Consider the following 144179-nt stretch of genomic DNA (forward strand, 5'->3'; position numbering starts at 1 on the left):
CTATTTAATCTTTAATAATTGCCTCAGACACTTATTTCTAAATACTTAGTGAAGCAAGGCGAAAAGTAAATTAAAGGAGGGGGGGAAACAAAAACCGGGTTATTTTATATACCAAGTGGAACAGTGACTAAAGCCAAGCCCAGCAAGTTCCAAGCACAGTCCACTCACCTCTCATTAAAAAAAGGGAGGTTAGGACACTTGGTACTGTTCAAAACCAAGCACTGAATGTCCAGACATGACTCAGTGCCAATTACAAAAGAGCCTCGTGTTAACTTTCTACACAGTGACCTGGCTTACAGTGATTTAATTGTGTGATAACACTTAGATCACTGAAACAATAATTAAAAACAAAAGAGAAAAGCCCTTTTAGATTGATTTTGCAATAGTAGTACAACAAGAAGCCAATTAAAACACGAGTTTTATTTTTAATTATAGAACTAAAAAGGCTAATATTTTATTAACATAAGGTTGTAAATTAAAAGATAAATGCCAGAACTCCTTAATAATCTCCACTGTAAAAACTTGCAAAAGACTTGTGCTTTAAACATCGCCATAACATACTGCAGGACTACGTCCTCCCTCCCCTGCCCCTCTCTCCCTTCTTCCAAGGATTATTGAGAAATACCCCATTGACATATTTCATCTGAAACTTCAAACAACTATTCTAAAGCAGATACTCATCACAGTCATTTTCAGCCCAGTTTGTGTATCACACAAATAAAAAACAACTTTAAATGAGAAATATTCAGAAATTAAGTACAGACATTACCATCTACACTGCAGATTTCACTTCTTACAGAGCAGTAGTTGAATGCAAGTATTTGATAGATAAACATTCACAAATGCATGTCTTCCGATTTTTTCTTACCCCATTTCCATTTAAAAAAAAAAAAAATCATCTTCAGTAGTCCACGTACTGCCTAGAATATACCTAAGCACAGCTTTCCCTAGAACTAAAAATTTTAACTCCACCATTGCAAAGCATCATACACCACAAGTTCTCACCATATGATGGAGTGCAGCTTTAGAGGGACTTATTTAAACTGGAATATATACAAGTTCTAAATATTTTACTTCCTACAGGGATGTCTTTCTTGGAAAACCACAAATACTTCTGTCAAAATACTGACTTCAAAGAGGAAAGTCAGGAATATGGATGAACACCTACAATCGATGGTTTTCCTTCCACTATGGCTTGAAATTATTTTTGTTCGCATTGGTGTTTAAAAGCTAAGCTCATTTTGTCTCTAGAAAGTGTTTGAAAATAAAAGTGAAATCTAATGAGACATGTATGCACGGGGCAGGACTGCTATAACAGTAACTACCTCACTTTCACATTTGGAGAGATGAAGAGCAGATTCTTCTGTAAACACATGATGCAGCATCACTACACGACCCAAGCCAGCCACGTCTGAAGGACAAGCTCGCCACAATTTACAGCAGACCCAGCAGGTAGTCGTGGCTTGGCAGTACTCAAAGGCTTAGACCTGGTTTAAAGAACTAAGGTGCGGACTGTTTCTTCAGCAGAGTTTTGCCAGAACTTCAGTACAATTTGGTTTCCACATCTAGCAAAAAAATGTGATTTATTAGGTTATTGCAGTGGACTTCTTGGCAGAGAAAGCAGGCACACTGAAGTATGCATCTGTTAATTCCAAAAAAAGCCAAACAATTTCACTGGTCTGGTTTAGAGAACTGGCCTGGACTGCACAGAAGGCAGCGTTTAATTCAGACAGAGGATGGGGAGAAGGGCAGAAATAACACGCCAGGGGACACAAGGAATCTGCAACCAGCTTTGCTTGTTTGTGTTGAAGAAATTGTACCAGGGAAGAAATTTCAGAAAACTAACGGTACAATCCACCGTGCTACAAAGATCTTCTCTTGCACAGCTCAGGAGAAGGATGGACTGCTAAGATATTAAAAATGACACCCTTGTAATCCACTGGGTTCACAAGCTGTGAGCAAAGACTCAACAAATTCAAGAGGAAAAACCAGGACATTTTTGCTGTAAGCTTCAGCTGGTCACAGTGGATTAGAGGAAATCCTTCAGCCAGCAAGAGAAGCAATTGCAATGGAAAATCCCAGCTCCCACCGGGCAGCCGCTGCCATCCAGCACGTATCGCTCACGGGCACACGGACGCACGCACCGAAATGAAGACAAGCATCTCATTTTCAAGTTGATTTTTGTAAATGGAAAAAAATGTATAAAATCTATCCATACATTAACAGATACAGGAAGTTACACAATCCAGTTTACACCTAAAGTAATAGCAATCAGTCCATAATAAGAACAGGGAAAAAATTCCAATGCTGTAATTTGGCTGAAGTCACTACAGGGCAGAGGATGGCAGGGGCAGGGCGGTTGGCTCCTTCTTTTTGGTGTGTGGATAAAACTGGCTACCTTCCCTACTTCCAAAGCAACGAGACAATTTCAACAGACATGTATTAGGAATACTTTTGAAATGCATCTGACTCTAGCATTAACACTGAACATTAAAAGATTCATATTATTACAGCATAATGTTTGGATACTTTTGCCTCCAGGAAAGGGCAGTGGGCAGTAGATATTATCCAAGAGAAATCCTGCACCCGTCTTAGAATTTACAGCATTGATTGAGTTAAAGATTTTTATTTTATGATTTTTATCCATCCTGGAACACTTAAAATTTGTGTATCCTCAGTTCAGACATTTACAAAGCATGCAGAGACTGTTACTACTCAAGGAACATTCAGGAGGCTATGGAAAATGCGCTGGTGGGTATTGGTCTAATTTTAGTGAACTCATGGCTACCATTACATGCAAGCCACACCTGGCAGTAGTTTTCCCCTCACGCCTCCATTTATTGGAGGCCCCAGAAGACAAGGCTTGAATGAATGGGCAGGGAAGCTCAGGTACCATTTTAAGGAATAAAACAAAACAACTACTAGCAGGGGCCAGCTTGTGGGAATGCCTGCCCTGCTACTGGTGTACCTGCGGGTGAACAGTGTCAGTCTAGCTCAGAACAGATGCCTGACTGAGTTTTAAAGGAAAAGGGAGGCACCTTAAACCCTGACAAGACAGACTTCCCGTGTTTGACAGGTGTATTCAATATACACACACAAAGCAAGACAGTAAACTGTGCTCATCATCCACCCAGAAGACTGCACCATTTTTCTGAACACATAGAATATACAACCCCTTTTCAAAATAACAACAACAATAATAATAATAATAATAAAGCAGAAGTGCAGAATCCAGACTGTTGGGTGGTCTGTGTTTAAAAAACATAAGAAAGAATAAAAGCTAATGCTGTAAAGACAACTATTCCCTTTCAAAGCAAAGGCCACATAAAACTGTGTTGCTCAGTTTGGTTTTTACTTCATGCCACCTGTAAACACAAGACTGGATATTCAGTTTCTGGGAAGAAATGAAACCACTTTTACATCCAGAGTAAAAGAAAGGCCCTCCACTGCCTGGATCACAGATTTCCCAGGAAAAGGTAGCTGGGGGAAGGCTTCCTCTTCTCGTTTGCTCATTTCATTAGAAAGGTTGTATCTGAACAAATGAGCTTTCAATAAAAGCACAAAACATTCTTGATGTTATTTCTGCCCTCTGTCTCTAAAGTTTGCTACGGGGACTAACACTTTCCATTCTTCTCCAACGGATACATCACCTTTTTGGCACCACGGGTGGAATTTCTTCCTAATGTATAATTTTGCTTTACACAAAAGTCGATTGTCTAATCATGCAAATCCAACAGAATTCCAAAAAGTGCCACAAGACAGCTCAACTCTTCGCAATCTACTACCTAGTTTGTACACTGCCATAGGAACCTCCCAGAGAACAGACTGTCATCCTTACTTAGATCTGACAGTGTATTTCATACGTGGCATTTCAACCTCTCTTTCTGGGGAGAGAGAATCGAAATCCACGCCCTGATTCCACTGATTTTTCACTCTCAGAGCTCTGAAATGCATGGAGATTTCTTTGATTTGTTGAAGACGTCTTCACCGAACAGCCTGATTAGAGAAAAACTTACTGATTCAATCAAATAAAAAACAAAGACAAAAACAGGTAGTGGTAGATTTCTCAATCTTTGCTCCTGTCCTTGGAGACTAGGGTAGAGTTTCACCACTACTGCATTTTCCCCAGCTGGATCTTCTTCCAGGCCTCTGATGCTGTGAAAATGCAGGAGTCGAGGATCCCAGCTACAGTAAATGTTCCTCCAATGATAGCACATATCTGAAATGTACAGAGAGAGGAAACAGTTTTGTCAGTGATGAGGGAAACTTTTACGCGGCTTGAAACTGGGGGGAAGGATATTAGTGCCTACTGCTAGGGTATCTTCTGGAAGCATAGTAAGAACTGGGTAGCAGTACTGGGGACGTAATTACGTGACAATCATTCAGGAAAACCATTCCCTACAGTGGAATAACTTAGTGCTATCCTGAACTCATCATAGCCTGAGCCAATCATAAATCCCAGCTCCTAGGAGCCTACAGCATGAATGCTGTTCCTTTCTGGGCTAAACTCCACCTAACAAAGCCTTCTAGAAGCTGTGTTGCTCATATCTTCCTACTACTGTTTTCTATTTTAAATACCACGGCCTTGTAGTCTTTTCCCTATTTCACAAGATACAGCATTTGCAAACAGCAAAGACACTTAAATAGCATGTGAAGGACAGTGACTAACAGAGAAACCTAGCTACCAGTGACACCTACAGCTAAGTCTGTCTAACACTTTCCATTACAAGGGCTGCTTACAAAAGCACTGCCAACTTAACTCTTTGTGGGCCGAAGTTTTCCATGCAAGATGTCTCGGGTTGGATTATTTAAACACCAGTAAAAACACGTAATCATTTTCAAGAACAGAGTTAGGGAAAAAATTAATCTCCTGATTAGCGTAACAGCCTACTTCAGTTCTCAAGTGCCAGAAAAACACAAAAGTATTCTGACATGTCAAATCAAAGGTACTTTGGCTTGGAGCACCCAAAATCAGGGGGCACCAGTTACGGACTTTGCAACACATTGCTTCAATTCCCTTATCTATGAAACGGGGACAATGCCAAACTTGCCTCCCAGGGAAAATGCGAAGGAAAACACATTTGAAGGGTTCAATAACATGACAATAGCCATCTCAGAGTCCTTGTGGAAACATATGACTTGTACTCAGGACTGGGTTAATACAAACCACCTGCTAGTAACAAGGCAGCAGTCAAATACTGTAGGATGGGGAGAAACGCTGCTCACAGGGTGCCACCCCACGCACTGCACAAGGCAGGGTTCACATGGAAAGTATGATACACAATAATGTAACCTAATAACATTTAACAGCCAAGTTATGATTACACAGGACCTGGCATTTCCTAACTCCCACATATTTGACTTCATAACTGTGATGCTCTTTTAATTTGGTCTTTTACGTTGTGTAGGATTAGGTGGCTCTGAGAATGAGAGACACCGGGTCAGCGAGAAGGGGACAAGATACAGAGCTTATCTTCTGCGAAGGGCCTGCTTAGGAAAAGGGGGATTTTGCTGTGAGCTAGAAGCCAAGGGAGAGAGAGAGGAACCCAAAATCAGTAAGCCAATGTAGCAGGGTATCAGGGAGACGCAATACAACTGACACAGAAGGGAACCAGTGCCACACTAGACCTACTGTGCCGTGTCTCTTCTTCCACAGAGCACTACACCCCACAGGCAAAGTTACAGACAAAAGAGTAACATAAGAGCAGCAGCGTTCAGCTCGGCAGGGAGTTAGCGGTGGCAACAGAACAAACAGTTCATTAACGGTGAGCGAAGGCAGGAAGAAATAAAGCACTCATTTACATGTGTATTTATAACCAGAATACATGTGTTTAGTGAGCTTGGTGAGATGAGGAGCTGCAGTAAACGTGGCTTTTGCAGGACAGTTGGCATTCCAGCAGATGAAGGCTTCAAAAACTGGAGCAGCAGCCTGAGGCAAAGTTAGTATTTTTAGGGGACAAGTCCAGCTCCTGCCCTCTGTGCCTCCCTCCTTGTTATCCCTCGGAGCATGACGCAGGGTGACTTTTCAGGGAAAATGACCGCAATGGAGTTGGGTTATTTCAGTCCACAGCAACTCAGCTGACAGGAGATGTTACACCGCAAACAACAGAAAACCCGTCCAACAATAAGATTTTGCATCATATGGTAGGAAAATCTGATTTCAGTGCAGCAGTGCAAGGGGGTGGGGAATAGAAAAAAAATATATATTCATCTGCACAGCTCTGTACTGCTGAGTGTTTGTGAGTCACACGCACCTGGCATTCGCTTGGAGCCTGCCTCCCAGCATGCACACAGCCCTCTTGTTTCGTTGTGACAAAAAAAAGGCAGCACCAGGGTTGGTCTCTAGGTCAGCACAGAAGCTGCACCACCGCGTTTCTTTATCATCACAGTTCTAGTATGTATGGAGCGTTGCTCCTTAGCAGCACTGGCGGAAGTTAGGCATCATGCACTTATTTATATTTAATGGAGTTTTATACTGGGAATGATCTGCATTTGGCTCCATGAGGTTACAGTTTGACTCAGGCCCAACCATTAAAGGAGGAAGGAAATGGAATATACAAGTGTAATAATTACAGCAGTGAGAGACCACACAATGTGGGGTACACATGAGAGTTTTGAACACAGTATGATTATAGGTTAGTGGCTGGGATGCAGGCTTAAGTCTAAAGGAAAACACGAGTGGATAAGAGGAGGCAAGGCTGCAAGGAAGATGACAAGAAAGGCAGTGTCAGGTATGTGAGTGTGGACCTCTGGGATATCTTAAAATCTGAAAGTTACTTTTAAGGACAGAGGGGACCAGTAGGACCCCCAGGTAATTCCTAGTAAGGTAAGCTGCAGAATCCCACTCAGAGATTTCTGGATGACCTGCAGCACATCTTGTAGAACAACACTGTCTTGGTTTTAAAAATGCCACAGGACTGAGTCTATGATACTTGTCAGTAACAGGTCCCATGGCTGAAATAATTCTCCCTGAAACCATTTTTCCCCCCATTACTTCCAGTTTAATTTTCTTCATATCTAGAGGGCAGACGAGTACTCTCATATCAGGAAAAAAATTCTATTCTTTTCTTTGGATTTGGAATGCTTCACCAGAACTTTGGCTTGTTTTCTGCCCGCTCTCCCCTCCCAGCCCCTAGACTGACCTCATGATAAAACCTTCTTTCAGTTTGGCCACTTTCAGGAACTCATAAATTTTCAGCAGTGGAACTTTCCCCCTTGCTCCATAACCTCAACCACGCGGCTATGAATGGCTTCTCTTCATGGGAGATGCCTTGATTTTAAGCAGTACGGTTTAACAGGCAAAAACTACCGTGTTTAACACTGTGCCAGGTGTCTGTGGTTAACCCCAGGATCCATGGCAAATTCACAGCACAGTGACAGTGGCAGCACTGACCCACAAGCAATACAAAAATCTTATTTAGTGCTGAATTTTTTGAAGCGTGACATGTAAAGTAAAATCTATGCTAAACCAATGCCTTTTGTCCTGCACAGGAAGCACCTCTCACATGGTACAGAAAATTAGGACAATTCTTTGTACCACAAAAACCCAAGGAGCAGGCATGAGTTAGATAGGGTCTGCTGGGAACACAGAAGACCTGGGAACACTGCTATGGTGCTATAATGCTGCTCTTAGTGGTGCTGAAGTTTTCTGGGGGCAAACTCATTACTAACAAAGAGCATCAGATAACCTTCCCAGCAGCAGAACGAGATTCCTTTGGCTCTCTGCTGAACAGCCAACACCCCTCTCTCATCTGATCACTCCACACGGGATCATCCCTCTGCAGCGTGTCCTTCCCTCCAACATTGACACCGTTTCCCCTGACAGGCGGCCACACTTAGCCACACACTGTGTTACATCTCCAATTGTTAAAGTCTCTTTCAAGCCCACAGATCCTCCCCCAACCCCAGGAGACATTTAAATTTACTGAAAACCACACGGGTGCCCTAGTAAACAATCTGCTCACTAAAAGGAGTCGCAGGTGATCCCCCTACCCTAGAGCCCCTCTTGTGGTTTTTAAATTAAGCAGCTGCTGCTCAGAAAAAGCTGATGCTTTCCATGGCCAGCCCCATTCGGCAACGACTCCAGATGCCCCAGCACAATCTCTGTCTGGACCTCAGCCCAGTGCCGATTATCGCTAACTGGTCTCCAGAGCAACTGTGATGCAAAAGGCCACGCTGGAGATACAGGAAGGGGCTAAAGCAGTGGAAAGAACAACGGAACAGATCATGTCATCAAGACAGGGCAAGGAAACCTAGGACAAAAGGTGTTTTGATCTGCTGCAGCACTGCTCCCCCCCCCCCCAACCTTTTCAATGCCACCTTGAATGCTGTAAAGCTTTAAGTGTAGCACATACACAGCCAAGGCTGCCCTACCGTAAAACATTCCTAGCCTAAATGAGAGCAAAAGCAGGTCATCTGTACCAGGGCCAGATGGTCCAGACCGATAGCCACGGTATAGCGTCTGTAACAAGGATCTATCTGCCTCTAAGTCAGCCACGTCTGAAAAGGGTATGCCACACCTGTCTGATGTACTGCGTAACAGCTACTGCAGGTATCAGTGCCATCCACATGTCTCCATAGGAAGGACATTCAACTGGAATGGCCCCAAGTGAGCTGCTTGAGACTACAGCCATTTATAAGACCAAACAAAGCAGACAAAAATCAATTGTAAAACTCTTCTTCAGCAGTCTAGCAGCCAGCACGCACCTGGCTAACTTTACAGACAGGATGGGGCAAAATTCTATCTGGGGCCATCTCACATCCAAAAGGTCATTGTGGCAATCAGTGAGGAAAGCCTCTCTGCAGACTCCTTATGTAAACTCTGAAGCACGGTATCAAATTCCACAAACATGCTATTTATATGCATACAATGGCATATTAGCAGTAAATCAATGCTAGCAACGGACATAACAAAGAATAATGCCAGCTATCAATCCTTTCCAAACACTGTTTCCCATTAAAAACACCTCCACACCCTCACCCCCAACAAGATGCTTAAGAAACCTATGCGTATGAGAACATATTGTTAGGGAAAGAAGTAGAGGCAGTATGAGATGCCAAGTCATAAAATGCTGATGTTTGACCTTTTTTAGGATTATGTTTTGAAACCAAACAGATGTGCTAAGAAGAGAAGGTCTTAAATCATGACACTTAGATTTTGCTTCAAGCCCCTTTCTCTTGCTATTTGTGTATCCTAGAGATCACACGCATTTCTGAAGTTAAGTGAAGGGAACTTGGTGTTTATCAGAAGCTGCAAAATCAAAATCTTTAAGTGCAACACAGCTGCACTGTTTATGTTACTTCCAATTAAAACATTCAAACAGTTTAAAAATCAAAATCCGAGGTCTTCATTCAGCCAATTTATCAACTACTTCATATTCTACCATGCTTCACTGGCACAGCAGACTGCAGCTTAAATTTTAAGGCAACTCCCTCAGGACACATTTTTTAAATGTCTGAAAGATCTTTAAAGAGCTCGTTGCCTAACTAGCCGTTTGGACAGTACAGCTTTGTTATAGATGCTGAGATCAGTACTGCAGGATGTTATCTGGATAGATCAAAATGTAACTCGTCAGGAAAACACCTCTGGACTTTGATAATGCAGCTCTTCTCCACTTCTACCCAGGAGTAAATGCCTGGAACTGGCATACCCATATTAAGCCAAGCAGCAGCACTGAGTAAAACAACTGCCCTGCATTCTCTGCAAGTTAGATCTCATTATTAGAGAGACGGTTTATTGCAGCATGCTTTACTGCATACCACATTAGCTTTACTTACAAGTTTCTGACATGCTGCAATAGTGCCCATCCTGCCTAGACAGAGTTTGGCACTTCTGCAATAGGATAATTTTCCTTCTTCTTGTGCCTAGCTATTAAATCAAATTGTCAGAGCATAGGGCTTACCAGTTACCTCACTTACGCTTCAGTACAATTGCGGTGATGTACTGCTTTATTTCAATCATGTCACAATGCTCTGAAGCAGAAACTCAGTTCTTGCTGGACAAGAAATGCTCAGAAGAGAAATGAGAGGCAGGTAGGAGAAGGGAGAATTAGAGGTTTAGAGTAACTCACCGATGTGATAAACCTGTACAAAGGCTGTCGTCTCTCTGTGTATTTCACTGTGATGGGACTCAAATCATAACGAAACCAGATAGCTGGGATAATGCGGCCAGTGTGACTGTAGGCTACGTACTCCTAGAAAAGAAAGTGGGGGAAAAATGGCAGAAAATGTGAGCAATCTCATTCCAGATAGAGTGTCTGCAATAAAACTGCTTCTGTGGATCTCGCCCTTACTCCACTGTTTTGTACTAATGATCAGATTGAAAGAAGCAAACAGTTAATTCCTGTATAGACTGCTCACCCCCCATCCTTATCAAATAGGAAAATAAGTTCTTTGCAGTCTGATGATGATATAGCTGGGAACAGAGAGTCATGGTACTTATCACCTTCATTCAAAGTTACAGAAGTAAACAGAAAGGCTGTCATTGATTTCTCTAGCTTAGGTCTGTTCTATTTAAATACAAGCAGTCTCTAAGTGGTTGCTGGTGAAGTTTTTGTACTGTCAGTATGTAAATCGTATACTGGGATATTCATCAAACAAACAGAATTTAGTTTGCAAGAACCTGAAAATCCCTTCTTGTCCATGCACTCAGAATAGCAAGCAGCAGCGCTCGTCTGTGAGGCCCCCTTCGCATTGGGACCATCAGTGTGAATGCTTTGCCCACTCAGTATGACTCACGTACAGCCATGTTTAAACCATGTTTAAAAATCTTGCTGAAAGCCAAAATGAAACTGTATACAGAAAATATTCCAAGCTTGTTCGTGAGAGGCATCTTCAGATTGCCAGTGATAATCTCCTTTAATGCATTTCTTTAATAACAGGTACAGTGCAATCAATCAGCCACAGGACAACACGCCAACAAGACATACTGCACAATGCCAACGTAGAGCAGATACTAACACCAACTTAGTATCAAAAGTCACATCTTTTTGAGCTAATATTTTGTCTGTGCTCTCAGTGGAAATATATATCAAGTTTCAAGGATCAGGACATTTATCTTGACAGACTGAAGAAAAATCAAAGAAAAGCAGGCTGGGGACTCAGCAACCTAATGAGAGCCATCAGCACCAGCATGGCACACGCTGCCTCTTTACCCAGCTGCTCTTCCCTTCTTTAGCCCTAAGACATGCCTGCCAACTCAGATGACCTCTTCTGTTTTAGTTCTCCTTCACACAGAGGCAAAGACAACCTCATATACTTCAGAAAGATGAAGAAAGGACAAGCAATAGGACACCCATGAGCATGATACCAAAAAGATAATTTTACTCTCTGTGAGCTCAGAGGGAGCTAGTGAAACAGCATCTGTCTCCTTCATTAATCTCATATAAATCCCAAATTTCCCTCTATTTAGGTTTTTTCCATGGATGACAAGAGAAGCCGAATGCAACTGAAATCCCTAGTCGTGATATTTTCAGGGCTTTTGTTGCAGAGGTTCTGCAGCATATCTTGGGACAGTGGCTGTCTGGGGAAGTGAGGAAACAGAGCGTCTAGGAGGTAAAAGGGGAGAGGAGACACAGTCCACACTTAAGACTCTATTCGTCTCTTTGTACTACTCAATCTGTGCCAGACTATTCCAATGGCTTCCATTTTCTCTTTCCCACCGATCAGTATGGGAGTCAAGGACTAAAGCACCAATAAGAGAATTTTTATTTTTAATGAGAAGAAAACGCAGAGGCAGCACTGTTTCCCTGCACTTCAGTTTTGACAGAACTGACCTCATTTTTTCCTTCCTCTCCCCTTTTCCCCACCAGCAATCCTGCCCTAATGAGTCAGTCTTGGCCAAACGCCCTCATTTGCAACCATGCTCACAGAAGTGTCAAAAGCTCCTGCTGTCTATTTTCAAAATTACTTTCAGAACTTGCGTTGCAAGAGTCTTATCAGAACAACAGTTGTGACATTAAGCAGAACAAATATATTGTAATCTGAATAGAGGGAGACATCCGAATCATTGGGACACACTGTACAAGCAAGCCCAAAAGTCACTAGACAGGAACATTAATCTGAGAACTAGCCCATAAGAGTCCGTGCTGGATTCTCAGTTATGGCAAACTAGCAGTAATTAGATATTGTAAACAGATTCTGGACTTCCACTTAGCAGCTGACTGGCAAATCATTTTAAACTGAAAGAGGCTTTTTACCTTAAAAAGTAAATAGGGTCCTTTTTTTTTTTTTTAAAGTTCGATACATTGTATTATTAAAATACAAATATCTTCACATTTAATATAAATTAATTTAAGAATTATAAAGTTACAATAACTATCACAATCCACTATAATAAAGTAGGCACTGTGAAATAGTCAACCAGTACATATTTGCAGCTGCAGGTTCAGTGGCTTAATATCTGAAATCAACATTTGTAAAAAGCTAAAAACTCTGCTAACTTACTTGTCTGATACATCCATCACAATTGAGACCGTTTCATTAATAAAACCATGTGTAAGTGCTGTTTTGTATGTTCAGTTGGATTGCAGTTTCCATCCCGATGCATCTTGACACAAATCACAAAAGCTCCTGCAGCATGTAAAAACCTTCCACACAATTTACAGAAAACTAGATCACTGACGTATAAGAAAGTCAGGAGTAAGAATACCTCTTTCTAGAATTAAAACAATACCACCACCTGCTCTGACAAGCCCTCACAATCCCAACCCTCATAAATGCCAGCACCAGGAGCAACAGGAAGGTCCACTGAAGAGCTTCAGTTCCTCCTTCTCCCAGCAGAGGCTACTGCTCACCTACAAACAAGTGTACGTGGCTGCAGAGCAGAGGAGCAAGAAGGAGGAGGAATGATCACTGAAGATGCTCCTTGCATCCACTGGGCTGCAATGGGGAGCTTCTCCGAGAACTACCTGCTTCTTTACCTTATTTGCTACAGTATATTGGTATGAGTATCGCTGCTTGCCGCTCATGTCTTCATACACCGTCGGGACTATCTTCAATATGTAGTCATGAGATGCAAGAGCTGCAGTCAGGAAAGGGAAGTATAAGTTAGCATTTGGAGAAAGGAATCACAGCCTACATAACATTTCAAAGTAAATGTGCGAAATCAACTAAAACAAGTAAGTCACAGAAAAGGTATCTCCCTCCTCCTTATCTCAGGTTCTGTGACGAAGTGACAATTTCACATCCTACATTTATGTCCTTTGTACAAAACTTTGTAAGGTACTCGGATGACACCAGAACCAGCCCACCATTCTAAGACTTCTGTAGCACCACGACCCACGTAGATGAGTTTGGGTCACTTGAACCCTCCTAACTGCTTGCAGCTATAAATGATAAGACTTACCAGCACCACAAAAAGCTGTCCTGGTTAAATCAAGAACTAGCTAAGGTTAGAGCTGCAGCTCCCTGAGCTTCTTTTGACAGAAAAAGCTGGGACATCACAACCTGTGTAGTCCCATTCCTTGTGCACCCATCTATCTTTCTCTTCTTCCTTCTCCTACAGCTGCTTAACAATTATTAATTATTATTATTATTATTATTATTTTTTCATTATTTAAATGGCTTGTGCCTTTTTTTGTGTCTGCTGAAACAGTTCTAAAACAGAATTCTAAATTATTTCTCTGTAGGATCCTTTGGCCAAGTGTAACACAATGACATTTGGCTCCTGGAGGAAAAAAACCACAAACCACAATTGTCTAGCTTCAGGAACAGCCATAGAAATTTTGTTCCAAGTGGACAAGACTGATGTCCTGCAGGAGCCTGAAGACTTGAAGGAGAAAAACTACGCTGAATTGTAGCATGCACTGGAAATTTCTTTTTGTGCTGCTGGTCATAAAGGGCAACGAAAACGTCTATCCTTCCAGCCACAGGGTAGAACTTAAGGTAAGCACTAACTTGCAACACAAGAACAATGAAAAGTTCTGCTGGTGGTGACAGCAGCAAAGGGAAGCTATAGGAATAGGATACGGATAAAAAAACCTCAGTAACTCTGAGTCAGTCATAACGATCGTAACAGAACTGGAGACAATGTCCAGGTTGCAGAAGGGCTGCAAAGGACCTTTTGGGCTAAAGCTTCTCTATGGTATTGGAGAAAATGGAAATGTCAGTCAGCAATGTCTGGATGATTTTGGTTAAAGAGGCAAATTAAAGACTTCTGGATACACCAGTGTTGCATGAATGGCCCTGTTTTCCCTCCTGCAGAGAGTGGCTAAGACCTGTAATCACCAAGAATACGTACGATTTGAGCTGAGTTTGTCTGCTCCCTCCAAGGCATTGAATGCTCCATGAACGTTATGGACCTGGAAAGCAAAAAGGCGTATGAAGAAACTATGCTCTGACTTGGTGCTCTTGACCTTTGCTTCCCTATCCTATGCTGTAACAAGGAGATCAGCCTGATTCATCCTTTCCGAAAACAAAGCCTCAACCCAGTAAAAGATGACCTGAAATATCTTTCAGTGACCATCACCACAGAGGTTGGCTCCAAGTAAAAAAGTTGATTTCACAACGTCTTACAAGATGAAACTCCAAAACCACTCCAAAGCTAAAGGAATTGTAGTTGGAAGAGGCCAGTTGTGAAATTTCATTGTGAGCTATTTCCTAAGAGCTTTGCATAGTTAACTGTGAAATTCATTTATCAGGCTGAAAGGGAAATAAATGGGAGTCATATTCAGGTTAAAACTCAAGAGCTCTCCTGTAAAGGTAGCTCATGTCAGAGCAGTTGGGCTTGTACAGCTTTAACTCATTAGCCCAGCTTTCACACCACACTATGCCCTTGGAGATGGGAAGGACACATGCCGACACTGCCATCCATTCAGCTTTTCCTGCAGCTGGTCCCAGGCATGCAAGTTATCTGTTTGCCCAGAATAACAGGATTTCCATCCCATGCCTTCCACGTACTATGATCTGGAGTCTGATGTCCACCAACAGAATAATCAATTTGTGAACTCTCTAGACAGGGAAAACCCCACAGCAACAGCTGTAGATTAGAGGTTGCATCATTCACATAATGCACAGTAAGCTATACAGAAAAGAAATAACCCCACAACCTAGAAATTCCTGACCTTAAGCCAGACAACAGGGAAGAAGAGTTCGGAAGAAATATTTGGTCATGGGTGTGACAGAGTTTCACCTCACTAACAGGGCAACGCAATCTCCTTCCCAGACCTTCTCAACAACTGATAGCATGTGGATGTATTTTTCTCATCCTAATGGCTGTTTCCCTATTCTGAATAGTACGGAGTGGATGATGGTTTGGAGGAAGCAGCAACTGAATCCGTTTCTCTCCTGAGAAAGGAAATTCTAGAGAGACAATAACATCAGCAAGGTGCTGGTAACAAGCACAGAGCAAAAGCAACAGCTGAACCTTCTACAGTGCCTTTCAGTCTGCTGGCATTTCAAATATTTTACACAACAGCAACTATTTCTGAACTACACATGCAGACTGTACATATTCTTTACTCATTATAAAAAGCATACGAAGAAAGAGAAGCCCCTGGTCTGGGCTACAGTATTACGTTCCATTCTTGATACAGCTGAGAAGTAAGTCTCTCATAGCATATCTGGGCCAGAGACTTTAAGGTCCACTTCAAACACTCTAACAGTAAATATTTGAGTGGTTACTCAGCAAACAACTGTATCTGTCCTGTAAGGCACCTGTATATTTGGAGTTACATTCTTGTCCTTGGCTCCCCAGCATCCACACTTCTGTTTATATGTAAAAGTTGTCTGCTCTGCATCTCTCTACACAGGGAGTTTGCAAAGCTGTGAGTTACAGAGCTTCCACACAGACAAAGCCACCAGACATCTCCACAACTGCCTGTTTCTGTACCATCAGGTCCTTTGGTGCATTTTCCTCTCTTGTCTTTGCAACACGGATGGCATTTGTAACTCCCAGTCTGATGTGTTACCGTGATTTTCCTTGTGGAATATTCTGGACTCCCATTACAATGCTTGCTGTTCACAGATTGCTAATTAATCTCTGCTCTACAAAGTGCACAGGTGTGTTCCTTGGGGGAACATACTTGTTTGTACGTTGCTAAGTACCTGGAGGGACTTCAACAAGGAGTAAGCCTTTGGCCACAGTAGCAAAATTGCTTTGCAACAGAGAACTTAAGCAAGCCTGTTTAGCCAGACGTTCTCACGACTGTCCTGCACTACCAAGACCAAATCTAGTGCTTGGAGTAGCGGCACAAGAGTCTAGTCAGTGGTTTAACAGTGCCAACACTTTTTTCTCCTGCAACACGGACCTCAAAAAGATGCTTGCCAGGGCCTTGAACACCCTAGGCTTTAACCTCTATAAATACATGCAAAGACATATAACTGGACATATAACTTGGGCAGAATCCAACAGCAGGCTAAAATAACTTCCAACCTTGCAACTATCAAGGGAAGACAAGACCTCTTACGAGGCTAAAACTATGATTATTCAACCCCATGATCTAGCACTCAAGAGAATGTTATGATTAAAAATGTATAATCTCCTACTTTCCCCATCTCCTTCTTTACTGGGTTACCTGACATGCAAGAACCTCATTGGTTTGAATTTTGGTCTCACCTACATGAGGGAAAAATCTACAAAAAAAAAAATCTACAAAATCTACAATGTGCGTGAACTACTGCTGAAGAACTGAAGCTCATTCAATGCCAGGCGAGATTTAAATTTCTATTTCAAACAGACTGGTTTTTCTGGAGAACACAGCATGTACCTTAGTGGATCATTCTGGCAGAGTTTGTAACAACCTACAAAGAACTAACTCCCACCACATGACACAAGCGAATGAGAAGCTCCTCACCCTCTTTAAGAAATATGAGCATATATTACATCAAAGCAGGTGGAGACAACCCAAAATACTCAAAGGTGTAGCTAGATAGATTTAAAGCTCTCCGTACCTGCTGGCTCTCTACACTGCTTGCTGAGTCTTGGTAGCACCTGTTTAGTGAACATACCCTTCTTTAATTTGTGCTGTTGAACTCATGTTTGCCTACAGGATCAGCAGCACCTACATGCTCCATTCTTGTGTATGGAGATGATGAGTAGTTATTTTGAACTTTGAAAATACTAATTGGAACTTGTCCAAATCAGGAGCCAACTACATGTTTGCTAGACAGGTTTCTCACCACCAGAACTGAAGACGCTTGCTCCTTTGCCCCCAACTGTCCAGGCTTCTCATCTCATTCATGCTGATTCGCACTTCAGCTCCATTACTCAAAGACTCCATGATAAAACAATGGGAACGCTACCTTAGAGCACTGATTTCCCACGCAAACTACAGAACTCCCTATTAGCACTTACCTAATATTTTTCATAATCTCAGTATGCTTTACAGACATTAAGCCAAGCTTATTTATATGCTAATATTTCAGCGTTCCCACACAAGATATTTCCTAAAAGAAGCCGGGAGCAGAATCAGAAGACTACAAAGCAACGCTTAGACTTGTTAGCATGAAAAAGGGTTTTGGCAGTGGGTGTACAAGAAGCAGACTAATGAGACGTCTGTGCTGAGGAAAGAAGATTACAGAGAGACTATGGGTAAGCAACGTTTAGGATGAGTCGCAAACTGGGTGTGCACATATATAACTCCCACCTATGATGCTAGCTCCTTGGAAGTAGGCTAGAGAAGTGCTGTAATCTGTCCTTATTGAGAAATCAGGAATTATTACATAACTTGCAACACCTGGTGAAACTCTATCAACTGGGCAAGTGCACACATTCAGCTTCTTCCCAGAAGGGAACTGGCAGTTCTAAGTCTAACTTGTGTTTCATAGAACAAATTTGACTAATAGGCGTCTGCTATACAAGTACAGTGAAGTGAATTGAAAGAACCTGACTGGTGCCTTGGTAAAGACAGTAGTGAGCACACATCTTCCCTTAGTATACTCACTGCTTCTCTGCAAAGGCAGTCAAGATTTGTTTGCTGTATTAATACTGAAAACAGTACTGCATAGGATTCTGCAAAGCCATGAATCCTCATTTCTACTCCCTGCAGGAAGACAGCCACATAGTTTTCCAAAAGCACTTTCAGTTTCAGATGAAAACAGCAAAGTTACTCTATGACTGAACACTGCTCCTTCCTGAAGTGGTAAATGTGGCATGTAAACAGTTTGCAAACTCTTCTGGACTGAGTATATATTGCATGAATACAAGGGATGGGCTTGCTTACCCAGGCTGTCCTTTCTTATGTCCTCCCCACACTGTACATGGCCCTTCCATAAAACCAAAGTGTCTAATATTAAAGTCACTCTCATTGCATTCATTCCCCTAGAGCCAGGGAATTTTCAGGGAAGAGAACTCACCTGTAACTTGTCTCCAAATGAGAGCTTGTGGATGATGTGAGTCATGTCAGGATTCTGAGGCTGCGCAGTGGCACTGTGCGTTGACACGTGAAAGTTACCAGGGACCTAAAATTAGTCAAGACAAGGAAAACAGGATTTCACATTTTATCCCTCAAGGCGTTGCTAGCCTCTGTGATATGAAACGGAAATGCCTGGATCCATCCAGCCTGGCAGGCTGTATCTACTTAGCAGCGGACAACCTCTGGCACGTCAGAGAAAGGCTCTGAAATACCTTCCTGCACTTGACCAACACCACCAAACTGCGTACAGAGCAGAGACTGGTTACATCCCGCAGCCCAAGCATCTGGCACCCTCACATTGCTACTGCTGGTGACTAGGAGGTGATGAGTGGATCACTCCCAACTTTAGGGACTCCTAACACTTAAGGCTATGTCTTTCATCCCTATTAAAATAAGATTCATGTCTCTGACAGGCCACAAACAGTTGCTTGATGTTTTAATCCCACATCTCGCATTTGTAAATGGGCCCACTGCTGCAGAACAGCCCAAGAAAGCTGTGGATACATTCTTATTGTAGTACTGGTCATGAGCAACCTTACATTTGAGAAGGCTGTGCATAAGAATGAGTTTTATCTAAAAAGAGGAAAAAACCCCACCAAAAACAACAGGGCTTCCCATACAAACTAAGCTAGATTTTCAGCTTCTAGCTCTGTCAATAGCCCTTCCAAGTACAGGATTTTTTGTTTTTAATTTTTTAAAGGGAGGGAAATACAAAGTTCTGAAAAATACAGGTTTTACCTAAGGACTCAGTTGCAAGACAGAAAATGAGCACTGATGTCATTCTGATGAGATCACTCTAGCATGCACACACTTTTCAGGTCACTAGTCCTACTCCCTGAAGTCTTTCAGCAGATTCAGCTCAATCACTGTTATGGAGGGTGGAGGAATTTTTTCCTATCGAGAAAAGGTTGGGAAATTAAGCAACACTGAGGAGCAATCTGACATGGCCTAAGACAAGTGTGGGAGGATGGTTATACAACTGGTGCCCATTGTGCTCTCTGCAGAGACACCTCACCAGCAGGGCCACGGGAGGCCACATGCCAGTTCCATGTGCTTTCAGGAAAGCTAATTTAAATGACTTGAGGAACAGCAGTGCACTCCTGGGAACACTTTCAGGTGTGGACACAAGCTGTGTCATACACAAGCTCGGTAAACAGGGTGGCAGACTCTGCAGTAAGTAGTGCACACAATTGTCTCACTGTTACCTTGTCCTCCCTCTTTAGGTTTGAGAGTAACAGCCAAGTGCAACCCTTGGTAAAGTTTCAAAGCCTGGCCATGTCCCACTCCAGATACCAGCTCATACTGAAGCCTGTACAATTTCTGCCAAGGGACTGCAGACTTCCAGCTCACACACGAGAGGTTCAGGTTTTCAGAGCCAGAAGTCCTGGGTGAGGTCCCCTCCCTCTGACAGCAGTCCCAATCACTATATGAGACAACGCAATTAGTGGCCTTTCACAGATTAAGCAGTGAAGGGAGCTCCTCACTGCCACATACAGCAAACTCCTTTTGAGTTGCTTCGGTGAGCAGAACACACCACATCTAGCAGGCAAAACCCCAAGTATTCCAGCTCTGTGCTTTGGGAATTAACAGAACAAGAACTACCTTTCAAGAAGCCCTTTCCCAGTTTTGTGGGCTATCAGCTGCCAGTAATCTTGGTGGCTTAGGGGTGAGGAAAGAAACGTCCTCTTTTTAAGTCCCTAATCCTTTCCGTGCCACAGAATCAATAAGAGGTTCTGCCTGTTATTTTTAGATGCAATTTAACATGACCTGGGAGGAAAAGAAGGGAAGTAGGATTTTGTAGCCTGTGGTACATGAGGAGGCATGAATAAAGGGTGTGCCCTTCTTAGGACATCAGTGGGCCCCACCACTGCCTCCCCCTCCCCAGCGAGTCATCTCCAGCATTACATAGCAAGATTATTCAATTCTGAACACACCCATCCCAGAGAGGAGCCTCCTCCAGGCCTGGGTTTTCATTCTTTGAGACAGAAGCGGAGCATCCCGACAAAGCATGCGCAGAGGCCGTGTGCATGTATTCCAAACATCTCAGCACGGAGCCGCTTCTGTTATGCTGGCACCCTCTAGTAGGGAACATTCCTGTCATTCTGCGGCTCTCGGAACAAAAGAGCACTTGGATAGAGACATTGCCAAAGACCTCTGCACAGTGAGTCACATTTTGGATGTGCAAAAGTCGTGACGAGTAAACACAGAAGCCATTTGGCATTTGTGGGGAGTTCATACATCCCCTAAGCATTAGGCTGCTGCGCTGAAAGAGACAGTGCTGGCTGCAACACAGAGCTGCTCTCTGCTGTTAAGCAATGCTATCTCGATTACCTGTTTTGGAGAACTGTCCTGGTTTCGGCTGGAATAGAGTTCATTTTCTTCCTAGTAGCTGGTACAGTGCTGTGTTTTGGATTTAGCATGAGAATAATGTTGGTAACACACCGATGTTTTAGTTGTTGCTGAGCAGTGCTTACACTAGTCAAGGACTTTTCAGCTTCCCATGTGCTGCCAGAGAGAAGCTGGGAGGGGGCACAGCCAGGACAGCTGACCCAAACTGGCCAAAGGGCTATTCCATACCATACGATGTCATGCTCAGTACATAAACTGGGGGGAATTGGCCGGGGGGTGGCGACTGCTGCTCGGGAACTGGCTGGGCATCAGTCAGCGAGTGGTGAGCAATTGCATTGTGCATCACTTATTTTGTATATTCTTTTACCATTATTATTATTATTATTATTTTCCCTTCCTTTTCTGTCCTATTAAACTGTCTTTATCTCAACCCACGAATTTTACTTTGTTTCCTCCCCCCGCCTAATTCTCTCACCCATCCCACTGCGGGGGGCAATGAACGAACGTCTGTGTGGTGTTAAGCTGCCTGCTGGGTTAAACCACAAGAAGAATGAAGAAAAAGCCTGATCTAACACATTCTCTGCGGGTCTAACTATGCAGCTTCCTCGCTCCACACTGTTCTGCAGCACGGAGAGACTTAACCTTACCACTGATTAGGGACATGAATGTACACTCTACAGGAGAGACATTGACACACAGATTTTCATGAGCATTTTACAAATGGATCTTGCTAGCATTTCCCCAGCCAGCACACGCTCACCCACTGTCATTCCTACTCACCTTGTTGATGCTGAAATGGCCCTCAAACCTGCAGCCATCCCCATTATTGAGAGGTATCTTCATCGAGTTGTCAATATGACCCACTTCGTGCCTTCCCATTTCATCTTGGATGTCTAGTCCAACTACTGCATGGGTGGGAAGGGAGGAGACAAAAAAAATCAAAACAAAAGAAGCAACAGGAAGGTTGCATAGGAAAAGCATGCACTGCTTTTACTGGGAAAAAATCCACATCTTTTTTCCTGACATTTGATTAAACTGTGCTAGTAACGTCATTTGTCAAATGTTAATTGTTATACCAGCTCTTCAGAAAGAACTTTGTAACCAAACTTTTCAGACTGCCTATTTGACACAAATATACCTCCCATATCCTGCCAGCTGACTGCAATCTCAATTACACAAATAGAAAAACTTCAGGTAGACAAGGCAGGTGATTTGTGAAAAGCCAACAACTAGCTGGTGCATTCCAAGTTACGAATGAAAACTGGGAGGTTTCTTGCTCCCAGACACAAAAAGGTTGTTATGAAAAAAGGAAATGAGACTTAGAAAGAAGCCAGCGAGGGAGGTCAGCCACTAAGACGGGCTGCAGAGCAAGCACAGGGTCCAAGAAAACAGGTGTCCTAGCCTGGAACAGAAAGCGATGTGGTACTGGCAAAGGCTGCAGCTACTTGACCTCCATCCACCCTGTTACAGAAGAAGGGCCACTGTACCAGTTTGGGCCCATTTCAAGTATTACTTAAAATACAAAGAAAAACTGATAAGTGAAAAGGGGTACTCACATTCACAATGCAGGTTTGGCAAACTGATGTTCAGATTCACTTCTATTTTACCTCCACTGTCTTTGTCTGGGTCATCCACGTAGAGCTCGTTAACTCTGGAGGACAGAAAACCCAGGTGGGTTCAGGCACGTTGCTACTTTCCACAGGAAAAAAATCAACAACTTGCATGGGAAGGGAAAAAAGGAGACTTTCAAGCAGGGGGTTTGACTGTGTGACAGCTGCAACAGAGTTACAAGACAGAGAGCAGGAAAAGCCCTCCACAACTGTATGGGGGCAAATCACGATTTAATTTTACTTCTTGCTTTGCAGGTGCAGGAGGCTTTGAACAAGTCCCTTGCACCAGGAGAAGTCAAAACTCCTGCTCTGATTTATGCTTCCTTCCCCCTTCCCTAACCTGAGTTTCCAGAGGTGATACAAAACAAGAACCTAACGTTGAAGAGGTGGCAGGCTAGCATGCTAGCCCTCTGCATACCTGGGCTGTTACTCCTTTTAGGAAAGAGGGAAGCATGTGTTTTTCAATTTGTTTCATAAATAGTTTTAGAGAAAGGCCGCTCTCAACTATCCCACAGGAAAGGTTATTTGTGTAACTAATTGCCTTTTGTTATTGCCACCCAGTTGACAGAGCAGTGGCAATAGAAGGCAGCATGGCATACTTGTATCTCTCTCCTTCATATCTCATTTCAATCTATGAATGGTAACCAAAAGCAATGACTAAAATTGAGAAGAGGATTTGAGCCAGGAACAGATGGGAAGAAACATCCTGGACAGCAGGATCTAACACACTATGCAACAGTCTCACAAAGAGTAATGTTGTTTCATAGCACCCACAGTGCTGGCACATATTTCACAGAAGACAAAATACAGATATAGAGTAAAAGGAATACAAGAGTATAAATATTTATTGTTGGCACATACAATCCATTTGACACATAAAAAATAAACAAAAAAAACCCAACGCAAGCACAGCCGAATTAGCTGAGTGGTCCTAGAGAATCCACTCCAGGGAAATTCACCACACTGAACCAAGAAGAGATTACCTAGCAGCTCTTTCTCCCTCAAAGTCCAACACTGTTCAGCCTCATCAAATAAGATTTGACAATTTATCTTCCAGTTGAACAGATTATAAAGCTATGGGAACTTATGTTCAGGCAAGCTACATAAAATAAACTACCTTCACTAGTAAGTGCTCTGTATTACTTTTATTTAATGCTCAAAGTGCATGAAACCCTTTGACAAGCCCTTGTTGAAGAGGCTATATGCTAATATACAAACCAGACCCAGGGCAGCTACAAGACAGATTCAAAGCGATCTTGCTCTGGTGATACATCTCTGGACCATAATGAACTGTTTGCCCTGTGGATTCAGAAGAAACAAGCCTTCACACCGAGAAACACACAGCTGCCAATTTTTTTGGAGGTAATTACTCACAGGTCAGTGGGGTTTACAGACACTCATTTAAAACCAGCACAGCATTTGTCTTCAGCTTCACAGCCCTACCTTTCTCTGTTTTTAATTGGCTTGACAAGTTCCTTGCAATCATTACTCAACGTATTTTTCAAGTGATTAATAAAAATGACACAGAGGGAGGGGAAAGATTGCTCACCAGTGACCTAGTTAGAAGCTTCTTGGCTGAGCCCTCTTCTCCTGGGTGGAACGCATTAAACCTTCTACGTGTTTATTACTGGCAGATTGGGTAGCGACCGGGATTAAGTCATATGTCCAAATATGGTTGTGAGGAGCAGCTCCAGCCAGGACAGGCATTAATCCCCCCAAAGCAATGTACCTTTCTGCGCTCCCCGAGCCTGCCCATCAAGATCCCAGTTGCCAGCCAACCTGCTTCATAACAGCACCTGGCTTCTTCCCAGCTCTTTGCTGCCCGAGATGTGGGCCATGCCCAGCCAGTGCTGCGGGCAACTTGATGTTACTGGCAAAAAGGAGCGTTTGCGACAGGGCTGGCAGAGAAGCGTGTCAGGTTCAGCAGCTCAGTTGAACATCCCAGCTCTTTGGAAGAAAGCTCTAGGAAGGTCAGTATTTGTATTTGCTGATTTCCAACTCTGAACCTGTCAGAAAACGTGTAGTCAGGCACAGTCTGTGAGCAAAGGCACATAAGCCTTTCAGTGATAAGCGAGTGAGAAGTGGTTGCTGGTAGAAGTCAAAGAATAAACTGTGCACAGGGAGCCTGTGGAAGCCCTTACATAGGAAGGCAAGTGGTGAGGTCACTCGGTTGCAGACTGGATCACTAAGGCAAAGAGAAGTAGGCCAGTTTGTCCACGTCACACAGCCCATTAGTCGCAGATAAAGAAAACTGGTTTCCTGTCCTGCACTCTGGTCACTGGACCAACGGTTCCCAACACGTCCCTTGGGCAAGGCTCACGGCCATTTCCTCCTCCTTCTCCTCCTCTTTACCTAGTAGCCCCCTGCCTCTCTCCTACTCATGTTCCCAATTTCATAACGCTATCTATCACTCCTTAGACATCTGACAGCTCATGACAGTCTGTCTTTCCTTCCCCTCCCTTGGACTTGCAGTGCCACCTTTCATGGAGCACCCTGCTTCCCCCTCCCAGCTCTGGCCACTGCCTCCTCCTGGCAGCATCAGCTCTTGCAGAGGGCCCAAGCTAACAAACCCAGCAAGGTTTCTTATCAGGGGCTCCAAAGCACACCCTTTGCGCTGACCTGCTGTGTTACTGAGGTTCCTCTCACTATGGGGAACCAAGGGCACAATGACAACACACCACAGGCTATGCTTGCTGGGGCAAACCTCAGAAGAAACATCCATTTTCAACAAACTGGAAATTTCACTCCCAAAATACATTCTGGAAACCTCACAGGTAAAGCAAACTTCCAGGATCATGATATGCTCCTTCCAGGATCTTCTCCTGAACCACCACCACCAAATTCTGGATGGAACTGGCAGAGAACTGGCACTCACGCCTCCCTTGCTATCCTCCTCCCCAGGGCCAAGAAGCCAAATTGCACACAGCCTTCCTATTATTTAATTGGACAATCCTGGGATGTTGGGAAAAGCACTATTTACCACCTCTAGTAACTCTCCCTCAAGGGATAACGTCTCCAGTGGAAGAAATGAAGTTGGCTCTAATTTATAGCTGTCCCTCCTTGAACATAAAATATCCCAGGAGTAACAGTGCTTAATAGTGAATCTGGGATGGTCACAAGGGAAATAAAACCCGAGGTCAGGCAGAAAGACACTGTAAACACAGCTGCTTCTATGGCTGTTTAGAGAGGCAGCATACAGAGTCGTATTGTGACTCCAAAGATGGCATGTACCTCTTCTGAAGACCCTAAGCACGTAGGAGTTGGTATTTTACTGGCTGCTGTTAAGGACTATTTGAATGAAAGTGGCACAATAAAGCAGAGGTGAGGTGCAGAGCTATGAAAGTACAATGAGGGCAATAGGACAGGTGAGAGGTGGACCTCCCCCTCCGCAGGGCCTCTCACCACTGATTCAAGGAAAGGGAGGAAAGTTTCTCCACGCAGCAGGAGCCATGATCCACACGGAAAGAATCTGCTTCACTTCTAGAAAGAGCCACTTCGAAATACTTCACATTCCTGAGCGGTGCTGCTGGGTTTCTCAGTTGCTTATCCTGTTTGCTTACAAACTTGCAGCATTACACAGAAAAAGTTGGTGGCACTCTTTGGCTAAGACTGCAGATCATGCAAATGGCACGTGAGAGAGAATGGAAGGGGGAAACAGCGGCAAGAGGGCTCAGCATTTCTTTAAGATTTTATCCAAAGAAAGCCAGACCCGTTCTCCATGCTTTAGGACTTAGATTTATGACACAACAGCTTTGTTTCCCCAGAAACAAAACTTCCCCAGTGACTTATTTCCACCCAGCAACCCTGGCCACTAACATTAGACACTTCAGCACTTCAACAGCTGAAGAGCCTGCGGCCGTTTGAAAAGAGGAGACACATTGCATTGACCTTTCAGAGCTTCACACGCTGCCTGGGTGCTCTCTAAACCCATCTTCCTTGTCCTCTGTACTCCTTGTCCTAGTCTCTGCTTCAAGTTCTAGCCTTTTTTCTCCCTCTTTCACAGCAAACAACCAGGCACCCTCCTCCCCAGTCATCAGCCATACAGAAAATACAACCACTTACTCCAGCAAACTGCATTTTACCTTGTCCTCCAACTCCCAGGAGGCACTCTCTGGTCTCCAGGACCCTAAGCCTAAGAGGGAAAATAATTATTCTTTCTTGAGGGGGCCCAAAGCTTCTCAAAAGACTTTCTCAGGCGAGCTCCCTTGGCTCCACTTGCCATTTCACCTCTAATCAACCACCTTCCAGAAACACAACCATCCGAAGCTGAGATTCCTGCACTACCTTCTTCTCAGTTGTGCCAGACCAGAGAAGACCCAACATAGGACAAACAACCCGTCTTCTTTTCAATTTGTGCGAAGAAACAACAAGCAGGTCAGCAAATTCTCTACTGTGTAATAAATTGTGCGTAAGTCTATTGCTCTGCCATTTGTAATCTTCTTTCTATGCCCTGAATCTCAATCAGTTCTTCATTGAGAAGGTCTTTGTCCCAGATCAGGTCTTGGCTCAGCTGTGAAGCACAGAAAACGCACTGTCCTACAAAGGAAGGAATTGCAGTTCTCCAGGAGGCAGGAAGAAGGAGAAGGGTTCGAAAGACGTCAATGTAGATTTGAGTCAGAAATTGCAAATGACATCATGACATGACCTTCCGCTTCCTGCTAACCCACATATGTACATTAGGACAAACAGCATAACAACACTTCATAAATATAACACCTTTTATTAGGTAATCTCCAAGTTACTACGCAAACATTAATTAAGGTTCTTAGCACCCCTGAGAGGTCGGCAGCTAAGTATTACATCCTTCTACAGAAAAGTGTCTGTCTCAAGGTCAGTCCATGGTGAGAGCAGGATTACAACTCCCATTCCCCTCTGACTATTAGGCTGTATTCCCTATGCTGGTCTAGCTTGCTCCAGCATTTCATCTGCCTCAACTGGATGAGCTGGTGGAGTTGCATCTCCAGCTTAGTGCCTGGGACCTGGATCAGAACATAGGAGTTGTAGCATTGTGCTCCCCGTGCAGATGGCTTATGCTCCGAGGTTACAGTTTCCAGCAGAAGGAATTCTTGTTGCACCAGGATCACACTCTGCTGCTTACAGCAGGTGCAGCTTCATCCTGCAGGTTGTTATGAGAAATTTTCATGGGCCAAGAGCCACAAGACACATTCAAAGTACCTTGGAGAGCTAAGGGACAAAAAAGCTCTTAGGGCAGGTATGATAACAATTCTGCTTCACTGCAGGATCGGTCTTGGGCATGCAATTGAATTCAGTGTGAACAAGCAACGTTGGTCTCAGAAGCTCCTGGCGTTTTGCTTCCTCCCACATTCGGGGTACCTGACAGCCTGCATGAACAGTCAAGTCATGCTGCACATGATGTGGTCCCAGCACAGGAGGTGGGCTGTGTGATATTCACAGACTGGCCAAGGTATTTTTCACAAAGATTAAAGCAAATAGGTGTCCCCAGTCAATGATCTGGTCACCTTAAATGAACAAATGATTTGGACATTGCTGATGATTTATGCTTTTATGCAAAGGCAGTATTTTTATGACAGATATTCTGCCCTGCAGATTAATTAATTGCCTTGCAGAGGTGCACAGCCTTACAAGTGGCAAACTTGTCACTTCAGTCTGTTCAGTGCCAGTTGCTTCATTAAAAAAAAAAAAAAAAAAAAAAAAAAAAAGAAAACACTGCCAGGAATGGTCTGTTGCTTTCTACAGATGTGGCAGATGAATTACTGTTGAGCAGCCACATTCATACCACAAGTATCATATTCGTACCCTCCTACCCCTTCCCCTGGCTGCCAATGCAAGGCAGACTAGATTAGTTAATTACATCTTTCCTCCTTAATGATGGAATACTTGGAAAACTCTTATTGATCCTACAGAACATAATTCATGACCTAATTACAGTGATAAAACTGCAGGATTATCATCTTGCCAGCTATTAACTTCTAGCACTGATCCGAGTTAATTAGAAAAGAGATAGGTGATTTCTACGTTCTTGATTTGTAACGTAACAGCAAGATGAATGAGGAAGGCCACTGAAGGTATGCCAAGCAATTTCTAGCGCTCAGTCTACTCTCAGCTCTCAATCTACTACCGATCCTGCCCAGGAAATACCAGACACATTTAACACTTCAGCTTCATTTCTTCAGCCATTTGAGTCATTTGCTCAGTGGGACAACCGTGTTTGATACTGTCCATTTTGCAGAGGTTCAAATGTGGAGCATGGACCTGCTTTTCTTTACCTGTCTTTTACAGAAATGAGGAGATTGATCTAAGTTCTTGTTTTGGACTAAGTCTTCAGTCACTCTCAGTCTGGACAGAAAACAAACAAACAAAATAAATCAAGAAGATCCCTGATTTCCAGAATTAAACTCACTCTCCCCTTAACTGCAATGATGGGTTGTGGCTGAGCAAAGAAAGAAGAACCTCTTCCCTCACCAGACCTTCACTGTCCTTCTCCTGAAAAGGATGCAGCCCCACCTAGGAAGCAAGCTTTGATTTCCTTCGTGGCTGCTCAGAGGACTGCCTGTTAGGGTCACGCAATAAATCTAGAAGATGAGAAACTAGGAGTTTTCTACCCTACTCAGGGCTCGTCTACACAGGAAGCTAGTCAGCAGCAAAATAGGATGTGCATTTATAGCGTGTTACCTATGCCACATGAACTTCCTGCATGGGCGCTGTAATGCGCACAGTGTCTTAGTTCGGCTTCCTAACTGAAGTAAGCTCCCGTGCAGACGCAATCTTAGCGCTCATTAGAAATGCCCACACGACTTATGACATAGCTACTGTGATGCACGCTGTCTTCCCCACATAGGTAATCTGTTTGGTTTTAGTATTATGACTGTTATCCTCAAGATGAGGGTGTAATTTCTTGGCTTTCTGCCATCCAGACAAGTCTTTAGCAGTTGAGACTATAAACGCTAAGACAATGGGCTGGTCAAGGAAAAACAGCTTTGAAGTTGGGCAAGAGTGACCAAACTGAGATTTCTAGTAATACCAGGAATTTAAGTTGCTACAGTCATTCGAATGTAGAAGAAAGTCCAACAGTGGGTAGAAGCTAGCAAGTATTAGGGGTTAGCGTGGTGCGGAGCAGACCTGATTTTCTCATGCTGCAGCATGAATTCAACAAACCACACCAACCTCTCACTTTAGATGCAGATACTAAAGAAACCTCCCGTTGGCGAGAGTTAGACAGTTAATCCTATGGGTACCACTGCTGTTGAGGTTGCTGCTGACTTGCCCTGAAGCAGGCTGTCAGCGCACACACACCATGCACAATTACTCGGCATAATAGGGCTATGAGGTAAGCGTGAGTCCACATCAGCAAACCTGGTACGTCTCTGATGTCAGGCACCAGGCCAAGTGCTCTTGATTTCACCCTGCCATCAAAAATGTGCAGCTATCCCCATGCAATCCAGCTTTGTCAAGCGCATGACCACTTTAAGGGAGATATTACACAAGAGGAGAAAGACTGATGCAGTCTCATAGTACAGCTGGCGCTGGCAAAGCAGGAAAGCTCACCCCATGTAAGTGCACACTCTAGTTAATCATTCAGATCCTGGCTGACTTCAAGCTGGGAGAGATTATCTGTTGTAGGAGACTTAGTACAAAAGAAACTCGAAGCTTGCAATAAAAGTTGATGGGAATTGAACAGTTTGCACATAAGGAATCTTCCATATCTTTAAAAGTATTAGATTCATGGGCAAACAAGGCTCAAAATATCTTTGTGAGATATCATCTCCCCTGTTACTTGTTACCACCCAGTTTAAATGGTGGCACAGAGTTCTCACACTGTTTGTTCCAGACCACGTAGAGCTCCATGCTTCTGTCTCGCAACGCACTGCCAGTAATACACACTTGAAAGGGAAGCACAAGAGGTTCACAACGTCTTTGAACACCATTAAGGTACTGTGTTTCCCAGAAGAGAAAGCAATGAGTAAGAAATGGAAAAAGAAAAGTTTACTTCTACTTTTGAAGTTGCTGAACTGGGAAGCACTTTGTTATGTGACTTTCTGAAGTATTTCCGTTGTTACAGGGGGAGCCTATTCACAAATGCTGTGGGTGATCTGTTCCTAGCAAGAGAGATTTTGAGGACCTATAACTCATCAGAAGGAGGTTTTCATATTCTGTGAGCTATTGTGTTGGATGGTCCATGACGAATCAGTTTCCTGCATTCATTTGTCTCAGTCTCTTCCATGACATCCTCTCTAAAATTTTACTGCTTTATTGCTTACAAACACCTCCTCCCCACACAGTTCCTGCTGGGAAAGGCAGTTTACAATCTCTCTGAGGTTTTAATGAGAAACTTGTCAGCTGAGCATGCAGGAACTTACAGCACCTCCAATATCTTTGCGGAAAATGCATCATCTTGTTAGGAAAAAAGCATGACGAGGCCTCAGAGGATCATACAATTTTGCTGTTCAAAAAGAAATCTCTAATCAGGAAACTACCACTACATAAAGGCATGTGCACTCAAATAATTGGATCAAAATTAGGTAAATATTACTAATTCCCCTGGTAAAGCATTAACTAACAGAAAAAAGAAAACCAGATGAGAGAATGAGATCTAAGAGGAGAGCAAGAAAAATAACCATTTTCCTTGAAGCAATTTGTCTAGCTTTTCTTTATTTTTCTAAAACAAGAAAACCAAGAAAACTCAGCTCCTGAGAAAAGTGGGTTGATAAGGTGGCCCTAGTATTTTACAAGCAAATGCATGGAACTGAATTCAACAGAACAGTGCGTGAGTAAGAAACCTAAGATACCATCTCTGAAGTAAATGTGCAATGGGCATAAAAAATTAGCCAGAGCTAGATTACACTACTGTCTTAAGGTTAAACATTACTCAAGGTTAAAATTATTCTTGAAATTATATTCTTGACCTGAGTCAGAGCTGCACAAAAACAATGAAAAAGCCACATGGTTATCAGAAGCCAACGTAAAGCATGGTCAGTCTAAATACGGCACGTGAGCCCAATGCGTTTCAGAGCTTTTTTGCTCAGCAGTGACATCTGTTGCTATCTGGACCATCACGTAAGTCTGACAAAAGTTCCACCCTTCCTAACTATCCAGGAACTGTGCATCACAGTCTAGTGAGCTCACTGCCACATCAGCAGGATGATGGAGAATGTTTCCTAGAACCCAGAACAAAGGCACCTGTGTTAACAGTTACTAAGAAAAGTTTACTTCACTTCAAGGCAGGAGGAGCATGGGAACAGGAAAAAACCAAAAAACCACAGATAACTAAAATACTTGTCCTATGAGATATTTTTTAAAGCGGAAATTATTTCCATTTTACTCAAAGCAAGGTCCCAAAGAGGTTACATGGGACAACTTGTCTTCAGGCACAAAACCTGTTAACTAAGTTTCCAAGTAAGGCTCAACAGGCGAAAAGAAAGAAGATAAAACTCACGTGTGAATAGAGCTATCTGCATGTATCAGAGATTCAGCTCTGACATTAAAAAAAAGGTATTATTAACATTAAACTAATAATCATTTGTATTTTATGCAATTCATGTTTCCAAAAACATCCAGTGAAGACTGGCAGAATGTGATACCCATTTTATCCACAGGGAAGCAAGGGGAAAAGAAAATGTCTTGTCAGAGATCCCACCGTATCTGCAATGGGACCCCACAGTCTCGGAGCACAGACCATGTGGTTTCAACCAGTACGCACCAGACATTTAAACATAGAGTATCACTGATGAAAAATACACTAGTTTTTGAGAATCACTTTTGAATCAAACAAGTACAGAGGAAAGCGCCTATTCAGGAGGAGAGGGGAAGCAAATCTCAGATGAGGACAAGAAATCAACAGCCTAAGGAGGAAGAGAGAAACCACAGCTGACTGGTATTGACCTTCTAAGTATTCACACTACCTTACACCTGATCACCAGAGAACTGAAAAGGGTCAGAAGCTTTTGATGTGATCTGTGATCACATGAAAAATATCCACTGTGCTCAACAGAGAAATCCAGTATGCAGCTAATAAAGGATCAAGCAGGTCTGGAACAGTTTTCTCTAACAAAAGTATTTTAGAACCAAGTTTGCCTAGCATACTTTAGTAAATTAAAAAGCCGAATGACTGAGAATTTGGTCTCAACCAAAAGGAATCCAAAAACCACTAGAGAACTAACTGACCTAGTGAAATTACAGGCATGTTTTTCCAAGATAACAGAGTAAAGCTGTAAAGAATCATATACGCACATACATTCAAACAAAGGAAAACATGAGTTTTACTTACATTTCAGTGGCTATGAATCCGGTGAGCTCAGACAGGAAGAGAAACAGTATGAAGAGACAGCAGCAGACAGAGACTGGAAAAGAGGCAAGGAGAGGAAAAGGTTAGTTTCATATCTTTAACAAAGACATAAATATGCCTGTTTTCACACAGGCATATTATTCCCCCTATGGATATGCCATCCAGACACACTTGAGAACTAACACTCTTTAGAGACAATGACCCAGATGAGGCCATCAGAGCAGTGACTTCAATGGCATGACAATACCCAACATCCTGCTGGGTATCTTAATTCTTGGGCTACCTTTTCCATCATGATTTCCATTTCCCCACGGCTCCTGTGTTCTCCATCTCCAGCACACAATGTTGGTCTGCCAGCTCTCCCTCCTTCTTGACAATATGATTTCTTTGGAGCCCTTGCTCGAAATGCAATTTCACTACTACTAAAACCTCCAGAAAGGAAAAAGAATCAACATCTCCTTGCTTCAAAAGCATACAGTCAGCTACGCAGTGTTTTGTGGATTAGGAGGCATTTTGGTTCTTTGTCAAGTTCTAAGGCTATATGTAAGCCTGCGCTACCCACTAGGTAGAGCTGGTACAGCAGAGACACGGCGATAATAGACTAGCCTAGCCAATGCCCGATACTTCTCTGATTTCTCCATTTGCCGATATATTGACTCTTCAGAGAGGGAAAATTCCCAGTGAAGGAAATGCAAAGTACCTGGACAGTAAGTCCCATGTCTTTTCTAAGAATGCCAACCTAGAGTTAAAAGGAGGGAACCCAAAGTAACTGGCGTATTACTGGTTACTCTTCATCAGGGAGCTATCCAAAACATTGTACAGTGACATTCACGCAGCAGTGACACAGTCATTGACCCACACAGGAGGGGCTGGAAGGAAGGACAGCTGTAAATCCTATTGAGCAGGGATGATTGGAGTAGACAAGGACGTGCCAACTCAAGGAGACAGGGCTGCAAGATGTATCTGTATTAAATAAAATACCCGAGTTCACCATGAATCACTATACAAAAGAGTAAACCAGGAAATGGCATGTTATTCCAGGGCTGTGACAACAGGAGTACAATCTGGCTCACCCCTCAATCCCAGCAGAGTTACAATAACCAAGCACTCTTTGGAAATGACCACTTTACCATAGCCACTAATTAGGATTGAGAAATACATAAGAAAAACCCTGTTCCTCAACTTTATTCCACATGACCTATACAGCGTGAATACCCATTCCTTCGGGAAGCTCAAGCAATAACTGGCTGGGGAGCAATTTTATCATACCATTGAGCCTGTCCAAACTCCCTTGGTAGAGAATGTGAGAGGCAAGGGAAGGAAAGAAAAGAGGAGGTACTTAAGGCAAATACTGAGATAGACCCTTGAGTGACCTAAAGCCTTGTGCCTCATTCTTCAGATTAGTCAGTTTATAGTTCTGAGGAAAGAGAAATGCATTGCTTCCCGTTCCTCATCAGAGTCATTTCAAGGGTGGCTTAATTTACTGACCCTCTGAAAAGTGCAAGGGATTAAAAGAAATGCTAAAAAAATCCATTAGCTAGGATGAAGAAAGAGAGAAAAGGGGAAAACAAAGTCAAAGACCAGTAGGAAAATGGGAAGGAAGAGGGGATATTCATTTCTAAAAAGAAGCCTGGTCACACAGTTGCTTCCAAGTCTTGGCTGTCAAGACACAGAAGAACAACACTGCTGTAACCCAGCTAAGCCACTGCCACGGTGCACCATACAGCGTGGGGGAGGAGAAAGGTCTACTTAAAGCACAGAAGCAAATTCTTATGAGAACATATACACCTACATAACAGCACAAAAAAAGCAACCTAGGCACAAGACTAGTTGATCCAGTGTTTCTTACTGTAAATCACCGAACAGCAGAGACACAAGATCTCTGACCTTTGGCAGTATGCAGGGGAGAGCATTTGACAAAGAGACAACCCTTTCTTCTTTAATTGCTTCCCATATTCTCCTCTGCTTGTTATCATCCTGTAAAGGCTTTCCACAGCATCAGCTAGACCTCTCTGCTCTCCAGCACTTCTATGCAAGCCTGGTACTACTAACTGTAAATTTTCTCCCAGAGCTTTCTCTCTGTTTTCCATTTTTTTACCTTTCTTCTCTGCCATTTCTATCACCAAATTATCTTCTCCTTTTCCAGTATACAAAGTATTTGCTCCCTCAAATCCATCTTCCAATCCAGCTCTTGCAGTGAAGGCTTGTGACAATACTTACCAAATACAGTACAGCAAAATCCCACTAACCTATATCTAAAAAATCCTGTAAGAATGCCCTGAAACACCTGGCAGGGATTGACTTTCAAAGCTCCTCAATGCTGTCTTCAAACTACATAGTTAGTTTTCAGCCTGTAAAAGAGATTACTGAGGGTGGACATGAGAGGGGTATATAAAACCATGAGCAGCCTGAAGGAGATGAATGCAGAACAACCACTTACTGTCTCTTCCAGTATGGGAATGGGAGGGAAGGGGGAGGTTAAAAACAAGAGGAGGTTTCCCTTTACACAACACCTAACTAAATTCTGAAAATTCTTGACTATGGATGTTGGGGATGGTTAAAAAGAAGTCTGTAAGATTTCAAAAAGGAATCAGACATGTCCTGAAGAATAAATCCACTGAGGGCTACTAAACACAAAGGAACCACCTCTAGCTCAAGAAGTTCAGAACTGCCAACTGACTGAAGCCTGGCGACGTGTTTAACCTGTCCTCATGTTCCTTCTCAGGCATCTACCGCTGACCACTCCTGGCAAGAGGGTACTAGGCTACATGGACATTTGCACTGACCTAGCTAGCATGGCCGCTATTGTGTTAAACTCTTCTTGTACACACATATTTTCAGGACAGGGGGATGTCTTTGGCATGAGACTTATGTGAAAGTCTTATGTGTTAATCTGTCTCTTGAGCCAACATTTTTTTCAGAGACAGAACGTGAGCTCCTCTCCTTCGCATGGAGCTGCAGGCATATACAATGTTCCCAGCATAAGAATTTACACATACAGTGCTTCAGCTACTTATTTCATAGTGAAGGCCTTTACTTGCTTCCATGCAAATGTGCAGTTCCTGCCACCCACATTTGACAACTGTATTATATTTGGGAAAGTAGATTAAAGGCTAGGATCAGACAGAATAAAACAATTCATGCATAAAGCTTAGCTTAACTGCAAGAGCACTGTGATGTTCCCACAGAGCTTGAAGGACCATCTAAGACAGGTTTCTTAAAACTCCAATATGATAACACAACCAATATATCAAAGGTTGCTGGCGTTAGACACTCTGGAACACAGTGCTGTTGGCTAATCAGTAATCCCAAAAGAATGGGAAATTCTCCCAAGCTTTTTTTTCCTACGCTAGGTTTGACAGCCTAACCTTTTTGTACATATCCCTTCTGATACATAGCCCATCTATGTACATTCCTGACTCTTCCTCCCCACCCCACAAGAAATGAAAGAAACGCAAAGTGTTTAACACATCATACAGACTGAGAATGTGGATCCATGTCTATATTAAGGCATAAAATTAATAGTATTTATTGTTCAATGGAGCAAACTGCTATGAAGTGCAAGGAACGGGTCTTGTTACAGATGCCATGTGAATCATAACTTTGATATTTCCTGATGTGTATTTAAAACTCCAGCCTCCAAACAGCATAGAGTATTTCTGGCTAACATCACCATGTGTGCATACAACATGTGCATGCAAACTATGCATCCACACTGACTGCTAAATAGCAGGATTGCTACAGCAGCTGTCTGAGTTGCAGGCCCCTCTCTCAAGAAGTCAGACTGCTCCTGTCCAGCCAGATGCCAACTGTCAGCCAGCCAGGGCATGTGCTGCTGCTGCCTACATACCCAAACATGGCCAAGTTGTCACCACATTAGTCAAGTCTGTTAGAATGGCCATGTGCTGGCATCATAGACACACTCCACAGGGGTGGGAAGGCCTTCAAAGACTGGCACAAGCATCTGGTGGAAGAGGGACAACAATGGCATGACTGGCTGAGTGGCGCAGGGATTGCAATGCTGCCTGAAAGAAGGGATTTTTATTGAGGAAAAGGAATAAGTAACTTCTGCACCCTTTTCAGAGAAGTCCACAGCAGTGGGTACGTTGTTCTATACAAACCTCACTCCAGTAAACTGCAGTGGACTGTTCTTGGTTCCTTCATTCCTACTAATTTTTGATAGCCGGAAGGGTTGCTACACAGATTTGAAATATCTTGTATGCCGTGTTCACTGCAACTTTTGAAATTACAAAGCCATACATAACAGAAAGACTCAATAACCCTCCAGTTGGCTTCTGAACTTGTCTGTGTTTGAGATCGCCTGCTCTTCTCCACCAAAACACCCTAACACTTAATTCTCCCTGAGCTGCTTCTTTCTTAGAGGAGTTGGCCATTTTAGCCCTGACGGTCAGAAGCAGAGCTGGTACCTTCCATCTCTTTTCTTCTGTAAACTGATCTATTCCTTCTTCCCTAATAAACCTCAAACTTTTTAAAAAAAGGCCTTTTTACCATCCAAAAACAACTGTAGGAATCCTGCAGTAAATCCGTTCCTATTCCAGAAAGCCTTCAGCACCAGAAGTGATACTGAACTAAAGTTTCAGCAGAAATCATGTGGGAAGGTCCTAAATTAATAGTCAGCTACTACGGGCTATTTTATATCTGCTCTGTAAACCTTGGAAGATTTAAAGAAAGCCAAAATACAGTAGCAGCCATAGTTGTTTCACATATTTACTAGACCCTAAAAGGATTTTTTTATGAGGCAGAACTTTCCCTTATCCGCAAGCCCCTAATGTTATTACAAGCTGACTTCCCTAAAGCATTTATCACGAAATCACACAATCTTCCCAGGCTTCAAACTGGCATGGCAATGGGCTGGTCTCATTCATGGCCTCCTACAACACGCAAGATTACTGGCTTTCAAATTACAAGTCACAGGCTTGGTCAGACAGAAAGCCCATTAGGAAAGCTGCACACAAGATCCTCACATGCAAAGCCACCAGCTTGTTGGCTGACTGTGTGGTTCAAAAGCTTATATCAGCCCGTCTGAAAACACTCTGACAAAAAGAAGGAGAACCAGTTAGAGAAGAAAATCAAAGCCTGAGAAGCTGCAAATAACAATAGAGAGAAATAAGTCAGCTAATAATTTTAAGTAAGAGTCACAGCTTTCAAGCCTTCCCACAACAGACTTATCACTTGAGCTGTTTACTGCAGATCAGAAAGCCTAACACTGGATGGCCTTTGATGGTTTTTTTGTTTCTAAAACATACTCTTTTGCAGGTGATTCATAACAAGACAAATTCTCAAAGGGAGCCCAGTTATAGTGTGGGAACTCCTAGTTTCCAAAACAGAAGGGAAGGCAGGATCACTAACAAGTTCAAAGTGTTCTTTCAAAACACTAAATCTCATACACCTCTAAATTAGCAGTTTTATTCAAGCCCTTTGTTCACAGTTTCAGCAAACCTAAAAGGGAGTCAACTTACAAGTAATTCAGCGGTCAGGAGAACACTGAGGACAAGGACTCTCTGAAAGTAAATATTTAGAGTAATGTGCTATCTTCACAGAAGCACAGAATAGTTGAGGCTGGCAGGGACCTCTGGAGATCATCCCATCCAACTCCCCTGTTCAAAGCAGGGTCAGCTAAAGCAGGTTGCTCAGGGCCGCGTCTAGTTGTTTTGAGTATCTCCGAGGATGGAGACTCCACACCACCCTGGGCAACCTGTTCCAGTCTTCGACCATCCTCACAGTAAGGAATGAGGAGTTTCTTTAGCTCACCAAGGGCTTTCCTTTGTGTCCATTGATTCACTGCTACTGATTCCATTCTATTTGATGCCTGCTGTCACCAAGGGATATGACATCACTCATGTCAGCAATGACATACAAGGCTACTGACCCATCTGCAAGAATGGATGAATGGAGCACAGCTACATGATCAAAGGAAGTCACTGTTCAATGGAACAGGAAAGCTGCGTGAGGCGTCTAATTACAGGCCTGGCAGGATCAACCTGATCAATGTTTACCACTCTGCACAGTGCGCTCACTGCATATAATTGTGTGAAATTGCATTACTCAGGAGGAGGAAGGAAGGAAAAGGGGCCCAAGGCAAGAGATTTATATCAGCCGAAGTCTATGTATTGATACACGGGAGTGAGAGTGGATCGCTATCGGTGGTTTCTGACCAAGCAATTTTTCTTCTTTAAAACCATGACAAATAACAACAAAATAAGGTCTCTGCTCATTAGTCCCACCTACAACATCAGATGAATCTCCCGAGTACACTGTGAGAGAAATATGTGTTTCCCAAATCATCTTCACTGCTGGCCTCTGCATATTGCCACCCACACTGCTCATTACTGATCCAGAACCTGGATTCCCTGTTTGCAGTAGCTTGGTTCCTCAAGTCTCCTCAGCAAGCAAATGCCTGGCTACACTAACTGTGAATCCAACTGTTACCAGCTGTTTTTCACACTGACTGAGGGAATGCCTATCAGAGAGAGGTAAAAAAATCTGCAGTCACCACCCCCCAGTGTTTGGAGCAGACTCACAGCTTCTGTTCATAGGAAGACACTAGCAAAAAGCTCTCTAGCTACTTCAGTAGCTAGCAGAGTGGGTATTTCAGCGCTAGCTTTTAGGAGCTCCCATTCATTGCAATATATCTTTACTACTTTCTGTTGTTGAGATTCTGAATCCATGCAAACTACTCCGCCGTTTAGTATGGCCTGACAGGTTGGGCAAAATAAACTCTCAGCAACAAAGGATACCCTTTCCAGTGTTTAATATCCCATTAAAAAAATTCCCTGGAGACAGAGAAGCCAAATGATCTTAATTTTAGACCAGGGGTACGCAAGGACATCAAAAAGAAGTGTTACTTACTAATAGCCCCTGTGTAGGTTGGCTGTGTAAGGTCTTTTGGCACCTTCCTGTAGATGTCAAACCTGAAAAAGGAAAAGCAACAGCTATAAAACAGGTGGAACATTTCAATATATTTCATGTCCCCGCAGGGATGAACGATGCTGAAGTTTTTCCATCCAGCTTTCCAACAACATTTTTTCAGTTTGCAGAAGGATATGAGAAGGAAAAACAAAACAAAAAATCCTTTTTCTTTTGTACAATTATGTAACTGTGCTCCTTCTTGGCTCCAATTTCCAAAGCGCTTCTCTCCACCTCCCTCCGCCTTGCTGTCATGGATCTCTGCAATCTGAACTGTGAGAGGTGCCAGGGAAGAAGTCATGCTGGACAAGTTTATAGACCACCGTAAAAGGAAAAGGATACTCTACAGACTCCTGAATAAAGACGCCTGGCAAAAAAACAGTGAGACTCAACCTATATTGCCCCCTTTCTGCAATAGCCAGAAACTGATAATACCCAAGTCAGAAATCAAGGTGTTGAGACAAGAAATCTACCCTTGGACACTGGATGCACAGCAGAAGTTAACCCAAGAAGTTTGCTACTCCCCCAGCAAAATCTAGTTTAATATTAGACCGTTGTTTTGATTCAGTCATATCTTTTAATATCCATATGGCTCAGCTTTGCTATTTTAAACTCTCCATGGTTAAACTTTCACTGCCCTTATGATGTTAGCTGTATTATTTCCTACAACCTTGTGTTCCTGCACGTCCAGCCGCATTGCAGCTCTGACATCAGTTTTTCCACCACTCAATAAAAATTAATTAACACATTAAAAACAAACACACACCCTAAAGAAGGAAGTGACTGGTTCTCCACCAAAACAGACTTTTTTTGGATATACCACAAGTGGGTGAGATTCGATGCTTTTTCCAGCCCTGGAGAGGCATGAGAGACACTGGCTTCCAAACTCCTGTTCTATACTGCACCAAGATGAAACACCCCCATGTTTATTCAGTAGTTCCTACTACACCAAATATTATACTGAGAGTTTAAAAACTAGATCATCTTTCTTTTCTTCACTCTTCATCTGTTGAGATCACTTACAACTTGGAGGCACTCTGGGTGAACAAAACAGCATTTGCCTTGCATGAGATTAGAAGGACATTGTTGCTGTGTTTCATTCAGGGAATGAACACCTAAGAGAGGGAAGGAGAGCGGGTATAAAGATAGTTCACCTACCCAGCTCAAGTCCTGAACATGCTATGTAATCACTTAACCGTTCCAACAACCCACTGTGATACACTTGACAGAGCATGCTGCACAGGATATGCATTGGAGCTATAGGTTTTTATGACTCTACTCACTGCCATCTCCTAAATAGATTAGTAATATTCCTGAACCAAACAATCCATTTATGGCTCTCCAGCTGCCCTGGGAACATCTGGAAAGTGCTGTTTACATTCTTTCCACATACACCAAAGCAACAGCAGCAGTGGATGGTAACGCCAGAGCAGCTGATGACATCATGGTCTCACAGGCAGAGGAAGTAGCTGATCGTTCCTGCTCACAGCCCATTAAACACTGAAAGCTGGCGTTGTCTCGCCAAATTCACAATAATAGATCAACAAGGCTAAAAAAGCTGAGAGAGAAAGAAAGAGAGAGAGAGAGCGCGCGCACATGAACACGCAAGAACTGCTGAGTGTGAGTGAACAATTAGAAATAGGAAATAGCTCTATGCTGGATTCAGTAAAAACAGCAGCATGTGGATACTATAAAAGGAAATTTGTTCTTACAATGAGAAATATTTACTAGTATTAAAATGATGACCCATCACAGGATTAAAAAAAATAAAAATCTAGCTTTTTAAATAACTCAGTGGAAAGTTGACGTCATGGCAGGGTTCTCTCCCCTCAGACTGCCATTTTAGTCACATAAGTAACACTCAAACCCCACAAATTAACTTTTACATGGCGTAAATAAGCTAGGATTAGGCAAAGACCCTACAGAAAGCGATCAATGGCTCCCAGCCACATTTGTCGCCTGGCTTTAAGTGCTTCAAAGGCAGTCCACCCTCTCTGTGCTACTCTGCTTCCCATCTCTTCTACCACAACGTTACATTCCCTCTCTCTTCTACTACCACGACACACATCTAAAAAGGGCTTTAAGCAGGTCTCTGGATCTGATTTGCCTGGAGTTTTGAGAACTCTTGGGTCTATACTTACAGGCTTGCCTCCCAGCAAGCACAGTGCAGCACATTCGCAACAGCTGTCACATGAGGCCCCAACGCACTTTAAGGATCACTTAATGTCTGAGCACAGTGAACATACACAGCTTGCTAGGCAAAGAACATCAGGCAAACAGCGTCTCAGCCTTGAACTTACAGTCTAGAGGCACATACAAGAAGAGTACAGAACAACCCAGGAGAACTGCATAAAGCTTTAATGGCTTTGTTTTGTAGAATTAACACATTTTTAGATAAGGACAGACACTGAGGAATAACACAGAATCAAGAGTGGACAACGTATGCGAAAGAGGCAATGACAGCAGCCTGGATGGTAGGGAGGAAAGAGGAAAGCTCAGTTGAGATCTTATGGATGAACGCAGAAGCTTCAAGGATGACATCCAGAACCTGACTCAAGCAGCAGAAGGGAAGGCAAGCAGGGGAGGTGTATTTAAGCTTGCAGAAGGATGCTGAAATGATCAAAACAATTAACATTCACAGCAAGGGAATGGAAAGAGACAGGTTTGGAGTAAGAGACAAACACTGTTGGCTAGCTTTTGCTCACTGACACATGATACCAGTAAATCCCAGAAACTACCAAACCAAAAGAAAAAGGACTGGGTATGTGCATGTATCCTGGGAGAACATTAATCTGCTTGGAAAATACATGCTCTGGATTAGGAGGGTTTATACTTTGGTAAAGGAAAAATACTCTTCAGGGTACCAGGCATCTTCCCATAAAGCATCTGATACTGGCGACAGCTTGAGAAAGTACAATTTATTTAGTTTGATCCAGGATGGTGAAAACAGTAGTTGGATTTACGCTTTCAGAGAAAGGCAAGTTGGAAGCCCAAAAGGATAGCAAGACATCAAACTTTGAAGAGAATGATGGAGATGCTGGCACGGCCAGGGAACAGAGTTATCTTGTTAAGTCTGATTTAAACTCTGATTTAAAAGAAGATAAAAATTGCAGAGGATTCAATGACAGATTGAAAAGTCTGTTTGTGAGACACAAGAGATATGAGATCCCAGCAGTAAGTAGAGGATGGAACCCCAAAGAAGGCTTCATTAATTACATATAATTCTAATAAATAAGTAAATCAAGTAAACTTCTCAAACAAATCCATGAAGTTGATGAGTTATTGTAACAGGAGACCCTAAGCCCCAAGAAATCAGAGATTTGTGAAAGCCATAGCTCCTATCAGGCCTAAGGGTTAAAAATCTGATTAACTTCTAGACTTCACTAGACAAACCCCTCTCCTTTTGCCACGTCACAGAGCTCAAAGCAATTTCAGGGGATCACTTATACTGCCCTGGGAAGAGAGAAGAATGAGGATTAGACACCACAGATGATGTGTAATGTATGAGGGAGGAGGCCATGGAGTTGTATGCATGGTAAAGGGGAACAGGTTTTACTTGCCCTCAGGTCAGATGTTCCTGCAAACACCTGCAGTAAAAATTCCAGTAAGCCTCCAGGTTCCTGAGGCATTGGTCACTTGGAAGAGTATTTATACCCTAGGAACAGAGAGGAACCTCGTGCTCTATATATTGCAAAAGCTGCCTTACAGATTTCTGCTACTGGCACATTCAAAGCAGTGGAAGATATCACTAATGCTGGAGGAAGACTGGATGTTCAGAAAGGCTATACCAGCCAGCTCATGACACAGTGAGACGCACTGTACTACACTGTGAATATCCATTTTCATAGTCCTGTCGTCATATCCGAAATGACCATGAGAAACCAGGGTGTAGATTTACAGCATGTTCACTGCCTCGCAGTAACTGCTAAGTGAGCTCTCTTAACCTGCAGTACTGTGCAGCAGTTTACCCCACTTTCACGGAGGGATACATTACTTTACGCTTACAAAGCACGCACACGTACAGTTTCCACAGGACAGCCAGCATGTTATTTATACCTAACTTTTGGCAACATTCTTCCTTCGTTCAGAAAGGCAAGACTTGAAAGGCGAAGTAGTATCTTTGGAGTCAATCAACCGCCATAGTTACAGAGTGGAAACAACAGACTTTTTGCTAGGAAAGCTCTTCCTCCAGGTCATACGTATCCTCATAAAGGGAGGGCTGGACCTTGCAATACCAGAATACGAGGCTAAAGATAGAACTAGGCTGTCATCACTACAACAAAGGAATTTCCTGACACATCTAGTGTATCTATTGTCTTTTCTTTCAATGGAGAGCATGGTTGCAAACAAAGAAATAAAAAAAGGCTGTTTGGCAATGTCAGAGTTTCGCAGGAACCAACATTCGTTAACTATCATCAGGGAATGCTACAGTACTTTTTTTCTCAATCCAATGCTGAAAGGACATAACCAAAAACTTTCTCACCTCCCTGACAGGAATGTCAACAAACTGGTCAAACAGCATTGTAAAGAAGAGCAGCACAAGGATCACTCTTAAATAGGTTCAAACAGAGAATTCACAAACCTTAGCATGATTAAGTGAGATCTGAGGCAGAACTCTGGCTGTCTGATGGACAGGTGTGCAACAGTCCTCTGAGAAACGTAGAAATTACATGGTTGGTCTCACTGCAGTTGCACAAGTGGACAGCGAGGTTCAACTGCAGATGGGGGCACCTCAATGGAGCCGAACAAAAGGATGGCAGATTTCAAGTGCCAGTAAGTATTAGATGGACTTCAAAAGCTATATCTAGACTAATATGGGCTGTTGCTATTCAAACATTTTTTTTCTTCAGATAGAAGGATATGCTCTTCGTGTTCACTTTTCAGGATCTCCTTGAGCCACAGAAAGCATTAAAGTGTTTAACAAGCCAGAGGCAGATGCAGTAGTGCTCATCTGAGTGGGACAGCCACAAACAATCATGTCCAAGGCTGGCTACGCAGAGGCAACGGTAGGTCAAACCCAACAGAACGAAGCAAGTTGAAATCATCAGCCCTGGGGTGATTCCTGACCTTCCTTTCAAATCTATCTGATTGACAGTGCAAGATGGGTGACAGGGAGGGCAGAAGATGTTACCCAAACACTGCATTTTTTTCTAGAGTAGATACTTCAAATGCTGCCCTGAGAACAGGGATGAGCTCACTCCCTCAGCAGGAGCTGCTATGGGCAGGGCTTCCTGCCAGGGCATGCTTTAATACACACCTGAACAGTTTCAAGTCTAGATCTGAAATATTTCAGCAAATGAAGTAATAAATACATTATTTCACTGAAGATTACCACCTCTCTGAACAGAAAAATCCTCTCTGACATCTTTGGAGTCTGAAAAGAGCTTCCATAAAATACTACAGTAACATCTCTGTAAGATGCTGTTAACTTTTTCATGAATAAGAAACAAAGACCTTGAGGCAATAAAAAAAAAAAAATAATACTTGTAAGTATAACTAGACGGTGGTTAAATTTGAATGTCTTGTAGCAAAGGGAAACTCTGATACCCAAAGCAGTTCGTATCGGAGAAGGAAGAACACCGATTCAGTTTACAGCATTTGTTGTAACCCTCAAGCATGCCCACCCCGCCCTGGCACAAACAAGGGAGCAACGCGTTGGCCATGTCACCTAGGGCAGACATTCAGAACACAGCTTATAAATCTCCCTATACTACTGACTCACTGTGTGGAGTCACTGCAAAGAGACAGCAGATGCTTTAGCTCTGTCTGTGGAGCACTGAAACACAACTCTGGAGTGAGCAGCAGTGGGATGTTTTCATATACCCTTCTGCAAGGTCTCTTTTTACTGATTGAACTAAGGGGCAAGGGAAAGATTGTTTTGCAGCTCATGGACTGTATTTTGGATTCTAGTTAATCAAGCAGCCAAGCAAAAGTGCAACACATTCACATGTGGCACTTGGTCACAGAACAGAATTCAGGCACCGTAAGTCAGCGGCAAACAGATTAATTTTCATCCCTCTCCACTCCTCAGATGATTTAGAAATTTAGCTTTAATGCTCACAGGGGAAAAACATTTTTGTTCTTCAGGCAGATTATGTTTTTCCCCAGAAGAACTAAATATTTAAACACTAGTCTTCTTTTTGAAGCATACTGGCTCTATCGTACGTACTTCTGCAGCACGTACTGAAAGGGGATGGTGTTTAGAGGACACGATCATTCCTTACAGCAAATTACATTTCTGATGTCAAAGATGATTAAAAAAAAATTTAAAAAATCAGTATCATGGCTGACATTCCACCTTTAGCAGGTCAATGGTGGTGCAAATACATCATGTCATCTTGTCTTAGCAGCAAGGGTCCATGGCTGTGATTCACACAGAAGAATGTGGGTGTTGAAACAATGCTTGATTCTCCACCTCCCATATTAACCAGCTTTTAGAAGTGCCATCTATTTTTCAGCAAATACCACATTTGAAGTTGAGGTCACTAATTCCTGGTGACATTACTCATTATCAATAACGAGTCCAGTGCACAGTGAACAACTACCTTAATTTTATTACACATCAGTAGCTTTGAGATCTCTTTGAAAAAGAGACAGCCTGGTGCTGCTGAACCAATCTGCTTCATTAACAAGTAACTCTACTTGAAGTGACTTGCAAGTACAGCACATTTAACAGCAGAAATGTAACTCCACTATTAAGTTAACCAAGTAACTGAAAATTTTACAGCAGATTTGACTAAACTAGACAAAGGGGGGACTATCAAGTACAGATACAAAAAGTTTACTTTGAAAATACTATAAAGATTATGTTGCTACTGCAATAAGAAATTTGAAGAACTGCGGAGCCAGTGTATTCCAACATGCTGCATGTTAGAGACCCGGTGCTGGACAAGTGCTCATTCATTATGAGAAGGGAGCAACATCATAATCTATCAGATACCATAATGTCTCTCAAAGAGAAGAAAAAGGGTGTGGGGGAGATATCCCTAGGGTTTCCAAGATACAGGGGAAAACCCAGACAAGAAAAAGCCAACTGGTGAAGCCTTGCAGCCTGAACTGTCCCAAAGGGCTTTTAGGGTCAGCAAAAACTCCATCCCTGATTGCTTCCTTCTTGGCAAGAAACATGACTGCTCTGAGAAACAGAGGGGCTGCAGACTGAAAAAGAGAAAGGCAAGGCACCTATGACACATACACAGAGGGACAGGTTGCTTGTCTGAAGAAATGAAGAATAATACACCTTCCCAAGCTGAGATGGCTTCCTGGATCAACAAAAGCCCATGGTCAAACATCATCTGAAGTTTAAATCGCAGCACAAAGGAGCAAAGAAATAATAAACCCTGTCTTCAGTGGCAGTCAGCACTTCAGTGGGAGGCTGTGGGGCATTGATACAGGCTGTATCACTCAGATTTCTGTTGAGATTCCCTCTTTTCACAAAATATTTAAATATCTGCAGCACAGGTTAACTCACTCCCAAGAAAGCTGCGTAAGTCAGAAAGCAGGAATAAGTCTGTCTTTTCAGAACTTTTTCAAAAGCAAGACTGTGTCACACTAAAACCGGTGACCCTTTTGTACACCAAGAAAGCAAGCTCTAAAACCTGGCACGCCAGCTAACACTGAATTTGTAGGCCAAGCTCTCTGCTCTACAAAGAGAAACAAGATTAGGCTGGCCTTTTAAGAATCATTTCATGCAATAAATGTTTCCTTGCCACTGCGCAGGGGAATACAAGCCAGTTAAAGCAGTTTTCAAAACTTGTTTCCCCTTGTGCTTCTACCTGTGTGCTGGTAATGCCCTTACCCAGTTTAACAGCAAGTAGCACGGCTCCTGCAAACTGGGGATCTATTCAAGTGCAATATTGCTGCTGGGTTTTCCCATTTGTCAAGTCCTTCTTGCGAACCAAAGAAAAGTGAATCAGAGTACGGCTGCAGGCCTCAAATATCAAGAATCCAAGACGGCTTGATGTCAGTATTTCTCCACACACACGCCAATTCCTGACTAACGTAACAAAGAGCTTGCCTGTTCCTTACGAAGTCCATTCATTACATACTCACCAGTAAATGGAGTTACAGCGTGGAAGAGAGAATTTCTACTGTTATGCACTGTACTTGCCAAATTGAAGAAATACAACGACACAGAGGTATCCCACGCAGAGTAGACACATTAAGTTAAGAAACTCATTCTTCAAAAAAAAAAAAAAAAAAAAGGTGCTTTTTTTTCAAAAGAAGATAAAGCACTCTATTTGTTAATTATACTCAGTTTCTTTTTCAGGTGGATAGAAAAACTGCTGCATGGTGCATTTCTAGGAACGCATATTCATTCAAAACAACAACCCCAGACTGCTTTTGATGAAAACTACATGCACTGCGGAAGGTACACAAAGAGCAAGGCAGCTGCCAAACACAACCTTGGACAGTCAAGCCTATGCCAGCACCCATTTCGTCTTCCATAAGAGTCATCTTGAGGCAGCTCTGTCTGATAACAGGTTAGAAAACATCTAGTGTCTTCTCTTCTTTGAGAGCATCTACTATTTAGACATTATAAATAAATTCATTTTTAGGCCACATCCTTCTGAATTACACCAGACTCTTTAATTACTTTACGTAGACATCAGTGAATCCAGCCAACTAGCAATTTCTATTCAGCTGCCATTGAAGAGACGAATCATCCTTAACTTCGAAAAGGATTAATTTTCCCTGGAGACAAGGACATAACCTTGAGATTTGTCACTCTACACACTTTTATTCTTCCTCTTGCCGTTTCCTATCTGCCTCCTTGAACACTTCTGTTATATTGCTGTATTACAGACATATCGTTCAGAGAGCAGAGGTGGTTGGTTCAGTCCCCTTTATTTGGTTCCCCACAGAGGCTATAGATCTGATGCAGAGACAGACAACCAGCTCTTCCCCCAAGATTTGTATAGCTGTATCTATTTTAAGTTTGTCATTTCATGACAGAAGAGGTGCATTAGCAGTTCAGGAAACCAAGCTGGGTGTGAAGTGGGGAGAGGAGAATGAGCAACCTCAACCCCACTTCAGGAAACATGTTTAAGTGCACATGAAATGAGCTGGAACAATGGCTCTGAAGAGTTTTCAACCAGTCTGCAGTATGGGCTACCACACAACTTACTTTCCTCATACTGCTGCTGCTACCGCCTATGGAAGAAGCGTCCCTAGAGACAACAGGAAAGTTTACAGACTATGATTCATTCAACACCTGCTGCTATTAAGGCTCTTAGCAGAGTTATCACTTATAGCTGAGAATCCAGCATTTCACTTTGCATAAAATGCTTTATCATTTAGAAGGAGGACATGGGAAGCAGGAAGAAACTCAGTCATGATAAATATAAGTTGGATTAAGTCCATCTGACATTCAAAGATGACTGTGCACAAATAGACTCCATTTTCTCTCTCCAGGAAAACTTTGGCAGAGGTTGGTGTTACAAAGGAGAGATCAGAATTTAGTCACCACATCTGTCTCAGAAGCTTCCTTCTGCCCCCCAAAATCAGTGTAGCTTGGAGGCAGAAGGAAAAAAATGGAGGGAAAAAAAAGAGGCCATATTGGATATCTTCTATGTGAAGTCATGGAATCAAAAGGAAGCTACGGAGAGACTATTGTCAGCGCAAGATCATTCAGGCTGGAGACCAATGGCAGAAGGGAAACACCCTTCCAGCAGTACCCACTGGTATTTCTAGAGAAACCTTCCTACCAAAGGCGTGCTGTTTTGTGTCAAGCAGCATTCGTATCTTTGCAATCTGCTGGCTGCTCAGGCAAAGAGATGTCCATCATCTAACCAAAGCTTAAGAATCAGAAGTACAAAGTGCGTAAGAAAAAAACCTGCCTCCCCAACAGTTCAAGGTACCGCAGGGTCTGTGTTCACTGACATGTTTTAGAGGTTTCATGAAGGAACTCAGCGAAAGAGCAGGCTTACGGAGAGCACCCACTGAAACACCCAGTAACTGGCACTCCCCATCTGCTTCCCCATACTCCACAACACAAATATGAAGTAAAACAGATTCTCAGGCTGTAGCTACTAGACGAAGAAGGGAAGAAATTGCTGCCTCAGGACTTTATCTCTCAGTGCTTCTTTAATTGAGACAGACATTAAAAAAAAAAAAAGATTACAAGGTGCTAGAAAAACTAGGAGAAACTAGGAAAGCATATAGAATACTTCAATGCTACTAGAAGAACAAAAGATTTTAAACGAAAAAATCAAATCACTTAGCTAAGAGCTTAAAAAAAAAGTTAACAGGCAGCAACTGTTCCTCTGTTTCCTTGGGTCACTGCTCTCAAATAATGACTTTGGGATAATTCATCCCCGCTTTGTCAACAAAGCTGCCTTAACAGCCTTTGAACGCTGGGCAGTAGGAGCAGGCCAATGACACCAACTGAACAGCACAAGCCATCAGGCACTCAGCCATAGGTAGCCACTGCAGTAGCTTTTAACCTCTTCAGAGGCCATTTAGCTCTAAATAAAAACAAGCAGGCTTGTACATGCGCCCTCACTCCACCAAACTCAGACAGGTACCTCTAACACAGAGTGTACTTTTCTGGCTTTGTTCCTTCCTACGAAGCACGTCAGACACTTGCAGTAAGATCTTTAAAAGCAAAGCTGTTACTTTTGTATAATGGCTAAATCTAAACCCACCAATTTAGTTTTCAGTGTGACTGTTCAAGCCAAGGGAAATGTAAACGTAGAACAAACAGCACAGCTGAGTCAGGTTTGAACACATAGTGCTCTTTTGATTAACAAAAGACCATCACTAAAAAAATAAAATCCCAGGCACCTCTTTGAAGTTGTTGGGGGCTTTTATTGTTCACAGTTATTAAAACCATACCTAGAACTACTGTGACCAGGACCAGAGAGAAAAAGATTAACCTCTTTACTTCTTAAATTGATTTTATTCAAAAGTGTAACAGCAGGCTGACTCCTAGGGTATGCAGAGATGGCCTGAAAGACCAGTTACCCCATTCCACGTGCCTAACGACAGAATATTTGAAATAATCGAAACAGTAAAGAAGATGGCCCTGGAGAACAGCTAGTATCTGGGACAACAATGATAAAGGAACAAGTGGGGCAAGACTCCCCTCTGTCTAGTGACCCAGAGAGGGGTTGGACATCGTCATAGTCCACTGGGAAAGAGGAAAGGAATGAGCAGATGACTGGACAGGTGACAGAGGAGACTACGCAGCAATTTTGTGGGCTGGATTATGTACCCCAGATGCTTGAAAGCTGCTACAAAAAAACGTCAGACCTGGTCCGACTAGCAGTTTGGAGCAAGTACCTAAACTAGGAAAGCATGGGCTTGAGAGCAAGATGCAACCCCTGAGTAAGAGGGCTGGAGACCTCTACATGACAGAGAGAGGGAAGCTATCTGAAGCACCGTGTTCCCTCCAAAGTAGTATCAGAACACAAGAGGGTCTCCTTCTCTTAGGGACACTGGAAAGAGCATTATAATCAAACTACAAGAGTAAGAGAGTAGAAGCTGTGTCAGAACTAATTCTCTTTGGTTATTTTATTTTGTTTTGTTTTTAATTGGGGAAACATCAAGAACAGCACGTCTTTTTAAGTAAAACCTCTCTTACCTTACTCCAAAAAAGCAGTGACTTCCAACTTCCTATGCATTTTCAACTTCTTATGGTCCTTGCTGTACCTGTTCTGGACAAAAATCCAGAATTTTGTTCCACAGATTTATCACAGAAATAATAATTTCTACACACCAGTAAATTCACTCTAAAACAGTCCAAAGGAAGTAGAGGTGCCTTATTCTAACACCTTCCTCTATACACGTATAGAAAGCACTAATTTTTCTATTTTTATGCAGAAATATTAGTTCAAGATTTCATTCTGAAATCCTTTCTTTAGATCATGCTGCTTTTCTTCCCATCCAAAAGCAAGCGCGTGCTCTGACAACTCTGCAAGAACACTTAGCTCCTACACAATCCAGCAGAGATAAAAAGTAGTAACTCTTCTTCCAGCAAAGCTGATGAAATCTATCACCCTGTTTTACAGAGTGGGAAAACAATGGCAAGAAGTCAGCAGCAGGGGAAGAAAATAGGAACTACTGACTCTGAGCGCTTAATTTTGTGATTGTTAATTCTTTGTTTAAATGAAATTTGTTTCCTGCCTGACGGCAGATGAGAACATAATCTGCAGAGAGCAGCTCAGGACAGCTTCTGGGACAGCCACGCTGCGATCCCACGAATGGGATGCAGCAGTGGGAGCCAACAGACCTGAATTCTGTTCTGCTCCCAGCACTGACTCACTGCGCAATTTCTGTTCCAGACAATTAAATCTTTCTTCTTCAGCTTCTTCATTTTGTAGAGTGGCACCTGGTAACATTTGCCCACTTTTCATCAAGCACGTTGAAATCTACAATTGAAAAACTACAGAAATATGAAGGATTTCCAATCAAAGTTCCAACTTCTTTGAAGGTCTGTAAAAGGAAAGCTCCGGGAAGATGTGCTTATGAAAACAAACTGAATGCGTACTGCAAGAGCTAAGCCTTGGTTCAGTAACAGGGTTGTGCCTAGAGTGCATGTTTACAAACAATCTTGATCGGGAGTGGTTTTGTGAATTGGGACACAAACTTCAAAGTGTGTGGAAAGTAAAATAAGTGATCCTGTTAATCTAAGTTTCACATGGAAAGTAAACACTGAATATACAGCTACCAAAGCTGGGCCCTGAATGTGAGTTCGAGATGCAAATAAAGATTCAAAGCAGGACTAATAAGCCGATACTTGTAAATACCAAGCAGTTATTAACACATTTTGTAAGATTAACACCTGCGTAACAGCAGATAGTATACAAACATCATTAAGTAATCAGCTATTCCTCATTTGCACACAATAGAGTATTAACACACATACTGCAGAAGTTGAGCTTTAATGGACAAACTCTCAAGGCTTCAAAATTACACTGGAAACTGTTTAATCCTGAACTATTTTGAGCAAGCTCTGACATGCGAAGAACCGGACAAGGAGGTAGAGGAGCTAATGTGATTTTAAACTAGTTTATCTGTACTGCAAGCAGGTGAAGACTGCAATTTTCAAATTCTGTATGACTGACTGTTCACTCGCAACATCACACCAGTTTTCAAAGCATGATCCTCCAAATAATATTTTTTTTGACCTGCTGACTCTCCACACTTTTAAGCCCAGGAGTGAAATGCAGGAATGGGTTTCCTTGCCAGCCAGCTCCTCCCTCTTAATTCTAGTTCCAAGAACATAATGAAACTAACAGAGGAAGTTTCTAAACAAGGAGGAGTACTGAGAACAAGAAAACAAGGTTAGCCAGGAGGACTGTCATTACTTATATAATCCAGACTTGGGGTAACTGGACATGTAGGGAAAGGGGCTGAGAGAACGTCAGAGGCATCAGACTCTGCAGCATTATGTCATCTGGTCTGCGAGTTACTTAGCAGGTGCAGGATTTGTATAGGAAAAAAAACCCAACCAAATCCTTTTATTTCTAGGACAAAAGACTATGAATCCCCACAGCACTTGTAGAAAAAGGGCACAAAAAATGAATACATTCTACTCCCATTTAAATTGATTTCTTTCCAAGGAGCTAGTTCTCCTGTTTTCTCTCTTCTGCCAGCCTCCCCGACTCCATTGTGCTGTCCTGCATAACACCTTTTTGTCAGCCATGTTCTAAATTTCGTGCTCTTATTCTTTCAGTGCGTAAGAAGCTTGTTCTCTATCGCCCAGGAATACACAGCAATTGCTATTGCTGAAATACACCAAAAGTGCAAACTATTTTAGGTGGCACTGAAGAATGGAAGAGAGGAAGCGGTACATCACATTTTTTTTCAAAATAAAATGTTAGGCTCAAACATATTTCAAAGGTAATTAGGAGGAGGAAAGTATTTACAATCTCAAATACTCAATGGTGAAGTCTTGCCAGCAAGCATTTTATTTCCTTTTAGGCAGTGAAGCAGGTGTCAAAATGAAGGATGGAAGAGAAATGTATTTTTAATAAAGTGAGCAAACTATACTCTGCTTCATCAAAACAGGAGAAAAGTGTCATGAAGAAAAAATGTTCAAGTAAGGGGACTGGTATTTAAGGGGATCCAACCCTTCACTGGACTGTATGCAAGAGTGATTGTACTTCTGAGTGGTAGTACCGCATTCCGGAGATCAGAAAGAGAGAATGGAGGCAGAGAGAATGGGGAACAGGATTAAACATATGTGGTTGCTCCCCAAATTAAGTAAATTGTTCAGATACTTGAATGTCATAAGTAGACTGTAACCCTTCCTGTCGCGGAGCCTTCATCCCCCTTAAGCTCAGACATTCTTGCTCTTGCAGCTCCCCAGCACATTCCCAGTGCCTCCCACCATCGCATCCCCCAGGCACTTCCTCCAGCGCCGTCCCTCACCCATTCCCTCCTTTGTGAGCCCCCCAGTCCTGAACATCTCTCCCTTTCCCAATGCGAGACCTGCCAGCTCAGGGTTCCTCTACCTCCTGCCATGTTCCTCCGGCTCCATCTCACTGCCCACAGCTGCTGGTTCCCAGTATTGCCAGTGCTACTGGCCTCAGTAGCCAACTCCTCAGCCCTCCCCACAGACACAAAGTCCTGATCTCTAGCAGACACTTAACAAAATTCAAACTTGGACTGTGATTTCCAAGAAATTACCTACACACAACTCAGAGCAAAACCAGGACACAGCTATGGAAAAAAAGAGTTGTACCATAGACTTTCCCATAGCTTCTAGGAATCACAAAACATTGAGACTCTGTTGCTGCCTTGTACTGCTGAACACATTGAAACAAGATCTGGTAAGATTAATTTACCATCAGAACCGTGTAAATTTTATTTGTGGATGCTGCTTTCTGAAAGGTTTAAGTCCCAGCTGCACTAGGACAGCACACAAATCAGAGATTTGTACAAAACAGCATGAACAAATATAACATCTGGAGAAGAAAAAAAAAGGGGATGAAGAAAATAGCTCCATCTTCATAAGGCTTCCCTCAAAAGCACACAGGCCAATCCATACCCTACTGCATGACAGAGAGATTTCTCCATATCAATAAGGGGAACTCCTAGACATCTGCTAGGCTCACCATCTCATGCTGGACCAGGCCAAGAAAACCACTCCAAGGAAAAACTGTTCAGCCACTGCTCTGCAAAGTGAGCGAACAAAGTAAGGTCCCCTTGAAACAAATCAGTAACTGAGGCTCAGAAAGGGATTGCTACTTGCCTGAACCTGAAAAGAGTTGAGAATAGCAGAACCCTGACTTGAGGGAGTAGACAATGGCGTTAACTGCTGTATACACACACAACACAAAGCCTTCCTTCTCCTCCAAAGCAATTTCTATAGGACAAAAGCCATTCTTAATACACAAGATTTAGGGGCAAAAAACAGATCCTTTCCCAGAGCATCCAGCAGGTACTCAAATATATTGTACTTTTTCAGTATCTAACCCAATAATATCAATAAACCTGCAGTGAGCAGCTCAGGTTCTCCTATTTATATTCCAAACTAAGGAGACGAGAATTTCTGTATGTGCTTCTACAACTCAGTCCTATTTTTCAGTTGCATATAACTGTATCACCTACAAGCAAGTACAACTGAAATGTACCATCTGGCTTCCAAGTGAAGTTCCTGGTTTTGACTCCGTTTCCAAGAAACATCCATATTGATGCTACCCCACTACAAAAACGTGACTGATACAGACCCAAGATAGAGCTGCAACTTGTAGTTGGGGACCAGGTTTACCAATGTTTGTTAGTCCAGATACAACTTCTTATAATGCAGCAGCCAGATTCAGATTTCAGTTCAGTAGGGTCACATTTGATTTAGCATGACATGGAATCCGAGTGAGGCTCTGAGACTTCATCTTTATCGGAAAACACAGTCATATTTACATTACTGGCTGTACTGGTGTTTTAGCAGGCTCTCCAACCTTGTTTTATTCACAGCACACAGTGGTCTACAGAAGTGGATAGCAATTAGGGAGGCAAGTGATCTGCCCTAGGATATGACTGTTAAATAAATATTAAGCAACCATGACTGCCTGAAATCCTGTTAGTAGTAACACATGCCTGTCTATATTAACATACCATTTTGAAGGCTCTTCTATTAAATGCCAATCTTTCTGGCTTCTCTGGATTAAACTAGATACATCTCATTTGGAAACAACCTTAAAAAACAAACAAACAAAAAAGCAAACATCCAAACACACACAATTCAAATGCAGCCAACCACACTGTCCATCTGTCTAATTGCAGTCCCTACTTGTGTGTGTGTCTCCCATGACCACTACTAAAATACTCCAACATTTCAGTATAAGGAAGATTTTGTAGATTGTGGCAAAATTGTGGTTAATAATTTTTTGGCAGAACAAGTTTTCCATTTTGGGGGCAGCTGGCTCAGTGCAGGAATACCTAGACAACACTTCAGGGGTTGTGCTTGGACAGAAGACAAAAAACCCCCAGATGATTCTACTATTTCTTCTTTCATTGCAAGACTGTTCTTTTCTCACCACCTCCACCATTTGAATTACATGCCTAAAAAATACACACGCATATTTCAAAATACAAGCTCAACAACTTCCACAGCTTCTCACTCCACGCTGGTGGTATTGCTTCAACTCTGTTTACAGTGTGATTCAGTCATTTTCACAGCAATGAACTATGATGGCATGAAGAAAGCATCTGTGTCACCAATGAGTGAACAAAGGAGGACAGTTAAAGTTCAGAACAACAATACAAAACTTTCCTACAAAGCCAGACCTTGATACTTCTGTACTTAGTCAGGAAAAGTTTTCTACTCCAACTGTATTTTAAGAGAAATAATGCATTAGGGAGACTTAGGAAGAAATATTTACACACATGTACACTATGTATAATCAGTTATTTGTGGCATAAACAGCAATAGACTGTCTGTACAACTCTGCTTGCCCATCTGACTGCTGTGACTGCAGAATAATTTCTCAGGTGCCCTCAAAGGGCTATTGTTGAAACAAAGTTAGTCATGGTACTGCCTGGCACCAAAATAAACTTTGGTAATTACGTAAGGTGGCAGCAATACCACTTGGAAGCCTTGTTTACCAGCGACATTGCATAATGTGAAGTGGAACATGCTTGCCAGATGTGGCTGCAGTTCAAGATGAAAATACGCTTGCAGAGTTACCACGCGCTCTGAAGCAGTAATCTATCGCTCCAGTAGCTAGAGCGAAAAAGTGCAGGTCCCTTCAAAGTGTAGAGAGGCAACTATCTAACTGACACAGAACAACGTTACAGCCACTAGTTATAAATGTAGACATTAATTTAGGAAGCGATGGGTACCAGCTCAGTCACATACAGGATTTAAGATTTTGAATAAAATCATTGTAGAAGTGTCAACGTCTATGGCTGTGGAAGTAGGCGTGACCATGCACAGCTTAGTACAGGGCACATGCAAACCTTTCTGATATGCCACTGCTACACACAAACCAGCAGGCACAACTCATCTAATCAGGAGAAGCTGTACTAGCCGGCCTTAGCTGTTTATCCTTCTCTCTTGTCCTCCCCACATTGTTTCAGTCGAGAACACACCTACCTGCTGCTATCACCACCATGTGCCATCTATAGGAGAGGCACCGTGAGCTCATTTGTAAAGTAAGTTCAGTGAGTAATTTTGCCACATGAACTAGCGTGTGTTAATGCAGCTAGTTAAACAACATGCTGGGAGAGAGCAAGGAGGCAGATGGAGTACAGAGCACCAAGATCCGATGAGAAACGCAGAGCTGGTTGAGATTTCACAAAGAGATTCCAGATTAAAACTCCTGAGCAAATATATACATTTCCACTAACATTTGATATTTATTAGGCAGTGCCAAAACATCATGTAGTCACCATTTCTGCTTAACAACTGGCAAATGTTCAAACACAGGCCGAACAAATCCCATACAAGTTTAAGTGAGATTTGGGGGGTTACAGAAAGATTTTAAGTCGTGACCTTCACAAACCTGTCAAAAGAAAAATGGTAGGATTACTAAAGACAGCTTTGTTCCTTCTTTTCTTAAGCCTGAAGACTAAAATAAAGCTATTTTCCTTAGGCTCACAAGTGAATGAGAAATTGTTGTCCAAGGGGTTGCTTAGTTGGGAAAAGATTTTTCTCCTTAGATTCCAAAAAGCCTACAATCGACCAGTTTGCCCTCACTAATCTGGTCGAGAATCGAAGGCGGACAAACAGACCTCCCTGATGTTGCTGAAGCAGTCTGTATCACCGCTTTCGCAACTGTGCCAGGTCAGACGTCTTGAGCATCAGTTTGCCTATTAGCCACCACAACTCTTAGGTCTAAATTAAAACCAAACATACTGCCTCTCCTAAAAGCAATAAGGCTGGAAGTGTGTCAGCTTCAGTTAAGACTGGACAACTTGATTTAAAAAAGACATAGACCTGCCTGTGTCCCAAAGCAACAAAAATGTTGTTTACATCTGAATCAGAATATCCACGTAAAAAGTATCATTTATCACAGATGTGCCAAAGAACAGCTGACTATGGGTGCCCGTTGTACTGTGCAGATGGAATAAGAATCTTTGCCACAAAGAACTTCCACTCTAAATCAGCATTTAAATCTAAATCCCTTCTAAGCCTGGCTCCTTTCCCATGACCTCCAAAATCCAGATATACTGTTACTTCATTAAGGTTATCAAGCTGTAGAAAACAACAACCAACCAACGAACCAAAACCCTAATGAAAACATCATGATGATTAATCGTAGGAAATAAATTCTTAATTTCTCAGTTAAATATAAAAATAAGGATTCATAGATATTTGCCACTCTATGCCAAAAAGGTGGCCAGGGCACAACTGAGAATTGCCCACAGTTAGAACAAAAACTTGATTTCAGAGCAGTCTATTTTAGTTTTTCTCAGTCTAATCAGTTAAAGCTACCAAAATAGTTCAGAAGTTTCAGTATCTGCTACAAAGCCATCAGTAACTCTTTCATGCAAATACGCAAATGCCAAGAAAAGCCAACAGATTCAAGAGAACTTGCAGCAACATTTCTCTCTACCATGTCCACGTTCAGTGCACAGGAGTCACTTCATTTTTACTGCTGTAATTCTCAACACCAGAGCAGTCTAAAGTCCAGCACTGGCATTCACTGCTGAAGCTAACCCTCCCTGCTAACTGGATCACACATGAGAAACCTTCTGGCCCACAATCACCATTCAAGATGACCCAGGCTTAAAGTTTAATCTACTTATGATTTTAACCATCCACAGATGCTGCAAGTACGCAGGTGACACTGGGTCTTAAAGGCTCGAGGGGGAAATACTCTTTCAGCTTCAGTGATATAACTCAAAATCCCCAATCAAATAGGTACAAAGCTGATTTGCTGACACAAGTTCTACCAAACCAGGGGGAGAGGCAACAAGGAAAAATCTGTCTCTCTCTTGCAGCCAAATAGGTTTTAAAAAGTAAGAAAGAACCAGGCCTTCTGGAAAAACAAACTGATTTAGTAGTTCTGTAGAAGGGCTGGTGTCTCGTGACATGTATTAAACAGACCTGTACAGAAGGCTCCAATCTGGAAGCTGAAAACTTGATTCCTTACCAACATCACAGCAGGACTGTAGAGATTAGTGAGAATGAAATGCTTTGAAAAATGAAAAGCATTAGGTAGGTACTAAGTATTATTAAAACCCTAAAGATACTCGGGACAGAATAATTATTATTCATTTGAAATTACTGTGAAAACATTATTTTATTTATAAGTTAAATGCATTTTATATATTATCAAAGGGAACCACTGATAAGCCAAGAAAATAGAATTCCTACAGAAAAAAAAAAGTACAGTACAAAAAAAAAGTACAAGTAACAAAACAAGCTACTTCCATATCTGTTACCAACCAATATGCCTCAGACTCTGACCCATGGAGGCAACTTCCAAGAAATACGTTCAAGCACTTTGGGTTCTTCAGTCTGGCCAAATATGAACCCATGAGTTTAGGAGATAGGAAAGAGATTTAGCACATGGACGGAAATGCTTTCTTTGACTTTTAGTTCGTGAAGAATAAGGACTTTTTTGGTCATGGGCTGTTTTCATTACTTGTCATTTGTGTCTCTGTCTTCTCCAGATGAGACTGTGGCAACCTATTCCTCCTAGAGCTATTTTGTGTGGAAACAGAGCTCAAGTCCCAAATTTCTAGCTAGTCTACTATGCCCCTCTCTACAACTGATGTTAGCTGTCAATATCCTGCCACTCTAAAATATCAAAAATAAAAGCTCTAAGTGAGGGGAAGATACAAAAAAAGAAGAACTTGCCTTACCAAATGCCCTAGCAGAGCAGGTAAGGACAGTGACTTCTTCAGATGCATTAGCAACACAGACCTGTGAAATCTGTGGCCTCCAGAAGACCACAATGCCTTTCCACTTGGAACCTCTGAATTCTGGACTCTAGAAGATATGTAGGGGCAATTTTAAAAGTTTCGTAACAATCCACCCTCTAATCTATAGGCATAACACCCACTTTAAAGTGTGTGCTAAAGACAGGGTGCCAAACTGTACCTGCCAAAAACAACATCCAGTTGAAATCTCTGAAAGAAAAACCTCGCATTTTACATGATGAAAAACATCACCTCTTCACTCAGAAACTTACTACAGGTGGTAACCTTATTTCTCTAAGAGTATTGTATTGTATGTTCTACAGTTGTCAGGAAGTAACTGTACATTTTTTTAATGTATGCATCATACTTTACCTATGACAGTAACATTTTCCAACCTCAGAAGAATTTGTTCCAATGACTGCACAATGAACAAAAACCACAACAGCTAAAAGATAGTCTCTAACCTTTGCAAAAATTTTGGTCCTGAACTCTGTTCGTGCTTCTAAAACAGGAAAGTGGTTTGTTGCGCGTGACAATAGTTCCTCTGTACCTTTAAATATAAAGTTCTTGTTATCAATGGCAGTCTTCTAAAAATTCATCTTTGCAGAAAAGCTGAACTTCAGTAAGTTTACGTTGAGAAGGTGCTTTGAAGTGTCTATTTCTAATCCTCCAATCTGACTGACAAAGAAGTTATTTGCAATTGTGAATCTTTAAAACGCAGATCTGAAATGATGTCTCTATGTTTTTGTAACTCATTAACACAAACTCTGCAACTCAGCCTTTACTTAATGTCTTTGTTCCATTCCAGAGTGAAGCACTAGTGCTGTCTCTTAACATGATTACTCTTGGTGAACCAGTGTTTCCACATGCACATTCTGAGACCCAACAAAAATTACATTTTCAAAGACATCTGAAATAACATTTTCTTTATCTGCTATTACAAAGTGACAGCCACAACCCAGGAACCCTTATTGTTCATGTATTGTACAAGTCTGAAAATAGACGGCAATGGGATTTGCAGCTGGCAGAATGGCTCCAAAGCTGAGAAGAATTTTTCTACCAAATTTTACACAAAAGCAGAAACGGGGCTCTGGGCCCTGGATCCCACACGATCCAGCAGATGCTGTTTCCAGCTTCAGCAAGTTTTCATTCAGAAGCAACTGCCTCCGTGTTCAATAGTGCCCCATGGATCACATACAAGATCCTGTTAGCCTGTATAAATGAGAGGCCTGATTTAGAATTACAGCAAAAATACAATACATGACTTTTGTTTGGGAGAACTGAAGACCTGCAGTATCACCATTTTCCCCTGTCATCTCAAAGGGGTGCAAATGTATGGTTCACGATGGTCCTACGTGAGAAGCATCAAGCAACAACTGTATCTCTCAATTTCCAAAAGCGTATGTATTTTTTATTGTAATGTTAATGCTCTAGTAAAACCTACATGAGAAAACTCATCTGCGTATCTTCCCCATGGCATCTATGAATTTGGAAAGTTACAAATCTTTGGTTCAGGAATGGCTCAAAAAGAAAACGAATCCACAGTTACTATTTCAGCTCCATTTGAGTCAAAGGGGTCTTTTTCGCTTCTGCTTTGGTATCTGAAACTGGCTGCTGTGGCCCACGGGATGCAGGCACCCTGCAGCAAGGCTAAATCCCACAAATCACACCTGCTTAAAATGCCAAAACCAAGGGTGGAGGCACCGACGGTGTTTCCTAACCATCAGACAGCCACGGCACCCGGCTTTGCTCACACGTAGCCTCACCATAACGAGTGACCTCCTAAAGCTGCTCTGGGAGCCCGGGGACCTGTGGGAGAAGAAGGGACCCAGCGCCTTCACTCCGACACCCGCTGCGGGGGCCTGCGGTACACCGCCAGCAGTCACCCCCGAGGCCCCGCTGCTCCACCCCTCCTGCCCGGGGGAGCTCGAAACTCCACACACCTCCTTTTCCTTTGCACAACAGCGTTATATAGTAATAGCCGCTCGCTGGGCAGAGCCTCCCACTTTCCCACGTCCCCTCCCTGCCCAGACCTACTTCTCCCATCCATCCATCTATCCCCTCCTCCCTCAGGTTTCACCTCGCCCGCAGCCGGTCACGGGCCCGGCCCTCGCCTCGCTGTTGCGGGGCGGCCTCACATAAGCGGGTGCTCCCGGGCGGGAGGCGCCCACCGCCGCCCGCAGCTGCCTGCCCCGGCCGGGGGCGGCGGGGCCGGGGGAGGCCGGGCGGGGAGCTGCTGCCTCGCCGAGTGGCAGGCGAGGCCGGCCGGCCGCCGCGGGGGGGTGGGCGGCTCGCCCGGCCGCACTCACCTCCTGAAGTCAAAGGGCATGTTGGTAGCGGGCGCCGGGCAGGCTGCGGGCCCCGCCGCCCCCGGTCCCGGCTCTCGCCTCGCTGCCGCCGGCTGCAGGGCCAGGAAGTGACGGGCCCCACCACCGCGCAGCACCAGCCCATTGGGCGGCTGGAGCCGGCTGCCGCTTCCGCCACCGGGTTACGGGCAGCGGCGGGAGCGGCGGCCCGCGGGGCGGCGGGGCTGAGGGCTGCGGCCGGCCCCGAGGGCTGCGGCCGGCTCCCGCGGCACCCCGCGGGCCTCGCCTGCCCCACCGCGCCCCGGCCCGCCGCCTTGGCACCACCCCGGAGCCCGCTGAGCTCCCCGTGGCACCCCACAGGGTCCCTTCAGCACCCCACAGCGCTGAGGGGCCCCCCACAGCTCTGAAGGGCCCCCTCGATGCCTACAGCGCCCAGCAGCTCTGAGGGCCCTGCCAGCACCCCAATGGTGGTCCCCTCAGCCCCCCCCGGCCCCTGCCAGCACTCCATTGCCGTGGTGGCCCCCCTCAGCCGGCCCTCTTGGTGCCCACAGCACCCCATGGGCCCTGTCAGTGCTCCGCGGGCCCTCTCGGCACCTGCCTAGGCCCTGGCAGGACCTGCTGCGCCACAGCCACAGGGCTTCTGGCCCCCGGGGCTGCCCGGAGGTGATCCTGCCCAGCAGAGCGGGCTCAGCCCTGTGTGGCTGCCTGTCCACAGTCGCTGCCCGCATTAGCAGGGTGCGTTGGAGTCTGCTGGCTCCTCCGCAGCAATCCTGAGCTGCCTGCAGTTACGGGCTGCGTCAGCCGATCCAGCGGGACTGCCCAGGCCTGCAGGCCGGAGCGTGGCTGCTTGCGCGGGTGCAGTGTTTCAGGTTTTGTCAGGCATCTGTTGCATTCTCAGCATCGCAATAATAACAGCTTATGTTTGTGAATGCAGTGTAGGCTTTTTTCTGTCTGGAGACGGAGTCAAAGCCCCAGTGACAGACTGGGGAAAGTCTTACGCTTCCAAGTGCCCATAAAGGAAGGAGGAGCAACCCCTGCACCACTGAGACACGCACCCCTCCCCGGTAGAGGATGAACTCCTTTGGTGCCAGCATAGCTCTGTCACTTTCTCTTGAAAATCCTTCTGCAGTTTTATTGGAGACCGAGGAATTAAAATAAGAAAAAGCTCCCCATTCTTTAGGCGAGACATTTCCCCAGTCTTGTTGTTTTGCCTGAAGTACTGATGCTTTTGCCTGACTGCATCCCTGCCAGGTTTAACACAACGCACATGGCTAATCCCGCACTGCTCCATACACTGCCCCGGGTCCTTCCCTTAATAATGTCACCAGCTAGTAGCATCAGTCAGGGACTTTTTGCTGCAGGAAAAGCGTGACCACTGCTGTATTAAGAAGTGCTGTCACTCATATACAGTGCATGTTAGATTACAGTGCAGGAACAAAATACAACTACTCTTGCCTTTTAAGTCTAAAAGCAGGGCAAGCGAAAGAGGGAAATGACAGCAATCTAAATATGCTGTGTGTGACATACTGCTTTTCTAATTGTTTCTGCAGCTTTCTTCCTCTTCTTCCTGCTGTCATCATCTCTGTACTTAGAGATTCACATCTTTCCATTTTTTCCTTTCACCCAGAAACAAGGCCCATACCTGGATAAAAAAAGAAGTCAGATTCAAACAAGCAGAGAAAAAACTACCAGTCAGAGCTGTTAATCAATGCCATAGTCTTTCAAAACAAGAGATAGTAATTCACGCTGGGAATATTCAAAACTGAACTGGAGGAATCCCAGGGGTAAGATAACAAGGCACAATCCCTCAGAAGCCCCCAGGGAATAGATAAAAATACCTAATTGTTTTTTTTTTTGATCTCAGACATCTAAATTATCCAACCGCATTGTGCAAGCTTATTCAGCAGATTGCTAACTGATCAGCCACGAAATCCTGCTGCACTTTGCATTGTGCTCCAACACTGAGCAACCCACTGAAATTAATGAGACAATTCTCATCTCTCATGAGGTCAAACCAATTACATAGGCATAGCCAGAGGGTACTATCTGTAGTGGAAAAAACAAAACAAAACAGTACCTATCAAGTTAGAGTTACACAACCAAGTGCTCGTCTAGGCTCCTGGCAAGGCCCGATACCATTAGCTATTATGAACTGGCTTGTGCAAAGGCATCAACTCTCTCAGGAGCCAAGAGGGTGCTGAAGTGGTTACAAAAGCACTTCACTTGTACGGTAGACAAATCTTGAGGTGGCCTTGAAGAGTCGTTCCTTTTGCAGGCTCAAGGCTCAAGAACACAGCACAGTAAGAGCTCACATTGTGAAGATTTTATTTGCAACTAAAAGGTCAAACTCTGAAGAAAGTAATAGGCTCAGAGCAGCGCCAGGACAGCTTTCCAATTGGGTCCAGCTCACTTACATCCTTGCCAAGGGAAGAAGAAGTTAATGCCCTGAGATAAGACCCTCGTCACAATATTGTTTAATTACATAAGGCTTCTAGCGAGCCTGAGATAAGAACAGGAATTTGTCCGCAGTCCAGCTGGGTGCGGCTGCTTAGATCATGTTGTGTATTAGAATGGGAACTAAAAGCACGGGTTTATTCGAGGTGGTTGTCACATCATTAGAACTGGAATGAGTAAACTGATACTGACAACTGATTTAAAAGTTAACTCTCTTTTTCATGTGAGCAATAAACTAACGTTTTCCTGACATCAGTAGCCCTAAAACTATCTATTGTTTTTCTTCAAATTGCATTAGGAACATTAATTGAGCCAAACTGCTACTCTGAAATCAGTAAGTAAATATTTTCAGAACTCTCTTATTAATGAAGAAACTGAAGCAGAGGGATGAATTGACTCACCTAAGACTACGGAATAAGATCAGCTTCAGCTTTAAAATTAGCAAACAAATCCCTTCATTCCTAATTCTGTGTTTGTAATTCTTCTTGCAAAAAAGAATATTTTCCTCATTCCAGTTCACTTTCTTATAGATAAATCAGATCATGGATGACTCTATCTGGATTCCTAACTAATGCCTCACAGCAACAAAACTGGTACCTCCTTCCTATAAAAAAAAGTGGCCAAAAAGTGCTTTATTTGAATCATCTTCCTGGATATTTACTCCATAAATTTGTTGTTTCTCCAGGTTTCCTAGATATTCCTAATTTCTAGGTGATGTGCTATTCTTTACTTTAAACTTCACATTAATACAGTTTATATTAATCCTTGATAATTTTTATTACCTCTATTTTGTAATCTCAAAATTTCCTCTTTCCCAAAAAAGCGTGACCTCGATCCTTACCCATTCAGCGTGGGTTTGGATAATGTAACATCTTGTAACACTCGTGTATGATTTCCTCTTTTGTTTTGTTTGTGATTTCTTACACACGGCTGAGTTTTATGTTAGCCTCTGGCTTGTGCTGCGGTTCTTGCACTGGGAATGTATTGTAAGTGCTGTGACTGGGTCATGAGCAGCATTGTTTGCTAAAGGTAAAGCTGGGTACATACAGTCATCGTTTAGGTCAATTAGGTTTCGTTCATCAATTGGGAATGTGCAGTGACTGTTAAGGAAGGTGCAGTACTTATTCACTTCTGCCCCTTCTGCTACTGAGGTGTGTTTGCTCCCAGCTGAAGTGTAGCTTTGTGTTTGGGATGTTGTGTGGCAGGGTACGCACCACGAGTTTTTACCCCTGTGCATTTATTCACAGGATATGCTTGTAGCGCTCGTGTCAGGGTGGGTTGGGGATTGAAGTGAGCGCATTGCTTTGCAGGGCGTGTTTACTTGATTATGTGTTGTATTCTGCAGGGTGTGTCGCTGACTGCATGAGGCATTAAACACAACTGCCATTCAGGAAAAGGAAGAAACATTTTAGAGAATGAAGAGAAAATGTTATAAAGCATTTAAAAATATAAATAACAGCATGTGAGGAAATCTTTCTGAAGGAACAGGATGCGCATGTAGGTGAAGAATTCAAATACAAATGCTGTGCTAAGTATAATCAGTAATGAAAGCTCAGCCCTTCCTTTTAGGATTTTAGTAAGCTACATGTTGACAGTACTTTCCAAATGCCAGGGAACAAAAAAGCAAGCTTTAAGTCTTGTTGCAGAGTAGTATGTGTTTATCATTATCACAGATGTTATGCTGTCCATTATTGTGAGACTGGACTTTAAATGGACAGTAGAATAAATTGGTATCTACTCAACTTACTACGTAATGTCCTTCTTTATTGAGTATCTGAGCTTTTTCCTTAAGAAGACATAACAACCACCTCTCTTCTTCCTGTTCAATACGCAGAAGAAATAATCTGATTATTTGATAGATCACGGGGCTGAGTACAGCTGCTGTGTGTATGTCTGAGTATGGAGAAGGGGGTCTGTGCAGCCACATGGACTCTTCCTTGTCCTGTGACAGTGGGCAAGCACATCATTGGGCAATGCTAAGGGGAATCTACCGCTCTTAAAGTCCCTAGAAAATTTACCCTGTTTTTAATATGGTTTCTCTTTGTTTGCTTGTTTGTTTTACTTTTGGGTGCCAGGAATTTACTATGGGAAAGTCACAGTGAGCAGAATATTTTTGTATTTGGTTTACTTTTTCCACTGTGGAAATGAACTCCACAAAGAAGTTTCAGCTCCTGTCACAGGCTTACCTCATGCTTTCACAGCATCCCTTTATTGATTAGTGTTTAGTGTAGTTCAGGAGACTGCAAACACATGAAAGCTCATGACCAAAGGGAGATGCAAGTTAACAGTTAACTAGAGTGAAGTCCTGTAATAGAGGACTTTGAACACTAAAACAGAGGGCCAAATCTCAAAGAGATTTGGGATTAGCAGCAAAGAAGAGTTGAGGATTAGCACCTGATTCTCGAAGGGGGAATGCTCTGTAGTGAGTTAAATGCCTAAATTCCCTGTACACTGGAGAGGGATAGTTAGGAACCTAAGGACTTGAAGTGCCCTTAGCTAGTACACCAAGTGGCAAGGTGCCTACGTCAGCCAGTAGGAAATATTTAAGAGAAGGGAACATCTGAATATCTCACTGTGAAACTCTGATGCAGGACCAAAAAGTGTTTGCTTACGGGTTTAAGTAACACATTTGGCATGGGCACCTGAATCAGTCTTCTCAGTGAAAATATGCCTGGGAGATGAGCCACCCCCTCTACTTTAAATAGTCACAAAGTGCTGAAGAGCACTGCTCTGGAAGCTGGTTCTGGACCTTTGAACAGGGAGTGCTGCGAGAAACTTTAGGACGTTCAGGGGAAGGGAGGAAAATGTGCTCTGCCCAGCTTCTGAAAGCTGAGCCACGGTATAACCAAGAGCGCAAAATTTCTTGTGTCGGAATAGGGTGCCTGGTTAGGGCTCTTAGCTGTGAAACAGTGGCGATACTGGGACTGGCACACTGGTGGAGGGGTCCATGACTTACTAATGTTGAATACCTATAAGCACATAAGCACTCCTGAGAGTTCCCTTCTGCTGTATTACTTTGAGTCCTACTCAGTCACAGCATGCCTAGGAAATTGGGTCCTTAAGACCTTACTGGCAAAAACCCCCACCTGATTTCTGGATGGACTGAGGCAAGAAGTAGCTGACAGAATTCAGTCCACCCAGAGCAGTGGGGCTGCTGGGCACAAAAAGGCGCCAGACCTTTTGGCGCCTAAAGAAGCTTTCACCAGAAACTGTAGGCATTTACAGCATCTGACGTAGCTGAGGAGGGGAGGCAGAGCTTTCCTGGGTTGCTCTCATGAGCACAGGCGCCAGCAGTCTGCATAAGTTGCACTTCGGTGCCTGAGTGCTGTTTTGGATCTCTCCCAGAGACCTTGCACCGGCATGCTCTCAGTGGGGAGTCAGTGCGAAAGCTCAGCAGGGGCTGGGGATGCTAAGTGCCTGGCTTGCTGCATCAAAACTGACCTTCTCAGAATGGGTGGCTTCTTCCTAGGTATGAGCTGTGGAAGCCAGCTCGGGCATCCAAATGCGAGGTCAGGCTGTGCTCAGGTCTGTGTCTAGCAGGAGGGAATGCTATCCTGTGGCCAGCAATACATGGACACCAGCATTTTTCAACAGAATGAGTATGTGAGGATTCAATAGCGCTGGGTCACCACAAAGGCCCTCAGGCAGTAAACAAGTTAACCAAACCAAAACCTTGACAAGGAGGAATTTTTCAAAGAAGGCGCTGGAAGCTTTGTTGGAAGACTTGCCAAATCCTACTGCAGCAATCTGTGGGCAGCCATTCATGCTACTGCAGCTTAGCAGGTTCTCACCCATCATTTGACCCATTGGACCAGCCGTGTGCGTGAGATTTGGAATAGCACTTCACCAACTTACTTCTGGCATGCTCGTCTGTGCTGCCTTATCAGCTTTCTCAGTGGTTTCCTCTAGATATTGTATAGTGTTCAGGGAGCTGAGTAAGCCCAGTGGGACATTTCAGACAAGAGATACATACTCTTTTTTCATCTTTTTCATAGTAAGGATAATGATTTTTAATTGCTGCTTCTGTGATTTGCTAGCAGGCTGCTGCTTCTGCAAATAGCACTAGCGTTTTCATCATTCTCGCTTGGTTGCTTGGCAGTCCTATGATGGTCAGTGGATTGGGGAGGCTTTCTCAGTGCTAAAGAATCTGTTGCAGAAGTCAGGGTGTGGCTAGAGAAAATCTTTTATAAAGAGATTTTATTAACCCTCTAACGAATGAAGCCAGAGGTCGTTGTCTCTGGCCTTGTGTTGGTTTCACCTCGAGCCCGTGGACTCAGCATTTCTGAAGTGTTATTGTTAGGGTATGATTTTTCGGTATCTGGCCTCCGATTTGGAGTGGGGTTAGTTTTGGGTGGTCGCCTTCAGATGACTTGTGATCCGATCTAGCATCTCTCCTTGTTACTGATTTCAGCGATCTGCCATTTGGCCAAACAGAGACTCCAAACTGGTGATTATCTCAAAGTGTTGGCTCTAGCATATATGAGATGGAGATGGAGAGAGAGAGTGCTGTAAATCCACAAAGCACGCAAAGAAGCGTGGAAAGATACGAAAGAATGAAGAGAGAAACTGCTTGAGAAGTGAATGCCCAGCAGAAAGGAATTGGGAAGAAATGAGCGCAGATATGTAGGCAGTCTTGTGCAGGAACTTAGAGGTGAGGATAAGAAGTTTCAGCCTATGGCAGAAGCTAAGAGGAGATGTATCTGGGGAGCTGATTCATCAGAAACAAAGCTCAAGTGAAAGGTCCTTTTCAAATGACAGTGTGCATAATCAGAAATCACTAAACCAAAGTGACTTGAACAAAGCAACAAACACTTACAGAAAACTCCCACTACCCTTAGAGGAAGCCGGGCCTAGCAGTCTCCAGACTTCACTCTTGCCAAAGAAGACCCCTTTCACCCTGCCTCCTATGAGGCCACTTCATGGCTCAAGCTTCTTGCAGAAGGAAGAGCAAAATACTGCCCTCCTCATGCCGTGATGATAATCCTGCAGTGGAGTTAGCCAGGGTTTATTTTAATTGGACTTTTTTACCTTTTTCCTGGCACTTTAAAGTTTATGAACGGAAAGGATCAGTCTGACTCAGAGACTGGGCTACTTCCAAACATTAATCTTAGCTGCCATATGTTAATGTAGTTTGGCTCTGCTGCATCCTATGGTGTAAAGTAAGGTGTCTGTACCCTTTCATCTCTGGTGTCAGAGGCTGCTAAAGGGAATATGTCAGAGACATGGACAGATTGTGATCGCCTGATGTGCAATCTACAGGCATTTGGCGAGATTCTATGAGCAAGAAGGCCTAGAAAACATCCGTGTTCTGTTCTCCTGAAATTCATATTTTATCATTCTGCAATATTGGTTGCTAAAATGATAATGTCCAGGGCAATTCTTTGGCCTGTGCTGACTCTGAAATCTATATACAGGTTTTGGTTATTGCAGTATTGAGCCCAAGGTAATAAACCTTGGCATATTAGGTTGGGTTCAGTGGTACACTATTTAGCCCCTTCCCTTTTGGTTGGCTTCGTAGTATGGGTATAACAAACACATAAACAAAGATGACTGTCCTGTTCATCATGATTTTTCCAGAACTGAAACATGAGTCTCTCATCATTTGTGTTTCACTTTCTTCCATTCTCTCTCCCAAATGTTTCCATTCTACGGTAACTATTTTCAAATTTTATCCAGTCTTTGAGGGTGTACACTCAAAGTATTTGGTGTTTCCCTGCCCTTTCCTCATCTTCTTACTCATGCACTCTCTTCCCTGAAATCATCATGGGAACAACCCTATGCAAAAAGGGGAGAAGTTTCCATTTCTACTTATTTCAATGGAATTTCCCTGCTGCCCTTTTTCCATATCAGTGGATGTTTTTCGCTAGTGACAGTAGTGTGAACAGCATCAGGAAGATGAAAACTTCATTACAAGGGCATTCACAAAGGGTAACAGTCTAGTGAAAGTAATTTTCCTCGATTCCCTCTCAAGCCTATGTGCAGGGAAAGGTTTCCTCCAGAGGCAATTCAGAGCAGTAACCTCATTCCATGGAGAACACAGGGTACCCAGAGATATTAACTCCTTAAGCCTAAAACTTAAAAGCTTAAAAAGATTGAAATCCATTCTTGTCTTCGGGGGAGTTACAGCAGACATATACCTAGTCCATCTGATGTGTTGGCCTTTTGTGCTGACATGGAGAAAGATGTTCTCGACTGGGTAACCACTGGTTCATTGTACAGGACAATATCCCTCAGTTCTCTTCCCAGCTATGCAGCCAATTTTCTAAGCAGTTCTGAGCAGAGAGCCCTCTGGCCTTAGTTTTCTGCATGGCAAATGATGTAAGTCATTATGTCAATTAATATAAGACTTTTCTCCAGGAGGACAGAGATTTGATGGACAGCTGATGGACATTCAACTATAGCTAGCAAAGGCTTAAAGTCGAGGTATTGGCTTGTGATAATGTGGGTTAACAATTAGTGGATGGATCCCTTCCGCTGCACGAGAAGCTAGACACACAACTTTCCCACACTGCAGGGAAATTTTATGTGCACATTTTACATTTTCTATTTCCCCACTGCAGGTGCTGAAACAGCCAGGCCGACGTTTGTGAGCACATGACTGACGAACGGTACAGTACGTTCACTTGCCATCCGGAGACTCGTCAGAGTGACAAGTTGGAGCTGTAGAAGATGGAGATGACTCATGACTGGAGCTTTATGTAAATGAGGAACCTCTTCTGTTGCGTCCTGTTGTACCAATGAGGCCACATGAAGTTCACGTCAGTGATGTTGCGTTCCCATGTCCCCTCTGTCTTTGAGGCAGGGCAGGGAAATGGGGTAAGATAGGTGTGGTTCCCCCAGAGAGGGCAATAGGTCAAAACTGGTAGTGAATCTGAACGTGAAACCCCTGGAACTGAAGATTCCTTCCCAGCAGCAATGCCTGGAGAAAGCTTGCTGTTGCCTTTTGCTGTCAATTGCAAAAGTGATTTGGCCTCTTGCCACTGACTGTAGATTCTGAGGGGGAGCCAGGCAAGGGGGATGTAGTGAATTTAGGCGAAGCATTCTCTCCCTGGGAATCAATCAGTTTTAGTAAGATTTATGGGTCATCTGTGACATAGCTAATAAACTCATTTAGCTTATCCAAAGCACAAGAAAAAGTCCTGCTGCTAAGTGGCATAATACTGCATGCCCTCTCCTAATGGCCTCGTGTAGGCAGCGTATCCTAGGCAAGAGCCATGAGGAGGAGTGGAAGCGTGAAAAAGCAGTGCAGTTGAATTGTGTCTACCCAAAGCCACAGATAATATTATTCCAGGTGGAGGGCCAAATTCTCTGACTCACCCACACAAAAATCACGCTGAAGTTTACTGAAGACAATGGAATTAATCTAGTGTAAAACTAATATGAGAGAGAAGAATGCCAACCTCCAAAATGTTGACCTCCTTAGCTGTCTTATTTCTGGGTGCCGTGACTCATATGTATATATATTGCTAGCAGATATAGCATAGTCCAACTACTGCAGGTGACTGCAGAGAGCCAAAAGGTATGAAAAAGTTGACAAACTAGAAAGGATTTGTCTTGCATTAGGTATGTTGTTTAAAATCAGAAGGAAGATTTAATTGACTCCAGTGGGAGTTTTGCTTGAGTAAGGACTTAAGACCTGAAATGAGAGATGAAAAAAAACCTACCTTGCTAGCCCAGAGCTCACAGAAGAGTGACTCCCTTTATTTACTCTGTGTAATTCTGTTCAGACAGATGCAAGTAACTTCCCTCAAATCCTTTCAGAGCCCATATCACTTTTTCTCAGTATTCAGCATGTTTTTTCTTATATATGATTCTGTTCCTTCATCTGTAGATATTATCTGACTGAACCACTATACAAAATTTTTCTCATCCATTACATTCATCCTAATTTGATAATGCTCAGTACATTTAGTTTATTTACCTTTGTCTTGTTTTTTCCTTTTCTAATTGATTCAGACATCCATCTGTGGCAACCAGTCCTACCTATTTTAACCCTACTCTCGTTAGTATTGCAGCTACAGAATTAATGTGTGCTTTGACTTCCAGAGAAGTCTGCAGTAAACTTCCGAGACAGGTGATGAATTGATTTAACTCTCATTTCTCACTGAGTTTAAAGGTCAGTCTTATGATGCTAAGAGTTCCTCCATGAGCTAAGTCCTTCATATATTTTTGCTCTTTTCATCGCCTGTTCTCCACTCTGTCCCAATGTATCAGCCAATGTAATGGCTGATAATTACGCTCTTTTCAATGGTGTATCTCCCGGTCCATTGAAGGTAGGACTCTTTTCTCAGCAGAAAGCTGACTCATAAGGTATGCTGCCTTCTATCCTTAGAAAAAGTGAGTCACTAATGGATTTTTCATTATACTTTCAAGTACCATAGACTGAAATTTTGTCCCACCAGTCTAGTCCTGAGGTAGTGTTTGGAAGTCTTTTTGATTTGGTATTTTAGTTATGTCTTGGTGAGGCTCTGTGAGATACAATAGATGCTGTACAAGGAGCTGTTTTGTGTTACATGCTATGAGTATTCCCATTAACTTCAGTAGTGCCATGGTTTCACTCTTTGTGTGCTGTGTGCTTCCTGAGCTAAAAACCCACAAAACTCCCTTTACACCTGCATCATAACATGTTCAGCATCTGTTTTCACCCAACACAAATAGTTTACAGTTGTTTTTCAGAGCTGTGTGAAAGCTGAGGAGGCTGGGACGTAACTAAAATAATGTGAATCCCATTGGTACTATTGCATTAATAGAAATAGTCCTTTTGTTCGGGCAACACTAATTTGGTGATCTTTCAGACACTCAGTGAAGATTCACAAGTTCTCACAATGGCCCATGGCAGAAAGCTAAATGCTATTATTTCTGTTTTATGAACAAGGGAATTAAGGTTGGGGGAGATTAAGTTGTGTTAGGGAGGCAATAGAAGTATTGTGGATGGAACCCAGGAGTCCTGTACATTTTTTTTTTCCAATGCAACAATATTTTGTATCAAAGGTTTTGCTTTGGCAAAAGTACTTTGAGGGGGGAGGTCTGAATCTCTCTGATACTGACAGGAGCTGTTATTTAAAACTGTATGATGAAGATGTAAAAGGGATGCTGTTAGGGTGGTTGCTTTGTTCTTCATTACACAAAAGTGGATATGCTGCAATGACAAGTTTGTAAATCATAGTTAGTTCCGTTCTCACACCACCCAATAACCTTACAATCTCTCTGTCAACTTCCTGAAGACCTTGGGAAGCTATAATTTGTGATAAAAATGGGAGTTAAAATGTTACGTTTATATCAAAGCTGAAAATTTGTGGCTGGCTGACCTTTTCATTTTGAGCAAATGCACTCATTTCCTTTACGTTGCTTACTGTTTCCCTCTGAAGCTTGGCATAATAGGAAATCCTCCATGATTGTTCTCCTTAATCAGTGGCTCCATTGTGCCGGCTTCTGTTCCTTTCAGTGAGCAGTGCAGAGGATCTCGCCATGCTCCTAATGGGGCATCGCTTTCTGTGCTGTCAAGCGTCAGTGCCCCAGAAACTCAGACGTTTCACTTCAGCTGCCCTGGATGAGAGAATACCACGAGCGGTGTGTGCTAAATTCAGTATGCTGTCAGAATAAGGAAACAGCCCCCTGATTTTCAGTTTAGAAAAAAAGAAAAAACAAGCACTCACTGGGTTTTACAGTCATATTTCCCAGTGTTTGTGATTAGGCTTAGATGAATAATGAAAATGAAGTGTTCGTAAATATAGATTTTGCTTCATTTCCATATGTGGGTAATGTCATTTGTTGTCATGTCACTGCTAATATTTGCATAGTCATCTGACAATTATAAGGAAGGTGTACGAATCTTTAGGACAGATAACTTCTCCAGAAACATGTTCTGAAATGCCTACTAATTATGACTAGCACATCGTTTTTTCATTTTTTGATTTATTTCTCTGTCATCCAGTCAAGGGACAGACGTTCTATGTTGTGACTGTACACCACAAACTGCAGATGGTGTAGCATTTGTATACATGCCTCTTGCTAAAAATTAGGCAAGTATTTAGAAATAAAAGATGTATTGGCAATAGCTTAAAACAGTTTGTGAAATAAAGGCTAAAGTTGCCAAAAAAGATTATTTGTATTGGTAACCTCTACTTCGTAAAGCATAACATAAACAAAAACATAGTGACGGGCCGGTGCTCAGGAAGAGCTGATGGTTCACCAAGTCTTATCTTTTGCTTCCTGTTGCAGCACAGTGCTGTCCACATCATGTTCCTGCACATGCCATGTGCAAAAAGCTCAGGGTTCGTAATTCAGTGTTGGCACAAATAAACAATTTTTGCTTGTTGCTATTGATTTTCTGCTGTTCTGCTTTTCTCCAATAAAGTTGATGTCTGCGGGGAGCCAGGTAGTCAGTCAGTCTCTGCAGACATTTTGCAGTATATCTAGTTTTTTGCTTTCCTATCGTATGGCTTTCAAGTGCAGCTTGCAATGAAAAAGATAGAGCAGTGTCTGGAGGACTTTAGTCAGTATGTAACCCATTCCTTATGCAGAAAGTTCCCAGAGAAGATCGAGGGGGCTTGTGTGACAGTATGGTTAACAAAAATGGAGTAACAACCCCAGGATATGGCTTCATGCATTTATACTGGAGTCAAATCTCGAGGGAAATGAGGTTAGTGGCGGTGATGATGATAATAATAAATAATGCATGCTCCCCTTGGATCTTGGCTGACTATCAAGACAGACTTCCTGATGATGAGATGCATATGTCTGTCTCCAGTCTCTTCAAGGTATCTGCAAGGCACCATTTTTTGCAATTACAAAGGACTGCAGATGAGAACATGCACCATAAGAAGCAATCCAGGACCATTTGTCCCAGACTTCTGTCTCTGATTTCCATAATCGTTCTCATCTCAACTTCTTGGACATTAGCAAGCCAAATCTCAGAACAGCTCTGTCAAGTGCTGACAGTGGTGGCAGTGGCAACCCAGAAGCCTGGAGGCTTTTAGTTTTGCCCGTCATGCTGTGCCTTGTTTGCATGAGGATGAGACAAGAGGGTGAGAGCTCCCTGTCACATCATGCTAGTAATAGATGAGGTCACTGAATATATCTCCTTTGCTTCCAGCAGGGACTGGGACTCTGCAAGAGCACTTTACGAAGGGATTCTTCATGAAGATCGCAGAAAGCGCCTGCCCCAAACTATGCACAACTGCTGTTTGCGGAAGTGGCTTTCTGCCAATTGCCAAATGTAACTGAAGTGAGGCCACAGCGATGTTTGTGGCTTTTCTTTTGGCCTTGTTGCTGGCAATGCCACACTGCTTTAGGTAGAAAAGAGGAAGGGCAGCGCTGGGGGGGAGCACTGGTTTGGTTGCAAAAAGGCTGGTCTCACCCCAGACCGCTGCTCTCCTCCAGCCATTCAGCTTCCGCCGGCTCCGTTTCTCTCCAGTAAAATGGGACCAGCTGCACTCCACTTCCTCCCAGGTGTGGTACGGGCCATTCTGGTTTCTAAGAGAAGAACAAAAAGCGTCTCAGTGCACTGGCATGTCTACAGGAATACCTTCTTTGCGTTGCAGGGGACACCAAGTTTAATTCCAGTAAGTCATTAAACAAGATAAATAAGCTTTGGCAATAGCAGGACAGACCTCCCCCCAACACATGGACCTATAACCCTGGTGTGTGAGAGCAAACTAAATTCAACACATCTCAGTGCACTCAGGTACGACTCAAAAATATTTCTTCATCTGCTAAAAAGCAAACGGAAGTTGGTATTTGCCCTAATTTGGGATTAGAATATACTTCCGCACACTCCTGTCTAATCACAGGAGGTTGTGTGTGTGTATACTCACCTGAGGTTGGACTGAATGTTTGTTTTGGTTTATTCTTCACATATTTGATAATGAAGAAACAAATGCTGCTTGGCCCATCCTTTCTGACTCTCGGGCTGACTTTCCTTTGCTGATTTTCATAATTTTATCATTGGTCTCACGACATTGAGCTGTTCAGGTTTAGTTATAGGTGCATCTATCATTCTACACGACTTGTTTAAATAATGTACAAATGAAAATAACTTTTGTTCAAGGCATTTGGTGTTGATTCTTTTTTTCATAAGCTGCTGATAATCAGTGTTGTAAAATGGGGTGACTTTTCATTACATTAATGCTAGAGATTGATTCTAGATCCATTCCCCATGAATTGCTTTGTCCCAGCTACACTAGGAAACGAGCAGGACTTGCCCCTCTGATCTCTCCTAGAAGGGAAGAAGGTTTCTCGAGCACATAGAGCACTAGCAAGGCAGCATGAATGAAGCCTGGATCAGTAGATCACTCTCAAATGAAATTTTAAAGGAGAGTTGTTACCTAATTCCTGTTGATAGCCCCTGAAAACCTTGACAATCTCATCCTTAGACTGCATTGAACTGTCAAATAGAAACAGTAGATGATATCTTAGAAAGTCTCAGTGAAAGTGGCAGCTTCCCAAGCCTATGAGGTGCTCAGGGCTGTGACAGTGAGTGCTGCTTAGGTGGCCTGGGGCAGAGCCCTCCGTTCTGCCTTCAGGAGCATTTGAAAGAGAAAGGGGGAAGGAGTGTTGGTGGCACCTCTAAGGTAGTCCTCTCACACAGTGGGAAATTGCCTGGCAGACAGAGCAGCTGTAGGACTCCACTGGATACGTCTGTCAGATCATCTCTCTATCTACCTACGTGTAACGCCCTGGCACTGTAATTGCCACATAAACCATCAGGCATCACTTTTGCCAGAGGATTTTTGTTTTCAGCCTTTGAAAACAAAGTTAAATATAACTATCTTTCTCCTACAGACAGAGAAACCGAGGCACAGAGGATCTGAAGGGCTTGTACAAGGTTAGGCAGCAAGTCACGGGCAGTAAATCACCAGGTGTCCTGATTTCCTCTCACCCATATGAATCCCTAGAACTCACTATCTTCTATAATAAAGCTTAGCTCAGAGTCTTATTTTGAGATTTAATTAATATGCAAAATGCTTTGATCCCCTTTGATGAAAGATTCTACATAATTTGCTATCATATTTTAAAGTAATACCTCTAATTGTTATGCAGCAGTAAAACGAAATACGGATAATTCATTTGCTATTCTTAGGGAAAGAACCGGTATTTTACTCCAGCAGTTTTAGGTTACAGTCATTTTCAAGAGAAAAGCTGTGAGATTTCTGCTGCTGTTGAAACATTTAGAAAGTGAGGATTAGCAAACGTACAGTGTATTCTGGGATACTGGCTTTGTAGGGGTGAGTTCCCCCAAGAGGATGACTAACAGCAGGATGTGGGACATAATTTGCATGTTCTCTGACTCTGCTGCAATCATTTGTGTATTGGATACTTGAATTATACATTACACAGAAGGTCGCCCACTTGCCAAGCTGACAGCCCTGCTGAACGGCGCATAGCCCTGGATGGGGGCTGAGGGACGAGGGCTGATGTTATTTCAAGAAATGGTTAGTGTTGGGTTCAAAAAGAAATAGCTCTATGTATGAGAGGGCTTGGAATTTGTCACTGAATACTTTGGGGGGTTATTTACTCATTCTGCACCACTCTCCTGCTAGCTCTGACTTTCAGTTTTTTTGCATCTGCTTCTGTTCTTTTCCTGTGGTGAATTTGATGCTGTTGATAGGTGCCATAAATCATCCCTACATGCTCAAACGCTCTCTCTGTACAGGAGGTTCAGCGCGGGCAGTGGCAGATTTCCCCTGCTCTGCCTGCTAAGGCTGCCTCTGGTTTTTCTTAGGGAGACAAGAGAGTTCCCTGCTCTCATTGCTGCCTACTTGAACTAGGTTTCTTCACTGACACAAAGACACCAGTGGGTGCTTTTTCTACTATCCTGCTCAGAAAAAAAAAGACTAATAAAGATCCACAAACTCATTTTTGTAGATCACCTGTCTGGGAAGAAAGATCTGAACAGCATCTCCCATAGCAGCCAGCTTCTCTGAGAAAGTCTCTTCCACATATTAAAGTTTCAATGAGAGAAATACTGATCACATATTTCCCCTTTCAAATATATTTTTTTTCTGTCAGTACTGACCGTAAAAACCAAACGAAAAAAAAGGAAATGATTCAAAACTAACTGACAGAGTGCACTCATCTAATCATCTGATCAGCTTTCTTGCTGATTGTCACACTACCTTGCTGTACTCTGGCTTAAAAGTCAAGGTCTTCGGGGTAATGACTGTTTTACTGGCTCATGTGTTTGTACGGATCCCTGGCGATACTCTAACTCAGACAAAAACGCCATCGGCAGGTGATGCTTCGTGAGCTGCCCATTGTGTGCAGACTCTGAAAATTACTGGCTTATTGGAGAAGGTTTCTGAGCCATCAGGTCACAGTTGAGGTGTCTGGGCTCCCGTGGGTCTGCTGCCAGTCGTGGACAGGACACAATACAGCCAGCAAAGCCAGAGCTGATGGTCAGGCTCTGCTGGTGCTCCGTGCTCAGGCGCCCTCCTGAATTCTCTTTCCCAACCAAAAATGTTGGCTTTAGTAACAAGTTCTAGTAAGCTGAACTCATTCATGTTGCTTTCTTCTGCTTAGGATTGGTTACCACTGGAAGATCAATGACAGCGGGAACCATTTTATCAAATGCATTCTTCCAAAACCTGTTTTTCAGTTGGGGTCCATAGGAAAGACATGAACAATTTTCTTCAGTATTTCCACTGAGAGCTCAAATCTTTTAGTTAAGAATTGTTCATTAGACCACATTCACATTTCCCCTTCCCTTCCCTTCCCTTCCCTTCCCTTCCCTTCCCTTCCCTTCCCTTCCCTTCCCTTCCCTTCCCTTCCCTTCCCTTCCCTTCCCTTCCCTTCCCTTCCCTTCCCTTCCCTTCCCCACTTCCTTGCATTGGGCTAAACCCATGCTGAGAAAGCAAAGCAGAAACATATTTTACCATTGGAAAGGCAATGCATTGACAAGAAAAATGTGTAAAAGGAAATCAAAACCATCTATTCAGTGAGGTTTCCTTCTGTGGCAGTAAATACTGAAGTTTTCTTAAAGAAGTAACATGGTTGACTGGAAAGATTTTCCTTTCATTTCCACCCCAGGGGGAAGTCAGCAGTTAGGAAACTCCTAGCAGCTACTGTTGTCCTGGATGTGCCCACTTTGAGCTTCTGCAGAGAGAAGGGATTGTGATCAAACCCCAAATCATGTATTACTGCTATTCCCAACTTAGGGTGTTGTAGTGTTGACTGGGCTTTTCCAGCTCCATTGCCCATAGGTTCAGGCACCTCACCTCCACGTACTAGTGGGTCATTCAGCACAGAGGTGTGAGGGGGAGAGAGGATGGTGAGGGCTGGATGTGGAGTCTACCTGGAGTCCACCTCCACTTGCTTTGCAGACCGTGGACACATTTCTTCACTAAGCTGCATGCCCCCAGTAGCAGAGCTAAGGCAGCAGGGAGGAACATGCACAGGACCTTCAAATGGGTGCAGTCAAGGCAACATTTCTCCATTTGTACTTCTTGTGTTATTATTGTGCTCATGGTGCCTCTGCCATCTACCACTGAGCCACACTTCTCGCCATACCACGCATTACGTTCGGAGATTACAGGTGCCACAGTTCCCCTAACAGGGAGAAGGCAGACTTGGTTTCAAAGTCTGAACTGAAGCTCCAAAACCCCAGGTGGCAATGAGAACCTTTGAACCTTTCCTTATGGAATGACATTTTTCTCTCCCAGTGCTCTGGACGGAGCTGGAGACCGCTGGCTGACCATCAGGGCTTTCGACATAAAATGTGTTATGACGAGTAATGCTAGATCTGCTTTTCTTATTTAAGACCCAGATGCCTCCAAGGCTGGTGTATTTCTGGGTAGATTATCGTGTGCCTCGTAAGCAATGCTGGCAGAAATCAGAACCTCTCATCTCCACTTAGAGTTACAGAGGCAAGGATCTGTTTCCATAGCTGCCTGCTCTCCTTCTCACCGAGCCAGACTCCTGCCTGGTGTAAATCAACTTTTTCCCATTGACTCTAATCCATTATTCCCAAATAGATTTACCAGGAAGACTACAAGCACTCCACTCCCAACCTCTCCTAGGTGCACTGCTTGGCACGGCATGTGCTGCTGGTCTGGTGCTGGGGAAGTGGTTCTGTGGTCCCCACAGTCCCATGATGGCTTTGTACAGTGCTCTGATGGACTCCAGGGGATCTGCACACATTTACGCCAGGCAAGAGACTGGCCCACAGCAGTAATTCAGATATTTTGTCACTGACACTTTATAAACAAAAGTCATCGGTTTCAGCGTAATGTGCCATCCTCCTATTTCTAAGTAAAAGATACATCACAAAGTCCTCAGGGAGAAAGGTTGTGAGTAATAGCAATGGCACAGAGCCTGCAACCCAACCAGCATGCCAAACAATATTCCAAGAAAATATTTCTAAGTTACAGAAATTGCGTAAGAGTGATTATTATTTTTAAAGTACAGAAAATGAAGTCCAGTTTCTAAAAAAGCAAACACATATTTTTAGCCTTGCTGGTCTCTTGATCTTACACTAATGGGAACCATCTGCGCTGGGACCGGCTGACGTTCCTGGTAAATAACCTTTCACTGCAACATTCCAGATGTTTCAAAGGCTTCTTTGCGAAGAAGCGTTTGTCTCCCTGCCTATCGCTCTCCCTCTCTGCCTTTCCTGTCCATGTTTACTTCAGGAATATAAATTCTTTTATTGAAACAGCTTTTGTTAAAAATAGCTTGTCAGGATTTTGGCTAATCTTCATTATGATTATTGCTTGCTAGTGGAAAATAAAAGCTTTCATTCCATAGTGTTAGTGCTGAAAGACTAAATTGGAGTTTTGAGAAGGAAGCTAAAAGATTTACACAAAAAAACACACAAAAAAAATTAGGTGGAGATGGATTTCTACCTAATTTTGGTCCCTCTGAGGATTCCAGCTATTGAACAGACACATTTATGTTGGTATTGAGAGTTTTTAATGTGACAAACTTGTATGGAATATACAGATGTACTTTATAGCAACAAGACACTTCCCTACCGAACCTTTGCAACTCATTATGTAAGAGAGTCCTGTGGTTTGCTTTGCTGCCTCTGCTGTGCTGTATCCTGGAGCCGACTGCCTTTCCTATGCAAGAGAAAACATCCCTGGACACATGGATCACTTTTTTATCCCAGCTGAGCTAAGCTCAGCCAGAACGGTGGAAGGAAAATAAGGGGATTTTAAACCATCCTTTAACCTTTCTGTTATCTCCGCCTAGAGTCTGCCTGAAATCTGATGTTTTACAGCTTCATTAATGCTGTAACTTGGGCTCAGGTACAATTAGTTAAGAAAAGCCATGCTTCCAGTGTCAAACCTCCTACTCAGGTCTCCAACACGATATCCGAATCATCAGCTAATGGTATGCTACTCAGGAGTAATGAACCCTTTGACGTGTACTCTCCAGTGGGCGATTCCTTTGTTTTAAAAATCTTCATGTCACTGCTGAAGTGTAAAAGCTCTAGAAGGTAAAGGAGAGCCTGCCTTTTGGTTTCTGAAGGATTTGGGGTTGTGAGGCTCTGCAGTGCTCTGCTGTGGCTAGGGCCCTGCGATTGCTATTGCAGCAAAAGCCAGTTCTCCGAGGGTTCTGCAGGCTGGGACATGCAGCAGAGCTGAGCGAGTACAGAGTTTTTAGGAAGCTGTCCCTTTGTTCTTTTGTAACCCGTTATCAAATTTGTTTAATAACAAAGGCTTCCTGAGCTTGGGGGTTTTGTGTGTGTTAATACTGGTAATATGATTTAAATATTCTGATGATTCATTTTCAGTCCAGAGAGCTGAATCAGCCATGTAGAACATAACTTGCTTCTCCCAAACTGCTACCTTTTCCATCCTTTCTCGTCATTTCTATAAGAGGATGATTCATGCTCCTCTTGTATTTACCATTTGAGAACTTGCCCGATTTCTTTAGCTAATTTCACTTCTTGTTCCTCTTTTTCAAGAAAAAAAAAATGAGCGCTGAGGAAAGCAAAGTGATTGCTGATTGATGTGACATATCCCAACTGGTGGACCTGGCATGTGAACTAAACCTGAACCGGACAGAGAGGAAAAAGGGAGGGAAAAATACCTTGAATTATTAAATTGATCAGAGCCCAAACTGTGAAATTCAGTCTCTGGGTCACATTTCACATGTTTTTGACATTCTGGGTGTTCAATTGAGGGGTTGTGTTCAAATGTAACTCCAGTATAATGATCTTATTTTTGCTTGTTTAAAAGAAGTCCCTTATTTTATTTAGTTATTCAATTCTAATTTGTTTTCTGTAAAGCTTGATTATGGTTGTGACTGGCTTAACCAATTAACTTGGGGGGGTGTTAGTTGTTGATTTACCTGATTACACGTGAGAGCTGTCTGTTCTCGAAGATGGCCATAAGGCATATAAGAACATAAGGAAATCTTTATGGCAGGCCTTGGGAAAACACCTGGACTCTTGTCCTCATTTTCCGTCTGAGACACTGTGCTTCTCAGCATAACCTTGCGGTAATCAGATCAGTTTTAAAATTGGAGAGCGTCTCTGCCTTCCCTCTATCGCTGCCAGTGCAGCCCCTCGCCAGACCCAGAGCTTGCCGGCTGCTGCGCCGGGTCGGGGCTCGGCAGGGTCCCCGTCCACACGAAGCTGTGACCTTCATGGGGCTGTCCGGCTGCTCGTGCCGTCCAGGAGCTGCCACGCTTGGAGGAAAGTCTCCCCCAGCTTTCAACCCCTTCCATTTTAGGGCTCCCCTCAGCCTGCTGCTTTTATGAGATGCCTTCTCCCTTTATTGGGAATGGAGTTTTTTACACCATAGCAGCTGAAAAAAAATACTCTCTAAGAAGTGTATTCATGCGAGCGTCCCTTTGGCTGGGCCTCTATCTAAACAGAGCTCAGCATTTTGTGCGGCGGCCGAGGTGAAATCACAGCTTGCGACAGGCTCCAGGAGCCGCAGGGCGTCTGGCCACGCGTGTGGCCACCCCCCCGCAGAAACGTCCCATGTTTGGGCAAATTCATTTGAGCCAACGCTGCTGTATGACTTCACTCCTCATTCATCCCCATCAAGAAGCAGTTTGTCCAATGCTTTGGAGAAGGACAGCATGAACGCTTGCTAGACTCACCTGAAGGTTTCACAGCAAGGCAATGAGATCAGCTCAACACTGAGTTTTATCAAGTCAAATGGGGCATGAGCAACATGGGCAAGTCATGGGTGGCTGTGACAAGGCATTTCATGGACAAGAAATGGGTCGTTAGATCCCTTTCCTGGGTATTGTGCCCTATCCCACTTGGGGTGACGCTCAGAGGACACTACGCTGTGAGTCACTCTGCCCCGTATGTTCTCATATACTTCTTAAAACAACACAGTGGGCCAAAGTTTGGCTTTTTCCACAGCCTAAAGGTTTTCATATTCAAAACAGTCAAGTGTTATTCTCTCCTATGACTAATACTGTGTTTTCACTAACCGCTATTACACACAAACATCACCTCACTCTATCACGAGAGAATCATGTCATATTGCAAATATTTCAACAAACTGCATAGTAGAAAATGAATAAGCAGTTCTGTATTTACTGATATGGGGGTATTTTTTAACAGTTACAAATGAAATGCAAAGGTATCTATAAACACCTTGGAAGCTCATACTAAGAAAGCACAGAAAAAGGTAGATGAATAATAAAGGGACTCAGATGGAGTGTGTGCAATGTAATATCCACTGGAATTTCTTTGTGCTTTGCTTCCCTTACAAGTTTCTTTATTTTTTTACATCCTCTTATGAAGTGTCACTCTTGGGTCTCCGCACTGGGTTACTCCATAGTCCAAGAATGCGTGAGTTGTGGCTTTTGATAACAGAAACCTCACATGCTTTCGTACAGTTTACAGTTGCTTTTGGTGTTACATCCTCCCCTTCTGTCCCCTCAGCAAATAGCCCCTTTCAGTGCCATTAGACAGTGAGACAAATTCAGACCTGGTGGATGGTAGAAATGGTGCAGATGAGCCGTGTGAGTACACCAGGAGGGCCTGCCTGCTGCGTTCTTGACTCCTGCACTTAGCACAGGACTTCAGGAGGAGGCAGAAGTACCTTTCTGTCACCTCTGCAGCTTTCAGCCCTGACAGTCCTAAATTATTCCAAGCTGCCTACATCCACCCAAAGTTATTCTTGAGTTGGGAGCAGTTGGTATGTGCAGGGACCCCGAGCATGAAACTCTTTCCCAGACAGGGTCTTTACGCTGGGGAAATCCCACGGTAGCTGGTTGCACTGGCTTTACAGACCCTCACACCCATGAGCTGGTGGGAAGAGGTGTAGCTATAGCTAATGGAGAACAGGTTTGCACTCCCTCCAGGACAGGTAACAAGATGCCAGACTCCAGCTGTATCCCTCCCAGCTCTGCTCCATCCTAATGGGCACAAGCCAGAATAATCCCAGGCTCAAAATCAGCCCCTCTGCCTTTCCGTTGGTTACTGTGTGCCATGTACATTTATGAAGCCTTCATCTCTCTGTAAAAATCCCATAGATAAGAAGACCAGAAGAACAACTTGCAAATGGCAGTGCCGCAGCAGCTCTTATCTCAATCTTTATGAGAGCTGACGGTTCTGGGAACGTGAAGCTCATAGTCACTGCGCCCACAAAACACTGACATCACATGACTAGCAATAAACCTGGCTCTCATATTTCTGGACAGGACAGCACACTTCTCCGTGCTTCTTGGTGCGAGGTACGTCATTTGTTTTCTATTCAAATTCACCCTCCTCCCACAGAAGCCTTGCCTTACCATACTAGCCATTAGAGGATGTTATTGAGAAAATACTCATTCAAGCAGTAGGAAGAATAATTTCCCATAAGTATATTTTATTATGTATCTAATACCTTTCATCTTGAAATATGAGAACTTTACAAATACAGTGATTTTATTGAATAAATACCCTTATGCCTAGTGCATGGCATGATTCATAGCAGATTAATAGAGGCAATTAAATGTCAGATTAAATTGCCTAAACCATTTGCCCTACTAAGCTGATCCCGGTGCTGTGAACTGTATCAGTGTCACTAATTCCCAGAGATTTTCCTTTGGAGGCAGGTATTTAATGATTTTGAATATCAAATCCATGGTATCCCAGACTGGCTGTCTAATGCCTGTAATCATGTTAAAACGCAGCACTGAGCAACTTGCCCAAGGCAGCTCAGTGAGTCACTGGAAGAGAAAGCAGAACTCCTGACTTGCATTAGCAGCTCAAGCAGACATGGAGCCACTTGCAAAATTACGACGGCGGACCGTCCGCACTGCAGACTTCTCAAATGTCTTGGGTTTCAGGCCATGAGATGCCATATGTCAGGCCCTGTGACAGGCACACACACATGTATGGGGTCATATGGTGCCAGGCGCGCTGTCTGGGTGCCTCGGGTCATGTAACCAAGTCGCAGATGCAGAGCTGACGGCGAGCCCCCAGCTGCAGCGCGGGGCTGGCTCCAGGGGCCATCGCATTTTGGAGCTGGCAGCATGTGGCGTGCTGCCCACGGCATCATGAAGCAACGGGGAGCTCATGGCTCTGCATTAAACATACAGCAGAGGAAGGCTTGTGGTGAGGAGCCTGGAGTCCAGGGAGTGACCATTATGGTCCACGCGTGTGCAGGAAGGGCACCCACTGCTGCCAGTGCCTGCTGTCCCCCCATCTCTGCCCACAGCCCTGGGAGCAGGAGGCAGCGAGCAGTCCGAGGCAGGCAGGCGAACAGTGAGCTGAGATTTCCTTAGACAGGGCTGGGAGAAAGGGGCTTTCCTTATTCCTCAGTGTACACCTGTATCCAGGATGTGTCCTCAGTCGAAATACCCAAGCCTCTACACCAACTATTTTCCACTCAGCAAGAAATAGTTACGCATGGGATGTGGCACACAGAAATAGGGCTCTACCAAGTTTTCCAGCCTGTCTCTCCAGGATTGAGACCCCAGCCCAGAGCTGGTTTTCATGCTGTTGGGACTGACCCTTCTGCCTCCCCATTCCCCCACCTCATCACCTCCCATATGAAGAATCTGAGGCAGTCTGAGCTCAGCCAAACCCTGGCAAAAGGGTTAAATCTCAGGATTTAAATGCATAAAAAATAACGTTTTCATTGCAGTATGAGTCATCAGTAATTCTATATTGTTTTTATTCTGTTTATTGTAACATTTCATCACTGAATCCTTTTCTTTGTCTCCTTCCTTCCTTCCTTCCTTTCTTGCTCTTTCTTTCTCTCTTCTCTCTTTCTCTCTCTCCCCCCGTCTCTCTCTCTCCTCCCTTCTTCCTTCCTTCCTTCCTTCCTTCCTTCCTTCCTTCCTTCCTTCCTTCCTTCCTTCCTTCCTTCCTTCCTTCCTTCCTTCCCTCCCTCCCTCCCTCCTTCTTTTTCTTTCTCTCTCTCCCCCCCATCTTTCCTTTCTTTTTCCTTCTGTTTCTTGTGAATCTGTGTCTCTGTAAAATCTGTCCAAATATTTACAAAAGGAAATGCTGGGTTGTGAAACTAAATTCAGAGAAAATGTTACACATGCTGAAGAAATGCATCCAGCATGGTTTCCAAATGCTCCCACATTCATTTTTGTTCTCTGTCTCAAGTGTTGAGGCTTGATCCCTCATATCTTTATTCAGACAAAACTTGCACCGAGGGCAGTAAGACCCAGGCTCAGGTCAGGTCCAATGGTGCTGTAATTCTGGCTTTGCTGGAATGGTTCAGGACTGATTTTGGCCATGAGTGACCCGTTAAAAAGCCTGAATAACCAGTATTACTGGGTAACTGATTTGCGCAATGGGCCAGTTCCAGGCCAGGGCTTATCTACACTTGTCACCAAGTTGCTAACAAATTGGCACCAGTGTCAGTCAATGCAGAAGCTGTCTGCAGCCCTCTGTTACCCTCCGAGGTAAACATCAAGCAGGTTGCACTGGGAGACCCACAACCTCTGGAGAAAGCCAGCCAGGTCTCCGGTCCTGCTGAGACAAAGACAACATGCTTAGCTGTGACATGATCTGGCCTAGCCAGCACGGATTCATGGGAGGCAGGTCCTGCTTGACCAACCTGATCTCCTTCTATGACCAGGTGACCCGCCTAGTGGATGAGGGAAAGGCTGTGGATGTGGTCTGCCTGGACTTCAGCAAGGCCTTTGACACCGTCTCCCACAGCATTCTCCTCGAGAAGCTGGCGGCTCACGGCTTAGACAGGTGGACTCTGCGCTGGGTCAAAAACTGGCTGGACGGCCGGGCCCAGAGAGTTGTGGTGAATGGAGTCAAATCCAGTTGGCGGCCGGTCACGAGCGGTGTTCCCCAGGGCTCAGTTTTGGGGCCAGTCTTGTTTAATATCTTTATCGATGATCTGGATGAGGGGATTGAGTGCACCCTCAGTAAGTTTGCAGACGACACCAAGCTGGGCGGGAGTGTTGATCTGCTCGAGGGTAGGAAGGCTCTGCAGAGGGACCTGGACAGGCTGGACTGATGGGCCGAGGCCAACTGGATGAGATTCAACAAGGCCAAGTGCCGGGTCCTGCACTTTGGCCACAACAACCCCATGCAGCGCTACAGGCTTGGGGAAGAGTGGCTGGAAAGCTGCCTGTCGGAAAAGGACCTGGGGGTGCTGGTCGACAGCCGGCTGAACATGAGCTGGCAGTGTGCCCAGGCGGCCAAGAAGCCAATGGCATCCTGGCCTGTATCAGAAATAGTGTGGCCAGCAGGAGCAGGGAAGTGATCGTGCCCCTGTACTCGGCACTGGTGAGGCCGCACCTCGAATACTGTGTTCAGTTTTGGGCCCCTCACTACAAGAAGGACGTTGAGGTGCTGGAGCGTGTCCAGAGAAGGGCAACGAGGCTGGTGAGGGGTCTGGAGAACAAGTCTGATGAGGAGCGGCTGAGGGAACTGGGGTTGTTTAGCCTGGAGAAAAGGAGGCTGAGGGGAGACCTCATCGCTCTCTACAACTCCCTGAAAGGAGGTTGTAGCGAGGTGGGGGTTGGTCTCTTCTCCCAAGTAACAAGCGATAGGACGAGAGGAAATGGCCTCAAGTTGTGCCAGGGGAGGTTTAGATTGGACGTGAGGAAAAATGTCTTTACTGAAAGAGTGGTGAAACATTGGACCAGGCTGCCCAGGGAAGTGGTTGAGTCACCATCCCTGGAGGTATTTAAAAGACGAGTAGATGAGGCGCTTAGGGACATGGTTTAGTGGGTGGTGGTGTTGGGTCGACGGTTGGACTCAATGATCTTAGAGGTCTTTTCCAACCTTAATGATTCTATGATTCTGTGATTCTATGATGAAATTGCCATGAAGTCATTTTCCCAAGAAGTCCCTAATGCCATGAGTGAGGGCTCACACTCATGGGACTCTCATGTCGTTATGGACTTGTACATATTTTGGCAGAGCAACATGGGAACTGTTAAAGCCCATGGGATAAAAGGGGACAAATGCCGGCAGTGGGTCCCATCTGCTCAAATCAAAGCATCACCTCCCACCCCCCTGCTTCATGCTCTTGTTTCTATTATTACCCTTACAATGACATTGTGGCCCTAGTGCAAACACAGATTGTTTTGGAGGAAGGGGTTAATTTTGTATATCCTGGCTTTTGTTAACGTAGGAAATCTAACCCTTAAGAAAGTCATTCAGGTCAGAGTGAGCTCCTAAAAGCCACTTCAGCCCTGTTTTGTATTTTCCTTTCTTTCATTCTTATGGCAGGTTTATTTAAGAAAAGAAAACAAAAATAGAGTAAAGCAAGGAAATAGCTAGTCCAGGATTGTAAGTGATTAAGTACACATTGACACGTGATGAATTTTTTTCTTCCTGATTTGCACTGGATGTAAACAAGACCAGATTCAAAAGTCTCATAATTACATAAGTCCATCGAAGAGCAATTATCATTGTTGTGGAGGTAAATTACCTTTGCGCAAAGGCTTCAGCTGGATGTCTTCCCTGCACTGTCTCAGAGCAGCCGAGGTATCTGGCCCACGTGTCTGGCCCATATTTAATATTTGTATAATGTTGGCTAACATCATGACTGGAAAGGTGATTGTCATTGAGAGCACATTCTCACTTAGCTGTGCATGTGTCAGACATGGCAATTTCTTTAAACTTGGAAAAAACTGAAGTTGCCAAACTGGGGAAAAAAATCTCAGTCTTTTAGCTTTGTTTTTTGTGTGGGACACTGAGAAGAGTTTAGGACAACAAGAGAAAAGACTGTCAGTGGCATAGGGATGCCTGTGTCTGTGAGCCAGGGCTGGCTGTTCCCACTAACAAGGCACTCGTGGCACAGCACCATTAAAAATACTGCTTTCCCTTAAAGCATTCAAGTGAAGTCTCCCAACCCATGCTGCTGCTCCTGGAACGCACAAGGCTTTGGACTGGTTGGAGGAGCTCAACATCCCAATCAAGTCCCCTGGGGGAAGGACATTCCCAGCTCCTAACCCCACAGGGCTTCCCCGCTTAGGGTGAGCAGAGTCCTTGCTTCTCCTGTGCTCCTGCCCGGTGGCGCCTTAAATCACTCCCGCATCACACTCCAAAGGAGTAAAGTGCAGTGATTCCTGGGTATAAACTTACAGAAAGGTCAACATCTGAGGTCCGTATCAAAAGGGTGAAATTTTCTCTAGGAAAAGGTGATGAATAACGCCCTGTCTTGTGGCCACCTGCTATACTGGTTTCTGCTGCAAAAATCTGGCAAGCAATTGATCATTGATAATTCTTGCTGTTCAGCTCCTTAGAAAAATCTGAGTAGGTTGGTGTTTGACAGATGACGTGCAAGGTCACCAGAGCTTGGCCATGGCATGGTGTCACAGTGATATCATGTCTCGCGAGGAGTTGGCTTGGAGCGCATCAGAGGAGGACAGGTGGGCCTGCTGCCGCCAGTGGCATGGCCCGTGCTCCCTGCCTGCCTCCCATGCGCTCGTGGTGCGGAGGGACGTGTGTCACCCACCCAACTGCTGGGCCCTGTGATTCACACCCAGAGATCCACTATGGACAGCTGCGGGGTCCCAGTAACAGAGTGGCTGACGGTGTGGTCAAGCAGAGTCATTTCCCAGCACTGAATTGTATGAGCGTTTCTCTCGCAATCTGTTTCCAACCCACTGTTAAAAGAACAACAAATAAATTGAACAAAAAGTGCAATCCCGTGTTTATTTTTAAGGAACGTGTTGAAAAAACAGATTCGCTTTGAGGCTGCAGTTCTGGCAAAAACCCCACTGCTCAGCAGAGCAGAGACAATCCTGCAATAAGCGGGTGAGCCGGAGCTGGTATCCGCCTGCCTGCGCCCTTCTCCATGTCCCCTCCTCCCAGCCACCCATGAGAGCCTGGAAAGCCCTGGAGCTCTCGGCCAGATACAGAGCCCGGCTGGGTTTAGAAGAAGGTCTGAAGTGATTAAAGACTGGGGACATTGATGGGGGAGAAGCTGGAAAATTTGAGGACTGGCATCAGGTTGGCAGCCCGTGAGGCTGGTGGGGCGGGAGGGTGGGAGAGGAGCCCTGGGGCGAAGGGTGGATGGAGAGGTCTCCTCCGAAAGGAGCAGCTGAAGAAGGAAAACCAGAAAGTTGCTGAGAGGGGTGAGGAAGGAGCAGTGCAGCTGGGGCCGGCAGCACGGGGGGTGAAGAGGAATTGCTGGAAAAGGGCTGGGGGAAAAGGGCTGAAGCGGGAGGAGGTGCTGTGGGGGCAGCGGTGGCTGGGGGCAGCGAGCGGCTGGGAGCCGGCGGGGCGGGGGAGGCATCGCGGGGAGGCAGGGGAAGTGGAAGCAGTGCTGACTGGAAGCCCTGAGTAAGAAACACCCGAGTGTCTTGGTGGGAGCTGGTCGCCCACGGAGAAAAGAAAACTTTTGGGAAGCGCTGATGCACTAGCAAGGGGAGAAAAAAAGAGAGCTCTCACTACTCCACTGCCGGTTACTGGGCAGCCCCAATTTCTGGGGGTGTTCGCCGTGTGGAAAACAAACTTTGCATGGGCTGCAGTCTACTACATTTTTTTCCTTACACATAAAACATGATGGGAACGGCTCTCAAATATGTGTTTACATTATAAATATATATACAAATAAATGTGTACACATATATATTTATGTGTCAATATGTCTGTACATGTATTTATGTCTAGGCATGAACACAAATACATGTATGCGTATGCTCATCTCTTTATACGTATATTTTAGGAGAATACGCATGCCCGCACCCGTGGCTCCACATCCTCCCGCACTGCTGCTCCAGCAGCTTCCTGCCCCCCAGCAGCGCTCCGATTTCTGTGGGAAAGGGGGGGGCCGCCAGTGCTGGGCGGGGGACGGACAAAGGCTGCCCCGGCCCCGGCCCCAGCCCCAGCCCCAGCCCCAGCCCCAGCCAGGCCCGGAGCCGTGGGGCAGGGGACGGGGGACAGCCGGCGGTGAGGTGGCCCAGCCCCACGGCACCTGTGCGGGGAGTGGTGGGCACGGGGGTGGGCGCGTGTTTGAGGGGGGGTGTATGTGTGTTTGTAGATGTGTGTACGTCTGTGTGCGTGTGGTGTACCTGTCTGTGTACGGGTGTGCATGTATATATGTGCATGGATATGTATGAATGTGTATGCACGTATATAGGTATGTTAATGTGTGTATTTATACATGTATGTATATGTGCGTATGTGCATGTGTGTATATGCGTGTCTGTAGGCAAGTATGCGTGTGTGTATGTCGGCACCTCTGTGTTTGTGTGTGTGTACGTGTGTGTAGGCAAATGCTTGTGTGTGTACGTCTGTCTGTTTATGTATGTGCACGTATGTTTGTACGTATGCGTTTGTGTGCATAGTACCCGAGTGTGAGTGTGTACATGTGTATGTGTGTGCATACGTGTGTGTGTATGTATAAACCTGTGTGTGGATGCATAGGTGCGCGTGGGCGCTGTGTGTATGTATGTATGTGTGCATACGCAGCAGCCTGTCCCTGTGTCTGCACGGGCGCGCTCCGGCGGCCCCGCGGCACATGACGTCATGCCGGCGGGGCTGGGCGCGCCCGTCCTGGCGCGCCGCCAGGTGACGTCTTCGCGGGCGCCCACGTGACGCGGCCCCATTGAGAAAACGCCGGCCCGGCGGCGCGGCCCGATATAAGGCGGGCGCGGGCGTGTGGGGCGGACTGGCTTGTGCGGGGCCGCGCTTCCGCGGGACACCGGCACCTCCGACGCCGACCGCGCCTTCCTCCTCCCTTCCCTCGGCCGGAGCCGCCATGGTGAACCTGCGGGTGTGCGCGCTGGAGTGCGAGGCGCTGCGAGGGCTGCTGCAGGAGCGCGCCGCGCAGTGCCTCGTCCTCGACTGCCGCTCCTTCTTCTCCTTCAACGCCGCGCACATCCGCGGCTCCTGCAACGTCCGCCTCAGCACCATCGTCCGCCGCCGCGCCAAGGGCGCCCTGGCCCTGGAGCACGTCGTCCCCAACGAGGAGCTCCGCGCCCGCCTGCGCCAGGGGCTGGTCCACACCGTGGTGCTGCTGGACGAGCGCAGCGCCGACCTGGAGCTGCCCAAGCGCGACAGCACGCTGCTGCTGGCCCTCGGCACCCTCTGCAGGGAGGCCCGCGGCGCCCGCATCTGCTTCCTCAAGGGTGAGTGGCCTCGGGACGGCGCCGGCCCCCGCCAGAGGGGAAGGGGGGGAGCGCAGCCGGCCCGGCCGCGCTGCCCGCGGGGCTCCGCTCGCCCCCCGGCCGCGCAGCGCTCACCCGGCGCCTCTCTCTCCCCTCTGCCCCCGCAGGAGGTTACGAAGCTTTCTCGTCCGCCTGCTCCGAGCTCTGCACCAAGCCGGTCGCCCCCACCGGCCTCAGCCTGCCCTTGAGCGCCAGCAGCGCGCCCGGCAGCGCCGACTCGGGGTGCAGCTCCTGCGGCACCCCCCTCTACGACCAGGTGAGCGGGGACGGGCCGGGGGCGGGGGGCGGCCGGGCGGCTCCGTTGGATGCGAGACCTGGGAGCAAGCAGGCGCTGCGCTAAGACGAGGCAGCCTGCCGCCTTCGTGCGAGGAGAGGAGGGGAGGGGAGGCTGTTTGGAAACTACCGAGCGAAGTTAACCGGCTGTCCGTCCTTTCTGTTTTAGGGTGGGCCGGTGGAAATCCTGCCGTTCCTCTACTTGGGCAGCGCTTACCATGCCTCCCGAAAAGACATGCTGGATGCTTTGGGGATCACAGCGTTAATCAATGTCTCAGCGAACTGCCCCAACCACTTCGAAGGGCACTACCAGTATAAAAGTATCCCCGTGGAGGACAACCACAAGGCAGATATCAGCTCCTGGTTTAACGAGGCGATTGATTTCATAGGTAAATGAGCGCTCTTTACAGTCTGTTCTTTTTCTGGGGCGATGTACCCTGGGAAGTGATTCTGGGGCATTGTTTTCCCCAGTAAAACCTACATTTGAGATTGGGGAATTTCATTCCATCGGGGAGATACGCTCGGGGAACGTTTCCATTAATTTTATTCTACTCGGAGGAATAATCTTAGCCTCACAAAGCTGTTTGAAATCTTGAATCTTGCAGAAAAGAGCTAGTGAATTTAAGTGGATCAGTATTAAAGTAATCTTGCAAGACTGCTAAAGTGACCTGGAGGAGCTATTAGTATAATTGGAATTGGAGGCCAGAATGAAAATAGCTGGACTGCTGGCTCCCTCAGGACAAAGGCTCTCTTTGTCTCAGAAGCACCGGGTCCACCTATTAGGCTAAGGAAGGGATGGATTAAAGAAATGTAAAACAGCAGCCTGTGCTTTCCCACCGCTGGAAGCAGTGGGACTTGTTTGCTAACTGCGTATTTTAATTCTTTCAGACTCTGTTAAAAACGATGGAGGACGGGTATTTGTGCACTGCCAGGCTGGCATTTCCCGGTCAGCAACCATCTGCCTTGCTTATCTCATGAGGACCAACAGAGTCAAACTGGATGAAGCCTTTGAGTTTGTGAAGCAGAGAAGAAGCATCATCTCCCCAAACTTCAGCTTCATGGGGCAGCTGCTTCAGTTTGAGTCGCAGGTCCTTGCCCCCAACTGCTCAGCAGAAGCTGGTAGCCCTGCTATGTCAGTATTGGACAGAGGAGCATCGACCACCACGGTTTTTAACTTTCCGGTCTCCATCCCTGTTCACACCTCGTCTAGTGCTTTAAGCTATCTTCAGAGCCCCATCACCACTTCCCCGAGCTGCTGAAAAGCGGGTGAAAATATGGTCAGAACTTAGACTTACTGTCTCAGAAGTGCAATAACTACAAGGACAGTGTCATCAGTCACTTGTGTTTTGTGGGGAGCCATCCGTGCATCCCAGAACAGTGTCGTAAACGGAGAGGAACTCACCCAATGCCAGAGAACTAGGTGTTACTGACTTTTCTGCTGACTTTTAAAGCTGATACCTGGATGTCTACACAGATCAAAGGACACTGTCTTTTCCTGAGCTGTTCCTCTGTCTTCTGTCTGTCCTAAGCCTGCTCCATGTTAGTAGCATGCTCACCAGTATTCCCATTCCTGGACACTTTGAGCAACACTGATGCTTTCCCCTTTTATATGACAGTCCTATTTATTTATTTTTACATTAATGCATTGGGGTTTTTTTGCCTTCACATACTTAAAGTTTCATTTCTAGAAAAAACAAATACCTCAGTATTTTTTGGTACTGTAATCCTGTGTGTGTATATATGTCAGCTCTCCTTGTTTCCTAAGCACTGACGTGAAAGCACCAGGCGAGTGCTTTTTTGAGTTGCCAAGGGTTATGTGTTGATTTTGCTGATTTATTTATGATGTGAAATAATATATTTCTTCTTATGAAGACATAGTTTTGTTACATGATTAACTTTTTTATACAAACAGAATAAATTATGATATTTCTATTGAGCTGGATGATACATTCTTTAAAAGCTTGCATTTTACAGTCCCAAAAATCACCTGGGAGCTTCCACATGAGGAGCTGCAAGAGAAAAATCTGAGTTTTCAACTCTGACCTCGGGTCTTGACTGAACTAGACAGAAAAATGGGTTTAAACAACATAATTGACTAGAAACTGCTGCTTTTTAACCTGAGCTTTTCTTTGTCCCCATATAATTACACGCAGCGGCAGAGAGCCAAGGCTGGCTTCTCAGCTGTAAGGTGGATTTGGCTGCAGTGATGGCCACAGAACTGTAGCTATTTGAGCCAGTTGAGACTTGGGCACAGGGCTACAGTCAATTTAAAATAGTCCTTCTCCTAGGAAGGAGGAAGAAGCTTCCTTATTACTTGTTTACTTTCAATGCTTCAAAGGTTAAGTCTAAAAATTAACCTGTTGGTAACAGATCTCCAATGCTTATGAGTTTGTGCCAAGGTGTTTTCTTTTTCTGTCCCACCTCCTTGATTCCTTTTTTGCAACTCAAACTGCCTCTGATGCATGGCTATCTCTGTAAACAAATCAGGGCATAACAAGAGATCAGGTAACCAACAAGTCACTTATTTTCTTACCCAGATCCAAATAAATTCTTTCCTGCTGCAGATTCTCACTAGAGTGACTTTTATCTGGCTTTGAGTGTCATGTAGCGTATCAAAAGCCAGGCAGGGGAGCTCTAACAGATCAGCACTCCCGGCAGCTCACAGGCAGGAGCTGCAGGGTGAGGGTGACAGGCAGCAAACAGTGCAGGGTTAATGCTGTGTGGTGTGCCAGAACTGCACAGCTCCGCGGGATGGGATGCGTATGGGGAAAGCAGTGTTGCTATGACATACCCTTAGCAGGGGAAGCTGATGTGGAAGAGATTCAGCTGGAAGCTTGCTTTCCTGGGCAGGGTAGTAATACTGGTAATAGGGAGATGGATGCTGGGGGAGCACTAGGACATTGGGTGCCACACCCACTCCAGAAGGGAGCCATCAGTCTTTGCATCTCTCATATTCAGGGAGTCAGATTCTACTTTTGCCCCATCAAAAATGGTTTTGCTTGGGCAGATACAGCAGGTTATGACGCTTTGTGTAAAATCAAGGCATTTTAACAGTTACGCTCCTAAGCTTATGGATGAGGGGTTTTTTAAGCGTAAAGCAGCTGTGCTCTTGTCACATAACTGGAGACAAGCAAAGCACCACAAAGTCCTGCTGAAATCCTGCAAGTTACCTGGAGTATTAATGGTGCTAAAATCCAGCACTCTTCTGGGAGAAGGTGCCCTTGAAGGATGGGATGATGCACTGCTGCGTCTAAAATTCTTCCACGTGAGCTACCCCTCCGATGCAGCTCTGTCGTCAGCACTACGCGTCAGCCATTGCCAAGCTTCAACCTGACACCAAGGGAATAAAAAAAAAATGGAGCAGCTAAAAAGAGGAGAAATCCCTGGGCACTAAGAAACGAAGTTAGAAACCCTTATTTTCCTGAAGCGTGCATGAACCTCAAAGTCAATGTTCCTCCCCAAAGTCTGTCCCATGCTGCAAATCCTGCAAAACCCCTTCGTCCGTGGAAAGTCCCTTGGCAGGTTGTGCTGCTCCATAGGATTGCACCTACCACTGCTACCTGTAAAGCATGCAGGGCTGTTTCTGAATACGTGAGCCTTTTTACACCTGCAGTAAAGAGTGGAACAAACTTTCACCTTCAAAGCAAAGCAGAGCTTGTTCAGTGGAAAAATACAACCTTGGCAGCCCTGGCCATGCAACTGATAAAAAAAAATGCTGCCTGTTAATCGCAATTCAAACAGAAATCCGCTCCCCGTCAGCCAGGGCAGCTTGTTTATGTGTTTCTTGGAACAATAAAACTCATTACCTGGCAGCCGATCAGCTTTTATAACCTAAGCAGGCACCTGACAGAGGGGTGCAAAAGAGAGCTGCTTCAGCACAAAGCCTGTTGCAGAAAAGCCAGCCAGCGACAGCAGGGCTTCGGTCCCAGCGAGGCACCGACACGCACTTCCAGCTCTGCAGACATGTGATACCCTTTTCCAAGTCTTTATTGTGATCCTTCTGCTGTCGCCCATAATCAGAGTCTCACGGTGCCCAGAGCCCACAGACTCCTGCAAACTCTCTGTGGACAGGATCGCACCCAGATCCCAAACTGCTCCTAGTCCAAACAAGGGGAGGATAAGGGGGCAAGAACAACAGCGAAAAGTAAGAGAGATCAGAGTGAGACCTGCAAATGTCACCTCAGTGCCACAGTTTTGGGGAGGCGGATGGGCTGAGCTGGGGGTTTTGCTGGGAGCAGGGGGGGAAGGAGCGGGGTGGCCGGCAAGGTGGGGGGCAGAGGAGGAGGTATGAGCCGGGCAAGGAGGCACGAGGGGCTGAGATGGGCAGTGGCAGAGCTGGTGCGTGGTGGAGCCAGAGGACGCCTTGATGACACAGCCGAGCTGAACTTTGTCCGCTGTGGATGTGTTAGGGAGGCATTTTCCCTTCTCGCCCCTCATTTATTCTCCCTGCTTTGCTGTTTTGTTTGTTTGGGATATCAAGGCACACGGTTCACCCTGGTTTACAGCTTTGAACTCCCGTTTCCCCCGGCTCCCACATGAGCCAGCTGTCCCCCCGAGCTAGCGGGGCTTGGCTGAGACCCTGCCCCTCGTATCCGATCCAAGACCCCTAGAAACCCAGCATGCAGCAGGCATGCGTAGGGCTTTCAGCTTATATAAACCTGTAGTTCTACAGTTGCATACATCCCCATGGAAACCACGAGGAGTTTCCCCTTGGTCAGAACGGCAGTAACATCACTTCCTGCTGCTGACAAACTAATTTGTCACGAAGTGATAAAAAGGCATGTTTTGTGTTTGCAGGAACTGGCTCCAGGCTTTGTTCCTCCCAAGCCAGAGGCTGCTCACCCTCCCCGAAGGCAAACAATGGCCATTGTGTGCTGCACAGAGCAGGGATGGGGAGACGCGGACAAGCCCTTCAGGCCCCCAAAATGCCAGAGCATGGACCACAGACACCCCAAAGGTTACAAAGTCTATAGAGAAAATGCAAGTCATGGCAGTGTGTAACCCAACGGAGCACGTGGGGCTCCATACAGCACCCAAGGACGGGTCCCCACAGCCGAGGGGTGTATGTGGCCAGCCCACATGGAGATACAGCACATGAGCCGCACGTAATATCCCAGCAAGATGCAGTACCCATGGGATACAGTATACCCAGTTATCACATGACAGACAGACACAGAGCTCCAGATTAGATGCATCTCGGGTAATCCCCTTGTCTCAAAGCTTTTGCCTTTCTTTTGTAATCAGCGCTTTGAAAGGTGCTGGGTGTACTCGAGCTTAGGGACTATCCTGCATTAGTCACCCCCAGTACCAGACTAGCAGGGCCACAAGGATGTGTTATGCCATTACACTGAAAAAAGAACATTACAGCCAGATCATACACAGGCAAATCTAGTTTGCCCGGTTACCACCTGGGTTTTTTCCTCTGACTCCAGGGCAGCAGAAAGGTCACTGGGGGTCATTTGGAAATAGTGTTTAAGTGCAGCTCTGGAGAGCCCACTCCCCAGCTCCACAGATGAGTCGCAGCACAATGGGGAAGGAGAAAAGGTCGTGGTGTGTGACTATCTAGTGTGGTTAGAAGTCACTACACCTCAAACCTCATCTAAACCTGTTTCTTATCCTTTCCCTCGTCCAGCAGCAATGTCCATGACAGACACCTACAAGTAGTGTAGCCAGTGAGACCCCACCTAGGGCTTTGGCTTCCCCAAACCTGCTCTGATCCAAGGCTGTAGGGCAGTTGGGAAAACAGCTAAAACCCAGGCTCAAACCTGCTCATGCTGAAAGAACAAATTAGCCCTGAGGTTTGTGCTGCATGTGGCCTTCCCGCTACATGCTATTTACTACGGTGCAGAGCCAGCAGCCACGGCTGGTGGGGGGCTGGCAGCCCAGCCGAGAGGCACAGCCAAGGTGCTTGGCCAGGTGGGTTCTCGTTAGCACCCATCAAGGGCATAAAAGGTCAAGTGGGACCAAGATATTAAAGGAGGGAAAGCAGCCCTGAAGGGAGAGACCTGAGAGCTTGGGGAGAAGCAGGACCTGCTGATTTAATTGGCATTGCTATGCGGACTTCAGCCTGGCCAGCTGGCCCTGCTGGGGACCTGGCTCGGGGTCTAGCTCAGGTCTTTGTGTCCCGCTCTTGCTCAGGCTGTGGCCTTGTAATGCTGAGGGCAACCTCCAAGGTTGCCTGAGAGGAGGCAGCTGAGTTGCTCTGCTGCTGGGGTGGGTAAAGGATTCCTGTTTCTGACAGCCATTTCCCATTTTGGAAGTGCCATTGTACAAACGTGTGCCTGTCTGAGGAGCAGTGCCAAGGTCCTGTGTGGCCTGACACTGTTAGTCTGGCACAGAGTAAGTTGGCTCCATCATTGTAAGACTAGTGGCCAAAACCAGGGGAAAAGGCAGGTTTGTTCTTTGTCCTTACATGGTGTGAGACAGCCTGTTCTCCAGGTGTGGAATTTTTTTTTTCCCCTCCCTCTGGGACTTTCCATTTCCAGGGTTTTCCAGCTGCTGGTGTGGCTGCGCACCCCTCCTGTAGTGCCAGGCTGTGCGTGCCCTTAGTGCTGAGCCTCGCCAGCACCCGCGGCAGAACTGAGGGGCTGAGGGCCAGCTGCGGTGCCTTGGGTGGCTGCTGGGCCGGGGGTTTCCCGAGCGGTGCTCTCAAGCTCTTGCATTTGCATGTGTTTCCTGCTAGACGAAGAAATGACTCTGTCTGGGCTTCCCCTCCTCAGTGCTGCTGGCAGGCAGGGGAGTGGGTGAGATGAGACACCCAGCACAGCCTGTGGGCAGCTTCCAGCCGCCGGGACTGGCGGTGGGTGGACGTGTCTTCCAGGTGGGTGCTCAGCAGTGATGTGCTGCTGGCTTGGAACCTGGAGGGTTGAAGGTGTTTAGAGAGCCAAAAGAGAAGATGCTCATGAACACACTCGGTGTACGGGAATGGGGATGAAGCACAGCTAATAACAGTGGACATTAGTAATCCCGTTACATCTTACCTAGGTCTTGTTTGGCGTTCAGGCTGGGTGAGTCAGGGCTGTGGGAACAGTAATTTCATAAGCCAATTCATTCCAAAATCCATATTGTATAGACCATGTTGGGGCTATCACGAGTGCGCCAGAAAATGCTTCATTTCTCATAAAAGGGTTATGTATGACACCAATCCCTCTCATCTCAATACCTTTTGGTTCCCGAACTACAGGCCAGGTTTAAAAAAAACCTCCCAGAGGACTCTAATATGATGTAGTTGCCTTCTAACGTGGTAACCAGTTGGCTACAAATTAGCAGGTTCTCGCTAGACAATATTTTTTTTAAAATTATAGTCTTTGTCTCAGAGCCAAATGTAGGTCCCACCTGTACTAAAATAATAAACTACAGTGTGATTTTTGGACTTCTAATTTCTGATATAATTTAATTTTATTTGAAAGGGGTTTTTTTGTTCCCCAGCAATTGTGGTGGAGATGCCTAAAAATGGCTTTTTCAGGTCTTTTACATACTGGAAAGAGGTGGTTTCTTTTCAGTGTCTTCCCTAAATTCTTGTCAAAATATCATCTATGGTAAATTTGTTTCCACATCAGCATCTTGTTGTTCTTTCAAATCTTGTTAAGGTTTTGTTAATTGGCAACTGGGTCATAGCACTGTGTGGTTTTGATGGCAGGTTTTTCTAATTTATGGAGGATATAAACTGCAGATGTTCATGAACTCTAATAGTCTTTCCTGATACTCTGTGATACTTGCAGACCAACTAGTAACTTCTTTCCTTTCTTGTCTTCTGCAAAGAAATCTTGATGATTGCAGATATGTATTTCAGGGGCTTTTGCACCATGAGTATTTTAAAAATTACATCTATGTGATTGTTTTCAATCCTGTATGCATGTACAATCCTTCTTACATACAAAATACACAACAGAAAGGTGCAAACTTTGCGGCTTGTCAGTGGTTTAAAGTGCCCAGTGCTCGTTCCCCTTAGCCAGGCAATGGGGACACCATCGATATAAACAAGTGGCATAAACTACGTAACCATGTCTGGTGGGTCTTTCTTTTTTTAGTCGCTTAAGTGCTGGTTTAAATGTTACATTACAGGATGTTTTCTTGGTCTTTGTTGTTAAAACAAAGTCAGCAGTCCTACGCGTGTGTCGGCTGTGATAGCATCAGTTGTGAACTCGGTCTGTGTCTGGGCACACATGGCATTTCCCCCACGTCGCTGGGCTTTGCTGCTGGGAGATCAAAGCTCCCGGCTGATGGTCCGGGTGCCAGCCTGGCTCTTCTGCAGCCTGGTGGGGTCCTATAACCATGTCTGTGTGATGGCCACTTCTCCCACTCCCAGGTCTAGGTGGATCACATCTGGTACCTTGGGGGAGGAGATGACCTCTGGAAACATCTTTAGGCCTTGTTGGCAGCTTAGTATGAGGAATCCAACTGCTCAGGGTGTTTCAAGACACACTAACACAAACTGCAGCATCTGCTGAGATTAGCGCAGGTGGAGCGGGATGGCTGAAGCTGGTCAAATGTTGAAACCCTGTTGGCTGCTGTAGCTTGGCTGGAACCGCTGTTGCGTCAGCAGGATGCTTTGAGCCGAAGGATTTCTGGCTGCCCTGGGAGCTGTGCGAGGAGCCAGCTGAACAGCAGATTGCACAGTATTGAACAATAGTTCCCACCCTTTCCTACTGACTTGGAGGAATAGAAAGGAACAAAGCCATTTGCAAGGAGAAAAAAATCCTTTCGATCTTTCTTTTGCTCTTCCCACTCCCTTAGGAGAGTTTCCTCCCTCCCGGAGCCAGCAGACATCTCAGCACTGAGCAACCCCCGAATTTCAGCACCCTCCCTTGTTCCTCTTTATTCTTTAAATGCTTGCCCACGAGTGCCAACGAAGATGGTCGTTTATAACTGCCTTTTGTTCCTCTGTTTACAGCTTCCCTTCCAGACTCCGGGGATGGCTGACGTCAGGGTGCTACATTTGGGCTCGTTGTACTTTTATCTGGTGTTAATGCCTTCCATGAGCAGCAGGAATGTGGACCACAAGGCGAGCTGCCGGGGCGGTGTGGGGAGAGGGGGCCCGGGGAGGGCAGCAGGGAGGCAGGAAGGCAGGTAGTGCTGAGTTGGGGCATAGCACGATGCTGCCAACCTTGCTCTCCCTGCCAGGCAGCAATTGGTTTGCTGGAGAGCACCATGGTCATTTATGGCCTTGTGTGGGGAGCGCCTGCCCACTGGCACCCTGTCCGTCTGTCCAGGCAGCTGGCAGAACCGTACGTGGCACCACGAGCTACTCGCTGAGCTATTTTTAAGGCGCCTGGGCTGCATCCCAAGTATAGCATGCTCTATTTCTGGTGCAAAATGATCTTCCTGGGTGGGGGATGCAGAGATTTTTTTCATATGAAACACATGGGTTTGGGTTTGGAGGCAGTGAGAGAAAGAAACAGCTGGGCACGACTGGGAGAGGCACAAAAAAAAGCAGAGAGAGCTGGTGGCCATGAAGGTCTCACCCAGAGGGAGAGCTCTGTGCTCACTGCTGTTGTCAAATGCTCATTGCCAATGGTTTGCTCATGGGTCAGGAATCAAAAAGGCCTGGGTTTGGTTTACAGCTGGGGTTTATTGAGGACACTGGAGGGCTTTGCATTTGTTTGAAATAGGCTGCTGGGGGAGTTTGAGATTCCAAAACATTTAACGAGGCTGAAAGGGATGAACAGGGATGCTAAATGCAGAGCTGCAAACTTGCTGGTTGCTTTCACCAATTTTGGACCTGCCTCTCACTCCAGATTGACTAGATCTCAAGGGCAGCAGAAGGCCATTTGTTCACCAGGGCTTAAAGAAATTCCTGAAAAGAATTAACCAAAAGGAGTTGTTTGTTTACTACATGCCTTGTAGTGATACCAAGGGGCCCTGAATAGTGCTGCAGGCTCCATTACAGTGGGGATGTCACATTCACAGGGTAGCAAAAGGAAAGCTCTGCTCCTGCCTCCAGGTGCTGGAGCAGATAGACCAGGCCATCACCCATGCCCTGCCAGGCTGCTCACTGTACGAACCTATTTTACAGGTAGAAAGTGATGTGCAGAGCCATGGACTGACTCCCCGTGGCTGTGGGTTTTGCCAGTGCAACCTTCAGACCTCCAGTTTCAGATGTAGGTATGAAGTGTTTCACCTTCTCACGCACAGGCGGGCTGGTGATGACACAAAGGCTTCCGAGAAGATAGAAAAGGATGTAAAAGAGTTTTCTTTAAAGCTTGAGAAGAATTTGCCATTCTTAATTTTTCAGCTACCTTTTAAGGACCCACTCCTCAAGTGCAAGTGGCACAAAAAAATGCCATGACGGTGACACTAGTCATGGTGCTAATCAAAGTCCTGTTCTCTGAAACCTACTGCTCTGTTACCTCCACTCACCTGTGCACCAGGAAGAGCTTTTCCTCAATCATAAATTCGAAGTGGAAATATTTGATATTTCCAAAGCCCAGCACAAGACTGACAGCTTTTCCTTTGAGATGTTCTTTTGGAGGAATATTTAGGGGTTTTGAGGCTGGATGAAAATTTTCCACTTTCTGATTTCCAATCAGGGCTGATTTAATACTATCTCTGTATAAAAAAGTTGGCTTCCAGGGATAGGACACAAAATACTTCCACCTACTACCAAAACACAGAAAAAAGGAGTGAGTAATAACATTCAGAATGAGAACTAGGTCTGTTTGCAGCTAGAGACAATCGGATCCAGCAGACTCTGCTTGAGGTGATGTTTCTCAGCAACTTTTTCTGGTTACCAGGGCTAGCAGAAGTAAAGATACAAACCGATTTCTAAGGCCAGAACAGACTATTTTGATTAAGCAGTTGAAGTCCTGCATAATGTAAGCCAAACTTCTGGTTGAAAAAAAGCCCGTTCTTTAGAAGGACACTGTCCTGATGAATGATTTCAAATGATGGAGATATAATTTTTGTAGAAGAATTTTTGTGGAAAGAGCAGATGATAGTGTCAGAAATCATTGATTTTCAAAATGGTTCTGTGTTACTTTCACCAAGCCATCTCCTGTTTTTCTACCTCTGTTTACTTTTCTCTAGAATGAAGACTCTGATGTCATGCCTTGATATTATCAGATTTAATTAGGCTGTTCACCAGCTGGTGACAGACAGAAGCAGCTCACTGATGAGAACACAAACCCGTCAGGCTGTTTCTGGTGGAGTGCGTTGAGCATTTTTAGGGTGCAATGGTCATGAGATCTTACCATCGCCTTAATGTCAACATGTGTTTTGCCAAATTTTTGTGCTTAGAGGAGTTGTTCTCTCTCCCCAGGGGAGCTGGGATGATGGGCTTGGAGGGAGGGTACAGGTGGCTGTGCTAAAGGCCTGGCCAGCTCGGGGACTGGCTCCTGAGCTTGGCTTGGAAGTGGCCTTGGCAAGAGCGGGTCTAGCTAAGCACAAGGGTGGAAGCAGGACGGAGAACAGTCTGGGGTGGATCCAGAGCAGGAAAACCCTGGATAGGGATTGCAACTGGTGTGGAGTGATGAGTGGAGTCAGGGATGGTGTTTTTTAAGGAGAAGGAAAATGTGTTTGCCTTGTGGGGGGAAGAACCAGGAGCTGAGCAGAAATGGGGAGGTGTAAAAGGGGGATGTGGATGGGAGCAAGGGAGGTGCAGAGACATGTGAGGTCACTGGGGAAGTGGGGGAGGCAAGGGGATCAGTGACTTCTGTGTTTGTGGCAAGAGAGGAGACAGAGGGAGTTACTGGAGAAGAAGCAAGGGCAAACTGAAAGGGAAGGAAAGTTGCTTCATATTTGTAGTGGTTTTCTCTTGCACAGTGAGGTAAGGTCCTGGGTGGAGAGAGAGATGTGGAGGCTGGCAGCAGAAAAGGAGACTTGGATGGGCGAACAATAAGGGTTTGTGAAGCAAGATGGTGAAAAGGCAGATGCTGGAGGCCATCAAACCATTTGGTGAGGGAGGTGGTAGAGCTGATACAGGAGAGACCCAATCTGCAATGGGGGAAATAGTTCCTGGATCCCAGAGATGCTCCACAATGTGAAGAAGTAAATGGATGCTGAGAGTGAGCTAAACCTGGAGATTATCAGGCAGAGCTCCATGATGGGAGAAAGGACAAAAAATTTGAGGGAGAAGAAAATGAAGTATGAAAGAATCAAATATATTTGTAATAAAGACAAGGAAAATGAAGCAGGAAGGACGGGGCTGAGAGCAGGCAGATAGCTGGGAAGTCACTGAGTGATCAAGTGTGATGGACGGAGCTCCCTCCACCTTGTTCAGATCAGGTTGGAGAGGGGACACTGAGTGACAGGAGAAAGTCAGGCTATTTGCCCATGTTTTAAAGAAATGTCATCCCCATTGTGCAGAAGGGAAAAAGCCTGACTCCTCAATTTCTAAGGAGGATTGTAGCTTATCTAAATCAGGACAGAAAGGGTCATAACAAGGTGAGAGATGGGGAACTTGTGTTCTCACTTAGAGCTGAGCACTCAGGTCATGATGGGGTCCTTCAGGGAGAGAGCTCTCCGTTTCTAAGGACTATTTCTCAGGGAGGTCTCCATTCACAACAAACTGGTCCATGCTGAGCTGTGCACTGCTACAGCTGGATTTCTCCTCTCTTGCAACTAGCTGGGGCACTTCTCTTCCATGGGCAGGTGCTGCACGTGTTCCCACAGTACTTCCAGCCTTCGAGACCTTGTTTGTTCCTTATGCAAGTGGGAGGCACTGAAACACAGAGGGAAGATGCAGTTGAGTGCAGGTCATGCTGCAGAGCTGTGTGCCTTATGTTGGTGATTTAAGGATCCTATTGACTGTTTGCACTGGAGAGCCTGACATTTGTCACAGTGCTTGCCCAAGCCTCTCACCCACTGTTGCAGCTTTGGCTGGCTTGTTGCTCCATGTTCCCCTTCCACTGTACAAGCCAGTTTCCCTTCTGAAAGACAGTTTAACCCCTAGAGAAGAGGGGCTGATTCTCCCTTGTTTTGCCCTTCCCACCATGACATAAGTGGGTGTAAGATATCACCATGTCAGAAGTGGGACCAGTTGTTCCAGGCTGTTCCCCTTACAACCTGGCTTTCCACCAAATTGGCAGACATCTCCATTTTCCCACCCTCCTCATCCCCTTCAAGCCAGTAATGGGTCTCTGAAAGGCAGCTAAGGGAATGAGAAATGGCTTCGCAAGAAGGAGGCTGTCTGTGTGAGCATGGTGGCCGGCTGAGCAGCCGCTTGTCATGGCCAAAGGCACTGGGCCATGTTTGCAGATGCACCATGCTGTTTGCCCCATTGCCTGGTGGCTGCTGTGATAAGTTTACCTTCTTCCTGAGCTGTGTGAACTGCTGTTCCCTCGTGCTACAAAATTCCGATGAGGTGCTGGACTTCACTGGCTATAAGAAGTGATGGCCCAGCCGGTGTGCCAACTGTTCTGTGGGAGCACCTTGTGCAACTGGGGGTGCAGAACCTCTGTGGGGAGCAAGGGGTGCGTGGGTGCTGCAGGGTCAGCTCTCCAGCTGAGCAGCAAGCTCCTCCTGTGTGGTGTCCATGCCAGCATCGCTGCCTGCACAGGAGTGTGTTGCTGGCACGCTTCTTGCTGAGTTGTCCCTGCACATGGGTGACGTGTGCACAGGGCGTGTGATGACCTCTGAACTGTGTGCACTTTGGCGGTGATGGGGCCAGGGAACAGCCTCCTCCTGCTGAGCACATAGCGGAGGTGGCCATACCGGACCAGTGGCCACCCGGCCTCTCTCCGAGGGCGCAGAGAGTGGGAGAGGAACCGGCTGGGTGTGCTGGATTTTTCCTCTCACATGAAGGTGGAGCACCTGCTCACCAACAGCCATGCCTGCCCTTGGAGGTGTTGGCTGTGCCGGGAACCCCCTACATGACCCTCAGGGGTCTCACGTGAGAGAGGGCTTTGCGAGACCACTGGCCTTTTCCCGTGCCACCGGGAGAAGCGTGCATCCCCCTGGCCCCGCTTTAGCTCATCATCAGCCACGGGGAGCAGCCGGCCGCATAGGTCCATACGTTTCCCTCTTATTCCCTGGTCCCCTGAGAGAGGGGCTGTTTGTGTGGGGCTGAGCACACAGGATACGTGCCGGAGGAGGCCGGGAACGGAGGAGCTGTGCGAGCCTTCCTGCCTGGCTCCTGCACCGCACAGTGACGTTGGCGCCGCAGGAAGGAACAGCGAGTTCCTGAGGGGACATTCCTCCCATAGCTGCGCGGGGCCGCCATGGTCCCCTCCCTGCTGTGGCCCCCCCTCGGCACACGAGCCCGTCTCCAGCGGCTATTATTGAAACCCATTTCCATGGCACCTTTCCAGACCTGTATTTCTTTTCACACGCCAGGGTGGAAGCAAACCTCCCCCTCCCCGCCTCGAAGCCTTCATCCAGAGACTTCTCGCAGGGGCTGTACTTTTCCAGTGTGCGCAAAGCATCGCTGCGTCTGCTGGGCAGGAGGGAGCCCTGTGGCTTCGTTGAGGACTCCTGGAAAACAGGCGGGAGGGATGCATGGGCAGGTGCTTGATCCCTGCGAGTAAAAGCATCCATGTCCTTGTGCCCTTCACCCCTCTTTCTGCTCTTTATTTGCTGATTAAGGTCTAACCAGTGTCTAGAGATTGCTTTTAGAATAGAAGTTACTTAAAAGGTCTGTTGCTTGCTGCGTTTTGCTCACTTTTCTGCTTGCAAACATTCTCCTTTTTGCAGCATTTTTTTCATTTGCCTTACAAGAATGCAAATGATTTTTTGGCCAGCAGTACTTCAGCAGCTGTAGGAAAGTTAGAGAGGGGAGAGTGTGCTCGTCCCTGCCCCATCTGCCTTCTGGGGCCAGGCTCGATCCTGCCAGCTCAGCGCAGCACCGCTGGTGATGAGGCCGATCTCTGTATATGGATATTTCTGCCCTAGATAGCCGCAGTGCTGAGCTGTCTCAGGGTTTTTTACCCGCACAACAGACACCAGGTCCCTCTGAAATGTAGTGCTTGAGGCTGAAACTGAAAGTTCGGAGAGAATTAGTCACGCCTGTACCCTAGTAACGTTGGCGAAAACCAGCCTCAAACACAGTGCAGGCAAGTGTTTTGCAATCACAGCAGCAGCCCTGCGCTTCTCCTGACGCAGAGGGAGCTGCCGGGGGGAGCGCTAAGCTAAAATGCACCCCAGCCCCTTCTTCCTGCCCTGTGTGCCCCACAACGGGCCGAGCCCCGGAGGTGTGGGTGGGGTGATGAGGGTCTGGTGGGGACAGCACAGCACCCTCCTTTGCATCAGTCCCGACCAGTATGGGGGCTCGTATTGTGTGTCTGCCTTGTGAAACAGCAAACGCAGCCCTGAACGCTTTGGGTGATGTCCCTGCAGGGTGTCAGACCCAGGGACCCACCCTGGGAACAGCGTTCCCCCGGGAAAGCTCTCCACCCATGGTGCTGCCACCTTCCTCATCCCAACCTCAGCTTGGAGAGTCCAAAAAGTCACCATCCTTAGGAAGGTTTTGAGCTGAGCTCCAGATCTTTCGGGCCCGTTGTCGGCCACAGCCTTCCTTGAAAAGTTTGAAGCTCTTTGCAACGTAGAGCTGCCACTGTGCTTCTCCTCTCCCAGCCTCTCTGTGGGGGTGCTGGGGGTGTGAGGAGAGGGCTGCGGGGCAGGGGTGGCTGCCACGCTCTCCTTGCAGCACTGTGGGGCCGGTTTAACTTGTTCCAGATTCGCAGAGTTCACGTCAGCGCCTGAAATGAGAACCGTGCCGTGCTTAATCACCGCAAAACATAGCAACGGCACAGCAGCGCTGGCACCCATGCAAAGAGAAAAAAATAATAAAAAATCAACGTGAAACAAAACCAAACTGGTTTTTCAGGCTTGCCTGGGCTTTGCAGCACAGAAAAAGGCAAAGCTTCCAGGAAATGGATGTGGGCCCATGGAGGGACTATTACGGATGCTCTGAAAACTCCCACCCCTTTCAACAGGGAGCGTTTTAGGCAGTGCTGCTCTGGTCCTGGCAGTCAGGGAACCTCCCTGGCCCTGCTGTCCCCTGAAACTGGCTGCGCAGGCAGGACCGGCAGTGGGCAGGAGCCTTAGTGCTGCCTGTTCTGCTCCGCCTTGTGCACCACCTGCTCAGCACTGACCTCCCATTCACCGCCATTTGGGCATGGCTTGGAGCCTCTGGTCACAGGGTTGCTGCATGTGCAAGACATCTGCTGTCCCCCTCAAGCCATCAGAGGATCAGGGGGAGTAGTAAGGGGGTTAGTTACTGCCCCAGGAGAAGGTCCTGCTGGGATCTCGGATCCAGAGCGTTCCTGAGTCTTGGGATCCACTTCAGGAGAGGGGGGCAAAGTCACACAGAGCTCCAGGGAAATGTGAACCCACATCTGTGTCACATCTGCCACTTGTCTCCATAGTGGGCCCAACCAGTCTTCTGTGTCTGACCATCCTGAACTGAGGGAGCTCAGAAGGGGGGCTCCATACCCACATTTAAGAGAGAAAGACAAGTCCTTGTGCAAGCAGATGACCTCCCTCCTAACCTCCCATCCCCAACCCCACAGCCTTCCCGGGTAGGGCATTGCCTTGCACCCCATGCCAGTGCCGGTCCCTGCCACTCCAGCGATACCAGTGCTCCTCCCAGTGCATGGAAACTGGGATCAGAAGTGCAGGAGAGGTCCCTGGCTCCATACAGACTTGGCACAGGGGTTCACCCTCTGTATAATGTGCTTCTGGGAGGAACCTGAGCAGCATTTTGGGTGGCAGAGAAAACTGGGAGATGAGAGAGTGGGTGCAGATGGGCATGTCAGGAAAGGCAGCCCTCACACTGGATCATGTCCTCTGCTCAGATCAGTGTCCTGCCCCTGACATGTATGGAAACAACATGGACAACATGGCCAGCTCTAATGGTGCTGGGCAGGGAGGGAGGTAAAGGTGCTGAGGTTAATGCTATCATAACTTCAAATGCTATTAGTAGTTAGAAAAAAACAGACAGTCCTTTAAAAATCTGCTTGCACAATTCGGCTCTCTTGACCCTTCTGGCCACATATTCCCAGGCTTGCTAAGTGTTGTGGGACACAGTGTGTCCTTTTATTGCTCCTCAGTTGACCGGCCATTTATAGCCTCCACCCCTGACTGCTGGGTCTCATATTTTGAAGCAGTGCAAAGGAGTAGAATGGATCAGCTTTCCTTCTCTGCCTCCTCCCACATACCTTGGTCATGCTACCTCCAGCACTTCCCCTTCCCACACTAAATAAGCTCTCTTGGCAGGGTCAGTGCAGCCCACAGTGGTAATTTTATTTGCTTCTTGATCTTTTTTCTGGACTTTACTGGTGTTTGCTGGGTAAAGCGAGGCCCCTCCCTGCACGTGCTCTCAGCCCTGGGAGAGGTTTGCCCCAGCTGTGCTGTCGCTGTGTCACTTGTGTCACTGAAGAGCTCTGCTCTGTGTGGTCTTAGAGCTGTGTGTTCCCAGAACACCGGGAAACGTATGCTCAGACAACTCAAGGCTTTCACAGTGGAAACCTAGAAGCAAATCCAGACTGTAGAGAGAACTAGGGAGGAGAAAAGCAGGTTGTGGCTCACTGACCTACACCTCCAGAGCCATGATGGGACATTAACTGGCCACCTGGAACCTGTTAATGAAGCAAAAAAAAACCCCAGGTGCCTCTCTTCAACCAGAATTCTGCAACCTGGGGAGGAAACCTCTGTTTTGCCCATGTGAACGGCCTCTCTCTGGGAGGCAGGTCCCCAGCCCAACAGTGTCAACCCAGAAAGGCACTGCTGAGCAACCAGTGGATGTACCTGGTTTGTCGGTAAACTCTTCACCACTCTGTTAGACATTGCATCAGCACAGTGACCACCACAGAGGTATGACGGGTTTCAGTGATCTCAAGCTCTTATTCAGACAGTAGTCACATCAACTGTAGAACCTGACGTGCTTTATCAAGGACATGAGTCTCCATCATCTTTACACAGAAGAAAGAGGTGACTGAGTCATGAAGTAACTTGTTAAAAATCATCCAGAAAGTCAATGAAGGAGAGAGAGGGAGATAGAGAGAAATGGGACTCAGGTCTCTTGAGTACCTCTGCCAGGTCCCAGGCACTGGCTGCCAGTGCTTTTATCAGCTTCCACTCACTTTGAAATACTCCTCAGCACATTTTCCACCATTTCTTTCCATTTGAAAGGAGAGGCCATTAAATCCTATGACTTACGGGACTGATGGAGTGACTCATGCTAAGCCAAAGCAGAAGTTGCTGTCAGACACCTTACGCATCTGGACTTCCAGCCCCTTGTCAAACTGTTGCTGACACTTCTCGGGGTTGCTCTGAAACCTGCAACGCTACCCCACTGTTACATGGCATTGAGAGATGTATCAGCAGTAGTAAACAACGTATCTTCAAGGTGTGATGAGAAAATGTCATACCCTGATTTTCAGTCTGGTAGAAAGGTGTATGAAAACCCTAATAAATGTGATTTGACTTGTGGTTTTTCATCTCCTGCCTTAGACTGTTGTACGGTACTGCTGTACGGTACTGCTGTCACTGTCAAACCGCTGTTCATCCCAGAGAGGTGGGCGTAAGCCAGCACACCCACAGAAGACACAGTCCCACCTTCAGAGAGATTCATCTTGTCCAGCTTTGCTGTCACATTAGCCAAGAGGGTTTTTTTTTTTTAGTTTGCTTCTCATATGACAACCTCTAAAATAGCTACGGCAAAATGAATAAATAAATAACTGCCAGGAGTTTAAATAAGGCTACCTTGCTCATCATGTTCTCTAGAAACATCTTCTTTCCTACATAGAAATCTTTTTCCAGGCTGAATTTTAGGATCTGGGACACTCATCTGCAATTCCTGGATATTGTGAGGCCAGAACAGTGTTTACCCGAGTGGGCTGTGGGCACTTGGGAGCTGCCAAAGAGAGTTTTGCTGTGGATGAGGGGACAGGACAAATGGGTCCAAGGAGCGGCTCTCACTATGGACAGGCTGCACAGTGTGCACACGAGTCCTCAGGGCAGTGCATGTACGCTTGTCTGTGTCCACTGAACATAAAAAGCATTTATTTCACAGTGTATATACACCAAGCCAGAAATGGGCATGTCCAGCCTTGAAATATCTCTAGGGTGAAATGTGACATAGAAATATCATCCCGTCATGCTCAGCCCAATAAAACTTGGAGCTGTGATTGGGAGCTATTGGGTACCGCTCTACGAGTAATAACCGTGTCTGTAATTAATAGCATGTTCTTCTTCGTTGCTGTATGTCTTTCTGCCATCTGCTGGGCTTTGGGGTGTAAGACAGGATGGCTCCCTGCGGCTGGCAGGCGCTGCCTTGGCTGGTCTCGGGGGGTCAAAGCACTGGGACTAGGGGTGGGGAACTGCCAGTGACTTCATTTCATGTGGCATGCAGCCACGTGGGGTTTGGGTTTTTTTTTCGTTTTCCATGCTCTTATCAGATGACATTTAGGTGTGTGTTGATGCATGACCTGCCAGACATGCCTGAAAAGTCTGCTGTGGCTTCAGCAAGGACATCTCCTTCCTTCCTGCCCACTCCTGTCCCGGGGAAGATTGTTTGCAGAAGGCAGCAGCGGAAGGTGAAGGGATGTCTGCGTGATATCATGTCCCTTCCCTCCTCCTTGTGGGATCTGTGGTTACTCCAGAGAGCTACCCCATGCCGAAATCTTTCCCAGAGATTTTGACATCTTGCAAAACACTGTAACAACACGAAAGTGTTCAGCTTTGTCTGGGGAGGACCCTGGACTAGCTCACTGGAAGGGTGTCATCCTTCTTCGGCTGTTGCTGGCTGTCTTGACATCCTTTTTGTGCATCCAGAGTGCCAATGTTTACTTCCAGAGGCGAACCGTGAAGTACTAGCAGAGCTGTGGGTGTGCACACATCCACCAGCAGATGCAAGCAGCCCATTCCCAAGTGACACAAGCTAAACCGAGAGAGAAACTCTTCCACTCGATCGAGAGTGCTGGCCGGGAGAGTTTTCGGTGCAAACCTATCCCTGCAAATCCCTCTCCCAATTTAGACTTGGAAAAGTTTCCTGCTGCTGTAGCTGGACGGGTGGTTTGTAGGGAAAAGCTCCCCTCTAGTGGGTGATCCCAGCAGTGCCAGGCGCCGAGCGCAGCCCGGGCCAGAGGAGGTACCCCACTCACCGAGGGTGGTAAAAAATTCAAAGCAGAGGCATTTACTGCATATCCATGCAGCATCAGCACAAGGAGGTCCATAATTGATTATATTGTCTGTAATGAGAACAACGATGATGATGTAATTGAGCTATCTAGTTCTTATAACTGTGTTTTCAGAGCATTTTTAATCTTCCCTTTATTTTCTGAACAATAAGTGGCTGTTTAATTCCCACAGCATCCTGAGGAGAGAATTCCGTATTGTTATCTGCTTTTTACAGAGGGAGAAAATGCTGGAAAGACAGGGGAAGGACCTCGCCTGGTGAAGTCATCCAAGGTCAGGATTCAAGCGATGCTGGAGGGAGCATCGCTTGAATCAGCCGTGCTGATCTGTCACGCCACTCAGCTGTTCTTCACAGAAAGAACAAAGTTTTGTCATTTTGCAAGTGGCTCTTAACAGAGTTGTACACTGAAAAATGTGACTAAATGTAAACTCTTTGCTCTTCAATAGCATCTTCAATGCGGGGGGCGGCACTCAGAAGTGTCCAAGTTTTGAGCAACAGCATGCCCTAACGCTGCAGGATACAAAACCAGTCTGCGCATTGGGAAATGTGGGGGTTTGTACCAGGACTGCCACTCTGACCGCGATGAAAACATTATTCCTCCTGTTCCCTGAGGACGGGGTTCTCTTCAGTTTGGGGACCAAGGTTTGTGGAGCGCTTTGAGATCTGCTGCTAAAATTATTACAAAAGCAGCTGAGCATTATTACTATTACTGCAATTATCAGAGTTTCAGAAAGGAAAATACGTTTTTTCCAAGATCACACTGTGACAGAACCAAAAATGTCACTGTGTTAGCAAGGGCCTGATCCTTGCTACTACACACTACTTAAGCCAGGGTGTCTTCTGCACCCGTGTGTCTGCACCTTTCCCAGCTGCTGTGCAAGCATCCCTCCAGCAGCGCAAGGGGACAGGGAATCTTGCGGGCTTCTCCATAACTGCCTGCCAGTGCCCGGGCACCCAAGGACTGGCAACGCAAGCACACTGTATGCAACTGCAGGGACCAGGCTGAGCCCAGATGTGCCCTGGGCGATAGCTCCAGTGCTCTGCTCATGTAAGGGCTGCTCTCATTTCTGTTCGTTCAGCGTATTGCGTTATTCTTCCAGTGCTTCCAGAGCAAGGGCTTATGGGGAGAGGAGAGAAATGCAAAGGGCATGTTTTGTTACTCACTGAAGTAATTCAGTGTCCTGTTGCTGAGGGGATGTGGCCTCATGTAACCTCTCTCTGATGTCTGTGCCTAGACCAGTGCTTAGCTTTTGAGTTAAGGATGACATCCTCCTATACGCTTCTGCAGCAGTGAAGCCAAGGCTGACCCAGCCCCAACTGGACCTACCCCTGCAGAAATGATTAAGGGAGTTTGCATTGGGCTGGACTCCAAAGCAGTGTCTTCCTCCTCGCTTCTTGCTGGGAAAGCTGTGGGCTGCACCACGCAGCTGTGCCGGCCGGCCGACTTGTGGTGCAGATGCTGCGTCCCTAGAGCTGAGGTGTGAGAGTTTATGGGAGCTAAAGCGTTCTTTGCTGAAGGCTTTTGGTTCCAGGCCAATATCACACACTGAGGGTTAGCGCTGCCTGACAGCTGCTTTGTGGTCTCAGCATGAAATGAGCTGGTGAACCTCAGCTTGGTTCCCAGCAGAGACAGATGCTCGTGTTTTAAAAAAATCATTACCATGGTCATTGCTAGCCAGACTGCTTCTTGGCAACAGGAGAAGATTCATAGCTTGAATAAGCACGGAAGAATAAAAAAGCCTTTCTTCAGGTCAGGATTGATGCATTTTGGCTTCAAATCTGCTTAGGAAATCTGTGCTCTTCGTGATATTTCAACTGTGGAAAAAAAATGTCATGAAAATTTAGCCTAATCAGGCCTTTGTCCAGAGCACGACACTGACACAGAAACAGTACAGGATTATGGAGGGACTATTTTGGGCAATGTGATGCTAGATAGCCCTTTGCCTGCTCGAGACACTATCGAACATTACAGACCAGTTTTAAACACCAACCATGCAACCCCCCCAAGCGGTGTTATCCCTCCTTTATGGGGGGGAAGCTGCACAGAGGGATTAACGCGATTTGACAACAGCTGCCCAAGAAAAGAGACAACCTCTGTCAGAACATCATCTTCCGAACGTCAGCTCTGTGCCATGACCAGCAGACAAGGCAATGCCTCCTGAGAGCCCTGTCCCAGCGGGGCCGGGCAGTGATCAGTGGGAGCTAAATGGGAAGGAGCCACATCACCTCACTGTATCCTCCTCTCAGGGTTTCTATCTATCTCTGCCCCTCAGAGCAGAGGTGTCAGGCTCCCTTCAGCCTCCTCTGAGTGCCAGCGAGTGTCCGGCTGAGTGACACGGTGTGACCTGCCTGGGGTTCCTCCTCCTCCTGGGGACAGCCCGGCGGCTGCTTGAGCAGGGGTGAGAGAAGATTTAGATAAAAGGAGGCTGTTCTTATCGGTTGGGAAATTCTTGCCGGGACTGCAGGGGCTGTGATCCTCACCCAACTGCAGAAAATGAGATGGTTGAGTACTGCTGCGCGCTGTGTGTGCCAGCTGCCTGGCTCCGGGGCCCCTTTCCCCGGCGCTGGGGTGGTTACCTGGCAGTAGGCAATTCTGCACATGCTGCCGCTGCAGTCAGGTTCCCATTGCACCTGCTCGGGTGGAAGCGACTTCCTTGTTATTAGAGGGCTGGGAAAGCTGCTCCGTGTGCTACTCGCCCTACTCAGGAATGAGAGTATGTCTAAGTGTTTTCTGGGAACAAACAGAGCAAGATGTCTCCTCCCTTTTGCTTTGAGAAAGTCTGAGAAATCAGTGCCCTTCTGTTGTAATGGCTGGCATTGCTGAGGGTTGCAGCTCGCGTCCTGCCACCAGTCCCGACTTGCTCAGGATCCACTGCGAACACTCAGCAGTTCTTCTGCATTGTGCTGCTGTTATTATTGTTGTTACAAGGGTTATTATTAGAAACCCAAGCCACACTAATGACCTCAAACCTGGTGATGAGGTGACTATAAACTGTCGTGTGTGAGGATAGCACCATCAGCTCAGGAGGCCACTTTGAAGGTTGCTCAAGTACTAGAGACCTTGCCATATTGCTCTCACCTAACGGAGAAGATAAAATGTGCATTAGCAGCTAGATAAGGAGTATCCGCATGTCACGGTCACTCCCCTGCTCACACTCAAGCAAGGCATCCCTTCCTCGGCCGGGCTCTCAACACATAACCATGGTGTCTGATAAGGGGCGCTGGGATGGTGGGGAGGAGGGAAGGCAGCAGCGCTCCTGCAAAGGCATCGCTGTTGCTTTTCTCCCAGACTTGGCCCGTTCCCAGGCTCGAAGCAGCAACACACTCGTCTGCACATCATGTTCCTATTATTTTGTCTATGGTTTTCAGGGCAGGATGTGTCTTAATCTGCATCTAAGCAATTCAAAGCTGCCGGCACCCAGTAATGATGTTCTGGATGCAGCTGTGGAAGAGGAAATCGGCACTGGGATAAATGGTGGCCTCCCTACTGTCATTTTCCTTCATTTTCTCTGTTATTCCCAGGGGTGGCTGGGCTCCTGTGACAGTAGAAACACCCAGGAATCTCAAGCCTTCTGTTTTTCTCTTTTACTTCCTCCAAAATCCACGTCAGTCCTGTGCAAAATATAACAGCAAATGAGATAATGGGGAACAGAGTGTCCCAGGGCAGCGGGACTCATCTCTGTTATAAATCTCCCAGCTTTGTGGCACAAGAGGACCACACGCTGTCTGAGATGGGGACAAAATCTTCATCCTGTTATGTGACAGTGGCCTTTTCCTGCTCTTGGCCCTTTCCTAGAAGCAGCCATGTCTCAGAGCACAGCTGTGCACTGGTGAAGATTACTGCAAGTGGACCACTAGTCTGCACTAGTACTGTGGGGTTTGTTTGGTTTTTTTAAGTCTTTTCAGAAAAGGAAGCAATTCTAGTATATTACTTTTATCAGCATTGTGCAGGGACCATGGAGAAGCCCTTCCTGTTGCCTCGTGCCTGTAGTCTGTTAATTCAAGACGTCAAGGCACGTGAGACTACCATTGGGCTGGCATGGGTGCAGACAACCGGTCCGTATAGATTGGTTTGAGTATAGGTATGAGAACAACTGCCTTTAGAGGTTGGCATGGGGGCACGGGCACGGACACCCGGGCTTTACTGACTGGCAGGAGTGCATGGGTGAAGTACGTCCCTTTGCAGGCTGACGTGGGTGCTTGGGCGCAGACACCCCCCTTTGCGGGCTGACACCGACGCCGACACCTCTCCGCTGCAGGCGGACAGGGGAGCAGGGGGGTGCAGACAACGCCCCTCCTTCGGGAGAGGAGCTGGGGACCCCGCCGCCGAGCCGAGCCGAGCCGAGCCGAGCCGTGGCTTGCCGAGCCGAGCCGAGCCGTGGTGTGCCGAGCCGAGCCGAGCCGAGCCGAGCCGAGCCGAGCCGAGCCGTGGCTTGCCGAGCCGAGCCGAGCCGAGCCGAGCCGAGCCGAGCCGTGGCGTGCCGAGCCAAGCCGAGCCGCCCCGCTCCGCCCGTGCGGCCCCGCCCGCGGTCGGCGGTTGGCGGTGGCGGCGCTGGGCGGGGCGGGCGGCAGCTTCGAATCGGCGGCGCGGCGGGAGCGCGGTGCTGCCCGGCCGCCTCCCACCGCCGCGCTCCGCTCCGCGCTCCGCTCCGCCCGGCCATGGGGAACGCCGAGTCCGTCCTGCGCGGCGCCGCCGCCGGCATCGGTAAGTGCGGGGCGGCGCGTCCCTTCTCCCCGCGCCCCTCCGGGACGGGGCAGACCCGGCCCGGCCGCTCCCCCGGCGCTGGAGCTGCCGCATGCGGGGAGCGCATCGCTGCGCCGTGGGCTTGACAGAAAAACCGCAGGGGCCGCCCTGCGGTGCCCCTCAGGGTGGGGAGGGTGTGACAGTGGCATCGGTGACACACGAAGCGGCGCGCGCGGAGGTGGCAGGTAAAATGCTACTGCTCGGACCGGGTGAGCTACGGTCGTGCTGCAGAGGGGACAGGTACCCGGTGGTCTGAGACCCTGCGTTCGTCTGTGCTCGTTACCGAGCTCCAGAGATCGCAGTGTGGGGGTTTTCTTTTTCTCTTCCCCCCCCCAGCAAGAACTGTGGCAATATATGCACTTTCGTCCTTTGGCGTTACTGCCCGGGCAGCAGTCCTGCCAAATCCACCCGCTGTAATTCAAAGTCCTTCGCTCCAAAACCGCCTGCCAATCCCAGCTCGCGGGCTGGGAAAACAGAGCTGGTTAAACAAATGGGTTCGCGCTGGCCGCGCAACCGGGCGTCAGGTTCTTGTTGCCTTTTATGCATCTTGTGCATGTCCAAAAAGTCCAACAGTCGGCAGCCTGGTTGGCTGGATTTGAAGGGAGCTGATAACTGAACTCAGCCAACCGGTACGAGGTGCCAGCGCTCCAGAATATAAATAATCCTGGATGGGAATAGGAAAAGTCTTGGGTAACATCTAAACTAACGTGAAGCAGCATCATCGTCACTAGTATTGCTATATAGCCGTGAGTTTCAACAAGACTGAACTTGTTTCTTGTTAACCTCTCCATGGCTTCAGGCCTTTGGGATCTGCATACTGTTTTTGAGATGCATGTGACCTGCTACAGTTTCGTTTTTAAATGAAATGTTGTCATTCTTCACACCTGATTCTTAATGGCAATGTTAGAAATTTGATCATTTTTTCAGGCATTTATAGCTTGATCTTATTTAATGACTTCTTTCAAAAAGCTTTAAGTACTTAACTTTGCTTTCTATTCCTATGCGGAAACCCAAAATATTTTGCTACTGGAAGTATGACAGTGTTGTCATTTACTTAATGTGTAAGTTCAGTAGTGTGATGTGCCGCAGGGTAATCTGTGAAGCTGCGCTGCTAGATGCTCTTGCTTGAGCCTCTGTCCAGGTGCGTGTGGTATGGAGAGGAGGGAAAGGTCACTCTGGGGCTGTGCCAGGAACCTTTGGAGCGTGAGGTTGCATTGCTCTCCTCTCTCCTGAATGGCAAATGCATTTGCAGAGATCCAGTTTTCCCATGTCGAACAGGTTCCCATTGATGCCGAGTGCTACCTACTGCAGAAGAAAAAGGGATATAGGGCAATGCAGAGTAGGACTTGGGTGTCTAAATCTGCAGTAAATAATTCTCACTTCAGGAAAAGAGTGATTGCAGGCAGAGCGCAGAACAAGAAACAAAACAAATGACTTTTGAGCCTCATTTCCTACTGGCTATTGCTCTCAGGTGTGGGGGGCAATACTGAGTTTAGGAGTGTATGTACATTAAGGGAGGGCCTCCGCTATTCTGCGGGGTGTTGTTAGCCCCAGTAGATTAAGGGCTGATTGTGTTCCTAATGAATGAACGCTTTGGGTGCAGGTAGTGTTCTGCTGTAGCGGGTTCTCCTGTCTGTTGTGTTTTTTTCTCCTGGGAGCTGCTAACGCTGTGTTTGGTTTTGGGGTAGGTAGTCACCAGCAGACTTAATCTTCTGTTACACAGCAAACACATATTTCTAACTGATGCGTAACTGTGCTTCTTAATGTTGGTTTTTGTTTTGAAATCCAAACATCAAGTCTTTGATTATAAAGCCAGTTCTGCAAAACAGTACCTGAGATAACATTTTTAAAGTTAATGCACTATCAGACAAGTCAGACCTCAATAATACATTATGTCAACGGTTACTGCTGCACTCCTGTTTCTTCCACAGAGAAGGTAAATAAATGCATTTGGTGATACTTCCAGTATTGGATACAAGGATATCTGCACTACCTGTGTCCCAATTCTAAAAACTCAAGCTGATTTCTATACATGTCCTATTGCTGAAGTTTCAGCTGTGCCCCCTTCCCACGCTCAAGCCACCCACCTTCTCTGATACAGCTTCCATGGAGCTGCATGCTGCAGCCTCTGCAGCCTGATCTCTGTTTGGGATAGGGAGATTTCGGGGATTACCCAATGTGAACAAATCCAAGCTGCTGAGCACCCCTTCTGCTGGGATCCTGTGCTGCTGGCACCATTCTCAATCTGTGTGAAAGTGTGCGAAGAGGTGCTCTGGCCAACAGCTTGGGTATGCTCCAGCTGCAGTAGGACTTGGAGTTTAGTGGGTTGGTGTCAATACCTGATTTGCTGTATTTCTGATGTAGAGTAATCCCCGCCAGAAGGGCTAATCTCTCTGGGATGAGAATGGGAGTATATAATCTCTCTAATAGCAAGTGTGTTACTGCTGTGGCTAGGAACTTTGCTCATCTGTAGTCTTCACTGAAGTGACTTGAGTAAAGTATTCTTACTCTGGGGCCAAAGCCCACATTGGTCCTAGGTTATTTATAAAACCCAGAAAATGTTGGGGAAACATCTAACTACTTGACTTCCACCCACTGCTGTGAATTTCTGGTTCTGCTGGAATAGGGGACCAAGAGCTTTTTTCTTAGCTATGTTTGAGATACCAGTGTTTGGGCAGAAAGTAGGAATGTGGATTAAAAAAATCAGTAAATCACTAACAGCTGGAGCTGTCACTGAGGTACGAGGGTTCTCAATTTAGAAATATTGCTTTGTATGTCTTTTATACAGAGCAGTAGAGCTGGGGCTTGGGCTCAGGCTCTGTAGCAAGGTAAACTGTGCGGGACGCAGCTGTCCCCAGGTGTCCTGGTCCTGGCCAGGAGAGCCCTGGGTGGGCAGTAAGGCAACGAGGATGGCCATCTGTCACTAGAGGGCAGCCGGGATTAAAAGAAGTCAGCGCTGCTACTCTGTAACTGCACCAAAAAAAAAAAAAAGCTGAATAAATGCCAGGAAAAGGACACTACGAAGTGGGTTGCTTAAGGGATTGAGCCTGCTCAAAAGAAGAGCAAATAACCATGCAGCAGCTGGTCCCCAGGAGAGCAAATCTTTCCTGGTAGCTGAGGAGGACACAGCTGAGAGTGGGTTCTTACTCCTTGAATGTCCACACGTGCACGTGCCCCTGTGGAAGAGGGAAGGTGAGCTCCTTTCCCTTAGAGATCTGGTGCAGGCTGATGGCTTGTGATGCTTTAGCTGTGCTCATAGTGTGAACACTTGTTATATCCGGATGGATGATGTTCTGCTCAGAGTGCGGGTGCCTTCCTTGGTATCATGATGGGCTGATGCTTGCTTGGGACGGTTTCAGGTGGACGTGCCTGGGGGATGATGCCTGAATGAGACGTTTTGGTTGAGAGTTTGCCTGAGATCTGTACAGGATGGCTGGAAATTCCAGGGTCTGTTTTAGCTTCTGAAAAAATTTGCAACAGACAGGCAAGTCTACAAGGAGTAATTATCTTTTGATCCAAATAAGAGCTCCTTTCAGTGAGAGTCCAAGGAGAGCTTCTGGCTCCACTATGACACCTTTCTTTTTTTTATTCCTTTTTTTATTTTCCCCCCTAAATTTTCCTTCAGAACAACTGACCAAATGCAGTCCCCTCCAGGAGCAATGTGCATCTTTCTGAACAGCAGGAAGTCTCTCAGTATGGCAGGAGCTTTGAATTATTTGCACCTTGTGCAGCTCAACAAGGTCAAAAGTCGCTGAAAGCTTTCTTTGCATAATACAAGTTCACTTATGTCTGTATTGGACAATCATTCCCTGACTGAACTCTGTTAATGCTCTTTGAGTGTAAAACCAAATTGCAATGCTAGGGAGCGTTACAGGTCAGCACAGAGTACACAGGCCTCTGTGCTGAGTTACTTTTTGGCTGTTGGTCTGAAAACTCCAGTTAGGCATCAGTCAGGCTGGAGTGCGGGATGTGTTGCTTGCATTCATGTATTTATGGGCAGATCACAAAAATGATTGCAAATGTTGGCAGGTGTGTACATCCCTCTTGTCATGCTTAGTCTTTCTCTACTTGGTCAGTAGCTCCTCCACAGCAGCAGTGTCTAATGAATGCAGCTTCTGTCCTTCCTTCCTCATCCTTCAATTAGGAGCCCCCTCTAACCCTGCATCTCTACGCTTCTGTCTCTCCACCTTGCGAGTGTTGTCCTGCCCACTGTAGTATTTGTTGTCAGTGCATGTGGTCTGCCAGGGGGTAACTCCAAGAGAGTACCTCTCTGAACCTGACCTTGTGACTCATCAGGTCTTTGAGACTTGTTTGTGAGCCCATGACCATCTTGCAAGGGCTTTTTGGGGCATCCATCCTGAGTTGGTCTTGCTGCAACTTTGGGACAGTTGAACTTCCAATTTGTGAAAATCTTTCCTGGACCCAGTTTTCAATTGGATAGTGATGAGCAAATATTCCAGAATCCCCTGATATGTGGCAAGAGGGTTCTTGGAGTCTGGGCAGTTAAAGGAAAAGCCCCTATGACCTTTCTGAAGTCCCCCAGCTCTTTGGTGGGTCTGACCTTATTTCAGTGCTTGGGTTTCTCCAAAAGTGTCTTTCCTGGCCTTCTGTCTGCTCTTAGCTCCCAGATTTCTTCTTCTGTGGAATGTTCTCCCGAAAGACCTGGTGCTGTAGAAGCACGAGGATTTTGTTACCGAAAGGTTTTGTTTTCCCTCTGCTCTGAAATGATGCAGGAAGGGTGAATGAGACCGTTTCTGGGCTTAGGTGGCGCCAAATCCTCGAGAAAGCACCCTCCTGGGCTTTGCACCGCCCTGGGCTTCTGCTCCGCCGCGGACCCGGGGCTTAGCACTTTGCCTGCTGCTCACCTCAGCCTGTGGAGCAGCAGGTCTGGGCTCAGCCCGTCCCTTACCTATGTGGCTTATGCAGACGGTGAGCAGAGGCGAAGCTGGCTCTTTTTTGTGGATTTAAGTGTAACGTTTGGCTGGTATCTTGCGATTCACACGGCTGGGAACTTAGACATGTTTTGTCCTTACTGCTGTGCTTCTTACTCCGAGTCACTGTACTCAGCTGCCAAAATATTCTGTACCACAGTGAATTCCCACATGAACTGCGTTTGCATGCATTGCCTGCCATGCACGGATTAACAGTAGTTACATTTCTGAGTTAACCTGCACACATTAGGCTCTAGGCATGTTACTGTAAGTCGGCAGATGAAGAACTCTCTAAGACTCAATTTGGAGTTTTAGAAAGCAGGCATTCTTTATTGCGGCGCCAGGTGCAAGGTGGAATTTCCACAAATCAAGCACACCTATGGCTAGATCACCATTACATTTATACACAAAAATTATGAGGTAGCACACTCCCAGTTACAATGCTTGGTTAATGATTTATATATAATTATAATATCGGTTATGTCATTCTCTTCTGTTACTACGCTTGCGCGGGGGAAGGGTCTTCACCTGGGCAAGGGTGGTCTTGACCCGTGGGTGTGTTTCTTAGTATTATAATGAAGGCAGTTCACTTCAGGACACCTTAAAAGTAGGTTTTGTTGCCAAGTTAGCTAGATATTCATCTACCTTGCCAGGTTGTCAAATAATTCATCCCATATACAATAGAACCTGGGGGCTCTGTTTATGGTCTAGAGAGTCCAGCGAATAGGGAATAGGGACTTCAAGCAACACAGCCTCAAATAATAAGTAACACAGTGACCTATACATAACGCTACCATAGGGGCTAACTTACTGGAATCAAAATGTTCTTATAGTTGATTATTTCACAACCTAAAATTCAGTAAAACTTAAGATGAAGTTCAACAGGCAGGCTCAGTTAGCTGCGGGGAAAGTAGCGTATTCTCTTCATGTTAAGAATGGTTTACTCGAAGACACTTTAATTTCGCACCGTAGAGTCTGTTTTCTCATTAACAAATCGCTTCTGCAGAACTGCAGTTTAGCACTCTACAAAATGCTGTAGACTGTGCCAAGTTCAGCTTGCTTAGCGTCTTGGGACTGTACTGTACATGATAGCCTTAGGTGGGTTTTTTACTGATAAATGAACAATGTTTATGTGGATTTATCACAAAGGTAATGATAGAGAGTACGGGTTGCGTTTCCTCTTCAATGCATGGTGCTGCTTCAGATCAGCCCAGAAGTTTGGGCGTGTGGGATTCCCTGCAGCCCTGTCTCCTGTGGCTGCACTGAGCTGTGTGACTCCTGCCGTATGAATTCAGGGCAAGCTGATGCCAAGTAGTGCGTCTTTTTGCAGATCTAGATTAATTCTGGTTCTGATGTTTGCTGGCAGGCACCTTTGCATTGCTCTGGGACAAACATGAAGTGCCCAGTGGGCTGGTTCACTCTGTAACAGACCTTCACTGGGCAGGGGACTGCCCTGAGGAGTGGGACACACAACACAGTGGCACCTTGCTGTAGCTCACCTGTGGCTTAGCAGCCTAGTGAACAAAGGCGAGTGAGAGGTTTTTCCCTTTAGAGTGGAAAAACTCAAGAGACTGATGCACTTGTTATTTCTGCATGGCTCTGAAATGCAGGTTATGGGGGTTGTTCATAAGGCTTTTCCCTTTTGCTTGCTTTTCCTCTCCTTCTTACGCACTGTAGTATGGCTCAGCCTCTGTAACAGCCTTTCTTCTCCCAGCATGGGTCTGGCTGCAAACCCACTATTGTAGGCTGTATCCTTGGGTTAAATGCCTGCACAGTTCTCCCCTCCACAAATTGCTCTGACTTTTCCTGCAGCTGCTTTTCGGGAAATTAGAAAATGAAAGGAACCTAAAATGTTTGCTTTACAAAACATGGACAAGTGTGTTAGGGCCCAGATGAAGTGACTAATCACAGCCCCAAGAGGGGATGGGAATCCCCTTGTGGGTGTGTTCCCATTGTGTCACCCTGTTACACCCCTATTTGGGGCTCTTCACTGGGGGCAAACATCTTATCTTCTCTGCAGGCTGTTACACATACCTAAAAAGGAGCATCCATACGACCTGACTAGAAAGGACTCCAGTTTTCAGAGTTTGGCATTCAAATAGCACAGTTACAAATGTCTGCTCCTGCCTTGAACTGGAACATAAACGTTTATCACTTCTGTTACTCTCTTGACAGTTTTCCCTGTTAATGTAGCGTTGAGAAACCCTTCCGTTTCTGACTTCATTTGGGTACCAGCCTGGAAGTCTGTTAAAGTTGCAGACTTTTTCCCCATCAAGGACAGTAGCTTTGGTTTTACAATCCAGCCCTCAATTTGCAGAGGTGAAGTTTCTCACACGGGTACCACCTTCTCTGTGCGCCGCTTCCCTTCCCGCAGAGATCACTTCTGTGGGTCTGAGAGCCCATCGGGGAGTGTGTACTGGTGGCGCCTGGGACGCAGGTACAAATCCTGCAATGGAGGGTGAGATGGGGGGCAAGGGTAGAAAGGAATAAGAAACTTTAGGTCCTAAAATGATGCTAAAATTTACCCAGCCCTCTATTGTCTCTATTTCTGGGTCTCTGATAAAACTAAAGCTCAATTCTAAATAATGTGCAATATTTCAGCAAGGAAAAGCAAGACAAAGAGGCTATTTAAAGCTACCGTCTTTCCAGGGCTTGGCTCACAGACTCTGCTTCTTTTGTGTCATTGTGTCTATGGAAAACACATACAAGAGGCTAGCGAAATACAATGTGCACTTCTTAAGTACAAATTTAGAACGCATGCAAAGGTCAGATGTGGTGCACGCTTGGGTTTGGGGAGATGGAGGCTTTGGGCTGATGCAAGTTAACTTGGATTTCTGTAAGGCAATGAGGAATAGTATAAACGGACAATGGAAGAGTACTTAAATGCAGTTTACACAATATACTACAGCCTATAAAATAGAATAACCTGTACAGCCTGTTCCTGGGTGCTCTTTTTGGGTCTGAAGTTGAGGCATTATCTTCCACTCATGGCTCTGCTCTGTCTTGCTGTTTGAATCTTGGATGAGTCTTTGACACTGGCAGTACCCTTCAGTGTCCTTGGTTATATAATGAGGCTGGGAATATATACGTAAAACATTTTGAGATCCATAAATATAAATGCGAAGTGTCACAACATGTGCCCAGCTTGAAAGCAGCTACAAAACTATTACAGAGGCTGCTAACCTGGAACATCTTTGTTCTGGCAATAGGATGAATACAATAAAAGGACTTCCTAAAGGCTGTGCTGAAGGGAACTGCTTGTTGCAGGTTGTTTAAGAGGACGGGGCATGGGAGGGAGGCTGGAAATTCCCTGGGAGGAAAGGAGAGCACAGAGGGATGTGTTGGAGATTACAGCTAGAAGGGTTGTGCTGCACTGGTGGGAGAGGGGAGAACCTGTCAGAATACTGGACCTGCACAAGCTGGAGAGAGCCTGTTGCAAGGTGGAGGGACAGCCTGAAAACTGAGCAGGATTTTGGGATCCTGAAGGAGTCCATTAAAAAAACCCCCAAAATCTGAAGAGCTTTGCTGAGGAGATAAGGCAGAGTATTTTTTTTGGGGGGGTACAGTTGTGTGCCCCTATGCTTTTCTAAGAGTAAAGTGTGTGTGTACTAAGAAGTTACAAGAGAACCTCAATGCTATGAAAAGTAGCTCTTATGTGTCCCTCAAGCATGAAACCCTAGACCAGCAAAGCCAAGAAGGCAGAGCGTGACAAAGGAGGGTTGCTTAGTTATTAGGGAGAGGTCCGTGCTGTTTGGGTGTAGGGCCATGGGGCTGTATCCCTAGTAAGAAGGGATGCCAGAGAGAAGATCTAAAACCCAACACTGAGCTCAGGAAAGCTGGAGATGGGAATGATGTATGCTACACCCCAGATTACTATGGCTGCTTCAAACATTGTTTTCAGGGCACAACACTCAGCCCAAACACTGTTCCAAACATTAGTGTTGTATCACATGACAAGATCTTAAGAAAATCAACAACGGTGGGATTGTCCTATTGTCTTGATCATCTGAAAGGGAAATTAAGGCATGAGATGATACAACTTATCTGTAGCAGTTTATAATACCTGTTGTGGATAGAGGTATTGCTCCTGGTTGCAGTGATCTCCCAAAGCTTGGGAGACTTCAGGAGTCCTGGCTAGGATCCCTGCTGTCATTTCTGAACTGTGCTGCCTTCCCAATGCTTAGGGGTATATAACCATCATACATTTTAAAGCCTTATCCGTGCCTCCTTTCTTCAGCATTGTGATGGATTTTTGGCCTTGTTAAAGTGATCTTCTGCAAGGATTTATGTATTTTTTTGTGTGTTAAAGATAATTTTTTTTTAGAAATTCTTCATGCTGAATTAATTTGTTCTCTGTCAAACCTGTTTTGTTTTTTGCTTGAGCCTTACGAGTGGGAGAATCCAACTCCCAGAAATGTGTGTGTCTTTCCTCCTGCATGTGGCACTGTTACCGTAAGTCGGCAGATGAAGAACTCTCTAAGACTCAATTTGGAGTTTTAGAAAGCAGGCATTCTTTATTGCGGCGCCAGGTGCAAGGTGGAATTTCCACAAATCAAGCACACCTATGGCTAGATCACCATTACATTTATACACAAAAATTATGAGGTAGCACACTCCCAGTTACAATGCTTGGTTAATGATTTATATATAATTATAATATCGGTTATGTCATTCTCTTCTGTTACTACGCTTGCGCGGGGGAAGGGTCTTCACCTGGGCAAGGGTGGTCTTGACCCGTGGGTGTGTTTCTTAGTATTATAATGAAGGCAGTTCACTTCAGGACACCTTAAAAGTAGGTTTTGTTGCCAAGTTAGCTAGATATTCATCTACCTTGCCAGGTTGTCAAATAACTCATCCCATATACAATAAAGCCTAAGTGGTCTGGTCACGCTCTAGAGAATTAAGAATAAGGTTAACATGGTCCAGTGAATAACACAGCAACCCATACATAACGCTAACATAAAGATTAATCAAAATGCTCTTATAGTCACTTATTCACTATCAAACACAAAATATAGGATTCAATAAAAAAAACTTATGATAATCTTCAACAGCACTCCTGTGCCAATAAATTCAAACCTTCAACCTCCAAAACCCTCTGAAGAAACGCAGCCCTCTGTGTCAGATGCACCCAGCAGGGATGGCTCTGGACACCAGCTCAGAGACCCCCCCCCCCGCTGTGTGATGGGGTTCAAACCAGCACAGTTCCCCATTTGAGTCATATATGATCTTGACAATGAGAGTGAGGAAAGGCATGGCCTCGACACCTTCCATTTGGGCAGGGAAAAAAAACCCACTTTTGGGAGATATGGAGCCCTCCTTTCCCTCTGCTTGTGCCTTGCAGAGGGAAGCTGAAGGCAGGGGGACGCTGTAGGGACAGGAGCTGTTTCTTACCTTACCCAGACCAGGATAATGTGGTTTGTCTCTTGGGAAATGAAAGTCTGTATTGCAAACTGGTAAAGCAGGTTGGTCGGAGCCTGTGAGCTGCTACTCTTTTTCTTTATAATTTTTTGTTCTTTATTTGTAACTTGCTGAATGCTAATGGGGCTGAGACAAACAACTCTCTTAAATGCAATACGGTAACAATAACCCGAGTATTTCCTGCCATGGGCTGTGAGCCGGGGTGCTGCCTGGTCCCTGTCCCTTGGGAATGGCTTGGATTGTCACAGCCACCCCTGGCCCTGTGAAAACTTGGTACTGAGCTGTCACAGCCCCTCAGATTTGGAGGGTGCTGGTGGGGTGGGGGATACCAAGCACAACTCACCAGGGATTAACCAGACCTCTCATTCTGGCTGTGGATTAGATAGCTGGATGCTGTTAGTCTCTCCATTATGAACAGTGCATTCAACAGTGATTTTAAGATGCTTCAGGGCTCCTGCTGATACCAGGGATGCTAATTCCAGATTTACTTCATATCCATACGTGCATGCGCACAGAGCAAGGGGGGGGAAAGCTTCTGTGCCATAGACCGTGGCAGGATCAGGCCAGGAGCTGCCATGCAGCTGCTGAAGCTGGTGAAGTTTGCACATCGCAGGAGGAGCGTGGGCAGAGGGAGCAGTCTGGGTAATGGAAAAGGCTGGAGAGTACAAGGACGAGGAGGGAAGCTCTCTCAGTTCTCTCGTTTCCCTCACACTGATGTGGAGAAGCAAATACCAACCGAGCTGTCCTGGCTGTGCTGTTGGGCCATGCTGTAACAAGTTCCCTGTGGGCTTTTCCCCTTCCCCAGCTGCATGTTTTTGCAGACGCTGGGTTCTCCTTGCTGGGTCTGTCATGCTGACAGTGTGACAGCATCGGGCAGGAGTGGGAAGGTCCCTGGGCACTAGCTATGGAGAGCACCTGGGGTGGGAGCTGAGGGCAAATGGGGTTTGTGAGAGGATGGGAGAGGAGATGCAGAATAAGAGAAACAAGAAGCAGTTGTTTTGTTAAGCTGCCTCATTCTCTCTATTTCTGTAGCTAACCTTTTCCTTCTCGAAGCAATAAAAAAACCCCTTCAAAAATATTGCAGGGTGTTTCTTTGTGTGCTTTGACTAAGCTGTTCCTCATAAACCAGTGGCTTTTGCGTAAACAGAGCCACAGCAGGCAGAATTATCTGCCTTTTTGCAGTTGTCAAGTACCTTCGTTCCCCTGGTAATGTGTAAATGGGGAGAGCGAGGCTGGGAGAGGCAAGTCCCAACAGAGCCCACGCTGCCCTCCTCTGCCAGCGACCCTCCTGTGTCCCTCCCCGGTCCCAGCCCCGCCGAGGGGAGAGGACTGTGTGGGACCTGAGCCAGCTTGTTGCTGGGTGCCTGGGCCTGGGTGGTCATCAGATCCGACCATGGGAAATGTTGGATTGGCTCCAGGGAGTCCCAGGCTGAGCATTAAGCTGGCCAAGGATATGAGAGAGTGAGGGAGGGACACCGAGAAACCCCCCTGGGCTGCGTCTTTGGAGAAAGTATGTTCTCAGGACTAGAAATGTGCAGCTGGTGATGGCTATTGCTGGCTTCCCTCTGTGCTTTTAATTGCTAGCCAGTGCTTGAGTCTCCCAGCAGAGCCTGGGGTGGCAGCAGAAGCTGTTTGGTTGCTAATTGCTGTGTCTCTGCCCCCTTGTCGCCTCCAGTCAAAGCTGACATGCTAAATCCAGTATCTGCTGGAGATAAGGGGGACCTCCCTTCCACCCCTGTGGGCTGGGTCTGTGGGCTTCAGTGACTTTTTTGTTCCAGATAAAATGAACAAAAATTGTGTCCCGTGATGGCTCTGATAAGCTGGAGGCTCCAGACGTGGCACAGCACAGACTACCCATTATAGGCCTTTGTTTATTAAAAAAAAAAAAGCCTAACCTCACTATCTTGATTATGGAAAAAAATTATATAAATGTGCCAGAAGCATAATTGGTGCCAGTGGAAACCAAAAATGACCCTTTGCTTTCCCTCTCCACCCACCTTTTTCACAGTATAGTAGTTTGCTGGGAGGGAGCTTTTCTTAGGCACTGGTGGACTGCTGCAGGGATCCTTTCTCATGGACCAGTAGAGCCCTCTCCAAAACATTACCGGTCTCAAATGCTTCAGGGGATGGTGAAAGGGACCCTGGCAAAATTCCAGGTGAAATGATGCATCCCTGACTCTCAAACTGTCATTCGAATCCTTCCAAGACTATCTTAAGGGCAGTAGTAACATGCCCTAGAAGTACTTATGAAAATCTTGTTATCAGCATCTTTTATAATGCTGGATCATCCTGCTATTTAGATAATTGTGCAGTCTGTTCCCTTTGAGTCTGCCTTGCTGATTGCTGGCCATGGGGAATGATACCGTGTTATCAGCTTTGCCTGGCTCTTCAGATGTGCCGAAGGACCGGTTGTGCCTGGGCTGATGGTGAGAACAGATGGGGTGCCTTTTCTGCCCCATTTGGGGCTGGTGGCACTCATGTCTCGGCTCCTGGGGCACTGCGTGGCTCCCCAACCCTGGGAAGGGAAGGGGGTAGAAGAGCCATCCAAGATAGCCCCTACCCACCTCAACTGCTACTGCTTCTTTTCTGCAAGACCTTTTCCTGGGCTGGTGGCTCTCTCCCACTACTGGCTAATGCATGTTTAGCTCTGCCAACCCTCTTGATGAAGATGTGACCGCAACTGGTACTGTGCGCGGTCTGAGCAAGCTTCCTGTCACTGTCTGGGGGTGAGCTGGTTGCATGGGACCTGCGTTAAGCCAAGTGACCCTCAATGCCATCATGAGCGAGGTGAAAGCCAGCACTGGGATGGCTGCGCAGGTTGGGCTGAGCCTTTGCGGTTTGCACTGAAGGCTTTTTGTGGGAGCCCTGTGGTGATGGCACATTGAGTGATATATTTCATGGGAGGATTATTGCAATGAAAGACAATGTGCTTTTGTGCAATTATATGGTGTCTTTTAAATCATTTCCTCTAACAAGTCTGTCCACACCCAAACAAAAATAAACATTTTGAAAGGCTGCAAAGATAAACACACAAAGGCTGCCCTTAAATGCATCCTTTCTCCCCCTCCTTACAGACACCTTCTCCATTCCCTGGACAGGATGAGCATCCAGGAAGGCTGAATTTTAGCAATTATTGACTTTTGGATCCTTCATTTCACGGCCTTAGTATACTTTTTAATCAGTGACTTTCTTGGAGACCAGAAAGGGGGAGCTAGGACTCATTCTGCCACCTGCTTGCTATGCCTTTTTAAGGTGAATGCTTTCCTTTCATCCCTTTGAGGCTGGTGTCTATGGGGATAGACTGGGCTCGCAAGCCTTATTCCACATGGGGCACATCACTAAGTTATTTTATTTCCACGTTGCTCTCACCCATTTTTGGGCATGGGTTGTTCTTGAGCTGCCCAGACCCCTTCCTGAGCGGGTGCTGACCATGCTGGTGGGTGAACAAATGTGATTTTTTTTTTCCACTTTTGTCAGCTTGGCAGTAGCCACTGCTACCCAACAGTTGCTGTTGTCTTGCTCCTCTGAAGTTTTCCCAGCTTTCCTTTGGGAATAATCTGGGGGAGAGAGAGGGGATTTTAACCCCTCTTCTCTCAGCCTGTTTTCTAGGCTGATAAACTAGTGATCGGCATGGGGAACTGGTCTTTTAAGGTGAGGAAATTGCTCTAATGAAACTGCCTGCTTATTTCTCCTCCTTATCCCCTCCCTAACTCATTTGCTTCTCTGCCATTTCCCATGACTATGCGGTTTCTTTAACAGCCTCTTGTGAAAGGTCTCATCAAAGATGTCGTGAAAAATTTAACTGCATTGTCAATCAGCGCTCTTGCATGGCCTCCTTTATTCACCCATCCCCTTTCCTTGGTGAGACTTGTTCTGGGTATAGCCTGTCTCTACTGTGAACCCCAGATGGGAAAGTGCTCTGCTTTTAATTAGCATCTTAATTAGTTTATCGGGCATTGGCACCATGCTAACTGACTTGTCGTTCCTGGATGCACTTTTCAGTAGAGATGTTCTCGCTATCCTGTAGTGCTTCAGTTTTTTAGTTATCACAAAGTGCATCTTTTTACTGGTTCAGGAAGATATTCCTCGGAAATTCGGTGTTTGTTAGCTGAGCTGGGTGATGCATCTTTTTTTCCAAATAACCAAATCACTTCAGCTTTTCTTATGCCCAGTTCCAGATAGTGCCTGATCATTAATCCCAGGAATGCGCTATAGTAGGAAAGGTGTAGCCCTGTGACAGATAAGCTTGACTGACATAAATAATTTTAGTTCCTCTGTACCCTCCTTTTCTTCCTTAACTGCTGGAGATTGAGGTGACCCACAGAGTAATCTGAAACTCTCCTGCAAATGATCTCCTGGTTTGACTTTGTTTTCAGCTATTTGTCAGCTATAATTTATGGCCATGCTCCACTGGCTTCAGTAAGGTTATATTCTATATTTTTATATCATTTTTTTGCTACACTAAGTGGAAAAAAAAATACAGGTATTTTGTCTATTTACTTTTTTCTGTGATCCAAGCTCTGAATATTGGATTTTCCCCCACCCCTTTCCCTACTGATTTTTGTCTCCCCTGAATCGTCTTTATCTTTCTTATGATGGACTCCCTCTGCAATATTTATATTCTGGCTTTTTGCTGGAAAATTGCATTTCAGTTGTTGCCATTGATTTACTCTTGGTTAGCCGGGCTTTTTCTCCTCTTTGATGGCTGAATGTTGCCTGGGGTTTTGTTCCGGAATTACTGTGACCCTTGGGACTATTGAATAGGAATGGAGCTGGAACAGGAACAGCAATTCTTTCCCATGGCCTACCCACAGCTCTGGGGATGCTGTGCCTTGGTGACCAACAACTAATTTGACCACGAGAGGGGACTGGTAAGTGAAGATCAGGGCTGAGGTAACCTATGAACAAAGTTTGCTTTTCATCAGCAGTTGCAACCTGTGTGGCTGCAGCATGGACCCAGTTGCTCTGGGAGCTCAGGTGCTGAGGGCCTCGGTGGCACTGGCCACTTTGCTGCTGACTCTCGTACCGAAACTGCTGGATGGCCCATGTCCATCTGGCACGTTATCAGGTTCTTCTCATAAGGGCCTGAACATCCTGAAGGATATTATTTTTTCTTCCAGGCAGCTTTGCACCCAGGGGGCTGCAAACATGGGTTAGATCCTGGAAGTGGCTCCATCAATGGAAATATAAAGGAGGTGAGGGAGCTCCAGGGAGCCCGTTTTCTGGTGATCCCATGTGGTTTGCTCATCAGTATAACCTCACCAGTCTCTTTGCTACATGAGCCCTCATATGCCAGAAAGCCCTCCCTCGTTGTATTCGGGCCCATGTTTTGCCCTCAAGGAGGCTCACCTGCCTCTGCCTGACCTGTTGGTAGGCAAAAAACCTGAGTCCACATGACCAACCCTTCCTCACCAGCTCTCCTAATTCAAGGGAGAGCAACACGAATTATTCCCATACACAAGCTAGCATGGCTCCTTAGCAAGGGTCTCGGCAGAGCTGAACCGGCCAGGCAGATGCGGTGTGTCAGTGTGGCGTTAACGCAAACCTCTGCCAGAAATATGTTATCTAAGGGGTGGTGGATTTACAGCCTGTGAGAATCAAACTGCTGCACATGCTTTGAACATTGGGTGGAAAAAAAGCTGTATTGGCTTTTTGCTTGTGATTTCACTGGCAATCCAGGAAGTTTGCAGCTGATGGGGAATGTCTTGGCTGCTGACGCTGGAGTGGGGGGATTCAAGTAGAGCTTTCTTATTTCATCTTTGTTAGTGACTCACTTGACACTTGACTTTATTCTTTAATTGTGACATTTTAACATGAAACTTCACAGATGGAGAACTGATGCTAATGGAGCAAGGTCATTTTGCTCAATTGGTGTGAAGAGATCTAACCCAGGGTTTGATAGTCCTTAGTCTTTGTCAGGTTTCTGTGCCAGCCCTTCCCCAACTTCAGGTCTGATCCTGTTCCCAGTGAAAGCAATGGAAATATTGTCTCATGAGAGGGTGTTTCTGGTTATTGGGTTCTCTCTAGATCAAGGTACAGAGCATGCCTGTTGTTGATCTTCTCTACCTGAAGAGGACATCCTTCTAGCACTGGCTAAAGCTGACATGGCATTTGGCTGCTGGGATTGTGCTTGGCATAATGCCTGGCGTGTTTCCTCCAGGTGGAGGTGGCTGAGAGCATCCAGGGGCCTCGCTGGAGTACATGACCTTGAACAAGGTTGTCTGCATTTTTGTGTCTCCATGTTTTCCAGCTATTAATGGGGATACCGTTGACATTGCCAGTGTTTTCTGAAGCGTATTGAAAGTGCTCTGAGATCTGCTGAGAAATAACGTATGCAGGTATATTTATGGTATTTTTGGTTCAGAGGGACTGTTAGCACTCAGCCTGGCCTCTGGCTTGATGCAAGCCATAGTTTCACACAGCTTTTCCTATGTGGCTTCCATGTTATGCAGCGTTTCTTTTTGACTCAAAGTTTTGGTAGGGAGAGAGGTATCTGTGGGGTGAGAAGGATGTCACAGACATTTTCGAAGGTCCTGAGCTGTCTGAAAGATAGGTAGGATAGACAAAAAGGTGGTGGTGCAAAACTAGCATTGGGCATTTTTTTGCGCTTAAATTGCTTTAAAAAGTATCTCTATAGGGCTAGCATCCTCACTGCTGTCACCAAATCCACTGAGTACAGGACTGGGCCCAACATCTGATTCAATTCCTGATGGATCGTTATTTCCACTACTTGTTTTTCATAATTGCTTTTGCTAATTCTCATTTGCATTTGCTTAGTGCTTACCATCCCCTTCATCCACGGGTACAAGTCATGAGGTGTCAACATCCTGCTTGTGTCCCTTGTGATGCTCGGTGGAGCTGTAAACACAGGAGATGATGATCTTTGGTGTAAATTTTCAAAGCTGTGCTGATATGAGTGAATCTATAGCAATTTACACCAGCTGCAGAAATGTTCTTGCTGTCTGGAACAGCAGAAAGCTGGTGGGGAAAATGGCCTTATTCAAACATACCTGACATAAGTAAGACACACAGCTGAGCAATTTTCTGCTCCTTTGTTTTGGTCTGTTAGGTTTAGCAAAAAAAAAAAATCTTTTGGGCTTCTATGCTTATTCCTGCATAGTCAGGTGTTTTACAAGGTCTGTACAACCACTTGGACACACAGCAGCCTGTTAAACTGGTACTCAAGACAGATGCTCACTGGCAGCACATAGGGGCATACTTTTGATGAAAAGGATTGCCAGATTAAATAAAGTTTAGCAACTTAAAAGATGAAAAGTTTCCCTGCATATAACCAGAAAGAGTTCAGATCTGTAATTCTTACTTATTCCGGCACTGATTCCAGTCGGGTTCCCTGCAGTTGGCTAAGGGATGGGAAGGCAGAGGGTTTGTTTGGATTCAGCTGCATTAACCCAATGGTGCTGTGTCAAAACAGTAAATGCTGCAGGAAGAAAATGACACCCCAGTCAAGCCTTGTAGTAATAATGAAAGGATAAATGATCCTTTTTGAACTTAAGCTGAATTTGCAAAATGTCCTCGCCCCAATGTGTGTCACCGAAACCCTTCAAAATGGGGTGGATTATAAACAACTTTATTTCATTCAGCTCTCCATGGAATAGGAAGAGAATGGTGCCCAGGAAAATGTATTGAATGGAAAAGGACAAGATCTTTTCAAAAAGAAACAGGAAGAAATCGCTCCTTCCCAGCTTCTTGGAAGGAGTTGCAAACAATGGAGGTGAATGTAAAACGCAGGATGCAAAACCATCTCCTGTGATTAACTCCTCTGTGTAGGCTGCTGAGCTCCCGCAGCCATCCAGCCTTGGGACATGCTGCCGGCCAGCACCAGGCACATCATTTCCCCGCCGTGCTCTGCGGCTGTGCGCACGTGTGTGTGCTTCTCCCCCTGCTTTCTTTCATTCAGAAGAAATGTTGCTAGTGGGCAAACACAAATCCATCCTGACAGCTCTGCCCATCTTCCTGCTTTGGTCTGGCATCCAGCAAACAGCTTGATTAAGGTCCCTGGGGCTTTATTAGTGCAGCTTCTTGCCTGCAAATTAATCAACAGGTTGCATGTGTTTAACTCTTTGCTGGAGCTGGTTGGGAAATGTTCTACATTGCTGTGGGCACTGAATCAAGTCTTTTGAACTGACTCTTTAAATATGGTGCAGCAGAAATAGCCCAAAGTGGTGTTACAGTCTTGATTTCTTGGGGCAGGAGGTGAAGCGATCCTGTGGGCTCTGCAGGTGCTGCTAATCCAGCTTCCGATCTCCAATAACAATTTTAGACTTGTACTTTATTTCTCTTGGCCATTCACCCACCCCCTGTAAAATATCCATTATTCATGCAGAGGACAGCCAGATGAAACCTGTACTTTGCTTAATTATCCATATGAAGTCAGATGTCCTCTGGGCCCCTCCAAAGTGGAAGTGCACGCAGGAACGGGACCTCCTTGCTGTTTTGAGGTTTATTCTGGAGCATGTGTGAAAGTTGCCTGTGTGTTGTATTTTGCAGTTTTATCTTTCAGACTTTGGGCTTGTTCTTTAACTGTTTGGTCTCACCATACTAGGATTAGGAAAAGAATAACGATGTAGTTGCTGTGTTTTACACTTGAGCTTTGATAATGAGCAGAAGATTCAGGGAACACACACTGAGTTTTCGGGCGGCTGTACAAATACCAGAGTGGAGATGACTGATGTTGTATGGGTATAATGGGTTGAATATTCTCTTATTTCAAAGATCACAGGATTTCTAGCTTCTGGCTTGCATGTACGTGGGAAGACCCAGCTTCTTATCTCCATTTTCCATTTCTATGCATGACCTCTCATCTCCCAGTTACTGGTGGCCCAGTTGGTGCATCATATCAGTGTTCACGCTCATGCCCATTAGCACTGCATGTCTCCGATGGACAGGACAGATACCGACCACGCGCCCGCACAGCGTGAGCCCTGGGGGGCCAGTGGCACTCTGCACATGGAATTACATTCGATCTGATCTGGACTTCACTCCACAACGACCAATGGCAAGAACAGCCTGAGCCACGTAGCTCATATGGATTATTTTTAGCAAGAATCAAAGATAAAAGAAGAATGTGCCTATATGGCGGTTGTCTCCTGCCTCAGCGGAAGGAGAGCAGCCAGCAGAGGGAGAGCTGCCCAGGCCCGTTGCTCTGTGCGTGTTTCCCCAGGAAGGATGTATTTTCTGCGGTTTGCTCCAGTTGGAGAAGAGCAGTGTGCAGTGGGGAATTTGCCAACCCTCTGTCTTCAGCAGCTGGTCAACATCTGTCTTCTGGATGATGTAAAAATTCTCACAACGTGATAATAACTTTCATGCCTATTTTACCAGCAGGTTTTAAAGCATCTTAGTCCTTCATTTGACTTTGTTGCGTCCAGGTGAGAGCAGCTTTGTTGCTCTTTGTGTGCCGGCAGGGGGGATGAGAGACACAGAGAGCAGATGTGAACTGCGGATGGTGGCGATCCCTGTACCTTTGCTGTGAGCTCCTTTCTGACCCCTCCATGAGCTCCTGATGCTCCTGGTGCTGTCTCACAGTTGAGAGCTGTCACCTGCCCAGGACACAGCCCTTTGCCTGGGGTCACAGATGGTCTGTGCACTTCCACTGTAGGGCTTTCCCTTCTGCCACCTTCTCCCTTCTTCTCTGACCAACCTTGGGCTCTCTTGCAGGGAGCTGGTTGCTCAGTGCAGAAGCTGATCCTTCAGCCTTACTTCCATGCTGGTGATGGCAATTCTGTGATAGCCAGAGGTGATAAAGGCAAAGCTGCTTCCTGGGGACAAGCTGGGGAGTTGAAGACTTGTGAATTAGTGCTTTGTGCATTTCTGGCCTCAAGACCTATCCATACCCTGGGATTGCACCAGGGCTTGTTAACAGTAGCAGAATACAAAAAAGTTAAAACACTTCTGTTTCATTCCTTTGCCCATGGTCTGGCTCTTCACTGCTTGCAATAACCAGTTAAGGTAACCCACGTGGGGTGTGAAGGGCTGTTGATCAAAGAGGCAATGCTTCCTGCCTCAGAGCAATGCAAATGAATTTGCAAAGCCTGGGGACAGGGAGAGTGAGGCTCCAGGTTTGGATCCTCAGCATCTGTGGGTGAAGCAGCTTGTGGGGAGCAAGAGGCAAGCTTGTAGATACCTGTACCACCAGTAAGAGCTCCCTGGCAGGAGGCTGAAATACCTGCAGGTGCCCCGTGTCTGAGCAGGAGCTCACTCATGTTGCTGCCTGAGGACCTTTCCCAGGTATCAGCAGAGAAGCACGTGCAGAGAAACTGCTTTCTCTGCCATTTAAAATGCTGTAACAGTTAATGTACTCTTATGAGGAGGTTCTTTGCAGTAGACAAGAGGGGAAAGTAGCATTTCTGAAGGGAGATTTTAAGCCAAATGACTTCTGGCCACCATAGTCTTGAGGATCTAGGGAGTCTTGGGAGAATATTGAGAGAGCAGGTACCAGCAGAGCTGAAAAAAGTTGCCTTGTGCAGGGGTCTCGTTAGCACAGTTCAGATGATCTTGCTGAGTCTGGCCTTTGCATCAGAGGCACAGCAGCTGATTCCCCAATCTCTCATCAGTGAAAACTTTCCCTGTAGGACAAAGATGAGATTCCACCTCTGTCCATCCCTCAGGATATTCACGTTTCTCTGTTGATGAAGGCACACAGGCTCGATCTCTTATCTCCATCCCCCTCTGCCAGCAGGGAATAACAAAAAAAAAACCCCTACAAACCTGTAGGCTGTGCGGTTTGGGAGGGGGAAAGGGAGCAATGCATTGGCTAAGTGTTCTGCATCGTGCCAAACCCAGCGCAGCTGGCTGGGGCGCATCCCTGCATCTGAGGTCACATCCCCAGCTGCTCCTGTTGTAGTAACTGCTGGCCTTTGCACAGCAGTGTGACAGTGTGGTGGCAGCTGTGACGCATCGATCAGCCATGCCTGCTGCTGAGCATGTGTTGCCATTGCCAGGCAAAGAGAGGTGACCTTTTTGGAGAGGAGGAGGAAATGGTGGGGAAGAGCGATGGGTGGGTGGGAGGCAGCAGCAGCCTTGGATGGGGCTCCTGGGGCTGAGCTGTGCGGGGGGGGGGGGGGGGGTGTGTTCAAGTCAAGGGGGTTTGGATGCACGGAGCGAAGCTGACAGTCCCTCCCCACTTTGTTTGATTTCGTGGGTGCAGAAAGCCCCATCCCCGCCTGTCTACTTGGATCGAGATGAAGCTTTTCCCGGTGGGGCCTGCCATCTCTGTGGGATGCGATGCCCAAATTACAGGCGGAAGTATCAGGATGGTGCTTGGTAAAATGCTATTTATGGGCTGCTGCAGATCTGACTGTATTGCCTTTGGTGTAGGAAATTTCAGGGCACTACACCCTCCCTCCACCCTGCTCAGCCTGACGTGAGCCACTGAGCAGTGCTCACCAGCAGTGGGGGTTTGGGTCTTGTGCCCTGCACTGTGACTTGTGCATAAAATTGTCATATTGGCTTTACTGCGTGGGTTTTCGTGTGACTCTGGGACCTGGACAGTGCTCTGCTTTGTGTGTTGATTGTGGAGTAAAACGCTGGGTGGCTTCTCTGGAAAAGGAAATCTTTTCCAGGTGTTTGAGGTCAGCATGACTGGGGAAACGATTACGAGCCTCTAAGTCTGGATTGGTACGAATGGCACCATCAATCCACAGGGACAGAGTCCTGTGTGAAGGGGTGAGGTGGAACAGTACTAGACATAACCTGAAATGACTTAACAAGCCACTGAAGTTTTTAAATGTATGTGTCTTTTTTTTTTTTAAATTTAAATTTCCTCTGACATTTCATAGGCTTCATCACTCAATGTGAAGCCAAGATCCGTGTGAGTGTGTGCGGTAGGATTGTTTTTAAATTTTATTTTAAATACAGATGTCTGGAATAACTTTTTTGCACACACTGTAGGAGTGTAAAGGTTTCTAAGCAACATCATTTCATGCTGTTTGCATTAGAGAATGTAAAACAGGGTTCTTTTTTTTTTTTTTTTTTTTTAAAGTCTCTGCAGTGCAGGCATAATTACAGGATCCCATTATGCAGCATTGTGTCTACGGTGAAGCCTGCCCTAATGGAATATTCTGCCTTGTGCTGAAGTCTTACCTGCTTTTTACCAAGATACTTAAGGACTTAATTAGTGTCATTATAGACTACCACCCCCTTCCTCAGCCCTGTGCATGAAGGGATAATGATCTGTCCAAGCTAGTGCGTTTACTTCCCATGGTTAACAGCACCACATGGAGGGAGTGTTTTGTAGCTCACTGCTGCTATCTTGAAGTGAACGTGGAAGGGGGGGGAATGAAAGTATTTCCTAGGAGCAATAAATATACTGTGTTTACTTGGCCTGGTCTTAGCCATTGAGCTGGGATGGCGTTTGTCACTGGGAGATCCCTGTGGAGCTCTTCCACATAATGCCTCATCATGTGCTGCCTTGGCTACCTTATCTGACCGGCCGTGGCACAGGACAGTGCCAGGCAGCCTTTGCGCTCAATCCTGCAGGTGTGTGCCGCAGGGCACCCACATGCACTCCATTCTTCGAAAGAGTCCCCAGGAAACAGCAGGAGCCAGGCAGATGCAGCAAGCCCAGGTCTCGCCTTCCCATGATGTCCATGTGGATGTGCTGCATGGGGGCAGCATCTTCCACTTACCTGCACATACCTATGTCCATATGTGTATGTACGTGTGTGTATGCAGTTCCTGCCTGCTACCCTTGCTGGATAGTAGATGTTGGCATTGCACTGAAAGGAGACGTGTTCAATGGGTTGGCGTGACAGGAGGTGGTGGGCTTGAGAGCACGCTGCTCCAGTGCCGAGGGAAGCTGGAGAGCATCACGCTGCTGCTACATGACTGCAGCTACAAAGCTCCTGTCAGCTGGATGGTCGGTTTTGATCCCTAATGCTTTGATAGTAAACAACACTTGCGCTGAGCTGCCCAACAGAGTTTTATAAACATCTGGGGGCTTTTTGCATTTTACGAGATGAAGAGTGTTGGCTTTTGTACCTGAGACAGGGCCAAAGAAGTTTTTATTGCTGGTTAGGTAACTTCTCTGGCATGTTGCATTAGGAGCTCTAGACGTTATTAATGAGGTGTGTGTGTGCTATGGTGCATGTGTTGTTTCGTGTAACGGCTGTTGCTGCTGCGCCCTGTGCGAGGATGTAGCCGTAACATTTTCCTACAGGTGTATAACTCTCAGCCCCCTTCATCTCTTGTGTCCATCCTGTGCTGTCCTTTCTACCCTACCTACTTCAGGTTAGTGCTCCCCCAGCAAGTTTTCTCTGGAGTTTTACTAACATCTTGCAGGGAGGAAAATTTACCTGTAACCTCTGCTGTTTGTACTTCTCGGTGTCAGTGGGAAGGGGTACTATGAGAGTGGTTAGGGGGTTGGGAGCTGGTCTTGTGCGACGTGGCGCTCCTGAGCTTGTAGCTCGGCTGCATTCAGAGGAGCTCCTTGAACGCTTGCGGCCCCATCTCTTGTGGCATGTAAAGACAAGAAAGAAGGAGCTGTGATGCCGATGTATTTCCTCTGTTTCCCTTGACTCACTCAGAGTCCTGAACATCACCTGCTTGCTCCCTCGCCTCAGCAAATGATGTCTGGCCTGAGCTGATGCAAGGAACTCACCCATGCTGGTAAGCAACCTTCAAAGCTGCGCCTTGAATGAGGTGCAGAGCTGCTCCTGGGTCTCATCTCCTTTTCTGCTTTGCTTATCCAGGATGACTCTCTTGCATTGTCCACCCCTAGTGAGGACTGCTGCAGTGATGCAGTGCTGGTATTTTTTACAAGAGCCATTTGGCTGCTTCTCTGGCTCTTCCAGCCTCTGCCCTGAAGGAGCTGTGTGTGATCCCTGCTCAGGTAGCTGGGGACGCCTCCTCAGGCCTCCCACACTGCTGCACACAGCAGTGCTTGACATAGCATGTCTGGCACGGGAAGGCGCAGGCAGTCCTGAGCCCCCAGCACAAAGCCCATCCAAGCTACAGCTGTCCTTCGTGCTTTCCAGTGAGATGGCCGGAGATCTTGGGCAGTGCTCGTTCCATTTTGCTTCATAAACACTGCAAATGGTGCCAGATGGCTTTGTAGGATCACATCCTCTGCCCTATGCTCTGTGTATTTTAAACAAACCTGGGAGGGGGCCTGGGCTGGATCCTTGTTTTGTTCTTGAAGGAATTGATGTGGGCTTCAGAGTCCTGATCCATCCATCTTCCATATGGAGATAAAAAGTTTTGGCTGAACACTGCTAACTGTGCCGTCATCTATCACAGCGGAGGCGGGATTGTGTCAAGGAAAAATAATCCACCATCAGGCTCAAAAGAAGAAGAAGAAAAAAAAAAAAAGAAATAAATAAGATTTCCAGGGAAATGCATTGCTTTTAAAAATCCAATTCACTCTTTGCCAAGTCATTGTTTGGTTTTAGACTTTTCACATGAAAGCAACCTTTAAAGGTTACTTTTATCCCTCTTTAATGAGCTATAGAAATGAGCCTGGTCTGCTACAGGGCAGAGGCCAGGGGATGGGACCGCGTGTGGGGCTGATGCATCCCCTTTGGAGCAGCCGTGTGAGCTGTACCACGAGCTCCCTGGCTGCCAAATTCTGTAGCCAGCAGCTTTCAGCAAGAAAAATGAAAGAGGATCATTGATGTCTATCTCTCCCCTTGCTGTGCTGGAAATTATATATGCTACAGTGTGTGTGGGAGAGAGAATATACGTTGCTGTGTGTATTTTTCTGAAGCGTTCTGGATTGTGGGATTTGCACCCTGGGGGCCAGGTTTTCCTGAAACCCCTCCTGTGCTGGGTGCTGAGGTCTTTGGAGATGTGTCCCAGCCAGAGCTCTTGGAAACCTGACCCCTGCGGTGAGCGTTAATCATCTGCAGAGCTGGCCCCCATCCTGCCCACATGAGCAAGGGGAGACCCGTGCTCCCTCCCCAAGTGAAGCACCAGGTGCTGGAGTCCCGTGCTGCCCCTTCTTTCCTCTGCATTGCCTGGATGCATTTACGTGGTAGCGAGGGTGTCTGAGCATCTCCGCAATGATGGACTGTCCCAGCCCTGAGCAGCAGGAGAGTGTCCGACTCATTAAAAGGGCTCTGCTATAGGGCAGCATGAGGGAGAGGTGGGGAGGGTGGGCGTGGGGCAAAGCTGCTTTGCAGTCCATGAGTGGGCTGAGAGGCACAAGTGGGGCTCCCTCAGCTCTGCACAGCAACGTGGCTGCATGAGCTAACGGGCTAAACAGGGACTGACAAAGATAGCAACAGTCTCTAAACAAGACTCATCACCATGTATCTGTGGATTGAGCTCTTCCTCCTCCTGCCTAACTGCCTTTCTGCACAGGCATTGTGCACGAGCGGCTCCAGAGTCCCCCAGCCCAGCTGGCAAACCTCCCAAACTGTGGCGCAGCCCTTCCAGTTCGAGTGCTGCTGCATTTTCTCACTCTGCTTCCAACGGCTGTGCTATTAAAACATTTCTCTCATTTTTCTTCTGATGCATGTCACGTTGCTTGAAGCTTTTAGGGGAGACCTGGCTGATGCAGAACAAGCAGCGGCAGGGGGTAAATGTGTGGTGCCATGTATAGAAAACCCAATGCACTTGTGCTTCAGTGTGTTGGCATGGATGTGGTGTTCTGGGACATGCAGCTTTGGATGAGCCATGTCTGCACCAGGGTTGAAGGCAGCTGCGAAG

The 144179-nt window shown here is 45.8% G+C and overlaps 2 protein-coding genes and 1 long non-coding RNA gene across 3 annotated transcripts; 1 reads left to right on the forward strand and 2 right to left on the reverse strand.

Moving 5' to 3' along the window:
- Positions 1-402: 402 nt before the first annotated feature.
- ERGIC1 (endoplasmic reticulum-golgi intermediate compartment 1) lies at positions 403-62211 on the reverse strand. Its single transcript, XM_076349724.1, has 10 exons — positions 62126-62211; positions 39447-39508; positions 32559-32631; positions 22259-22353; positions 21483-21607; positions 18295-18399; positions 14240-14300; positions 12921-13021; positions 10071-10193; positions 403-4219 (listed from the first exon to the last, which is right to left on the reverse strand). The coding sequence occupies exons 1-10, from the start codon at positions 62143-62145 to the stop codon at positions 4112-4114; spliced, it is 873 nt and encodes a 290-aa protein (XP_076205839.1). The 5' UTR covers positions 62146-62211; the 3' UTR covers positions 403-4111.
- Positions 62212-92579: 30368 nt separating this feature from the next.
- On the forward strand, positions 92580-95282 carry DUSP1 (dual specificity phosphatase 1). Its single transcript, XM_076349875.1, has 4 exons — positions 92580-93034; positions 93181-93329; positions 93516-93735; positions 94235-95282. Exons 1-4 carry the CDS (start codon positions 92665-92667, stop codon positions 94603-94605), a joined length of 1110 nt encoding a protein of 369 aa, XP_076205990.1. The 5' UTR covers positions 92580-92664; the 3' UTR covers positions 94606-95282.
- Positions 95166-97239, reverse strand: LOC143165966 (uncharacterized). Its single transcript, XR_012996347.1, has 3 exons — positions 97153-97239; positions 96517-96676; positions 95166-95355 (listed from the first exon to the last, which is right to left on the reverse strand). It is a non-coding gene; the product is annotated as an uncharacterized LOC143165966 (long non-coding RNA).
- Positions 97240-144179: the final 46940 nt, after the last annotated feature.

The sequence above is a fragment of the Aptenodytes patagonicus genome, chromosome 12, assembly GCF_965638725.1.
Source record: "Aptenodytes patagonicus chromosome 12, bAptPat1.pri.cur, whole genome shotgun sequence".
Lineage (NCBI taxonomy): Eukaryota > Metazoa > Chordata > Aves > Sphenisciformes > Spheniscidae > Aptenodytes > Aptenodytes patagonicus.

Bases quoted from the DNA above. Each gene is read 5' to 3' on its own strand.
- ERGIC1 (XM_076349724.1), bottom strand. From the start codon at position 62,145: ATGCCCTTTGACTTCAGGAG. The intron at 21,608-22,258 runs GTGAGTACCCCT...CCACCCATGCAG, and splicing joins GCCAAACCTGCATTGTGAAT to TAGTTGGACTAGACATCCAA. The intron at 4,220-10,070 runs GTGAGTTACTCT...TGTACATTTCAG, and splicing joins TGTACAGGTTTATCACATCG to ATATGTGCTATCATTGGAGG.
- DUSP1 (XM_076349875.1), top strand. From the start codon at position 92,665: ATGGTGAACCTGCGGGTGTGCGCGCTGGAGTGCGAGGCGCTGCGAGGG. The intron at 93,035-93,180 runs GTGAGTGGCCTC...CTGCCCCCGCAG, and splicing joins CCGCATCTGCTTCCTCAAGG to GAGGTTACGAAGCTTTCTCG. The intron at 93,736-94,234 runs GTAAATGAGCGC...TAATTCTTTCAG, and splicing joins CGAGGCGATTGATTTCATAG to ACTCTGTTAAAAACGATGGA.